The 144,179-nt window shown below is 44.7% G+C and overlaps 2 protein-coding genes across 2 annotated transcripts; one reads left to right on the top strand and one right to left on the bottom strand.

Moving 5' to 3' along the window:
* Positions 1-61,923: 61,923 nt before the first annotated feature.
* Positions 61,924-63,799, bottom strand: LOC308323963 (medium-chain specific acyl-CoA dehydrogenase, mitochondrial-like). The gene has a single exon (XM_080775847.1). It carries the CDS (start codon positions 63,774-63,776, stop codon positions 62,514-62,516), a length of 1,263 nt encoding a protein of 420 aa, XP_080631973.1. The 5' UTR covers positions 63,777-63,799; the 3' UTR covers positions 61,924-62,513.
* A 307-nt stretch (positions 63,800-64,106) lies between these two features.
* On the top strand, positions 64,107-65,687 carry LOC308323569 (elongator complex protein 5-like). The gene is made up of 2 exons (XM_080775304.1): positions 64,107-64,159; positions 64,234-65,687. The coding sequence occupies exon 2, from the start codon at positions 64,328-64,330 to the stop codon at positions 65,216-65,218; it is 891 nt and encodes a 296-aa protein (XP_080631430.1). The 5' UTR covers positions 64,107-64,159; positions 64,234-64,327; the 3' UTR covers positions 65,219-65,687.
* Positions 65,688-144,179: the final 78,492 nt, after the last annotated feature.

Consider the following 144,179-nt stretch of genomic DNA (forward strand, 5'->3'; position numbering starts at 1 on the left):
TTTCTTTATTTGTTGAGAATGTTATAATTTGGATTATTAGAAGCCTCCACCTCAAATTAGATTTCCTGGTATGTCATGTTAATTTAGTGAGCCCTTTTGCACTTTCTCCCCTTCAAAGTAAAAGCTCCCCTGCAGTGATTTGTAACTTTTATTTGTAACCTTTATTTTGAAAGGTTCACTGGGAGCCAGGAAGGGCCGAGCCATGTTAAAGGTCACTTGACAGAAATTTAGAGAACAATAGGAAATGTTCGGTGAGGCCGGGAAGGCACACAGTTTTTGACCGCACTTTGACCATTAATAAATATTCTTCAACCAAGCCACAAATCTTCTATGCACCTTTTTTCTTTCGATGGAGTACGCGTCATAACACCCCAGGGCCCACACCATGTGGAGTAGAGGTTTGGATATGGAATGCCTCTACACTGCCATTTGATACACCTGGGGCTGTCCGCAGCCTACGGGGTTTGTTTTGGTTTTGCTAATTCCCCTCTCATACGTTCGCGTATAGTGAGTATACTTGATTAACATTGCTATTATTTTGCATACTGCTGTTTAATACCCCTGGTGCTACGCTGTCCGCAGCTGGCGGGGTTTGTTTTTTGTTACAACTAGTCCCTCTCATACGTGCGCGTATAGTGGGTATACGTTTGTTAACATTGCTATTATTTTGGGCATACCGCTACTTACTACCCCTGATGCTACGCTGTCCGCAGCCGGCGGGGTTTGGTTCTTGTTGTTGCTGATTATTCCCTCTCATACGTTCGCGTATAGTGAGTATACGTTTTATTGACATTGCTAGTATTTTGTGCATACTGCCATTTACTACCCCTGGTGCTACGCTGTCCGCAGCTGGCAGGGTTGATTATTTGTGACGATTAGTCCCTCTCATACGGGCACGTATAGTGAGTAGACGTTTTTGGTTATTATGGTTTTATAAAGTGTTGCATACGGCTATTGGCTACCCCGGGTGCTACGCTGTCCGCAGCTGGCGGGGTTGTTTTTTGTTATGCTAACTATTCCCCCTCATACGTTCGCGTATAGTGAGTAGACGTTTGATTAAATACTGTAATACATTGGTGCATATTGCTATTCGCTACCCCTGGTGCTACGCTGTCCGCAGCTGGCAGGGGTGTTTTTTGTTATCCTAAATCCCCTCTCATACGTTTATGTATAGTGAGTGGGTGTTTTGGGTTCGCCTAGTATTACCCTGTTACCACACTGTTCGCAGCGGGTTGGGTTCGGCGTTCTGCTCCCTCAAGTACGTGCGCGTACAGTGAGTAGGGTTGTTTACCGGTATTTTGCGGCCCCTGATACTGCTGTTCGCGGCGGTTTGGGTTTCCTGCATATCCCTCGGTACGTTTGCGTACTGTGAGTGGGCGGTAACTGAGCTACTATGGCCTCCTACGTCTGCTGCTGTTGTCAGGCAGCCATGGACCCCTGTGACGGCCACCGGGAATGTCCCGTTTGTTTGGGCAGAGCCCATGTGCAGCGGGACGTCGAGGACCCCTGTGTTGCTGCCATCGACTTGCCCTATGCAGAGAGGGGTCGGCGTGCAGCGCTGGGGGGGGAGTCAGCGCCCCCTGCCCAGGAACCGGGGCCTGGCCATAGGGACAGGCGGGGTTGTGTTTGTTATGCTAACCATTCCCCCTCATACGTTCGTGTATAGTGAGTGGACGTTTGATTAAATACTGTAATACATTTGTGCATATTGCTATTCGCTACCCCTGGTGCTACGCTGTCCGCAGCTGGCAGGGGGGTTTTGTTATCCTAAATCCCCTCTCATACGTTATGTATAGTGAGTGCGTGTTTTGAGTTCGCCTAATATTACCCTGTTACCACACTGTTCGCAGCGGGTCGGGTTCGGCGTTCTGCTCCCTCAAGTACGTGCGCGTACGGTGAGTAGGGTTGTTTACCGGTATATTGCGGCCCCTGATACTGCTGTTCGCAGCGGTTTGGGTTTCCTGCATATCCCTCTGTACGTTCGCGTACTGTGAGTGGGCGGTAACTGAGCTACTATGGCCTCCTACGTCTGCTGCTGTTTGTCAGGCAGCCATGGACCCCCGTGACGGGGGGGTGCCTGGCCCGGATGATGACCCAGATGTGCTTTCCATCCATGCGCCTGGCTCCCTTACTTTTAGCGGTCCACGGTCGGACCACGCTTCAGTGTCAGGCAGCACCAGATCTGCGCTCTACACGGAGTCCGCTCCGGACGTCGCGGCTAGTGAGACACTGGTGCTGCACGTGTTGTCGGCAGCTAAGCTATTGAGTATGACACTTACAGCCCCGAAGTCCGCCCCTTCGGCGGGTGTCAGTGCGGTGTCACAGGCTCGCTCGTCCCCCACTGTTCCGGAGTATTCGGGGATGCTAATGACTAACTGGGGGAAGCCTGATAGTGACTCCCTATTAATGCTGGGTGCGGGGGCCGGGCAAAGATGGCTTATCCTCCCGAGTCCGGCTTGGGAGACATGCCACCGGTCGAGCAGGGCATGGCCGCATTGACCGATCTTGGCCCTGACCGAGTTACCACTGTCCCACGTTGCCCCAGTAAGCAGTGCGAGAAGACAGATCGTCTGGTGTGTCGCACATACAATTCAGCAACCCGTGCAGCTCGCTCGGGGAATGCAGTGGTCCTCCTCTTGGCTGCTCTAAGTAAGACAATAGGGTCGGAGGACACAGACTCCCGGTCCCTGGTAGATGCCGCGGTGTTAGCTCATTCTCAGCTCACACGGGACATTGGCGCCACCATGTCGTCAGCCATGTTGGCTCGTCGTCAGGTCTGGCTGGCTCAGATGCGTCTCCCTGAGAACATCAAGAAAGAGCTGCGGGAGAAAGCAGTTGTGCCTGGTCATGTGTTCCATCCAGACTTCCAGGACACGCTGGACAGAACTGAACGCTGTGCTCAGACACGGGAGAGCGTTCAGCGTTTTCGCCGGTCTGTTACCTCCAAACTCGGACCACGGTGTTCTTATCAGGGCCCAGGTCCCCACCAAGGGTCCTGGGGGCGTGGCAGGCACCAGGAGGAGGCGTTTCGGGCCCCCAGTTCGGCCGCCTGGCAGCAGCCTCACTGGCAGCAAGGGTCTAGATCCCGAGCCACTAACAGAGGTGGCCCTCAAGGGCGTCACCCCCGCAAGGGCACACGGCGCCAAGGGGGCTCTGCATGAGAGTTCGGGGCCGGCCGTCGAACGTCTCTCCCGGCTTTGCTTGGGCAGCTGGGTAGAGCGTACATCAGACCCCTGGGTACTGGAGACAGTCGCCAGAGGCTACAAACTCCAGTTTCGACGGCGTTCCCCCCCCTTTTCAAGGGTCCATAGGACTCTGGTCAGGGACCCTGTCCAAGCACGTGCGCTGGCGGAGGTTTCCACCCTGCTGCAGAAAGGCGCAATTACAAAGGTGAGTTCAACCGATCAGAAAGCAGGTTTTTTACTCGACATAATTTCGGGTGCCAAAAGAGGACGGTGGGTTTCGGCCCGCCCTCGATCTCAGGTGGCTAAACCGGTACATGAAGGTCCTACCTTTCAAGATGTTACATACAAAACCGGCATACAGTCCATTGGCCAGGGAGGGTGGTTCGCCACTCTCGGCCGGAAAGATGCGTACTTCCATGTTCGCATTTTGGGTTTCCGAGTGAACTTAAAGGAAAGCAACCTCGAACCCAGGCAACAGACAGGTTTTCTCGGCCTGTGTCTCAATTCATTGACCATGGTGGTCTCTCTGTCCCCGGAGAGGGTTCTACGGATCCAAACACTCCTACGCCACCGTTTCGGCACGCGTGTCGAGATGGGTAGGGTCCAGCGGCTGTTAAGGATGATCACATCCGCCACAGCAGTCGTCCCACTCGGCCTGCTCAGGGCCAGACTGCTCCAGAAGTGGCTGAATTTCGTTCAGCCCCGATCCCAAGCGGGACCGGCATGTGAAGCTGGTGGTGACAAGGTCTTGCCTTCACTCCCTACGGCCGTGGAAGGACGGCATGATACTGGCACGTGGGGTCCCGCTTCGGGACCTTTCCGTTCAGGAGGGTGGGGACGACAGATGCCTCCCAGACCGGCTGGGGAGCCGTATGGGAAGGCAGGACAGCGAGGGGTCAGTGGGCGCTTCCCTGGACGTCCGAACACATCAATGTGTTGGAGCTGAGGGCTGTTCATCTCGGCCTCAGGGCTCTCCTCCCCTTTATCCGCGACAACAATGTCCTGGTGAGATCGGACAACACTTCAGCGGTCTATTATATAAGTCACCAGGGCGGCACAAAGTCACTTCGTTGCCTACAGGTGGCTCAGGATCTGTTGTGGTGGGCCGTGCCTCGCTTGGCCTCCCTCAGGGCAATCTATGTGCCGGGAGTGGTGAACATTGCAGCAGACCTTCTTTCCAGGTCCGGCCCCCTCTACGGCGAGTGGAGACTTCACCCACAGGTGGTCTCACAGATATGGACCTGCTTCGGCTGGGCCCGAGCAGACCTGTTCGCCTCTCGAGAGAATGCTCACTGCGAGCTATGGTTCCCCCTAACGGGTCAGGGGGGCCCCTTGGGCCTGGATGCTCTGTCAGGAGAGGGGCCAGACGGCATGTTATACACTTTCCCTCCACTCCCCCTGATTCCTCAGGTATTGCAGCGGGTGAGGCGGAGTTGTTACAGAATTCAGTTGATCGCACCCCAACAGCCAGGGAGACATTGGTTTCCAGACCTCCTTCAGCTGTTTCAGGGGTCTCCATGGCCGCTGCCGGCCAGAGCAGACCTCTTGTCCCAGGCAGAGGGTCAGCTTTGGCACCCCAAGCCGAGGACTCTGCAGCTCTGGGCCTGGCCTCTTCTGAGCCCCTCCCGCAGGTGCTAGATGAGGCCGTCCTTGACACAATGCGTAATGCCAGGGCGCCTTCCACCCGTGCCTGTTACGACCACAAGTGGAAGTGCTTCTCGGCCTGGTGTGCTGCCCAGCAGGCGAATCCTGTCACCTGCAACGTATCCCTAGTTTTACGTTTTCTCCAGTCCCTCTTGGACGCTGGCAGAGCAGCCAGCACCATCAGGGTGTATTCCGCCGCTATTTCGCTCCGGCATGAGGAGGTTGATGGGCTACCAGTTGGTAGGCATGTTTTGTCACTCAGTTCATGGCTGGTGTCAAGCGGCTACGCCCCGGACGGGCCTTGAGGGCCCCTGCTTGGGATCTCCCTCTGGTACTGCGGTCCTTGATGGGAGCCCCGTATGAGCCGATGGATCAGTCCGATCTGAAATCCCTCTCTCGTAAGACGGCACTTCTTTTGGCGCTTTCCTCTGCCAAACGCGTTGGTGAGCTGCAGGCCTTGGCAGTCAGTCAAGACTGCATGAGGTGGAAACCCGATGGCACAGGGGTGTCACTGTGGCCTAACCCGGCATTTCTGCCCAAGGTAATTACGCTGCAGACGGTGAACCGAGTGCTGGAAATTACGGCATTGCGTTCTGCTCTGGGCCCCCAGGAAGCTATGGAGGGCCTTTCTACGTTGGGTCCAGTCCGAGCATTTCGTGCTTATGTGGATCGCACACAGGCCATACGAGGCACAGGCACGCAGCTGTTTGTCTGCTATGGGGGCAGGAGATTGGGACTTCCCTTGTCCAAGCAACGATTGTCGCATGGGCTTGTGGACACAATCTCGGCGGCCTATGTTGATCTAGGCCAGCCGGTCCCTGAGAATGTGGCGGCCCACTCCACAATTGGGGTGGCCACTTCTTGGGCTGCACTAAGAGGAGTGTCCAGGGAGGACATTTGTGCAGCGGCGTCATGGACTGTGCCTTGCACATTTGCAAGGTTTACAGACTGAATGTGGAATCCCAGCTATCGCTGGGTTCCACCGTGCTGCTTGCAGCTGCCCAGCGAGATGGTGATGGGGCTGAGTACCCCGTTCCTCGCGACCCGGTTGGTATAAGTCATCCGTTGTTTAGACCGTGGTGACGGTCATAGTGAGGTCGATATAGATCGTAAGTTATGTCTATAACTATGGATCTATGAGACTGAACGATGACCGTCACCATCTCCTGTCGCTCGGAACGTTATGAGGCGTTCGAGGCTGGAGGCGGAGCCGGCCGCACCGGCCATAACTTATACGGTGAGACCGCCTCATACGGGTCATGTGGGCATGACAATTTTGATATATTGATCTCGAGAAGAGGAAAATGAGGGCATTATCCGTTGTTTAGACCGTGGTGACGGTTATCGTTCGGTCTCCATAGATAGATAGATCCATAGTTATAGACATAACTTACGTTTCAGTCAGTCAGGTACTCTGCAGGCACACCAGCGTCGTCTCCACCAGTGTTGATTTCGTCGACTAAGACGAAAAATGTTCGTTGACTACCTTTTTTCACTGATGAAAACTAAATTGAAACTAAAGGAAAACTAAGCTATGGTGACTAAAGCTAAGACTAAATATACCAATATCCAGTATACCGGTAAGTCATTTTACAATTAGTTGCATGCTGAAAATAGACAATCTACAAGCTCAAGCGCGACGCGTTGTGGGCTTGTAGATCGGCTATTTTCAGCAAGTGTAACTAAAATACAATAATTACAGTCATGTTCGACTAAATCAACTGTAGATTTAGTCGACTAAAACTAGACTAACACTAAGACATTCCAGGTGACAGAGTAAAACTAAAATCTAAATTTGCTGCCAAAAACAACACTTTTCTCCACCACACCTGGGGGAAACTTAAGCACCATAAACGGTGTGATAAGAAATAGCTGTCCACAAAAATGCTGCGTTCGGGGCATGATGACACAGTTGGTAGTGCTGTCACCTGACAGCTAGAAGGTCCTAGGTTCGATTCCCACTGATGACGCTGTGGGTGCTGGGGGCGTGTTCCCTCCTCCACGTCATCAGTGCCCATACCCGAGGCAGGGTTGGCAAAAGGGCCTTTCTGTGTGGAGTCTGTTCTCCCCGTACCCCCTAGGGTAGGTACCCTCACATGTTCTCCCCGTGCCCCCTAGGGTAGGTACCCTCACAAAAAACATGCAGCAATCCTGGTCTAAACTACCTCCCCCTGGCCAGCCGGGGCGCCTGATGGAGGGGAAAGGAACTGATTGGAATAACGTGTTCCTTCCACGTGCTACATACAACCAGGGGAAACTCCCCCCTGTCAAGGTGTAAAGGAGCAACTTGGACACTCAGGCATGAAGGAAGCATGAGTTCCAGTCCGTTGCTCTCCCCAGGTTGGCGGAGGGTGTGTAGAGCCCAGGATCACATTAGATCATTGACACATGGTGAAAATGGGTTACAAAAATCGTGGGATAAAAAATATATAAATTGCATTTCTGGCTTAACCGTGCAGTCGGTTGTCGTAAAACTTGGCAATATGGTAGAGGGGTGCCCAAAGGGTGAGAACGCAAAGCCTACGGCCATTGGCCAAAGGGTGGCGCTATAGCACTCAATCGAAAATGCATTTGAACAGGTATAGCTCATGAACCGACCGAACCAACACTTACGTGTTAATTTTACGTGTGGTACTTAACATCAACCAGGATGAGCACATCACCAACAAGCGTCTGTACGGGGCATTACCAAGTGTAACGGAGAAGATAGCAGTAAGGAGGATGAGACTAGCTGGCCACTGCCACCGACATCAAGAACTCCCGGCCAAAAAGCTTGTACTGTGGGAACCAACACACGGGCATCGATCGAGAGGACGTCCCACACCTACCTACGTGGACGTACTAAAGAGAGATACTGGTGCGGAAAGCACAAAGGAGCTGGCCAGATGTATGGAGAACCGAGATGACTGGAGACGACGATGGAGGGCTCGTCTGAGGACGACGTAGAGAGAACACTAAAACTTGGATAGACATATATGCGTCTCCTGATGTCGAACAACTTTGTGTTCTGACTTTTGACCTCTGACCCTGGCTAATGCTGCATTCACATGGAATCAGGCTTTTGATTGATTGATTGATTGAAATATTTATTAACAGTTTGCAGGATTACAGTACATTTTAAGCACAAACTCAATACAAAGACTGTTAACTGTGAGTGGACGACCCAATTAAGCCTTACACTTGTTTACAACAGGGACCACATTGTTCAATTCATCAAAACATTTAGAGACGTACAAATAGACACTTCTATATAGTTAAAGAACAGAACAGAAATTCATCATATAGCAAGCAGTAGATGGCAAACCGGAAGTCATTTTAGTGGACGGGAGCAGGATGGTAAACGGAACAGGACGGCACGGCAGCCTGGCAGCCACATCCGGTCACGGTAACGGCAGACGGCATCAATGTTAACATATTAAATAGTTTTACCGTGCCATCCAGCAGGTTTTGCTGTTTGCCATCTACCGCTTGCCTGATTCCATGTGAATGCATTAGATCAGTGAAGATCACCCAATATTCTTAATTATACATATTTTCTTATGTACGCACTCCAGGCCAAACTATGCAGTTGTTTTTTTACGAAATGTGGCATTATGGAAGAGGGCTATGTCACCCTGCTTAGACACAAAGCCCACAACCATTGGCCAAAGGGTGGCGCTATAGCACTCAATTGAAAAACAGCTATGAACTGCCAGCTCATGAACCACCAGTAATAATTACTAGGTAATTACTAATTTAGACTCCCTGATGTTGGTGTCCAGTCATCAGTGGTGGACAAAGTATGCATACTAAAGTATTCAAAATGACAAATTACAAAGTACTTTTTCCTTTTAATATCAATGCATCATGGATTCAAATTGTCAAAAGTGCAAAAAAGCGGATTTACAAGCTCAAAGCGTGTCACACCGCAACACGAGGTTGTAGATTATCTATCTATCTATCTATCTATCTATCTATCTATCTATCTATCTATCTATCTATCTATCTATCACAGTTACACACCTCCACCAGCAGAGGGCGAAAGCATAAAGGCAACAGTGCCTGGATTATTTTGGTGCGCATGCGTGGAAACATTTGACCCGGAAGTGCTTGTTTGCACAACGTAACGTGGCTGCGTCTAGTTTTCCATTACGGCGAATCGGCGATGGCGTTGCTGTGTCTTTCGGGAATTGTTGATGATTTTGCCTTTATTACACATTCTATATTACAGTAGGAACAGAAAGCTTGGTGGAAATGTCTCCTAAAGGAGGTGAAAAGCGTCAAATGGAGTCTGTACGGCTGAAGATAAATGAACAGCTAGCGGCGGTGGGAGAGGATATATTGTTTGTTGTGGACAAACAGCAGCGTGGCACTGCTGATGTTTGTAGTGTGGAGCTTAGCGTCAGAGTGTTTGTGTTGGAGCGCCTCAGCGCGTTGGGAGAGTTCATGGTCAACCTCTTCCAGAGAGAGATGGAGACACTACAAACTCTGCTGGAGACACTAAACAAACAGCTGGACATTGATTTTGATATGGACATCGATCTACACACTGCAGGTTAGTAGACTATGAACAACACCAGCTTAGCTACAAGTATCATTAAGCTAGCTGAACGGAACTACATCTCCCAGTAGTTGTACTAGCCCTAGAATGTCTGTGATCATAAATTACATATATTCCTGTATACACAGCCATAGATCGGATGCCTCCGCTCCCAGTGAGCAAGGAGACATGGGCAGCATAAATGTGCTCCGCGCTCAGTTTGTACTCACCCAATAAAGAATTCCAAAGACGTGGTCAGTGAGATATTGTCCTGTAGTTTCACATCCATTTAAAAGTTCTCAGGGCGAGGCGTCCGTAATGACAGCTGGACTTCCATTTATGACAGTCACTCGCAGGGCAGTGTTTTCTGCTGCAACCTAGGTTCCAGAGTCAGAGGCACGGTGCACGGAGTGCCTTTTTAAATCAATAATCAGTAATACATTAATTAATTTCATAAGTACGTATTGCATTCTAAAAGTGTAGGTTACATTAATGAAACACACATCAGTGAAATAATGTCTGCATCTGTGCCAGAGGAGAATAAAGGTCATCTTTGAGTTGACAAAAGCACTTTGAGTTGCTCTGCTGATGCTATCTTCTCTCTCCTCCTGTCTGTGTGTAAAGAGGTTTCATCTGAATATGAGGAGAGGAGATCCAGTCTGGTCCAGGAGGAACCACAACCTCCACAGATTAAAGAGGAACAGGAAGAGGAGACTGGTGAGTCAACGTTGACATTAATACGTAGGAAGATGTGGTGCAATACTCTCTCAGGCATTTACCATTTCCGCAAAACCTTTAACTTGAACGTGTGCCAGGACAAAAATCATGTTGGGTCGGGAGCTGTCGTACGCTTTATCCTCACCTGTTTTTCTGTCGTACACAAGCGGAGCAGCATTGTCTGAACTGCTGACATGCTGTCACAGGCATCTAAGCATATGTATTCACTCCTAAAATGTTAAAATAAAACTGTATGTATATGCATGTTAAAAAAAAAGAAAAAGGTAGATTTCCAACTTTACAAGCATATAAAATCACGCAATAATTTAAAACAATATAACATGTTTACAATGTATTAGTTTGTGCTTAACTCATTTTGGGCGGGAACCCATTTTGGTGTTAGCATTATGTTATGCTTTAGCTATTGATCGAGCTTGTAGATCTGCTATTTAGATCTATTTAGGAAAACAGCTTTTTCAGAAAACTGTCAGGATGTAGAAGAGCGTGTTTCATAAGGGTAGGTTACATCAATGATGATAAAAAAAGACTTCGGCCAAATCAGTGAAATAATGTCCGATATTGGGCAATAAAATGACGGATACATCAATAATTAAAAACAATATAACATGTTTACAATGTACTAGTTTGTGCTTAATCAAACAGTGCTTTACTGGCCTTGTTATGCGAGCGCACTGGTGAGATGATTTGGGAGCACATGAGTGTGACATCAGATGCCTATATAATCACTGATATTATAAAAAAAATAGCATACAGCTTGCCTATTTGCAATTGTAGGCTATAGGTGTAAAGGGCTTAATCATTCACCATTTAAATAAGTGCTTTGACAGTTCAGATAAAAGCGGGAGTCGGGAGGTCGGGACCGCGGCGTGCGTCGCCAGCACATACCAGCACACATGCAAGCCTTCATCCATATGTTTATGATTCGTTCATCAATGATCAAATCACTCCATAAACGTTGATTATGACTGCCTTGACGACATTGTAGTAGCCTATCTCTCATGCAGGCATCACTCACCCACAACACTTATCACAGCAGTGCGCAGTCTCACTGATCGCTGTGCACTACGCACGAATGGGTAAAATTAATATAGGCCTAGCCTACAAACGTATTCCATTCATGGCGATGCGATGTGTCATGTAGCCTTGAGGTGCGTGCATGTGTGCGTGGACATGACAGCAAGGCAACAAAATTAAGGAAGGATCAGCTGCTTGCGATCACTTTATAAATGCCGTGGCGACGTGAGTGTAGGCCCACTACAAAACCAACAATCTAATTTGGGGCGGATTTTACACTCAATTGATGTATATTATGTTTGTTTATGAGTCTGGCGTAGAGGATTTCATCCTGTGCTGGAAATCTTTTCAATAAATTTAAATAAATGTGCTCCGCGCTCCGTTTGTTCTCGCCCAATAAATATGTCCAAAGACGTGGAGTGAGATATTGACCTCTAGTTATCCATGTAAACGCTTGTTTATTCAAATATGTCTCATCTTTTCAAACATCTCTCATATATTTTCACGGGCCTGTACACAAACGACATTTTCTGAGGGCGAGGGGTCCGGAATGACAGCTGGAGTCTGGACTTCCAATTATGACAGTCACTCGCAGGCCAGGGTTTTCTGCTGCAGCCTAGGCTCCAGAGTCACAGGCACGACGTGCACAGTGCCTTTTAAATCCATTCTCTGCAGCTGTTAGAAATTGATTAATATCAAACCAAAAGAGCGTGTTTCATAAGGGCATATTACATTCTAAAAGACTAGTGTAGGTTACATTAATGATAAAAAAAAAATTCGGCCACATCTGTGAAATAATGTCCGATATCGGGCATTGGCGCCTAAAATGACGGTTACATCGGTGAGACCGATGTTGGGCTCTATTCACAACGCCTTGCTCTGCGAGTCGTTGTGAAGAGACTCGAGACACTTATTTTTTCAAACGGGGGTTATCCTGACAAAACAAATAGGAGAATATAGGTCATCTTTCAGTTGACAAAAGCACTTTGAGTTTCTCTGCTGATGCTACCTTCTCTCTCCTCCTGTCTATGTGTAAAGAGGTTTCATCTGAATATGAGGAGAGGAGATCCAGTCTGGTCCAGGAGGAACCACAACCTCCACAGATTAAAGAGGAACAGGAAGAGGAGACTGGTGAGTCAACTTTGACATTACTATGTAGGAAGATGTGGTGCAATACTCTCTCAGGCATTTAGCATTTCGGCAAAATCCTTAACTTGGACGTGTGCCAGGACAAAAATCATGTTGGGTCGGGAGCTGTCGTACGCTTTATCCTCACCTGTTTTTCTGTCGTACACAAGCGGAGCAGCATTGTCTGAACTGCTGACATGCTATCACAGGCATCTAAGCATATGTATTCACTCCTAAAATGTTAATATAAAACTGTATGTATGTAAAAAAAAAAAGAAGAAAAAGGTAGATTTCCAACTTTACAAGCAATTAAAATCACGCAATAATTAAAAACAATATAACATGTTTACAATGTATTAGTTTGTGCTTAACCCATTTTGGGCGGGAACCCCTTTTGATGTTAGCATTATGTTATGCTTTAGCTATAAAAATAGCAGATCTACAAGCTTGTAGCACGCCACCGAGTGGCAAGCTTGTAGATCTGCTATTTTTGAAAAATCGAAGAACGACTGACATAGAAACAGCTTTTTCAGAAAACTGTCAGGATGTAGAAGAGCGTGTTTCATAAGGGCGTATTACATTTTAAAAGACAAGTGTAGGTTACATTAATGATGATAAAAAAAGACTTCGGCCACATCAGTGAAATAATGTCCGATATCGGGCATTGGCAGTTTTGGCACCTAAAATAACGGATACATCAATAATTAAAAACAATATAACATGTTTACAGTGTATTAGTTTGTGCTTAATCAAACAGTGCTTTACTGGCCTTGTTATGCGAGCGCACTGGTGAGATGATTTGGGAGCGCATGAGTGTGACATCAGATGCCTATATAATCACTGATATTATAAAACAAATATTTAGGCATAAATGGACTGCACGCCTTTATTTCCAAGTTACAATGACAAGCATACAGCTTGCCTATTTGCAATTGTAGGCTGTAAAATTAATATAGGCCTAGCCTACAAACGTATTCCATTCATGGCGATGCGATGTGTCATGTATCTATCCATCATTGTTCATATAGCAAGATGTGCACGGCAAAGAAGCCTAAATATATCACTTCCATGCAGAGTGGGAAGAAGATTATTTTTTCACGATGTCACATTCCAAGTCCAACTGCGTTTGCCTTCCTCGAGCCCATCGCTACATTCATGTGCTTCTCATTCAGATGCTGATGTTGATTCCATTGCCTCGAAAATAGCAACACTTTTTAACATGAACTCTTCTGCGTTGGTGAATGAGATCATGGCACTGCAGGCTGACATACAGTTAAAGTTGCGCGCCCGCGATGGAGAGTTTTGGAACTTACTCGTGAAGGAAAAGTATCCAAACATCAGGACTTGTGCAGCCTCGCTCACAGCGTTATTTGGCTCCACATAAGTATGTGAATCAGCGTTTTCCCACATGAAGATAATTAAGTCCAAATATCGTTCCACGTTAACGGACGATCATTTGGAGGCCTGTTTAAGACTAGCTGTCAGCAGTGACTGTCCGGATTACGCAGCGCTGACGGACTCCATTCAGTGCAAGGCTGCAAGCAGTCATCTGATTAAAGGGATAGTTCAGATTTTTTTAACTTAAATTGTATGAAATACTTTCCATTAATATAGTGGTTGCAACTGTAGGCCTATTAATTGATTGCCAGTGTCCTGTGGTAGGAGTTCTGCTCTGGTTGAGTTGAGTGCATTATTCCTTCATGTGATTGTGTATGCTTTTTATGTGTGATACTTTTAATATTTGTAACATTTTATGAGCAATATGTTATTACAAATTGAAATTGATTGACGTTATTACAAAGATTAACTTTAACAAAATAAAGGTGGTAAATAAATAGAATTGATTTTGAAACAGTCCTAATGCCTTAATGTTATTTATTTTGAGTATTTTAAGCAATGGGAGAATATTTTTTTGGTCGGTAGATCACCTTGAGCTGGCAATTTTAAAAGTAGACCTCAAGTTAAAAAAGTGTCGGCACCCCTGGCCTACAGCTTTATTTAATTCATGCAGGTGTTCGTTCTTTATTTATTTAAGATACAAAGTTGGGCTTGCAAGTTGCGTGTGCGTGCCTCTGTTTGTGTGTGTGTATGAGAGAGGGGTGAGGCGGGCAGCAAGGAAACTTTTTTCCCCCCCTGTAGCCATGGTTTCCAGGTTGTATTGCAGTTGTTCATGTCGCAAAAATGAGGGCAAGGCTTGATTTCATAGGGCGTGCCAGATAGATTTCAGCCGTCACATTTAATAACGTCAGAACGGAATTAAGGAAGGATCAGCTGTTTGCGATCACTTTATAAATGCCGTGGCGACATGAGTTTACTACAAAACCAACAATCTAATTTGGGGCAGACTACATATACACTCAATTGATGTATATTATGTCTGTTTATGAGTCTGGCGTAGAGGATTTCATCCTGTGCAGGAAATCTTTTCAATACATTTAAATAAATATGCCCAAAGACGTGGAGTGAGATATTGACCTCTAGTTATCCATGTAAAAGTGGCAGAAAACGCTTGTTTATTCAAATATGTCTCATCTTTTTAAACATCTCTCATATATTTTCACAGGCCTGTACACAAACGACATTTTCTCAGGGCGAGGGGTCCGGAATGACAGCTGGACATCCAATTATGACAAAACAAATAGGAGAATAAATGTCATCTTTGAGTTGACAAAAGCATTTTGAGTTGCTCTGCTCTGCTGATGACCTCCTCTCCCCTCCTTCTGTCTGTGTGTAAAGAGGTTTCATCTGAATATGAGGAGAGGAGATCCAGTCTGGTCCAGGAGGAACCACAACCTCCACAGATTAAAGAGGAACAGGAAGAGGAGACTGGTGAGTCAACTTTGACATTACTACTCTCAGGTAAAAAAAAAAAATATTTTTTATATTTTTATTAGTATTATTCTCAGAATCCACTACTCCTGAATGAAGTGTCTGTTGCTGGGAGTCTGGTCTAACGCACAGGTCCTGGCTGTACTCGTGGTGAGAGCAGGAGTGGACCTGGTGAGACGTAGGAGGGGCCCGGACTGGAGTCAACCCACAGAGCCTAGTCCCTCCACCTGGTCTTTCCCTAGTGGGTCTGATCGAGAGTCGCCTCGGAAACCCAGACGTTTAAAAAAAAAGTCCGGGGCAGAGTCCACTTCAATTCGGCATACAGTAGCGCAAACGTCGGTCTCTCTCTGCTGATTTCTGATCGTCTGCACCTTTGTTAAATTGACGCACACACACACACACACTCTCCTGTCTGTCGCTCTAATTAATTAGTCTCATGTCCTGCAGTCTAGTTCCTCCCCCCTGCGGATACTGCCGGGAGCTGCCTATGCCATAGAAAGCAAAGCTGAGTTCCAGTCTAGATCGAGGGTAGCTACTGTGACGTAAGTCAGGACTTACTCCGCTCACTCGGCTGGGTCACCTGAGTGAGGGGTATCGATGTCCGCGAGACCCTGAACCCCGATGACCTTGGGATACATCACTCAGGATACCATCTATGTGATGTATTTTCATTCTAACGAGACTAAAGGGTCATTCAGCAACTAACGATAAATATATAGTTTGGTAACTCATGTTCCCCCAAAAGACAGACAGACACACAGCATGTTTGTGCTCGTGCCGCTACGAAAGTATAGCACAACAGGTTTGAACCCATAATCATGTATAGCGATTTAAGCAATAAGCCACGAGAGGTCTCAGGTTACCGGGTATTTTACACTGGCTTGGGGCGTAGGCAGACCTGACGCGCAGCACCACCGTTGCTGCAGGCTCCACCTGGGCAACGGTGGTACTGCAGACTCCACCTGGACAATGGTGGTACTGCAGGCTCCTCTTGCAGCCTGAATGGCCCTCCTAAATGCCTCACCGTGGGGTTGTTGGGCTTCCTCCTCACGGAAGACACAGGCTGGGGCGCCAACCAACATACTGCTCCCGGGTGCGGTCTACATTCCGGCTGTCACCCGTCTCTCCAGTGGTCACCAGACTATTCCTGGTTGTTCAGTAAACCCTTATTGAATGATGAGTACAAGTTGTTTCTACTAGTGATTTCCACAGAGCACCACAGGGAGAGGTCTACCGTATCTATAGAGATGGCCTCCAAAAGACATTCAACGTTGTCAGAGGAACAGCCAGAGGTGGACCAGAGACGTGGACTGTTTGATGCGAAGATGCAACCTGTAGTAATGTTGTACCGTATAGGTATGTGCTGTTTTGTTTACTTACTTACATAAAGGGATTTTTCACTTTCAATATAATTGTGGATAATGTTATTCGCTACTCTGGCTTTTTGTGAACACTCTGGACAGTTTTTAATTTGTTTGATTCAGTATTTATATATTTTATATTCATTTTTATCAGACCAGCCCATTGTAACTTCAAACTCCATTTTAACCATCGTAGATACACAGTAAACACCCATCCCTGGTTCCAGTGACTGATGTTGTCCTTCCTTAGAGAGGGACAACCATAGCTGAATGGGTAGAGAGCCCGTCTAGGAAATGGAATGTACAACAGTGATGTTGTTAGGTCTGCAGTGGGTCCCAGGACCCACGGGTGGGAGTCTTAATACATTTATTTTTTATTTTTTAGAAATTGTAATTGTTTGATATTATTGCATGTATACAAATCATGCATCAACTAAAGATTAAGACCTGGAGTCACCACTACACACTATAGTATGACACACTCAAACATCATTGTATTATTGGAACATGTTTGTTGAAACTTCCAACAACCAGTTTTAGTTTGTGTCAATTGTTTACAGTTTTCATTTTGTCATAACCTTCTGTTGAACATTATTCAAATGCAACATTATAATCAATACAAACACAAGATGTCTTCTAACATCTTTACTTGGACAAGTAAGTAAATGTTCTTGTCCAAAAATGTAATGTAAAGCCCTGTAAACTGTCTTTGATTAGAAATGGAGAAGATGATGTTCCTCCAAAAATGCAAAGTTCAAACATTAAAGGTTTTTCTCTCTTTGTGTCTTTTTTCTAGCCGTCTCGCATCTCCCTGTGTGTAAAGAGGAGGTTTTTACTGAACAACAGGAGAGGAGCTCCAGTCTGGTCCAGGAGGAACCACAACCACCACAGATTAATGACGAACAAGAGGAGCTACTTCAAAGACCAATGGAGGCTGATGGGTCAACAAGCGAAAAGTCATTTCATGCTTGCTTCAGAGAACCAGCAGGGAAAGAGCTGTTTTGCAGAAAGTGAGTAAAAGTTTACACTAGGGATGCACCGAAAGGGAAATTCTTGGCCGAAACCGAATACCGAATATGGGAAACAGTTGGCCGAAAACCGAATACCGAATAGCCGAATACATCTTTGTTGTAAAGCTACCTGATTATGGCAAAAGACATGATTATGGCAAAACCTAACTTAAATAATAAACACTTATGGGTCCATTGAAAAACATCTAAATAATTGGAGGCTTTGTGATTAATTAATCTCAATTAGTCACATTTGAATCGCATATCAATAGGCCTATTTGACCTGAGCCGTGAGCTTTTTTTTCAACATAAGCATAGGCAATAAAAACAAGTAGTAATAATAATAGTGATAATATTATTTATATAAAGTTGAGTACTTAAAGACACTTTTCAAGGAGAACATGAGAAAACAAATAAAAACAACTTTATTAGAGAAAAACTAAGACTATGGAATAAAATTAATTAAAGTGGAATGAGATAGCAATATTCCAGAGGTGGGTTTGAATTTATAGGTGGTGGCATGTCTTTTTTTGGTGGCATGTCTTTTTCATTGTTAAAGCTCCAAATGATATTCCCATTCGTCTTTGTGTCTGCCCGTGTAAACGCAGCAGCGAGTGTGAGGGTTTGGGGAACGGATGCAAAGTACATAGTGTTAAAACTAACGTTAGCTCCCATGCTAGCTACTAGCTTCCCTTGTCAACAGAACACCACCACAGATCGGGTGGAAGCTGCTAATATCACGTTGCTTGTGCCCGTGGATGGGAAATAAGATTTAGAAGGCTATGGAATCGTGGATGAAAGCACAGATATGTGCAATACAGTTGTGTCGGATCTGCTGATCTGCTACTGCCCTTGACTGCTGCTCGTGTGTTGTGTTGCGACTGTCGCTGACGGCTGAATGATGCATAGTTAAAGAGCGTCATAAGCATGCGCCCTTCCTGCGCTGAAAGTAGCAGATCTACATTCCATCTACCCGTCGCAATGCATAGCGCGTTGGGCTTGTACATCTGTGTTTTCCTCGCAGTTTAGTTCGATTCACAACTTTAGGACCACTACTACTATTCGGTGATATTTTTCGGCTTATTTGAGCCGAAACCGAATAGGCCGAAAATAAATTTTTAGCCATTTTCGGCCGAATATTTTCGGTGGCCGAATTTTCGGTGCATCCCTAGTTTACACCTTGACTATCTTTGTTCTAAAAGAAAATCTTTAGTGTTGTCAAGCTAAAATCCACATGGGTGTCTACATGTATATGTTCTACGATAGATTGAATCGTTTTAACACGATATGCACGTTCATTCTGTTCTGTAAACAACTCTAAACAAACCGTGCGACTGCGCACCAATTGTAACAAGTGTTACAATTGGTGCAACAAGTGCTACAATTAAGACAATGGCTATAATTATGCTCTTTTGTGGCTAGTGCAGCGTGAATTGTATCTGTATTGTATTGTGTTTTTGTATGGACGTAGTGTTGGGTGCTTGCACATATGCACACATGACATCAATGCATGGTGTTGTGTGCAGGCACACTACACTTTGTCCTTTTTATCATTCATTTTTTAAGAGCCTGTCCAGGGACTACAGATGAAATTTAGCTTCGGCTAACTCTGGTCCATTTACATTGATGTGAAAACTTGATTATGTTGATTAATGAGCTTTGTCCCTGTCAAATAAATAAATAATTTAGCTTGTTTTTTTGTTTGTTTTTAACAGAATGCCACCTTTCAAGAAGAAGAAGGTGAAGAGGGGCTTAATTACCCAAGATGTCCTTAAACAGGCCTCAGATGAGGTTATTATAGAGGGTCGCTCTGTCAGGAGTGTGGCAAAAGCCTTCAAAATGTGCCATGTCACATTAAACCGCTATTGTAAAGTAAGGAAGGCAATGGCGAGGGAGGGTAACAAGTTGATGCCCAGGACAGGCTACAGGTCGCATTTCCGTGTCTTCACAGCCGAGCAGGAGGAGATGCTGGTCAATTATCTTTCCAGGTCTGCAGACCTGTATTATGGGTTATGCCCAAAGGAGGTGAGAATAGATTATTGAAACAAAGTGTGTGTGTGTGTGTGTGTGTGTGTGGCCTATATATATATATATATTATGTGTGTGTGTGTAGCCTATATATATATATATATATATATATAAAATGTGTGTGTGTGTGTGTATATATGTGTATGTAGCCTATATATTAATTATATATTTTTTTTCAGGTCCGCAAATTGGCCTTCCAGCTAGCAAAAAAATATGAACGCAAGCATCCACAATCGTGGGAAAGGCAAAGCATGGCGGGGAAAGATTGGTTCAGGGGCTTCATGATGAGAAACAAACAGTTGTCAATTCGCCGTCCAGAGCCCACTAGCCTGGGCCGAGCGACGGGCTTCAACAGATTCAACGTGGGTGCATTCTTCAAGAATCTGGCTACGGTTCTGGAACGCCCCACACAGCCCTATGAAGCAAGCCAAGTGTGGAACATTGTCGACAGGCCGGCAGTAGGTTGTGAAGTTGGCTGGGATCAAGGGTCAAGGGCCGGTGATGTGCAGAACAATGAATATGGGCAGTGGGGTTGCAAGAGATATACCCCAGGGTGTTATGAGTATGAGCATGTGCCGGACAATGAATATCTGGCCAGAGACACATGTCAAGACGACCAGCACTTCACCCCAGGAGAAGATCCGAAGGCGGCGAGGCCAGGGCGGACTGCAGGAATGGGGACTTTTGAAGTTCCACAACAGGCCCACTGATATATCAGGGAAGACGGCGGTTTAGTGGTGATGGATGTCATTACCGTGATGAGATCTTTGGTGTTGTTCGCCAAAGTGTTCTTTGTATAAATCTATTGTAAAGTTTGTATGGTCAAGTTTATATGGGTACTGTGAGAAGATATTTTATACTCATTTGGATAAAAAGAAAGGAAGCAGCCTACTTGCATGTTGTCCTCCTTATCAGGATATCAGTGAACTGTCTGGCTGACCTAGTGACCTCCCTTGGTTTGGAGATTAGCAACCCCCCCCCCCTAGTTTCACCCCATGTTGGCTGTTGAAGGCAGACACTCTGAGTTCATTTTATTGTGTGTTGTTTTTGTTTTCACCTCTGAAACTGATATAATGATTATTAACTGTTTTGTTTTTAATAGTTTACAAATTGAATTGAAAAAGGGATGATTGTTTTCGCCTCCCTATTAACTAAGTAGAAGTTTGATTCCAGGTTGCTCATGTGATCATATGACAACATATGGTGTAAGCCTAAACAGGTTAAGTAAAAATACAAGTTTTAATATAAAGTAGGGATGATGTTATTTTAGCCTCCCTGGATTCTTCGAGACAGTATTGTGTCTTGAATTAGTTTTAATGCTGAAATGTAATGTTTGTAGGAGGTGTGTTTGTAGAGGACATGGTAAAAGGTCCTGAGATCTCTTTAGTTGATAAGTAAAGGCCCATAAATAAATAGGAGTTGGCATAAGAATGTGTGTCTGTTTTCCCCTCACTAAGCCATAGTGAGTTATTTGGCGCCAGCCATCTTCAAAAAATATCAAAGCATGGTAAAAAAAAGCAAAAAAACAAACAAAGGTTACCTCCCCCTCAGGAACATACAGTATAAAACCCCTCAGGGCAGAGGGTTCAGGGTTCCAGTCTTCAGTCCGGAGGGGAGAGGAGAGGTACCAGATCACAGAGGATGCTCTAAGCTTTTCAAAGAAAGTAGATAGCCCAGTTTTAGAAACTTAGTAGTAATTTGCCGAATACCTCCAGTTTTCCTAAACGACTTTTTATTTTACTTTATTTTTTGGATTATATCATTTTTTGTGTGCAACTACAACTGTATAATAAATCTTCACATTTTTGGAAAATCAACACCCTGGTCTTGTATCCGTCTATTTTTGGTGAGTATACTGTTGTAACTAATATTGAATTATGTTTCCAGGGTATAATTATGCAGTATTGGGAGAGCGATATGTCAATTGCCATGCACAGTCAGGACAAATAGAAGAAATCTACTAAAGTTTACATTTCCCAACTCATGTCACAGGCGAGACGCTATGACCTCTGTGTTCAACGGCCAGACTCCTCAGGCGAAGCGCTGAGGGGCCTGAGGCCTGGGCCTTAATAACAGAGGCCGCACTATCCTTTAGGCGAGACGCTGGGGGTATAGGGCGGTGCTCTCTCTTCCTCAGCAGTTCAATAGATACCCAGGCCATACAGGCAAGTCGCTGTAGAGTCCTGGGATCTGAATCCACTATATAAATATACCTGGAACTCAGCTTCATCGTACTATAACAGACAGAAAGAGTGACCGACCGAACTTGAACCGGCAAAAGGGGGACAGAATTGTCTCTGCTGGAGACACTCAGACTGTCTAACAAACATGGATGAGACCGGCGTCACCACCGCCCAGGCCCCAGACAGGGTGGTGTCTAGGAGGGGGATGAAACAGCTTGGGGCCATCGTGTCAGCGGAGAGGGGCACACTGGTCACCATGGCCGTTGCTGTCAACGCCCAGGGAAACAGTATTCCGCCCATGTTAATTTTTCCCCGGAAGAATTTTAAGCCGTTCATGATAAATGGAGGACCTCCCGGGTGCACAGGCACAGCCAACGGGTCAGGGTGGATGCAGGAGGAGGATTTCCTCGTGTTTCTCCACCACTTCGTTAAACATGCCCATCCAACACCAGAGGCCAAGGTTATCCTCCTGGACAACCACGGCTCCCACCTGTCGCTTGAGGGGATCGACTACTGTAGGGACAGTGGTGTCGTCCTTCTATCTTTCCCACCCCATTGTTCCCACAAGCTGCAGCCGTTAGACAGAACCGTGTATGGGCCTTTGAAGAGGTATGTCAACAGTGCCATCGACCGCTGGATGACGAACAACCCAGGTAATAGACTAATAAAAATAATGTGTAGGCCGTCTTTGTGTCCTATGTAGCCTATGTTAAAATGCAACTGAAAAACTTGATTTAAATGTTTTTTTTTGCAGGCAAGACGTTCGGCATCTACGATGTCCCAAGTGCTGTGAAAACTGCCCTGCCATTTGCTGCGACCCCGTCGAATATCATGTCTGGGTTTGCTTGTTCTGGGATTCATCCCTTCAATCCACAGATCTTCACGGATGACGACTTTGTTGCCTCTTCTGTCACTGACAGGTAGGGGTCAAGTGGGCGATATGGTGATAAATAGGCTACTGTCCAGGCGATAACTATGCCTTTTCAGACATAGTAGGCTAGGCCTATAATATAGGCCTAGCCTACTATGTCTGAAAAGGCATCATCATGGTATATTATACCATGATACAGTGAATGCACATTCTATGATTTGCAGTTCTATAGGTCTTTTAAGTTACCTTTGTAGAACTGTTTTGTTCGCCAAAAATAATATGGTCTAAATTGTCTGTTACTCATTTTTTCTTTTAGTTTTTGTTACCTTGTAGATGGTTGTAGTCTACTGTTAAGTGACTTGAAAAATAACCATAAACACATGAGAAAATAGGCCTACTGCTTGATAAAATATTGCGATATTGCATTTTTCCATATCGCTCACCCCTACCGACAGGCCGGATCCCTCCATTGCTGCTGATGCCCCACTTCCTGGCTCTCCTGCCACTCAGGAAAAGGAGGCTCCATCCACCAGTTCCTTCCCTGTGAGTCCAGTCACCCCTGTCCCAAGTCCTGCAGGTTCTCCTGCCACACTCAACCTGCCAGTTGAAGTAGGTCTACATACCGCACTGGATAGATCTAACCTACTAGGCCTATGTGTAAATATTTAGATGGACCTCCTTTGTAGTTTTGTTATTTGTTTTATTGATCTTTCCCCTTGCTCCCCACCCCCCTTCTGCTTCCCTTTCTCTTTTGATTCAGGAGGAGGAAGATGAACCCTTCAGTCCAGTATCTGTGCGCCCCTTCCCAAAGGCTGGAGCCAGAAAAGCCACCACCAGGGGCCGTAAGAAAGGGTCAACAGCTATTTTGACGGACACACCCGTCAAACGGGCTTTAGAAGAGCAGCGAGACAAGCGCTTGGCCCCACGAAGGCTCAGTAGGCCTACCAAGGCTCAGAAGAAGAAGGTGACCGCTACCTCCATGAGGGTGTCCGCCTCCACAGCTGTCTCCACCACCTCCACAGCTGTCTCCACCACCTCCACAGCTGTCTCCACCACCTCCACAGCTGTCGCCACCACCTCCACAGATGTCGCCACTACCTCCACGGTGTCCACCGCCAGGGCGAGGGCATCTGCTGCTGGGCATCTGCTGGGCATCTGCTGCTCCCAAAGTACACTATCGCGATGTACTTCACTATATTAATTCATGAACCATGTATGTAATGTTATTGGGTCCCAGAGGGGCACTAATAAAGTGTTGACACAGTCACACAGAGATAGGCTACTCTCTACACAGATACAATGTCACTGTTCACTTTGTGGGCCACTTACCAAACAATTATGTTGTACATGGCTAGCCAAAAATATAGGTTCTTGAAATGTAAAACCCCCAAAAGGCTTACCATCATAAAAGAGTTAGGCTTAAGGTGTTCGATACAGCACGAGGGGCTGACAGACAGAACAACACAATAACAACCAAATAAAGACATGGACCTACTCAGCAACACAATCAATACTAGTAAACAAATGAGGACAAACTGGACAAGCAAAATAATTGACACTAATTAGCCCCCGGACCCCCATTTGAAAAGATATGCCAGGGACCCCCATGGGAGAAAGCTCATAATCAGTGATTCTCAACCAGTTTAATTTCAAGGGCCCCCAGCTTGACATGCATTAGCCTAATGGCATTTGTTTTCTAACTCTGGGACGGTGGGACCCCCAGTTTATAATCAATGTTAATTTAACTCTGAGAATGTACAAATGGACCCGGCCATTAGGGTCCATTTGGTTCCATTTGTACACCATCTGAGTTACAAGACCCCATAAGGGTCCATTTGTTTCCTAACGATCATTTAGCTGGTCCCCCTTGAAAGGGAGGGAGGGAGGCTGTCATTACAAGCCATTATCATAGAGAAGAAATCTTTCCCACTTCAGTGGAACTGGTCTGTTGATCTGTTGTTCATTCATCATCATGGAACTGGTCTATTGATCTGTTGTTCATTCATCATGGAACTGGTCTATTTATTGATCATGTATTTGTGTAAGTTTGGGTCCAATGATAGAGACCAAATGTCAGGATGTGTTTTATTTTGTAGTGATATTCACGCCCTGTAGTAGCTATACGGTTAATTAGGATATTAGTTTTTACTTCACTGTTGTGTTCCTTTTATTTTGTAGTATTGTTCCTAGCATGTTCCTGGTGTCTGCCATATAGTTACTGTTACCTGCGTTGTCTCGCCTCCCTGTGATTATTATCAGTTATCTCCACCTGTGTCGTTGTCCCTAGAGCCAATCCCTGTGTTGATTGGCAGCTGTGTTCACCTGTGTCGTCCCTAGAGCCAATACCTGTGTTGATTGACAGCTGTGTTCACCTGTGTCTGGTTATCCCCATGTCTATATAACCCCAGTTCTTTGTGTTCTCTGTGTTTGCCACTTCTCTAATGTCCTGCTGCAGCTCTCTGTTCTCCTGGTGTTTCCAGCATTCTCCTGCTAAATTTTATTCTCCTATGTGGGGGGATAAGGTTTATTCTCCTATGTGGGGGGATAAGGTTAAGGTTTATTCTCCAGCTATGTGGCGGGATAAGGTTTATTCTCCTATGTGGGGGGGATAAGGTTTATTCTCCTATGTGGGGGGATAAGGTTTATTCTCCTATGTGGGGGGATACAATCTTGTTTCCAATTCCTGCCGTGGCTCAGACATATTGTTTAATTATGTGAATGCTGGTGTTTCCAGCATTTTCCTGCAAAGTTTTATTCTCCTATGTGGGGTGATAACATCTTTGTTGTTTCCAATTCCTGCCGTGGCTCAGCCGTATTATTTTATTATATATGTGTGAATGCTGGTGTTTCCACTTTCCAGCATTCTCCTTGATGGAAATAAAAATTTGATCCATATTTAATAATGATAATCTAGACTGTAAGGACTGTATAATTTGGAAAAACTGTAAATCTATACCTTCAATAACCCAGCAGCGAGACCAAATACCGTGCTGTATTTATCTTAAAAATGAATGAGTAGCACTTTAAATTTTAAAGGACAGTCACTGTACCAATAATAGAAAGATACCTTTAAAATGATTTGGAGGCAGAAAGTTTAAGGTTTAACCATTATTTTAGTAGGTATAAAGTCAATTTACATAGAGAATGTGCTACATGGTTCAGAATATTATAGTAGGCCTATATGTGGTAAGGTGGTATTGCTTAAGGTAGACAACTACGCCACCTGGGGAATTGCGCCCCAGGAGATATTTACTAAATGCAATACTGGACACCCGGAGCACGTAATGACTCCCAAACACAGGTTCAATATACAGTATAATTAGGCAAGGCAGAAACGTGGATAACCAATATACAAAAATGTCTTTATTAAATTAATTGGTTTTAACAATATAAAAGTTATAAAAACAGTCAATCAAGTAGGTATTTCATGTAGCAAGAATACAGTTCAATAAATAAGGTCTAAAGTGCTATACGGGTTATAAAGTGCTAGAGCATGGAGATATATTATATATATGCAATAATGCAATAATATATATATATCTATATCACACCACTACAAGCCAGTACCGGGGGGAGGAGGCGAGCTGGCAGGCTCACCTATCCAGGGTGGTGGCAATATGCAACACAGCAACTCAAAATAAAGCACAACACAACAAACTCAAAGAAAAGGGCTTTACCACCACCACTGGACGGCTGTACTCTGCTCCAGCGTGGCTGTCCCCGGTACCGGTCCTGTAAGAAGGATAGATAGATTAGCTTGTCGCAGGGGCAAGTATAGGGTACAGGATAATAATAACAGTGATCTCTCTCCGGCCTATAGTGGGCCTAGTTGTAATATATATAATACAGCACTAAGTATCTATATATATACACACAAGCCAATATAGAGAGGAATATGTTATAATAGGTAGAATATAGAAGACGGCCGCTATGGGCTACAATCAAGAGGGCATTGAGTCAAACGATCAACCAGAGGACCACTCGTAGCCGTGGGTTGCGCCTTCTCACACACTACAGTCCGAGTGTGGATCGAATGCTTAGGTGCAGCAAAGCAGCAGGTGTGGTGCCGGCCCTGGAAGCACAACGGCTGTATTAAAATACTACTCTTATACTACTATAGTCACTGAGGCAGGAACAGCGAGACACACAAACTCACCCGCGTTAATGAGACCAACGTGCCCCGGGGCTGTACTCACTGCAGCGGTAGCCAGGTAAAGCAGTATACTGTAAACAACAAATGCCCATGTTTATACTCCCATGGCGTCAGACACCAAATGAAATATAAATGCTGCGGAGAGGGAGGGACACTAACCTAGGTGGCGCGGTGCTGTTTCACCACACGCCACGGGACAGCAGGGGAAAGCGTACGTAGCTTCAAGGCTAAACCCAACAAGTGCTCACAGTCAAGTTCACAGTCAGCTATCAGGGGCAGGTGAGCGTAACAGCAAAGATAGAGAGACATACCTGCACTGAAGTGCGAACCAAGCGTGCCACGGGACCGCTCTTAGACGAACAAGGTGCGGGAGGAATGACTCAAACCCGTAGAGCCTGTGTCACCCACCAGCAGTGTAGAGGGGAGAGACAGACAGCTGACAAACACGGCCGACGCGTCACCTTATAAAGCCGCTGATACAATCTAGCCCTAATCAGTGGGCGGAGGATGGGACGTGACAGCGTGGGAACGCTCACGCCCATCCTGCCACATATACATCAATATAATGTAGAATAATCAATTGTTGATTCCAAATGAACCACCGAAGCTGAACCCCTCTTCACAGTATTGTTCCAGGCTAAATACTGCAGATCACGTCAGATTTGTTGATATAAAGTTCATTGGCTGTAGCACTGGTTGTCGAGCGCTCATTGGACCAGCACATAGATGATGAGACGTAGAATCCATCTCCCCTGTCCCGCACATGGATGCCCATTGAGGCCTGGAGAGCGCCTAGGCAGGCGTTGCCAGGCAACTTGTTGATAACTTTCTTTCCCTCCACTAAGTTACTAGCCCAAGGTCAAACTAGACTGATAACACAGCAGCTGCATGTTGAATTAAAAACAGCGCCTACCTTATCCTAACTCAATGGCTGAGAAGACACTGCATGTAGACTGAACAAGATATTAAATGGGACAGATGAAAACATATTTTGGCCATAAACATGGATGACCTGACATTAATGATGAAAAGAGGAACAACGCTGTGTAAACAGGCAGTAGGCTAAGAGTAAAAGGATGATATGGGAGAATAAGGTGACAATATGAATGACCCGGCCTGGATCAAAGTTCAGGAGGATACATGGGAAATTGACCACTGGGCATTAGTTTGTAAACAGTTTTATTCTCCTATGTGGGGGGATAACATATTTGTTTCCAATTCCTGCCATGGCTCAGACATATATATTTTTTTTAATTATATATGTGTGAATGCTGGTGATCCAGCATTCTCCTGCAAAGTTGTATTCCTCTTCAAAGGAGGGTGGAGTCATCTGAATCTGATGATTCAGAAACCAGTGACACAGACTGCTCTGACACTGTGTTTTGTGTCTGTAAAAATGACAAACCCCAAATAAATGACTCTCCTATTCAAAAGTTAAGTTTTCACCCTACTGGATGGCGGCCATCTTGAATTTGGGGCCAAAACAAGGTCTTATGATTAAAATGGTGTCAGATTTGGAATCCTCATGGTTGACTTGTATGATTCTAGATCATGTGGATCAAAAGTTCACTTTTGGCCATGGCGCCGGGCGCCATTTTGAATTTGGCCCCCTAGCAAAAAATGCCAGGATTTTTGCGAGGGACATAAATATTTTATAAAGGGTTCACAGAGGTCAAATCAATCATCAAAACATTGTTCCCAGATGATGGTCACAGACCTTAGTTTGTGACCCTACTATGAGGTTGGAATTCGTAGACCATAGAGTCTGTGATTTCCCACTATCGGATTCCCGTACAGATAGCCGCCATCTTCTTTATTGTTGAACAGATAGTAGACCGCCTGCGGAAAGGATAGATACATTTCATTAACGTAGCACCACAAAGGCCTTAAAAATCACACCTGTGTGAAGTGAGGGGCGCTCTTATCATCTTGGGAGTCACAATGTATTAACTTCTATATTTGAAAACCTCATTCATCCCCCTCCACTTTGTCACAAAAATATTGAAAGATGTTTTTTTTTCCTGTTTATTAAAGATTGTGTTCTTTCAAACAGTTAATTAATAGGTTTTACAGTTTCATTATGTTAAGTATACTGCATCTTCATGGATAATCACAGGTCACTATGTAACAGATCTTCTGGTGATATCGATAAGGGACCTAACTGCATCTTTAAAAGGGTCATAGTTATGATGAAACACATTTTGGTATAGGGGTAACAAGTCAAACTGAGAACCAAACTCTCTTTCAGTCCATTGTTGGGTTTCTTCAGAGGGGAATGGATCACGTCCAAACATTGATTCTCTCTTCAAGGCTGACCCCACTTCCTGCTGATACATGTCGGCTGCAACGGAACCAACAGGCAGAAGGTCTCCTGGAATCAGGGCCGGTTCTAGGCATAGGCGAACCAAGCGGTCGCTTGGGGCCTCAACCACTGAAGGGGCCTCGTCACAGGGAGAAGATTATATATATTTTTTTAATGTATCCCCTATCCCTTACATGGGCTACTGGCCACATGTGGCCCCCACCTAGCTTCTTAATTTTGATCTCAAAGTGCACCAGATTGAAGCATTTTCATGGCAAATGTACAGATTTTTCTGATCCGTCTTTGGGCCTCTATGACACGACGGAGGGACAGAATCTCGTCCACCTCCGGGGGCTCCGAGACTGCCCCGAGACTGCCTCCTGGTGCGACGAGTCCTGTTCCAGGAAACTATAGGCCTGTATGACCCGTTGGAGGCTGATACGTTCGTTTGGAGGCTCCGGATCCGCCTCCTGTGGATCCTCCTCCTCTGGATGCCCCTCCTCCAGCACTATCTCCTCCAGCACTAACACCTCCATATGCTCCAGCTGCTCGTCTGTCTCAAGCAATGTTACCCAGTAGCTCCTAGGGAACTGCTCAGGTTCCATCCTGTAAAGTTAAAGATTTTAGATTGCAAATAAGACTTCTTATAGTGCATTCATAAATCAACATAAAACCAAAACAAAACTAAAACTAACCTCTCTGTTAGTTATGTTCAGTTACTGTCTCAAGTTAACCTCTCTGTTAGTTATGTTCAGATACTGTCTCAAGTTAAAGACTTGCGATGGTTTTTGCTATAGTTGAGACAGAGAAGCTTGGATATATGTACACAGTCAACCATGGTTTAAACGGTTTCAGTGGTGAGGCCCCCCGACGTTTTCGGGGGGCTGTGGACAGGAAGTAAGCTGTTACACCCGTAGAGAGACAGGACCACCACCGTTGGGTTAGGGACAATTTGTATCGTTCCAATTTCACACATGCGCACACCACTCGTGTGTCAACAGGTACACAGGTACACGGACATTGCTCATAAATTTAAAAACTAAAACCCTAGAATGATCACTTTTTATTCAACAATAAAAAATTTTTTTTTATTTAAAACCATAAAAAGAAAATGAAATTAGGCTACATTTCTGGCAACACCCAGAGCCACTCTTCAGAGCTAAAATATTCATCCGAAGACTCCTCATCAGATGGGTTGTCGGAGTCTAACCCTGGATCATGTAGGGTGGCATGAACTTCCTCTTCCTCCTCCTCCTCCTGAACCTCCGGGGGATCTGGGCTGGAAGGGGGGGACGACAAATCTTCCAGAGGGGGGTCTGAATCATTCCGAATCTTTTTCGGTGGTGGCTCCATTCTGTAAGGGAAGAAAAAGATTTCAGACTGCATATAAGACAATTTCTTATAGTGCATTCATAGATCAACATAAAACCATAACAAAATAAAAACTAACCTCTTTGGTTGTTTTTCAGTTAGTCTTTCAATTATAGACTTTGTTAGGTCTTTGCTATGTAGTTGAGACAGAGAAGTTTGGATATATGTACACAGTCAACCATGGTTTCACTAGTTGGAATAAACACACCATTGTGGAAAGGTTTAAAGGTTTTATTGAATGAGAGAATGAAGTGATGAGGAGAAGAGTGATGATGAGGAGGAGAGCGAGGCGTGGGTTCCGGGGGGGGTCGCCGACCCTGAAGTCTTTGGGGAGGGGGTCGTGTGGCGGTCATCCCGCGGTACACGTGGGGGCGTGACCGCGTGTCGGTCAGCCCGCGGTACGCTTGGAGGCGTGATCCCCCGTGGGAACTGAGGAGAGATGGAGGAGATGGAGCAGTGGAGATGCTGCTGGTCTTGAGGTGGTGATGGGGATGGTGGCGGGATACGAAAAGCATAGAGGATGCTGGGTTGTATTGGGCGGGTATAAGTAGGCTCAGGTTGATTGTCATGGAGGGCGGAGGATGGCGTGAAGGTATGGTCATGGTGTGTTTCTCCGCCTCCTGAACATCAGTTGTTCCAACTCCATTTCACTAGTTGGAATAAACACACCATTGTGGAAAGGTTTAAAGGTTTTATTGAATGAGAGAATGAAGTGATGAGGAGAAGAGTGATGATGAGGAGGAGAGCGAGGCGTGGGTTCCGGGGGGGGTCGCCGACCCTGAAGTCTTTGGGGAGGGGGTCGTGTGGCGGTCATCCCGCGGTACACGTGGGGGCGTGACCGCGTGTCGGTCAGCCCGCGGTACGCTTGGAGGCGTGATCCCCAAAAGGACTACGGGGGCGACCACTAGGCCAGGGAGTTGTGGGCCTGCTTGATGTCGTGGAGGGAGGAGCAGATGTAGGTCAGGTATGCCTGGGAAGACCATCTACCTAACAGGCGGACGGTGTGGTCCTGGAGGCCTCGGCTGGCAGCTGTGGAGGCGGCGCCGATGCGGAAGGAGTGGCCGGAAAAGTTTTCTGCAGGGTAGCCTGAGAGGGTGAGGATTTGGCGGAGGTGGAGGAGGAACCAGCCGCGGGTGGCGACGGTTCCGTGTTCGTCGGTGAAGAGGGGGTCCGGGGGGAGAGCGTGCTGGGATTGTCTGAGGCGGACGTGGTTGGCCAGGGATTCGAAGGGACTGGTGGGAGAGTTGAGGCGGAAGAGGTAGATGGGAATTGGGCGATGCTGGGAGGTCTTGCTTCGTTTCAGGGTGAAGACCAGTGTGTCGTGGTCGTGGGAGGTTATGTCGGAGAGGCAGGGGTGGATTGCAGGGTCGAAGTTCCGGTTGGCGGCTGTGAACTCCGAGCAGCGGAGGAAGCCGTAGAAGGCGAGGAGGAACATGGATTCGAGTGTGGAGTTGAGGGTTTGGTTGGCGTAGCCGGATCTGATGGTATGGATGCAGGGGGCCAGGATCTCTATGGTGAGGGGGAGGCGCCGAGGTGGGAGCCGTGGTTCGCAGCGCTGTAATCCTTTGAGTTGGAGAAGGATTTGGGGGTGCTGAGTGAATGGATGGGGTGAACCGGTTAGGAGTTTGGTGAAGAAGCTGATCCCGCAGAGGTAGACACGGATTGTGGAGGAACGGGTGGAGAGGGCAGAGGCGCTGTGGCTGATGTAGGCTGAGAGGGAAAGGAGGTCAAGGGAAGGGAAGGGTAGGTTGTATCGGAGGTGGAAGGACTGGAAGTTGTTCCACGCTGTCCGGTAGGATGAGAGGGTGGAATCTGCTATGCTCAGCAGGATGGATTGCTGGGACTGGAGGATGAGGTGGTGGAGAGGATGCTCTACGGGAAGGTGATGTCGGAAAATGGAGGGACCGGGACCGGAAGGGGATCGGAGTGAGGGGCCAAGGTCTTGAATTTCTGGAAAAGAAAGCGAGAAAGGGAGTCAGCGATGGCGTTGTGGTGGCCGGGGACATGGGCAGCGCGGAGGAGAAATTGGTGGGTGACTGAGAGCCAGGTTAGGCGGCGCAGGAGGGACATGACGGGGAGTGAGGAGCAGCGGCCTTTATTGATGATGTGGACCACGGCCTGGTTGTCTGTGTGTATGAGAACGCTCTTGCTTGTCCATTCTGTGCCCCACAGGGCTGCGGCGACGACTATAGGGTAGAGTTCGTATAGGGTAGAAGATTGGGTGTGGTCGGGGTCGAGGAGGTGGAGTTCGCCAGGCCAGGGGGAGGAGAACCACCTTCCTGCATAGTAGCCGCCGAAGCCTACTGAGTCCGTGAAGAGTTGGAGGTCTTCGGGGGAGGTCTTCGGAGTCGTTATAAAAGAAGGTGATGCCGTTCCAATTGGACAGGAGGAGGTGCCAGAGGCGCAACTCCATCTGGCAGGGGGAGTCGAAGGTGACTTGGTGGTGAAGGGAAGGGACTGAGGTGGAGAGGTGGAGGAGGTTGGAGATGAAGGAGCGGCCTTGGGGGATGATGCGCATGGCATAGTTGAGATGGCCGAGTAGGGAGAGGAGCTGTTGCTTGCTGCACTGGGGGAGGTCCATGTAGTTGGAGAGGAGGAGAGTGATGCGGTTGAGCTTGTCAGGGGGCAGGGAGGCTTGGAGTGAGACGGTGTCCAGAGTGATGCCTAGGAATTCAAGGGAGGTGGACGGGCCCTCGGTCTTCTCTAGGGCGAGGGGGACGCCGAGGTCGTTAAAAACGGAGGTGAGAGTGGTGAGGCCGGAAGCGGGGGGTGCGTGAGGGGGAGTGACGACAAGGAAGTCGTCGAGCAGGTGGGTGACGTACCCCCGCAGTGGGTGCAGACGTGGAGCATCTTACAAACGGCGGCGGCGCACCCTTTGCTGTTGAAGTTATTGCAAATTGCTTCCGTGCCGCAGTAAAGGACTGGGCGGCCCAACCTGTCGGTGGACTGGTTGGAAGCTGGGTATTGGGGGGGTCGTTGCGGGGGCGGGGCGGCGTTGATGGCGAGGAGGGAGGGAACGCTGAGAGCTGGTCTGGTGGTGGGTCTGCTGGTGGGTCTGGTGGTGGGTTTGGTGGTGGGTTTGGCGGCGGCGTGGACCTGCTGGCTGGCGGCTGAGTACTGGCTGGCGGCGGAGGTGCGTGGGGCGGCGTGGATGCACTGGCTGGCGGGGTGGGTGGGGTTGCCGCACAAGTTGCAGTTGATGGCGAGCCTTCCTGCGAAGATTCGGCAATACATTTCTAGGTCCAGTTGGCCCCAGTAGGTGGCGGTATTGAGCTGGTTGAGCCTTGCTGCGGCGGTGGCGGAGAATTGGCGGTGGTACTCTAAGAAGAGTGAGCCGCCAAACCTCACTGCCAGGTCGAGGATGAGGGTGAGGTAGTCATCCAGCTCCTGGCGCCGGGCTGGGTAGGTGGAACAGATGACGTCTCTGTAGAGCGAAAATGCCAGGCCGAACTCGGCGACGGTGAGGATGGCGGAGCGTGAAGGGGTGGGGTTGCGGAGTTGGATGGCGAGGTCTCCGCATTCGATTATGCGGGACTCTGTGTTGGTGGTGGAGGGGCGGAGGAGGGTGGCTAGGTCAATGTCGTTACCTAGGAGGATCTGGTTCCGGAGTGTGGCGCCGATGATCTGGGGATTACTTGCTGGGGCATTGGGCGGGACGACTGCTGGGGTTGCTGTGGAGAGAGAGAAGTTGGGAGGACGGGGGGGGAGAGGGTAGGAGGAGTCGGAAAGGACGCTGGGAGGAGTCAGCGTGGGGTGGTAGGTGGCCGGGAGGGGCGGGTAGGCGGGTGAGGCCTGTGGGAAGGCAGAAAAAGCCAGCGGGATGGTGGGCGGAGCCTGGGGAGGGTGGGCCGGGAGGGGAGGGTAGGCGGGTGAGGCCTGTGGGAAGGCAGAAAAAGCCAGTGGGAAGGTGGGCGGAGCCTCGGCGGGGGAAACCTGAGGGATGGTGGGCGGAGCCTGGGGAGGGTGGGCCGGGAGGGGAGGGTAGGCGGGTGAGGCCTGTGGGAAGGCAGAAAAAGCCAGTGGGAAGGTGGGCGGAGCCTCGGCGGGGGAAACCTGAGGGATGGTGGGCGGAGCCTGGGGAGGGTGGGCCGGGAGGGGAGGGTAGGCGGGTGAGGCCTGTGGGAAGGCAGAAAAAGCCAGCGGGAAGGTGGGCGGAGCCTCGGCGGGGGAAACCTGAGGGATGGTGGGCGGAGCCTGGGGAGGGGGGGCCGGGGAGGGCGGGTAGGCGGATGAAGCCTGTGGGAAGGCAGGAGAGGCCCGAGGGAGGTTGGGAGCCTCGGCGGAGGCCTGAATCAACGCAGCCACGAGAGCTGCGATGGATGGGGGGATGGGAGGAATTTGAGTGGGGGGAGGGGGGGGGGGGTTGGGGGAAGGTGTGGCCTGCGCGGCGGCGGAGGTCAGGAGGGAAAGGAGGGACGTGAGGATGTGGGGGGCGGGCACTGGGGGGGTTTCACTGATTGGAGGAATTGTGATGGCGGGGGGGAGGGAGCTTGAGCTTGTTGGAATTGCGCTGTTTGGGGAAGGTGGAAAGAAATGAGGTAGGAATGGAGGGGAGGGGGGAAGGGGGGGGGGAGTTAGAGGAAGCCAGCGTTGGGTGACCACACCATGTAACTTAATGCTTGGAAATCAATTACGATTAATTAATTCGAGCAGAAAGTAATCTGAATATAATGCAAGACGCCCAACGCGGGCAGTGTTGGGTAACTAACACTGCGTAACTCAATGCTTGTAAACTAACCAAGATCAATTAATTAAGCAGAAAGTAATCTGAATGTAATGCAAGACACCCAACACCGGGCAGTGTTGGGCAACCAACACCATAACTCAATGCTTGTAAATTGACCACAATTAATTAAAACAAGCGAAAAGTAACGCAATATAATGTAAATACCCAACACTGGAGGTGGGGGGGGGGAGAGAGGTTGAGACGGCACGGGACCGCTTGGGCCGGCGGGTGACGTCATGGGTGGCGGCCGCGCTGGGAGCGCGCCTCGTGACGTCATCGGTGGGCGGGTTTGGGAAAGTTGAGGAAGTTGAGGGAGTTGTTGCGGTGTTGTTGTTGTTGTTGCTGTCCATGGTGCTGTCGCAGAAAAGTTTAAACAAGCCGGCCTTGTTGGTGGAGCGGGTGAAAGGGACGTTGAGCAGGCGGAGCTGCCTATGTAGTCCTACTACCGTCCAGTCTGAGATGGCGGGTTGAGGCGGGCTTGGGTTGCTGGGAGGTTGCGTGGTGGCGGGGCTGCGGGTGGCGGTGAGGACGCGCCTGGCGTGCTGGGTCGTCTGGATGGGTGGAGGGAGGGTTGGTGCCGGTAGTTGGTTGCGGGTCTCGCGACCCTTCTTCTTTTCTGCGCGAAGCCTTCGGATGCGGGCTTGAAAGCGGCTCCGGATGCGGCTTTGCCTGGATGGCTGGGAGGCGGCGGCCTGGGGGGCTGTGGTGGGACGGCTGTCTGCGTCGCTGGACGAGGCAGTGTCCGAGATGAGCGTTGGGCTCCCTTGGATGCCCTCGGGGAGATCGGGGTCGTCGCCCGAGGTGGAAAGATCCATGGTAGGTGTCAGGTGAGCCGGTTGCTGGTTTGAGTGTTTGCTGGTTTTTTCTTCACTTGTCATATGTGGTGTACGAGCGGTTTAGCGAGTACGAGCGTTCATACGAAAAGCATAGAGGATGCTGGGTTGTATTGGGCGGGTATAAGTAGGCTCAGGTTGATTGTCATGGAGGGCGGAGGATGGCGTGAAGGTATGGTCATGGTGTGTTTCTCCGCCTCCTGAACATCAGTTGTTCCAACTCCATTTAAACGGTTTCAGTGGTGAGGCTCAGTGCACGCCGCAGTTACAGTAAGTCATCGTCGTAAGCGTAAATCCGTGTCCTGAGAAACACATATCAGCGCGTTCGGGTCGTCGTTCTGAATCGGAAAATGGTCTCGGTTTTTTCCAGACGTCTTCGGGGGGCTGGGGACAGGAAGTATTTTCCTGACGTCGTAGAGAGATAAGACTACCACCGTTGGAATCGGGGGAAAAAAGTAAGTGGGAATACATGCTCCTTGAATGGAAATAATAATAGGAAATATGTTGTTTTTATATGCATTGGTGACATTTTTACAAACTATGGCGCCTTTTTTCACCACTTTTCCGAGGTCAGACAGTCTCGTCATTGATATATTCGGACTCAGCGTCACCTAATTAGTTAGGGGGAAGTGTCAGATTTTTTTTTAGGGTTTATTTTTTCAAAGTTAAAAAAGTGAGTTTTGTAGGAAATGTCAAACACCCCTAGTAGACGAACCAAGGGGCCCTCATGGACACCGATGTATCCTATGGATTCACAAGCCTTTGAACTATACTCTAAGATGTGTTTGGTTTCTGTACGATGCTCATAGCCTGAGTTACAGGCCGATGAATGCGAAAATCTGCAAAATCGCAAAATTCCAAATAATCACCTTTTTCGTGATTCAAACTGTCATTAAACACTCAAAAGATAATCGCACATGGTTGTAATAATTACTAAAAAATTCAGCATGAAAAGATCTTTAAATTGGTGCCATGCACTTTCAGATCTGATTTTTTTCAGGCCTTCCAATGACCAAAAACGCACAAGATTAATTCTAAAAGTCCGTTTCCACATGTCCTCAGTCTTCACTCTAACAATTTTAGCTCCCCAACCAAACGACGCACAGTAATGAAACCTGTATTATAAATTAACCAGACTTCCGTGGCTTTGCAATGGAACCACTTTTGCCGCGATTGGTGCTTCCAGGACCGAACGGCAGCCTATACAATTTCAAAACTTCAATTTTCAAAATTGTAAACAAATGTCCAAGATGGAGGATCGACTCTACAAAATGGCCGCTCGACACTCTAAGCATGCTGGGTAATGGCTTAAATAAACTAAATCAATTAATTTCACCCACTTCCACACATCGTACAGACAAAAGAATAATATATCTGCGATTGGATTTCAACCCTCTATCTGCTCGGCACATAAAATCGACCCCGCCAAAAAAAAATTATAACCGTTACTTTGGGGGCTATTACCAAAGTTTAGGGTTAGGACCCAAAAAATACATTATTTGTGCGAAAATACCTTAATTTCATTTCAAGCGAATGCTTTGTCCATTTTGAGTGTATTTTCTTAGCATTTCATTGTTAATTCAATTTGTTCATTGTTCATCATTGTTCATTGTTCATTAACATTCAATTCAAGTACAAGTACAAGTATTCAGTACAAGTAAAAATGGAAAGCTATGTTGAAGTGGCTCAAATCAACGGCGACAACATAGACAACATGTCGGCTCCTTTTAAAGGAGACATGGAGGCCTTCCTCCACAGGCCAGAGAGTGGGTCAGCCGTGGCCATCCACTCCGTCTGTGTCGACGACACTGTCTGTGAGGACTTTCTCGACTTTGAGTTCGACACAGACGGAGTGGTGGTTGAGCTGACCCAACTCAAAGCAATTCAAAAACAAATCCATTACCTATTTGTCCCTGAGCGTGTCAACGGTGGCCACACGTTCCACTGGCCATTTTAAAAAAAGCACCTGCCGCTCAACAAAATTGCACAAACAGTGCAAAAAGAATGGACTCACGTCCACGGCTCCACCCTAGGGTATGTGGATGGAGGGTGGCGGGTTAACCTGACCCTTGCCCCCTCCTCCCATACCCTAGCAAGTGGAAAGTTTAATACCTTTCTCCAGGCAAAAACCCTATGCATCAATTTCCAGAAGGCCCTTGCCCTGGAATTCCGGAAGAAATTAGCCCAGTTAACCCTAGCAGACAAGGAGAGGCCCAGCATTCAAAAGAATGGACTGTGGGAAACAAGCAAATTCAATGTACTGTACCAAGACCAGTACTTTGTACTTGAACTGCTTGATGAGGCAATGAAAGAAGTGTCGACCCCAGCCGGGATCAGAGTGATGCTCACTCTGACCCGGCTGGGCGACAAAAACCCCTTCCCATTTGTCATCCAGGACCTCCTATTCCCCAATCTGCTGTCTACAGTGACTGCCCTGTCTGTGCATGCGGCAGTGACAATCAAGTCACAGGATGGCAAGGTGGACCTCATGTGGTCAAGGTACGGGCTGCACAGGGTCATTGGCAGCCAAAGCAAGGTGTACACAGCGTACACCTTGCATGAGGCTGCCAATGCCCAAACCCCTCTTGACCACCATGGGGTAGCAGGAGTATCAGGGAGCTTATCGGGCCGATTGATGTCGTTGGGGTACAGTTGAATTTCATTCAACTGTATTGTGATGGGCCCCACCGACATCAGTCGCCTTTCTACAGGCACCCGATAAGTTCCCTGATACTCTCCATGGGGCTTGTGAAGGTGGAGGTGGCCCGGGCGATGCACAGGAGGGCCCTTGCACACTTCCAGGACCTTTGCGGGGAAATGGGTGTCCTCTTGGGCGCGAGGCTGGAGGGCGTTGTACGACTCGATACGTATTGTTCCGAACCAGTTTCAACAGCCCCACAGGATGTCATAGATCTAAGCCAGCTGAAGGCCCTTCTGGCGGAACACCCCCTCCTCCTTCCAGTGGGGAAAGCTGCTGACAAGGGTCTGTCCCCACAGGTCCGTGACGTGGGGACACACCTTTGCCAGCAGCTACAAACCCTGCTGGAATCGAGGAAGGAGCTTGGGGGGTTTGATGCCGCCTGGGGGGCCTTCCAGGCGGAATTGGCCCTTGAGGAGCTTTTCCACGGACAGCCCAGGGAGAATGCGGACCACTTCTATAGCATCTCCCTGGGCTGCTCCTCTGTGGCGGCGAGGAGCCTCACCCGAGAAATGGGGTTCCTGGCGCTGGCCCCGTTAACCTCGGCCAGTGAGGGGGAGCTCCCCCCACCCATGCGCTTCTGTAACCCTGGCACCAAGGACATGATCCTGAGGATTTGGCGGGTGGTAGACAGCGTCGAAGCCCAGGATCATGTCCTTGGTGCAGAGCTCGTTACAGTCCTGCTGGAAGACCTGTACAGCGGGAGCGGCACCAGCCAGGATAGGCCATATGACATTGAGGCCCTGAAGAACCCAAAAGCCATGCATGCCAAGAAGGATGTGAAGGAGTCCATCACCTTCCAAGCCCTGGCGAAGGAGGTTCTCCAACACAAGAAACACTTCCGTTTTGTGTTGGGGAACACCTTCGCCAGGGCTTGTGACATCCTCATCAAACATGGAAAGGACCCAGAGGCTGTTCTGACCGCTGGGTTGAGGGAGGTCGGGCTGGTCTGGTTCCCGAAGATCAAGTACTGGGGCAGGAACAACCGGTATGACGCGTTCTGGGACGCACCAGACATGGTTGTCCTGCACCAGTCGGGGACCAGGCCAGCGGTCGAGGTGACCAGGGTGACCTCCCTCACCAGCGAGGTCATTGATAACCTACTCAGGAAGTCAATCGTGTTTGAGTCCAAGGTGTCCCTCTACCGGGAGAGAGGGATGCCTTGGATGGCGCAAGTACTGGACAGGATGCCTACCAAGGTCATTATGAATACTGAGCCCAACGCCCATGAGAGGCTGATAAATACACTGACGGTGGTGGCGTGTTCTGGCATAGCGATGAACCAGGGGTTCATTGACTACGCCCAGGTGAGAAAACTCATGATGGACCGCATCCTCTGCACCGAACAAACCCTCCAACGTTGGAAAATCCTCAGCCGGTTCACACAAAGAACAATTAAGGAGTACACCCTCTACTCCCTGGCTGAGGACATTTCTTTCAAAGTCCAAAAACCAGAGGAAAGGAAAGAGAAGCCTGGAGAGGAAAAGGAGGAGGTTCAGCTAGAGGTCAGGGACATTGAGGGGGCAGATATGCCATTGGGGTTGAGGTTGATGACCCACAGCTACTAAACCCCAATGAGCAGGTCCTAAACCTGAGAGACCGGCCCTTCATGTTGCCCAGTGGCTGCAAGAAACGTTGGACGGAGGAACAGCTTATTGCCCTTGTGGGACATGTAGGCATTGCCTATAAAGCCTATCAGAAAAGGTGCCAAAGGAAACTCATGGCCGTAAGGACGTTCAGAGCGTTCAAAATCCGCAGGAACGCCCTGCTGGCACAGGCTGGAAGGCAGCCCCTGGAGTAATTTCTGTCTGTCTGTCTGTCTGTCTGTCTGTCTGTTTCTATGTGGTGTAAATTGGGGGGAAAAACGTGGGATAAAAAAAATCTGTCTGTGTCTGTCTGTGTGTGTTTACGTGTCTGTCTTGGGGAAAAAAACGTGGGATAAAAAATAAATATGTCTGTCTGTCTGTGTGTGTGTGTTTCCACAATCTAGATGCTCTTATCCAAAGCCACTTACTGGTGTGAGATCAGCGTAAGCATGAACTCTAGTCAAACAACTACAGGGTAAATGAGGTAAGGGTACAACATACTGTAGTGCCTCAAAGGAACTAGGCTAAAGAGGTAAACATTAAACCTACTGTAGCACCTGTGTAAACAACCAGAGGAGAGGAGGTACTCACGCAGGTTCGAGGGTCTTCATTCCCAGAGGTCAGAGCAGTTTCTTCTGAGCCACATCCAGAGCCTCCCACGCCTTCTCCAACGTGAACAGCTCAGGAGCCTGCACACACACACACACACACACACACACACACACACACACACACACACACACTTGATTACGACACTTAAAAATTACATATTTCAACTGATGTCTGTCCATAGGCTTAGGCTATACATAACCTTATATTTTATTTTCCCATCAGGATGTAACCTAATTATCATTAGACCCACCTAGCTCCCAGACTCCCTCCCCGGTCACTTATCAGTTTGAACGAATGTCAAATTATGTGCAGGATGTAATTTGGTTGTAAATTTACAAAATTGTTTAGAAAACTCTCTCTCACACTTGCCAGTGTGTCAGTGATCACCCTCCCCTGTGCCAATGTTGGCCTGAGGTTGTCTATCCCTAATATAAAGGACTCGTTTCATTATCCAAGTATATAACTCAAAGACTGTGCTGTTCAAAACGCATACCCGGTATATAAAATGTCTTTAGTTTCAGTCTTTGTCAGTTTATATACTATGACAGCCAGGGCATATTGCTGCATATTGTATATGGTTTATATGGCACTGGTTTTGTTTTCCCGTAAATCGATGCCCTTGAACCTTGAATAATAATAAACCAAAAAACGAAACTAAATGTTTTAGTTGTGTCATTTAGTTATTACCCGTGCTCGAGTAGAAGGTCTTGTTGTTGATGATGATGCAGGTGCCCATGCTGTCGTAGTCCATGTTGTAGCAGTACTGCAGGTCAAGCGGTACTGGTACTGAGGACACCGTAGCAGCAGCAGAAGCTGTCCCATCGTCTGTGATGTTGCTGCTTGTAACGTCCCTGGGTGACTGGGTGGCCTCCCTACACATTTTAACCATTTATTCATGTCCACATATTATAGGAGAGCATAGACTGACCTAAATATTAAATGTACAGTTGTACATTCAAAACATCATGCTTGTTATAGCTTCAAACTGTGTTGATATCCTTTTAGCCTTAACGTCTGACGGTACCACGTGCTGTTCACATTTCTTACTAATACTAAGGTATTGAATCAATCAAAAATATTCTAGCCAGTACAGCTATACCTGTATACTGTAATTGTGTGTGTGTGTGTGTGTGTGTGTGTGTGTACTGCATTTATAAAGTGCTTTTCTCCAAAACGCTGTACATTACAATGTACGACGGTGAAGGAAACCCTGCAAGGCACCAACCTGCTCATCTGGAGCAGTTAGAGCCACATTCCAATACCCAAAATCTTGGCCACTCACTCACTCACTCCAAATTGGTGACCTGCTAAAACTATAGACTTCAACCTGGTGGTATTCAGGCCGCGTATTTAAAGAGAATAGTTGTGTGTGAAGGCCACAAGATTGAGATAGACCCAGACGAAGACCTTTGTGGTCGAAACGCGTTGGTCCTGTTATTTATTTGCCTTGCTCATCTTTAAAATAAACTATTTAATTTTTCACCGAAGACGGAGTGACCGAGACTTTGGGAATTGGAATTTGGCTTAGGGGTTCAAACAGAGTCTTGGCTTAGGGGTTCAGACACAGTCTTAGGGGTTCAGACAGAGTCTTGCTCAAGGACACTTCGACATTTTGCCAGGAGGAGCCAGGAATTGATCCTGGATTCCAAGATGGCCACTGTACCTTTTACACCCCTTTGCAGTGATGTAACTAGGGTGCGTTTTGCGTCCCAAAACGCACTTTATAGTTTTGGGCCGCAATACACCAACAACCTCTGCGTCCATGGGATGCACTACTGTACTCTCAGCATGTACAGTAATAATCGCGGGGGAAAAATGCGGTAAAACAACAAATCTACGGACACGATCATTTTGCATGGCCGCATGCGACCTCATCCTACGCTATAAACGATAAAATCCACGTAGGAATCGTTGTAGAACCACTAGTTTGTAACAACAACACAGTCTGACGGGCGCCGCCATCTTGCTCAGAGAGAGCGCTGAGCGGAGCGCAGCCTGGAGACCAGAGCCGTTTAGAGACAGAGAGTGACGACAACATACCGTTCAGTGACTCATGAAGCTCCGTGAATAAGTTGGTGAATAAGTTGGTTGTCGCAACTCTCTCATCTACACGGCGCTGCCTCCGACAGAAAGACGGGAACATTTTTGAGCATGACAAATGGAGTAGACCCGATTGAATGGGAAACGCACATTGTGTAACAAACGCAGACACTGTTGTATGTTGTGCGTTGTGGACCGGTGCCACCACAGATTAACATGCCGCCCCCCCACCCCCCCAAAAAAGAAGTGCCAAAGCCAACTGCAGGGCAACAGAATATATTAGCAACCCTATTTTCTAAATGTAACATCATCATCTGCTAATGATGATGTGTGCTGCTGTACCTCCTTCATGACTGCTTCTACTTAATCTCCAGGTTAGTTTTGTAGCATTCATTTTTATTTTGTATGTATTGTGTAATGTGTAATGAAAACATAAAGATGTATTAACAGTTAAAACTGGCAGAATTATTATAGATTTAATATAGCCAAAATCATATGAAATATGTATGTAGTATGAATGTAGCTTTTTATTTATTTATTCTAATTTATTTTGCTAGCCTTAGTTATAATAATGTTTTTTTCTTCGTTTTCTACTTGAATATAACCACATTATAACAATATAAAATGAAATGGGAGTTAAATGCTGAAAAATGGCAAAATTTAAACGTCGCTGAAGTGGGACTCATCAAATGTCCCTGGGACTCATCTAAAAGACCACCCCTGCATCCCGGGACTCATTACATTGAAAACCTATTTACATCACTGACTTTGAGATTGCAAAGGCGTCGACATCATCCTTGTTGTTTTCGTCGAACGACATGACGATCCTACTGCCAATAAACTGTGGAGGAAATGTAAACATGGCCGGCAGTTAAAACAATGACAGGCTGAGCCTTGAAGAATGGAGACAGTTTATACATTTCTGGACAAAGTACTCAATACTAGTATTCCTCCTGATTAAGATTAATGATGGGACTAACAAATAAAAAAACGCTCTCAATAACAGTATTGACGGAGGACATCCTAGTGTCCTCCGTCGTACACTAGGATGAATTCGGTTTTGTTGGCTATGTTGGTTATCTCTTATCTGCAGCCTCCCAAGCTGTAGATGTTGAACATTTATTTCTTGTATTGAATATATATACACGTATTTGTGGCACAAAAGTGGGAAATAAAAACAAAAAATAAATAAACATTATATATATATGTAACCAGGCAAAATGAGATAAGCACCGGACACAAACTAAAATAATGGGTTTTTTATTCTGGGCAATAACTGCTTCTGTGTTGGTCTGTTTGCGGCTCAATGAGCAAGACTACTGTTTTACAGTGCAGAGTAACAATAAGACATGGCTTTTATAGTGCAAAAATAACGGAGGGTTACACTGTAACCCAGGTTCTCTGAGTGGAGAGACTGGCTCTCCACTACATATTGTTCAATATGTACGGGAACTGACCCCACAGGGCAGTGTTCATGGATATCTCTTTAAGACACATCATCTATGGTGGCCCTGCCCAGATGCCAATCAGCGGGCTATTTAAGCCCCATCTGTGCAGTGCCACTTCGATTAATTCTTGATTGACACGAATTTCGGAGCGGCTCTTTTGTGGAGAGCCAGTCTCTCCACTCAGAGAACCTGGGTTACAGTGTAACCCTCCGTTCTCTATCGTGTTCGAGACTGGCTCTCCACTACATATTGTTCAATATGTACGGGAACTCTCTAAGACACACCGCGAGGAAATAAGCAGACCAGCTGCCCCCGCGGCAGCCCGAGGCAGTTTAACCTGAATTCCATCCGAGCCTATAAGTGGTGAGCGCCATGAGTCACAGGCGCTTGCCAAAATGCTCCAAAACTTCAATATTCATACCAAGTAAGTAATACTCGTGGCCTAGGCGCAAGACGCCACCTAGGCTCAGCTGGCCCAGCACGATGCTAGGCCAGTGACCACCGGGGTGAAGGGCTGCTCAAGCCAGCCCGTCAGATGCCCGGCCGACCTGACCGGTCAAGGTGCTGGTGACCCTACCGCTGAGTAGCACGCAGGAGCGACTCCCACAGGGGGAGCGGATGCCACCACGTTCCATCGGTAGGACAGGGTGAATGTAGACAGAGTCGCCCATGTCACTGCTGTGTAGATCTCTGTCAGAGATACCCCATTCTACAGCAACCAGGGGGCTGTTGTCCCATGGGCAGAGTGTGCCCGCCTTCCAGGCGACCCTGGCACTCCTGCCTGCTTGTCCCTGTTGGATCACCCCTGTGATCCGGTGGGACAGTCCAGCCTTCGACCATGGTCTACCCGAGCACTCTCTGATCAGGCCGTATGGTATAGAGTGCAGGGATTGGTGCCAGCACCACCTAACCATTGCCATGTAGGAAGTGGCAGCCTCCTTCATGCACTGATAGGGACATTCTTGTGGCTGACACTGCTAACAACAAGAATGCTGTCCTGCGAGAAGCCACCCAAGTGTCCACGCTTAATTGGCTCATGCCGCAAGGCAGACAGTACCACCTCCCGTGGGGGGGCTGCCGACCTAATGTGCGAGCACCCGGTGCACCGTGGTCTCCCTCAGCCCTAAGGGGCGGAGGCACCAGCTGGCTCACTGCCAAGAGATGCCAGCCAGCAAACTAGTGCTGTGGGATCCAACAAACGGGCACCGGTCCCGAGGACGTCCCACGCCAACATCCGTGGATGTACTCAAGAACGACGCAGGAGCGCAAAGTACCAACAAACTGGCCAGATGGAGAACCAGGATCACCGGAAACGACAATGGAGGGCTCGTCTGAGGACGACCTCGAGAGAGATACAACCCATGACATGGTGAAACCTACTCAGGGGTCCACCTGAATTGACCGCCACTGTCTCGAGAGACAGCATGTGGGGGCTGGGTACCCTGAACTGTCAGGACTGAGGAGTGGGCTCGGTGTGCTGAGCACCTCTAGCCATACCCCGCCGGTTGGCCCTGGAATTGTTTGTTTACGCTCTCTGCCGTGTGGTCTGGCCGGACCGCGGCGGCAACGATCAGCGACCGTAGATGGCCTCAGAGTACGCCGACTAGGTCAGCTCCTCTGGGTTCTACCCCGCTACCCGCCGCAACGGTTTACAGCCGCGATGATCAACCAGGAGGTTCACCGACGAGGTCGGTTTCGCTCGGGGTCTCACAGCGCTTCTGCAGCCAGGGAACCCAGGCTCCACCAACGAGGTCGGCTTCGCACTTGGGACCCTTTGGCCGCACCGAGCGCCGTCTCAAGGTTTCCCCCGACGAGCAGGTTTCACCAGGGAGCGGACGCACGGACCGAACGCCGTCTCAAGGTTTCCCCCGACGAGCAGGTTTCACCAGGGAGCGGACGCACGGACAAGACTGAGGCTTCCTCCGCGAGGCAGATTCGGCACTCAGTCTTGTTGCTGTTGTTGTTGGCTAGCTGCGCCTAGATAGCCATGACTTCGTGACTTCTCTGGATGAGCTTTCTCTGTGGTTTCAGACCGGTAACCGGATTATACCCCGCAGAGTCACACCTAGGTGCATAAACGGCTCGCCGTGACACATTGTACACTGTATCGTGTGCTCTGCCCGACAGCCACAGCACGCTCTGCTGTGTCACTGAGCCCGGCTCCACCGTGAAACTACACCACGGACGCATGAGCTGACCTCGTCAGCAATACGCCCTATAGTGTGATAATGGCTGAGATTCAGGCATACTTCCTGGCAGACCCAGCATGTCATGTCTATGTTACCAAACGTCGGACAGACACAGCATGTCCTGTCTGTGACAGAACTACACCACTGTCGCGTGAGCTGACGCCCCGCCAGAAATACGACAGTATAGTGCGCTATGATGACTGCCCAACATAAAGGGAAACATTCGACTGACCCAGCACATTCTGTTTGTGTCACTGAACCCAGATCCACAATACCGAACTACATCACCGGGGTGTAAGCTGGTGCAACACCCACAATACATGTATTCATGTACTCTTTGTATGTCTATTTCATATGGACCCCAGGGAGATTAGCTGTCGCTTTGGCATCAGCTAATGGGGATCCATTCAATAAACCATACCCTGTATAGTGTGCTCTAATGGCCGTCTGACCCCAAGGAATTTTTTTAGTCTCACCTACAAACGAGACAACAGCTAACCCGAGAGGGCGAGTCAACGCTCGCTCCCTAAACTGCACACTGTAGTGCATTAATAGGCTGCTGACACTCGTAAGTAGTCTCGCCGAAAACTTTCACTAAATCCTTCTTTACAGACCTGTCCATACCAGGCAGGGCAGGAAAGAGGTGGAGCTATAGCCTGAGCTTAGCTCACCCAGCTCTGCCAACCTGGGACAAGGTTCAAGGTAGTCTTTATTTGTCTTCCTTGAGAAAAAATTGTCTTGGAGACAGACTTGTCTCTATATAGATATATTCATATGTATACCTATATATTATTTATTATTATGTGTACCTATATATACATATATGTATATGTCTTGTATTGTACCCCATATTTTAACTGTTCGGACTGCGCTCAACAGGGAGTGGGCACATAGTAATTGCTTGAACGTGAGGGGTCATAATATACCCTTTGCAGAATCTCACAATGCTGCATAAACGAATCAAGGCAACATGGTACCCTAAGACATCCCCATGACACGGATTCTCCGTGTGCTCTCTCTTTGTTAGGACAGAGTCCATACCAAATCAATGTCCACAGTTTGTTTTGTGTCACCAGCAGAGTTATGGACCCCTGGAAGAGGTTGTACATAAACTGCTCAGCCTCTCTGAGGCGCTCTAGCCCAAAACAATCTGACATTAAGCACACTGGAGGCTTCCAAACTTTTGTATATCATTCCAGTCGGCCTACAAGTCCACATGCATAGTATGTTGTTGTAGCCTTTATCATACTTATAAGCATATAAGTATATATTAAGCAGAACCAATTGTGACAGAGTAAGTGATTTAATTGCAGCGCCTAACACGGTGGGTCATCGGGAGTTTTTGTCTCCTGATCTTTGAGCCACACCGCCCTCTTGTGAACCATAAGGCACAGTGCAGTCTGGGCAGCCGTCCCTGACGGGCCTACCTCCATACACTATGACGCTCATGTCAACCTGTCAATGAGGAAGTTGGAACGCGCTGGAATTGTTTGTTTACACTCTCTGCCGTGTGGTTCGCTCGGCGTCTCACAGCGCTTCTGCAGCCCGGGAACCAAGGCTCCACCAACGTGGTCGGCTTCACACTTGGACCCTATGGCCACACCGAACGCCGCCCCAAGGTTTCCCCCGACGAGCAGGTTTCACCAAGGGTCGGACGCACGGACCGAACGCCGCCTCCAAGGTTTCCCCCGACGAGCAGGTTTCACCAAGGAGCGGTCGCCGGGCAAGACTGAGGCTTCCTCCGCGGGGCAGATTCGGCACTCAGTCTTGTTGCTGTTGTTGTTTTTTTCTGTGGAGCTACGCGGCGCCCCGAGAGGAGTCGTCGAGACGACCGGCTCTCTTCTTACCTAGGTAAGTGGACTGTGTGCCACGCAGCTTCATGTTCTAAATATATATATTTATATATAATGTTTAATAGTGTCAAAACTGCTGAGATACACGAAACGTCTGCTCTCGTGGAAATCAAAAAATCGAAGTGGCACTGCACAGATGGGGCTTAAATAGCCCGCTGATTGGCATCTGGGCAGGGCCACCATAGATGATGTGTCTTAAAGAGATATCCATGAACACTGCCCTGTGGGGTCAGTTCCCGTACATATTGAACAATATGTAGTTGAGAGCCAGTCTCGAACACGATAGAGAACTGCAGTGTACAGGACAACACACCAACTGGAAATCCTCACTGACAAATGAACACAAAAGAAAAGGAAATACAATCACATATTGCATTTACATCTTCAGAAAAATAAACAAAAACACAACATATTCAAACATAACACATGTGGTTAATAAACCTACATTCAGTCCAGAATCTTAGCTCCCAGACTCCAAAGGATCAGTTCACAGCTCCCAGCTTAATCACAGCTTCTCAATAATAATCTGTATACATCCAATGAAAACCAACATTATTACAATGTAAAACTGAACAGTGTACCTCCGTACATCACTATGGTTGATAATACATCACCATTTGTACACATAGTTACCTTGATGGTAGATATTTATCTTCCCACAACCTGCATTAATACCCTCATGGAATATGTCTCTCAGCATCTGACTTTACTTCCTACTTCCTGCTTCTGCATTCTACCTTCCTGCATTGCACTAACCAGAGAACTAGCACCATCTACTGGCAGTATTTCAGTATGCTTTAGACCTGGCTACATGTATATTGACAGTGTTTCACCTGGCTACATACTCCCCTGCTTTTAACAGTCAACGTCCTCTGTGACTGCCCTCTCAACTTCGCTAGCAAGTTTATCACACACCGACTGAGGGAGGTTATGTGGGTTGGGGTGCTTTCCTGCATTAAGTCTCTGACTTTTTCGTGGTAGGGGTAGTAACCTCAGAGTTCCTAACAGGCATATATATTAGAGGTATCAGGCACCATTAACTCTGGATTGTTTACTTCAACAACCGAATCAACACACTCAGCTCCCGTGACGTCTATGACCCCTGGTCCTTCCATGTCCCAACCGGGGACTTCATTTCCCCCTCCATGTTCCTCATGGACAGTATTTGGGTAATTAAACTCATCCAACATTACATACTCAGGTTCCGTCTCTAAGTCCTCTGGTGTAACTTCAGGAGGGTGTTACGGTTGAGATCACATCCTCATCTACGCTGGGGGCCAGAACAGGACCTACATAAGGCCTAAGGTTAGCTCTGTGGACCCTCTTAATAGGGCCACCCTCCACTGGCTCGACTGCATGTGTGCTACCCTGAACCTCCACTACCCTGTAAACAGTGGGGCCCCAAGCATCCTGAATCTTGTTCCTACCTTGTGGCCAATGACGGAGATAGACTAGCTGTCCCACCTGCACAGGAGGACAGTAAACCTTGTTCTTAGCTAGTTCAAGCCTTTCTAATGCTTTCTGTTCAGCATACTCTCTCGCTCTAGCGTGAGCCTCCTTCAGACGCTCCTGGTGTACCACCAGCCAATCATGTTTCTTATCCAACACTTGTCTCTGTCCTAATAAGGCATCTACAGCCAGGTGTGGGTGTACCCCAAATAGCAGGTAGTACGGTGAATACCCTGTAGAGGCATGAGGGGTCACATTGTATGCGTAAACCAGCTCTGGCAAGTTTAGTTTAGTTTAGTTTATTAGTTTGTTTTTTCTTTCCATACAAAACATTCTTAGTTCATCAGTTTTTTCTTTTTCTTATTCTGGAAAAAAAAAAGGGTATAGACTGAAGCCTAGGCTTATTACGTCTACCCTTTTGTCCATTAAATTAAAATAATACAAATGTAAATATATATGTACATCCCTTTTACAGGTCCTCAAACAACATTTCTACTGAACAGTGCAATAATATTCATGTTTCTTTTCCTTTTTTTTTCTCTCTTCTTCTTCTTTCTGAATAACAAGCAAAAACAAAAACAAAAAAAAGAACAATAATTATGAGTTCTAATGGGGCCGTGGGAAAGAAACGTGTCCATATCAGTTAAAAATGGGAAAGCATCAGTGTAATTTTACATCAACATTGATGAAAGGCAGATGGTAAAATACATAATTATTTTATCCCATAATCTTTGTAATCCATTTTTTCAGCCAGTGGAAATTGTTTGACGTAATCATGGACACTACACTCCCTCAGCCAACCTGGTGAGAGCCCCAGACTGACCTTCCTTCCTTTAATCCATGAGGAGTCCAAGGGGGGACCGGGGGAGTTTCCCCGGTTGGACGAAGCGTGGAAGAAACATATTATTCCAACCAGTTCCTTAAAGGAGAATTTCATGCTAGAATGCTTTCTTATCTTTCTTACCTTTCTTTGTAGTCGTTACGTCCCCACCAAAGAGGTCCAGGTGTTTTTTTGTGCAAAAACTCCTTATTGGCTATTTTCCCTACCATAAGCCCTAAATGAATTGCATTGGATTGAATGGGAATTGAATGGGGCTATGGGGTGTTATGCTAGTTCGCTTATTTCCATCGAAAGAAGTAGTTAAGTGTGCCACTTGGGATATTATTTACATTATGAAGAGAGGATATATACAAAGAAATTATAATTTTGAGCGATGGAAATAAGCGAATTAGCCAAAAGTAAAAAGGGAAGACCGACATCAAAGAGGAAGGGATGGATGGGGAAGGATCAACATGGAATATGTCAGAACATGTTCTGACATATATCCATACGTATATGGAGATCTAAGGGATGACATCAGGGCCCCCCTGGACAGCAGGTCGACAGCAGTTTGCATTTACTATGACATCAAGGTCTCCATATCTCCATCCCTGATGATGTCATGAGATCTGGGTGCTCAACACACCAACTGACGGAAAATGTGTGATTCCATAGTTAACACCAACCTTCGGTTACAATGACCGTAACATTACGGTGTGTTAACTGATCTGAATTACTTCAATGGAATGTAATAATGGATTGTATATACTTTTACTGTCTTCAAATGTTTTAATAAGTACATGTTTGTATTGTGTTGTGTTATGAATACCAGATAGGTTGGCACCTCACCTTTTTTGGGACGACTGGAACCTGGACGAGTACCCTCTGTGATTGACCATTATGAACCTAATTTTAACCTTCTATGATTTAACTGCATCCCTGTGAGTGACAATTGCAATACAAATAAAATATGAATCAACAAATGACCTCTTATAGTGAAGTGACTTATTATGTACTTATACTTATTGCGAACGCAGTGAGCACTTACTATGAGACCTAGCAGATCATGTCTGTCTGTCTGTCTGTCTGTCCGTGTGTCACGCTTTTGTGCCCATATATGGAGCTGCTTTGGGAACTCCTTATATGGTTATGGCTGAGTCATGGTGACATGAGTGTGATGGCGTGGTCCAACTTGTGCCCATATATGGAGCTGCTTTGGGGACTCCTTATATGGTTATGGCTGAGTCATGGTGACATGAGTGTGATGGCGTGCTATAAATCTTTAAAAAACCCAAATATGTACGATGCTGCATTCGCTTCCCGCGTTTGCGCGTCTTACTGGTATATATATATATATATTGTTAGACAGTCTGAGTGTACTTGACCATTCTGTCCCCCTTTTGCCGGTTCAAGTTCGGTCGGTCACTCTTTCTGTCTGTTATAGTACGATGAAGCTTTGTTACAGGTGTATTTATATAGTGGATTCAGATCCCAGGACCCTACAGCGACTTGCCTGTATGGCCTGGGTATCTATTGAACTGCTGATGAAGAGAGAGCACCGCCCTATACCCCCAGCGTCTCGCCTAAAGGATAGTGCGGCCTCTGTTATTAAGGCCACCCTCAGCGCCTCGCCTGAGGAGTCTGGCCGTTGAACACAGAGGTCATAGCGTCTCGCCTGTGACATGAGTTGGGTTGAAATGCAAACTTTAGTAGATTTCTTCTCTTTGTCCTGACTGTGCATGGCAATTGAGGCAGCTGACACATCGCTAACCCAATACTGGATAATTATACCCTGGAAACATAATTCAATATTAGTTACAACAGTATACTCACCAAAAATAGACGGATACAAGACCAGGGTGTTGTTTTTCCAAAAAAATCGAAGATTTATTATACAGTTGTAGTTGCACACAAAAATGATATAATCCAAAAAATAAAGTAAAATAAAAAGTCGTTTAGCAAAACTGGAGATATTCGGCAAATTACTACTACGTTTCTAAAACTGGGCTATCTACTTCCTTTGAAAAGCTTAGAGCATCCTCTGTGATCTGGTACCTCTCCTATCCCCTCCGGACTGAAGACTGGAACCCTGAACCCTCTGCCCTGAGGGGTTTTATACTGTATGGTCCTGAGGGGGAGGTAACCTCTGCTTGTTTTCTGTTTTTTTTTTATTATGCTTTGATATTTTTGGAAGATGGCTGGCGCCAAATAAATCACTATGGCTTAGTGAGGGGAAACAGACACACATTCTTATGCCAACTCCTATTTATTTATGGGCCTTTACTTATCAACTAAAGAGATCTAAGGACCTTTTACCATGTCCTATACAAACACACCTCCTACAAACATTACATTTTAGCATTAAAACTAATTCAAAACACACTACTGTCTCTAAGAATCCAGGGAGGCTAAAATAACATCATCCCTACTTTATATTAAAACTTGTATTTTTACTTAACCTGTTTAGGCTTACACCATATGTTGTCATATGATCACATGAGCAACCTGGAATCAAAATTCTACTTAGTTAATAGGGAGGCGCAAACAATCATCCCTTTTTCAATTCAATTTGTAAACTATTAAAAACAAAAACAGTTAATAATCATATCAGTTTCAGAGGTGAAAACAAAAACAACACAAAAAATTGAACTCATAGTGTCTGCCACAATCAGCCAACATGGGGGGTGAAACTAGGGGGGGGGGTTGCTAATCTCCAAACCAAGGGAGGTCACTAGGTCAGCCAGACAGTTCACTGATATCCTGATAAGGAGGACAACATGCAAGTCAGCTGCTTCCTTTCTTCTTATCCAAATGGGGTATAAAATATATTTTCACAGTACCCATATAAACTTGACCATACAAACTTTACAATAGATTTATACAAAAACACTTTGGCGAACAACACCAAAGATCTCATCATGGTTATGACATCAATCACCACTAAACCGCCGTCTTCCCTGATATATCAGTGGGCCATGTGGAACTTCAAAAGTTCCCCTTCCTGCAGTCCGCCCTGGCCTCGCCGCCTTTGAATCTTCTCCTGGGTTGAGGTTCTGGTCGTTTTGACATGTGGTCAGCTATCAGATCTGTGTCCCTGGCCAGAACGTCCTTCTTCTGTTCTCTTGAATGTAAACATGCCCATATTCATTCTTCTGGACATGCTCTCTTGAAAGAAACTCATAACGCCTTGGGTAAGCATTATATCTCTTGCGACCCCACTGCCCATATTCATTCTTCTGGGATCGCCCGGTCTGCATTCTGGGGACCTTTTCCTCATACTTTGAATACTGCGTCATCTGCTGGGGAGGCGGCCTCTCCTCTATTGAGGATTGCCCTGTGAAATCACTGGCCCTTGACCCTTGACCCCAGCCAACTTCACAACCTACTGCCGGCCTGTTGATATATATATATGGATGTATAATGGATTGTAATGCATTTTAAGAGTGACTATAAAGCATTATAAAATTATGAAATAACATACTGATACAAAGAAAGTGTCATTATACAATGATTTGTGGTATACACACTTATGAGTGCGTATAACTGTAATTATACAGGTGATCACTGGCACACTGGCATAAGTGTGATGTGTGAGAGGGGTGTTTTTTATTTTAAAATTAAGTATTCAAAAAGGTTATATAGCTCAGTTAAATGAAGTCCCCTCACATCTATATACAAATTACATCTTGCACATAATTCTATAGTCATTCAAACTCCTAAATCTGACGGTGGAGGGAGTCTGTATTATTACATCTTGATGTGAAAGAAATAAGAATACACATGAAGAAGAATGTTTTGTATAGCCCATGGACAAATATTTGATTTTGATGCGGCATCATAATTAAACTTACTAGTGATGATATGGCGCGCACACTGACTATCAAGACAATTTAAACATGCCAAAAAGGTTGTCAACCTCTGCTGTAGGCTACATGGCTCCTGATTGAAGTGTCTCTATTCACTTGGTGTGAGCTTGGTTTACTGAACCGAACTATACAAGGCAGTATATTGTTAATATGAGATTAAGATATTTTTTTAACCAATATAAAATGCTGTCTGCAGCCTTGAGTGATTGCAGAGCTGTATTAATAAAAGGCATCCATGAAAAACATGACAGTTTAGTATACAACTAGGTTGAGGGTGTTGCATTTCAGAGAGACAGATACAAGTACAATTAAAGTGTGGTATGAACAGCTTTATTTCACAGGTCACGGGACAAATCTAAATAGTACCACTGTATTCCTCATCTTTTAAAATTTATGATTAGTCGCCAAAATCAAGATCCTAGGTGGTCTAAAACTTGAGCTAAAATAACAGCAGGTGGCGGCCATTTTGAAAAACAATGGCTGCTATGGTCACAGGACAAATCTAAATAGTACCAATTAATGTACCCCACATCCTTGAAAATGTATGATTAGTCACCAGAATCAAGATCCTAGGTGGTGTAGAACTTGAGTTATTGTAAAATAACAGCAGGTGGCGGCCATTTTGAAAAATGGCTGCCATGGTCATAGGGAAAATCTAAATTGTACCACTGTATCCCTCATCCTTGAAAATGTAGTCTTAGTCACCAGAATCAAGATCCTAGGTGGTGTAGAACTTGAGTTATTGTGAACGCAGTGAGCACTTACTATGAGACCTAGCAGATCATGTCTGTGTGTCTGTGTGTGCGTCCCCCTTTTGTGCCCATATATGGAGCTACGTCCAAATATGGAGTGTGTCTGTCTGTGTGTCTGTCTGTCCCGCTTTTGTGCCCATATATGGAGCTGAGTGATTTGTGTCACCATGACTCAGCCATAACCATATAAGGAGTCCCCAAAGCAGCTATACCTCAAAACCCAAATATGTACGAGCTGCGTTCGCTTCCCGCGTTTGCGCGTCTTACTGGTTGTAAAATAACATCAGGTGGCGGCTCTTTTGTAAAATGGCTGCCATGGTCACCACGAGACAAATCTGTGATGGCCCTATAGCCAAAAATGTTCCTTAGGGCATGCTCTAACTGTGTGCCAAATTAGAATACTGCCCATTATTCAAAAACAATAATTTTATTGTTTTAGGAACACTTTTGTCAACTCCGTCAGATACATGTCAACTCCGTCAGACACAAAACCTGCTTGACGTCTGACGGAGTTGACAAAATTGCATTTGTTTTCATCTTAACCCTCTGTAGTACAATGTAGCCATTTCGTTTTTTCTTCAGTTGTTAGCTAAACCTAACCCTAAACTAAAATACTATAAACATTATTTTGGAATTCTTAACAATAATATAATAACATAATAATGTCCTGACGGAGTTGACATGTAAAAGCTGTGACCACATTGATATCAACATTGTTTTGTTTAAAATATCAAACAATTGAATGCTTGTCAGACCAGGTGCTCCACTGTTGCAACAAATATAAACGGGACTTGGAAAAGGAGACTTCAGGCTAAATATGTCGACAATATTTTCTGATTAATTTAAGACTTTTAAAAAACCTGACGGAGTTGACGGAGACGTGGGACACACATTTGATGAGATACCGTAAATCCTCTTTTAGGAACCCGGGCTATTATTTACTCAACCGATTCCGATACCAGGGTTTTATTGGAAGGAGGCAGCTATAAGAAGGGAGGAATTTATTTCTAATTTTCAAACCGATCATAATGAATGAAACCACATTTTGTGTCAGTTTTACCCAGTAAAATGTACTGAGCCCATTTATTGAAACCAAGTACCATAAAATGTCTGCCTTGGTAGTGCAATCAAATAAACAATATTGAGGTACCGGTAGGTTACCGGTATCTTGGTAAACATGAACACTATACCATTATATGGTATACAGTAACAACAATAACAAATTTCACAATTGTAAGTATAGAGATGACTGAACAAACATACCTTGGCGTAACAGTCAGCTTGAGCCATATATTTAAACAAAAAAAAGCCTACTAGTGCAATCACACAAACAATTGAGGTAGACTATCTTGGTAAACATTAGTAACACTAACAACACAATTGTAAAAAATAAAATAAAAAAGCTTACTGATAGTGCAAAAACAATTCTGAGGTCGGTTGGTAAACACTAACACCATACCATTATTATGGTAGCCAGCAGCATACGGTATAACAATAATGAGAGAGAGAGAGAGAGAGAGTGAGAGAGAGAGAGAGAGAGAGAGAGAAACCACATGCCGTGCAATGTGTGCAGCAGTATTACGCACAGGACGCAGCATGAGAACGACAGAGAGGGAGGGAGAGAGAGAGAGAGAGAGGGAGGGGGGGGGGTCGCGTTAGCAACAAGCGGCTAACAGCATACCGGGGTAGGGCAATAAAGGATAGATCCGTCAGGAACATGGGGGCCTCCGCCCGCGGTGACCGCGGCCCCATGTTGCAAAGCGATCTATCCTTTATTGCCCTATCGGTATGCTGTTAGGCGTCAGACAATGTCACAGTGAAACAATAAATTGTGGGCTCAAATAAAATGCGCAACAGCAGCTTCAGCAAAACAGTCAAACAAAAAAAGGCTTTTTTTTTTGTACAGCCTACAATCCGCTATGTAGCTTACAAATGAAAGTGCAACAGATTGTAAAGTGAAATCACCTTACCTTACTGGTAAAACAACGATTACAGATCACTCACTAGTCACTGCCCAGTCCTCCAATTCGCCATCGTCTCCGCTAGCAGCATTGTCCTCATCATCCAGTACAACAAGTTCGTTGTTTAGCAACTCCTCTTCGTCCTCTTCGTTTTCCTCGGCTGCGAGCCTGTTCTCATCTTGCTGTCGGAGACGCAGTTGGACCAGAGCCTCTCGTCCTGTGGCGCAGGGCTGTCCCTCCCTGAAGCACAGGATGCGGTCGTCTTCACTCCCGTCAGGGTTCACAGTCTGTCCACACACTTTGAAAGACTTTATGATCATATCTTTGTCCAACTTGTCCCAGGCTTTGAGCACCCAGGCCACAAGCAGGCGGCGGGCGGGGGCTCTTGGGTTACCTCCGGTCGTGAATGTCTTGTCCACGTCTCCAGCCATCCACTGATCGTAGGACTCATGTAGACTCGCCTTGAAGGGCTGATTCCACATCACATCAGGTGCTTGGACATATTTTGTGCACCCTCCCGGAATCACGGCGGTGGTCATGTTGTAGCCTTTCAGTTCAGCTTTAGTGGCGACACTGATGTGACAGCGGTATGCATCCCACACCAGGAGACGTTGAGTGAAACTGAATTTTCCCACCACTGACTTGAGCCAATCTGTGGTGAGATCATCATTCATCCAGCCATTCTTAGATGTGGCAACCACTGCTCTGGTGAGCTCCTCATTCATTGCCTTCACTTCACGAATAGCCCCCTTGAAGACGATAAATGGCTTGAGTTTAGTGCCGTCGGCCTTAGCAGCAAGGACAACGGTGAGATGACTTTTCTCGTGTCCAGTTGTTTTCAGTGACACGCTCTTTGTGCCCGTGACATCAATAGTGGTGGGAGCCACCATATCAAACCACACGGCGGTCTCGTCCATTGCAATGATGTCCTTCTCTAAAATCCCCTTAGAGCCGACAGCCTTGCCGACGTAGTCAACAAACGAAACCAGTTTCTCAATAAGTTTATCTGGGTCTTTCTGTGCCATCGTGGTGCGGCGTCTCAGTGACAAGCCGTTGCGCCGCAGAAACTTCTCTAGCCAGCCCTTACTGGCCACAAAATGCTTGTCTGCATGACGCACGTTTGGGTAGATTTCCTTCGCTTTGTTTTGAATCAATTTCCTCGACACTCTGTTGTGTTTGTCGCGCATTGCATATATCCACTCCAAAAGTTGTGTCTCCAACTCCTCGCTGACTTTTTTTCTTCCCCCTCCGGGCAAACGTGCTCTTTCATTGTTGGCAGCCTTTAGGTCATTCTTTTGTTTTTTCCAGTACCTGATTTGCCTAGGGTCAACATTGAAGTGCCTTGCTGCTTTCTCTCCAGAGTGCTCCGCTGCATATCGCACCACCTCCTCTTTGAACTTAACTGTAAACTTTCGTTTTTTTCCACCGGTAGCCATGCTTGGACTGTTGCTTTGTGAACTTGTGTGTAATAGTTTCTCTCGCCTTGTTGTGAATGTGCGAGCCTGGTGTTTTAACTCGGAAGTATAAAGTCAGGTAAGGAAGCGTACCGCCGTAACGTATACGCCCACATACAAAAAAAAACAACCGGCTAATAAAAGGAGGCCGGAATTTATTTACTTAATTCGACGCAATCACCGGTGATTAATAGGGGCCCGGTAATTAATAGAAAGGAGGTGTTTATTGGAGGATTTACGGTATTTATTGGAAAATATAAAATTAACTGTGCATATTGTTTGCTATGTTGTTGACAATCTACTTTCATTTAGTATGTATATTTATGTGATTGTGACAGTATTAGACACTTTTTTGGCTGTTTGAAATTGTGACCACTTGCTGGGGACAGGCTAAATACAGGCATTTTTGGGTACAGAGCCTGCTGTTAACTAATTCAGATGGAATATGAAAATAATTATAATGAAATTAATGTCATAAGAATACACAACTTTTGCTTTTGCTTTTATTCTTATGAATACATTTATTTTTTAACATAAATAAGGCTCTTATGTGTGGGACATGTTTTTTTTCCACTTTTGTCCCTCATCTCAAGAATGAGTGACATATATGTATAGCATAGTATAGTTTCATTATATAGATATTCCACTGTTACGTTCTTAGCTTATGCATGTTTCATGATAAATTCTTTTTATGTGATGTATTACCATGCTTTTTAGTTCTTGCTTAATGTAAATCGCCCTGGATTAAGAACGTCTGCTAAATGCCTAAATTGTAAATTGTAATTACAAAATTCAGGTTTTTTACTCTGACTGTATAGGCTATTGGTGAACAATAGTAACGTTTTAGGCCACAATCTGGAACTAACCTAATGTATATGTGGTGATGGTGACTTATCCAATTCCTTTGTTCTGACTGAGGAATGCTTCCCTTCCCCCCAATTGATTCACTTGCAAGTGCTGTATGTGTGATTTTAAAACTTGTACATAGTGTGGCAAACCAGGGGAAACAGCCAGGCCTATTCCCCACAGAAGTAGGCTGGGGGAGGTGATAGAGGGAGTATATCACCCTGTACAGGTATTGCAGCCAATGGGAGCCTGGACATGGACGCACCTGCAGCCAGTAAGGCAATCAACAGAAGCTTTTAAATAGCCGACGCCCAAGCTGCCTGGTGAGTCAGTTTGGACTAATGGAGGAGTGAGGAAGCAGGAATCACTCTGTTCATGAGGAGGCTGGTATGAGGGATATCTTACAGGCTGACTGAACTCTACAAGGGGGAGCATACAGCACTCTCCCCCACCTGGATACATTAGTCACTAGCTCTTTCTCTGCTCTTCCCACAGAACTGTGCATAGAAGCCCAAGCCCCTGACAGGAGGAACCCTAAGTTGACGTTTTGCCCTGTTTTCCCCTTTCCCTAACAAGTTAATAAAAGACAATTTAAGTTATATGTTGAATCTGACTCTGAGCCTCTTATTTTATTGTGAATCTTGCCTATTCTCCCCTGGGTTGCCACAAGTAGTGTAGACAAATAAACCTGTAGCCTACATGGCTATATACAATTATTGTAGACAAAAACACTTCTATATGGCTATACAAGTAGTGTAGAGTGAAGACAATTAACTCATTTATGATTATTAGGGCTGTCAAATGATTACAATTTTTAATCAGATTAATCACAGCTTCAAATTTAATTTAATTTAAAAATGTTGTTTAGAAACCGATAAGCTACACAGAAGAAATAGTTCAAAGTTTGTTACAAATGCTCTCACATCACCTTGATGGTTTGTCAGGTTATCATATTTACCTGCCAAGTTAGTACTACAACTGACATCAATCCTATATTACTTGAATCTCCATATATGGAGCTGACTAACCTCGACATTACTGACTGTTCATCACCTGAATCTCCATATATGGAGCGAAACCAACACATCCATCATCAGCTGGATATACATAGAGAAGATGACTAAACCAGTTCAGCAGAATGGTATAAAAGGAGCAGACCTCCCCAGAGAAGATGACTAAACCAGTTCAGCAGAATAGTATAAAAGGAGCAGACCTCCCCAGATTTCAACCAACTCACTCAAGACACAGGATACAGGACAAAGACCTCTTCAAGACTACATTCAAGACCTTTGACCCTCATTAGACGATCACGATCAAGCACACCTCAACCCATATGAGCCAAGGTACTGACCATATACGACTCCTACAGTCCAAGGTACCTTTAACTAGCTTCCTTAGACCATCTTTCCAATGACGTGGCTCAAGTTCTAGTCGGACACCACTGTGGTCCTATCCTAGGGTTTGAATAACAGTCCTTTCCTTTAGTAGTATTTTTTTAAAGTCCTTTTTTTAACCACTTGAACCCATAGTAGTCCATAGTCTGGGGGAACATTAGCCAAAAATAGCCGATCTACAAGTTTGCAATGCAACGCATTGTGAGCTTGTAGAACGGCTATTTTCTTGCCAAGACTAGACTAGGGTTTAAGTGGTTAAGCACTAAGTTGGGCAACAAACATGACATGAGTATTGAAATAGTTGACACCCACTATATTATTCAAGGCTAAATTTCTGTTAGAAACAAATCTGGGTTCTTCTGGGTTTTAGTTAGCAGACAAACGGTAAGACCTGAGGCATACACAAGAAAGAACCTTTAAAAATGATCTATTACCCATCTGTTCTGTCAATCTTCACACAAACAAATGACAACTGAATGAACTGATTTGACAGTCTAGTCTTCAAATACATTTATTTTGAAGATAGTCCATGGACAGGCTCAAAAAAACAAAAATACAAAAAGGGTCAATCATAACTTTTCCATGAAAATAATTATAAAAATAAGTAACAAACATAAGAGTAACTGTAACGGCCAAATGAGTGTAATTGTCAAAATGAAGTTGTGACCATGAGGTGGCGCTGTTGGCTTTATAAGCGTCTGCTTCACTGGCATGGGTAGGGAGGCTTGACCCGGAAGGGCAATGGTTTTTGACCGCAGGTACGTTATGCTGTTGAAACACTGTGGCGCAAAACATTTGTCTGTCTGAAATATTATTTATTGTTTGTGTCTAACTATGGTCTGTCTATGAAATCACGCAGATGCTGTACTATGGTGAACACTGAACGGGTGAAGCAATAAATCATAAAAAGCATGAAGACCTGCCTGTGTTATATCATTGGCGCACTGACACACAGCCAACAGTACAAATTAACATCAGCGCGTCAGCCAGGTCCAACCACGGGATCACCCCCCTCAGTAGCTCCGTATAAGACGGACACTCCTTTAATATATACATTTTTATTAGATTTCAGAGCTTAAGCATAACAGTAAGAAAATGTTCACTGGCATAACGATCTATTTTACATTGGTTTAATCAGTTACAATCCACATTCAAGGACAATCCATCTCAAACAAAACGATCAAGGCTTGAAGATGTGATGTAAGGCAATCAACATGTTATTGGTTCGGATTCTGAGTTGCATTGATCAGTACTATTTGCATGTATACAATAAGATGTTACAAGGACAACATTTCAACAATGACTCCAACTTGACCAGGAGCTCCAACGAGCACAAATGGCCGTGTTTGTGGCTGGGGAGCCAGCAGGGGGGCATTTTGAGGTGGTCCAAAATGTTCATGTTCTGTGGCCATCTTCTCTGTACATAGCCAACTTCCACATGTTTCATCATTGTCAAGTACAGTAATGACATTGTTACATTATAACGAGAGAAGTGTGTGTGAGAGAGAAGTGGGGCTCCAATGCTCCCCAGACCAGCAGTAGTGACAGGGACTATACAGATGGGGGAATTGGCAATAACTTAATTGGGGAAGAAGTGAAACAAACAACCCAATAAAACAGATCACAAAGTCAAAGATTTCTTGGCAGAGTTCATTTCTTGTATTTTCCAAGGTGTTCACGGGAAATGATGAGTCTCTGAATTTGGGCTGTTCCCTCATAGATCTGGTAGATTTTGGCATCCCTCATCAGTTTCTCAACTGGATATTCGCTGTTGAAGCCGTTGCCTCCAAATATCTGAACAGCATCGCTGGCGACCTGGTTGGCAATGTCTCCGGCATAGGCCTTGGCAATGGAGGCAAAGTAGGTGTTCCGGCGGCCCACATCCACCTCCCAAGCTGACCGCTGATAGCCCATCCTGGCCAGTTCCACCTTCATGGCCATCTCAGCCAGAAGGAATGCCACTGCCTGGTGATCAGCAATGGCGACTCCAAAGGTCTTCCTCTCCAGTGCGTAATTGGTGGCTTCATCAAGAGCTCTCTGTGCCAGTCCTGTTGCCCCTGCCGCTACTGGTGGCCTGGTTTTGTCAAAGGCTCCCATAGCAATTTTGAAGCCAGCTCCCTCTCCGATGAGAACATTCTCCTTTGGGATCCTCACATCCTCAAATGTGATACCTCTGGTGTCTGAGCACTTCTGGCCCATGTTCAGCTCCTTCCTACCAACCAGTATACCAGGTGTGTCAGCATCAACAATAAAGCCAGTAAATGCCTTGCTGGTAGGGCATTTAGGGTCAGCATTAGTGCGAGCCAGGAGGAAGTACCAGTTAGCTTTTCCTCCATTGGTTATCCACATTTTCTGTCCGTTAACAACATACTCATCCCCCATCTTAACAGCTTTGGTCTTGAGGCCAGCTACATCGGAGCCTGCACCAGGCTCTGTCACACCATATGCACACATAAGCGGCTCCTCTGTCATTCTTCCCAAGTATTTCTTCTTCTGTGCATCATTACCAGCAAGGATAACAGGCATTTGACCAAGAGAGTTAGCCTCAATGGCAGTCTGGACTCCTGTGCAGCCATACGCCAGCTCTTCTGTGATAAGGCAGGCATCAAAAATTGACAGGCCCATTCCACCATAGTCCTCTGGAATGTGAGAGTTCATCAGACCAAGCTCCCATGCTTTCGTGATGACTGGCCAGGGATACTCGCCACTTCTGTCATATTCTGCAGCAACTGGAACAATCTCTTCACGTGCGAACTTCCTTGACAGCTCCTGGAACTCTTTTTGCTGGTCAGTGAGATCAAATGAGAACCCCAATGATGATATCTGCTGGGATGCAGGCTTTGCACTGGCAACAGTGCTCTGGAGCCTGAGTCCAGCCTGCACACCGGCTCTCAGCACCTTGTTGAAGAGCATTGTTGACGTTTCTACAGAATACCTTGTACTTGGACGCTCCTTTAATAGTAACTAAAATGAATTGTACAGACACTAATGTCTGGCCCGATATTTGACCTCGTAAATTCTTCTCATAATGTCAATCTCCAACTATGGTTCCCTCAAATGCGTTGGCACGCGCCTCTACCTTTGTGAGCTCCTCCTAACGCTCCCAGGAAAATATACTAGTGATGTCCCTTCCTTCATCAGTGACGTGACATCACAAAGCCAACAAAAGGCTTTGTGACGTCACGTGACATCACAAAGCCAACAAAACTACTGGACCTACAAAGCCTACAAGGAGAGGCACAACTATCAGCTCTGGATCAATGTTATAGATTTTTAAAGACGGGAATGTTTTAAATGTTTGTTAATTAACCTTCTTAAAAACCTAATCTATAATCTTGAATATGTTGGCGTTGTCGGTCCTTTATCCAAGGATTTAGCGATGATGTACATGGATATCACGCATCAGGGACATGCTAGCTAGCAGCTAGCTGAAGTTACTTGGATCCAATCTGACCAAAGTGACCATGTTGCTTGACATGGTGCAAGGAATCGAAGCAGGAGACTTTATTATAATTCAGGATTCTGTAAACTACTCTGGTCGACGCCTTCTCAAGAGCTTCATAAAAGCAGCATTAGACAGGGCGGAAGTTGTCCATGTCTTGGGCTTTGATGTTAGTGAAGAAGAGCTTAATGATGGATTGAAAGGATCTTCCATTCAAAGGCTACACTTTCACAATGCATACTTGGACCCCCTTGGATGGACCGAACATCCACCTTTCACAGTTCAACAGTTCTCTGCCGAGGAGATTGTCAATCTTATCAAGAAAACACCACAGTCAAGGCCGGTGACCCTAGTAATTGACTCTATTTCGTGGGTTTTGAGACATCTCAGCCCCTTTGCCATCTGTAAATGTCTTCAGCAACTAAAGAAAGGGGGAGCTGTGAGAACAGTTATTGGCCTGCTGCACTCAGACCTTCATCAGCATGGCATCGTAGGAAGTGTGGGCCACTTGGCCACTGCAGTCATCGCTTTGACTCCTGGGCTCAGAGGACACGAAGCGGCCGCAAAAACAACAAGACGCTTAAAGTCTGGGAAGGTTATGCAACACGAAGATATTTTCACGATCAAAGATGATCTTACAGTCACAGTACAGAGCAAGCCATGTCAACGTGGAACCATACAGGCTGAACCTGGTGAACTTGAGGCGGACCCAGCAGCCAACCTGACCTTCAACCTTCGCTTATCCAACACAGAGCGAGAAGCCAAGGAAAAGCTGTCTCTTCCCTTTGTCTTCAGTAAAGAGAAGAAATCAGTTCTCCTTAAATCAGGCCCCGGTTCAGGGAAGATTCTGTATGAGCCTGATGCCAATGACGACTATGACCAGGAGGATCCTGATGATGATCTTAACGTCTAGGCCTAGGGCAGGGCATAGAAACCCACTGGAGTTTCCGTTTTGTGCCAACCTTGCCATTCACGGCTTTCTGCAAGCAACTTAAATGTTATTATGCTATCTGAAATCTAAAGTTGCAATACCAACCCCTAACAGCCCATTCATTGAAACCGAAAAGTCTTATCTGATTGTGAAAAACAATGTTATAACTCACCAACATTGCAGCTGTACGAAAAGCTTAGTTTATCCACTTTGTATCTGTCAAGCTTTTGTTTCATACAAATCCACCATAGACATCGTTATGACTCGAGCTACTTCTCTCACACTTTTTGTGTGCGTGTGTGTGTGTGTGTGTGTGTGTGTGTGCTTGAGTTTGGAAGTGCTCGTTGGAAATCACGCAACAGTCCTGTTTTGAAATTGCACATAATGCAGGAGGCAGCAGAACATTGTATTATTGAACTCTGAAGTTATCGTTGTCCCCCTGACCCACTTGGGGGGAGTGCCACTCATTTTCGGCATTTTGCTGTGACATTGATATACCTTGTGGTATGAAGGTGGATCGTTAACATTGTGAATCACATCTTAATGACATCATCGGGATTTGTTTCACAGTGTTGGTGATTTTTTTCATACCTCCAGTTCTAGGAAACACTGAATGGGGGACTTTTTTATTATTTCCACAAACAGCTCAGGGGTATGGTGAATGAATGAATGAATGAAACTTTATTGACAGCCGTAGCCAGTAGATGACAAACAACAATTACAAACATACAAAACAGTTACAAACTAGAACTGCACTCTGCCGAGTGCATACTTGCTTGTTGCACACTAGTAGGCCATAAATGGCCAACTAGTGCGCAAGCAGAGCGCGCAAGTACTTTCGACCGCTGGAAACTATCACATCTCAGTATCTTTGTGAAGGAACGTTTGAAATGTATAATCATTACGTGTAACTATTTGCTACCTAACTACTTTTTTACAGAAAAATGAATCATTGATATGTGATGAAAAAAAAGGTATATAAACTGAATTAAAATATATTATACAGTATAATTATTTTATTACTTATTGTAAATTGTCAATTGTTTTAAATGTATTTCATTTTGTACTATAGTGATATTAATACTAAATCATGATCAGAGTAATATGTGTCTCTAACTTCAATTTCTGTAATAATACTTTCAAATTTGTTGAAATATACATGATCTAAAATACTTCCGAAATCTGTAGTTGGATTTGTATTTAATTGTATGGATTTCTGTCCTTTGTCCTAAAGTCCTGTTTGGTTTAGTTAGTTATATACTTACACTACAACGACGTTAAGCTTAATGGTTAACTTTTTGACATTTGCGTTACTTTTATACACTCCAGAAACATAATGTTGTATTACTTACGTCATCAGAAATGGTCATCTGTGTAATCTGGTCCCAGCAGACCAAGCACAGATTTACAAATTACAAATCACATTACAACTACATACAGAGTATGTAGTTGTAATTTGATTAGCAGTATACTGTGGTTACTCGGTTCCAAAAAGTGACAGCCAAGTTTTTTTCAACAGTTTTTATGTATATGCAAGTCTGTGCCTGGTTTGCTGGGACCAGATACCACATTACGTCATCGTTGAGAGCTGGGACCAGAGTACATGGTGTGTATATGTATGACTAGCTCTCAGTGATGACCTAAGAGAAATGGTCATCTGTGTAATCTGGTCCCACCAGATACATTACATCATCGTTGAGAGCTGGGACCAGAGTACATGGTGTGTATATGTATGACTAGCTCTCAGTGATGACGTAAGAGATATGGTCATCTGTGTAGTCTGGTCCCAGCAGACCAGGCACAGATTTACAAATTACAAATCACATTACAACTACATACAGAGTATGTAGTTGTAATTTGATTAGCAGTATACTGTGGTTACTCAGTTCCAAAAAGTGACAGCCAAGTTTTTTTCAACCGTTTTTATGTATGCAAGTCTGTGCCTGGTTTGCTGGGACCAGATACCACATTACGTCATCGTTGAGAGCTGGGACCAGAGTACATGGTGTGTATATGTATGTGATGACGTAATGTGGTTGAAAAAAAACTGGCTGTCACTTTGAAGAGACCAAGCTAAATTATTACTTGCGCGCTCTGCTTGCGCAAGTAATAAATACATTGGTTCATAAAACTCTCTCGTAAAAAAATATCTGCATCTGCATCTGTTCCATTGGCTAGTGCCTATCACTGCCGGGTGACGCGCTTCATTTTCACGCTTGTGCGCGGCTTCCATTTGACGCTGGGGCAAGCTTTTCCGGGAAGCTGTCCGCGTCAGTCGGGAGCGGAGGTGGAGCTTCTTTTCCATCCACCAGCTGTCTAAAAACCCCATGAAGAAGAAGGGCTTCAGGTCCTTCTGACGTGTCCACGCGCGACAGTGTGCTTGCGGCCGGAGAGGGGTGAAGGAAGGAAAGAAAGAAAGAAGGGAGAGGGGTGTGGTGAAGGAAAGACAGAAGGAAAGAAGACAGAGCGAGAAGGGTGAGGTGGAAGAGAAGAGGCAAATGTTACAGTTCTGGCATCTTTGCTCGTCTCTTAATTAAATGTACAGCTCCTTTTGCTTTGCTTTTTAGTCAAATCTTTTTCTTCTTTCGTAATTTAAATAAAGTTTACAAATAGTTGTGCATTTGTGTGCTTACTAGGCATATATGCAAACAAAGCCCCTGCCCTTCTACACATTGAAGATTGAATACTGATATACAAGTGTTATATAACAAATTTTCAAATCAAAAGATTTTCTCTCCGGCTAATGAGCCCTTTTTAAATGCACATCCAATTTCCTCTGCACATCCATGGTACTTACTGGAAGACATGTTAGAGGGTTGCAGTGAGTGGGTTCCAGCCAGGTACGTGGAACATCAAGATCCACGATGAATACCCCTTTTCCCTGTAGAAGATAGGGTGGTGGGGTGGGGGAGGACAGATAGAAGAGTTGTAGATGGCCTATGCGCCACTGGGAGCGATGACCCCCAAGTAAGTAAACAAATCCTCCCAATTCCAGAAAAATGTGATTACTTCAGAAATTCAGAATAAAAATGTTCACCACCATGGAGTCCATGTCTCGTCTTAGCCCTAGGGGTAAGAAGGTTCTCTCTTGTGAGGCATGTATCATGTTCTTTAATGACCAGCTCCTCCATTGGTCTGGTCTGGTCTAGTACATAGCTGACCTACACATTACGAAGAATGCCAACAAATAAGGGATTAAAGCAAGAAAAATAAATTGCAACAAAACTGTGCACAGGAGGAAATGTGTATATTTCTATAATTCAACTACGTCAACATATGCCTGGAAAGACATGCTCCGAGACTTGGATCAACTGCAAAACAATGGCAAACAAATTAAATCTTTGTCTCAGCAATGCAACCACATACCAAGAGCTCTTGAAGGGGATGATGCACTGCTGGTGTCCATGAGGTGCGACAGGGCCTGATGTTTGAAATCACAGTGAGAGCCTCACAGTGATCCCCACAGTGGTGCACATCTGCCTGCACTGCAATATAAAGTCAACGTATAACTAACTGTAAATATTAATAATATGCAATTAACAGCTTTTAACCATTATGCAAATTAAATCACACAATATGAACTATGTAACCCTATTTAAGTTACATACGTGCTGTGTTGTGGTGGTGTTTTGGTTGTGTCGACCTTATAACCGTGTCTGGTGACATCCCTAGTGTGTCCACTGGAGCCTGCTCTGGTGAGGTCTGTTGAGCTAATGACAGAAAACAGATATACAGATATGAAATACAGCCTGAATTGCATCAAATTGCATGTTTACTACTGATAAACATGTTACCTGCTACCACCCTCCCAAGTGTGTCCAGTGTCATGCTGACATGGAGTCCTTTTTTCCTCAGCTTTGCCTCAGTTTCTCGCTCCTTTTTCTCATTGTAGTGGTGAACAATGTTTCGAACAAGAAATATGTGAGCTGAAGGGGACATGTTGTTAAGGAAGTAATTGTTCTTCCGCATCTCCGAAAAGAACTGTTCAACCACTTGGCTGTTTAGCTGACCAGCTAGCTCTGGTACGAGCTCAATCCTTCTCAGCAAGTCTCTCTCGTCTTTACTATTACTTTCATGTAATTTGTCACTTAAAACGTAATGTTCAGAGGACTTGGTTATTGGATGGCTGTCATCACCAAAGTCCGCATCTGGCTCCAAAAGCCAAGGAAGGCTGATCTTCAGCTTCTTGTCCTTAGCTGCCTGGATGTTCTCAGGGGTTGAAGGAGCAAGGCGGCCTTCATGTGGCTGGAATGGCAAACGTTCTGGCTCTCTCACACCAACTCTCACATTGGTGTGGTTTGCAAGACCTCTTGCAAAGTCGTACACAGAGACATTTGGGAGATGTTTCCACGAGAGAAGCAGATCGATCAGCGAAGTCTCTTGGGCCCTCTGCTCTAATGTCAAACTTCAAGCTGTAAACTACACCGCAGGGGACACTTGATGGCAGCTGTCTAACTATACTGAATGACGCCAGCACCCCGATTTAGAACAAGCATGGGACAATTATTATCATTCTACTGGAATGTGAGGTAAATGTAAAATTCCCATCTCTTTAAAACAGAGTTTTGTATGTGACATTTACTATTGTGTAATTTTGTTATTATACACGAAACATGTCTTTTCAGATTGACCAATACTCTTAATATGGTGGACTATTGAGTCAGTTGTGTGTGGCATGATGCTACTGTACAATACCAGTAATGACATAAATTATGCCATTATGTCTGATGGTAGGCTATGGGCATATATGGCCAAGTATCTAACTTGTTAGATACAGATGTTTACATACAAAAGTATGTATTTGTCTCGTTTGTATGTGTTTTTGAGTGGTGCAACCACTCCTACAACCAGCAATGTCCATGTACCTGTGTACCTGTGTATGTGTTTTTGAGTGGTGCAACCACTCCTACAACCAGCAATGTCCATGTACCTGTGTACAGTACCTGTGTGTGTACCTGTGTGTGTGTGTGTGTCTATGAGCACGAGTATGTTACGTATTTATACCAGTAGGGGGCGCCAGAAACAGAGAGAGGGGTAGTGCTGTGTGTCTAATGAGAGAGAGAGAGAGAGAGGGGGGGGGGGGGGGGGGGGATTGCACCACTCAGTTCACACATGTGTGATTTTTTTTAAACAAAGCGTTTAAAGAAGACAGAGGTTGTGAATATTGTGGAATGTTTTGGGGGATGTCTGTCCCATCACAGAAAGGTGATAATGGGTTAGGGTGTGTAACCTTATTGCTGAATGGATCGACCAACCAATAATTTGCATGTGATCCTTTTAGTATGATAAGTAGAGTGGCTATAGCCTACTCCTACAGTATTGTGTGAAAGGAGTGGAACATGCATGTAGCCAGTATTGGGAATCATTTGCATTCAAATTATTTAGAACAAATTCATCAAATAGACATCTCACACATGCATGTTTAAACTTGTGACATGATTGAATAGATTTTCTGTCCACGCCTAATTTCCTCTTAGTATACTGCCATATACAGAAAGATATTTCACCAGGGCATGTTAAACTACATGTAGAGACAATGTTAAAACTACATGCAGATAACATGTTAAAACTACATGTGCATAACATGTTAAAACTACATGTACAGTATGTATGTTGAAACTACTATGACCCTAGAATAAAAACGTAGAATTGAGTTCCGAAACAAATTCCCTGAAAAGTGCAGCTCTGCAACAACTGTTATATACAGATATGTATACAGTTAAAAACATGCATTTTTGCTTCTTCCTTTCATTGATATGTTATTATTTAAATGTTCAATTAAGGCAACTATGTTCAAATTCAGGGTAGAATAGGAACGTAACATAATGCAAATTTAACTTTATTATGTTTTACTGAATCTGATGTATAATGTTTGTTCTCTATCGTGTTCGAGACTGGCTCTCCACAGTCCACTACATATTATTCAATATGTACGGGAACTGACCCCACGGGGCAGTGTACATGGATATCTCTTTAAGACACATCCTCTATGGTGGCCCTGCCCAGATGCCAATCAGCGGGCTATTTAAGCCCCATCTGTGCAGAGCCACTTTGATCTTTTGATTTCCACGAGAGCAGACGTTACGTAGGCTATCTCAGCAGTTTGGAAACGCATCAATAAAAACAACATTAGAACAGCTGCGTGGCACACAGTCCACTTACCTAGGTAAGAAGAGAGCCGGTCGTCGCGACTCCTCTCAGGGCGCCGCGTATAGCTCCATCAAAAAAACAGCAACAGCAACAAGCTGCAGGCCTAATCCGCTAGACAGTGGAGGAAGCCTCAGCTTGCCCGGGCGTCCGTTCCCTAGTGAAACCCGACCACGTTGGGGGAAACTAGGTTCGGTGTGGCCAAAGCCAAGTGCGAAGCCGACCCCGTTGGCGGAGCCTTGGTTCCCTGGCTGCAGAAGCGGTGAGACCTCCGGGTCTATCATCGCGGCTGTACACCGCGGCGGCGGCCGGCGGGGTAGAACCCAGAGGAGCTGACCCAGTCGGCGTACTCTGAGGCCATCTACGGTCGTTGTTCGTTGCACCGCGGTCCGGCCGGACCACACGGCAGAGGGGAAACAATAACAAACTCCCGACTTCCGCGTTGACGTCATCACGTCGGCGGGGGGGGCTCTAGTGAACACACTCTGTCACCCTCACTCGTCGTGTAGGCTGGTTGCCAGGTTGGCTATAATATAAGTGGGGTTATACACAGTAGATATTTAGGTATAGATAGTATACTGTGATACATATCTGACTGTATACCCATCCAGGTACTAAATAAATAAATAGCTATACTTCATGTATTTATATATATATAGATAAATAAATATATGCAGTTATAATACATGTCTATATACTATCTGAATAATCAAATAAGTAAATAGATAGATATCTATATGTATATGAACATATAAATGTAAACTATAACACATAGCTATATATATTAAGGTACATAGGGGAAACAGATAAACATGGCCAGTCCAGTGCACACCTGTTCGGTGTGTGCGGTGAAAATGCCCATGGAGGACGGCCATGACAGGTGCATGCTGTGCTTGGGTCTGGACCATGCACATACGGCCAGTTTGGACCCGGCATCCTGTATAAACTGTTTCATCCTGCCGGCTAGAGTGAGGGAGGCCAGGGCTCGATCATTCTCTCTGGCACCGGTAGAGGATATTTTAGCCCAGCATCAGGCCAAGCGGCTGAAGACTGCCGTCGGGGGCGACCAGCGGCAGAGGCAACCGCCTACAGCCACAGCTTCGTCAGCCCCACCAGCTCCGCTAGCTCCGCCGACCCCAGAGCGTCCTACAACCATGGTGGTGGCTCCTCCGGCTCTACGGCGCCTTATAACCAGAAAGAGGCGCCCCTTTCGCGCTCCTGACGGTGGGGGGGGGGGGCTCAGCCCCCTCTTGCCGCCCCCTGGAGCAGACATTGTTCTGGGGGACAATTGGGGTGGACCCCTGGGTGATTTCCACCATGACCCAGGGGTATCGACTGCAGTTCCTGCGTTCGCCCCCACGGACACGGTCTGTCACTGTTACAGTGGTGGCGGACGTGAAACACAGGAAGGCTTTGGCAGCAGAGATCACCACTCTCCTGGTGAAGAGGGCCATCAGAGTGGTGCCGCAGGCCACCCAGCAGGCGGGTTTCTACTCCCGGTACTTCCTCATCCCCAAAAAGGATGGGAGGCTGAGACCAATTTTGGATCTGCGGGGGCTCAACAAGTATTTGAGACCCCTGCGCTGCAGGATGCTGACGGTGCCGAGGGTCCGACAGGCCATCCTACCAGGAGATTGGTTTGCATCAATCGACCTGGAGGATGCATATTTCCAGATTCCGATATGGGAGGGACACAGGCAGAATCTCAGGCTCGCCTTTGACGGCAGGATCTTCGAGTTCTGTGTCCTACCGTTCGGAATTTCACTAGCCCCCCGCACGTTTACGAGGTGCATGGACGCAGTCCTGGGACCTCTGCGGGAAGAGGGCCTTCGCATCCTGAACTATTTGGACTACTGGCTGATGTGTGCCCGCTCAGAGGGGCAGTGCCACGACAACGTGGCTCGGCTCCTGCAGCATCTGGGTCACCTGGGCCTTCGCCTCAACGAGAAGAAGAGCAAGCTCCAGCCGTCACAGTCCATGGAGTTCCTGGGCATGTGTGTGGATGCCAGGGCGGGGACTTTGTCCCTCACTCCGGTGAGACAGGCCGCCATCAGGGACTGCTTGTCCCAGTTTCGGCTGGGGGCCAGGGTGACCTGGAGACTATGTCTTCGCCTGTTGGGGCTTATGGCGGCCACAGTACACATCGTGCCCCTGGCACTCCTGAATATGCGGCCAGTACAACGTTGTCTGCTCGGTCTGGGCCTTTGCCCTCAGAGAGACCTGCAGGCCATAGTACGGGTGACACGCAGGCTGCGAGTGGCCCTCCGTTGGTGGGAACAGCCGGCCACTCTGACGAAGGGCAATGCGCTGGGTCCGGTACTGCGTTGTCAGTTGGTGTCCTCCGACGCCTCGCTGACAGGCTGGGGAGCAGTCCACAACGGCAACGGCGTCAGTGGTCGGTGGCAGGCGCCTTAATCGTCCCAGCACATCAACCTCCTGGAATTGCGGGCAATCTATCTGGCGCTTCCAGACAGAATTAAGGGGCCGCCATGTCCTGGTGAGAACGGACAGCACAGCAGCGGCGGCTTATGTCAACAGGCAGGGCGGCTTGGGCTCCCCTCGCCTCTGCAGTCTAGCCCAGACGATATGGGAATGGGCACACCCGCGGCTCAGGTCCCTGAGGGCGATGTATGTGCCGGGCCAGGAGAATGTGGCTGCAGATCAGCTCTCCCGAGAGGGACCCCCCCGTGGGGAATGGAGACTACAGCCGCAGGTGGTGCACGAGATCTGGAATCAATTCGGCACCGCCGTGGTCGATCTTTTCCCCTCCAGGGAGTCGACGCATTGTCCCCTCTTCTTTTCCGTGGGGAGGGACGACCCTCCCCTGGGCACAGACGCGATGGCACATCAGTGGCCGAAAGGTCTCCTTTACGCCTTCCCTCTCTTCGTCCTCCTACATCCACTCCTCCAGAGGGTTCAGGCGGAGGAGGTGAGCCTCATCCTGGTGGCCCCCAATTGGCCCCACATGTTCTGGTTTTCAGCAATTGCTCCCCTCCTTCAAGGCCGGCCCTGGGAGCTCCCGGTGCGTCGGGACCTCCTGTCTCAAGCCCACGGGTCGCATTTTCATCCCTTTCCCCAGGGACTCAAGGTCTGGGCCTGGCCCCTGAGAGGGCCGAGTTCCTAGCCATGGGGTTGCCTCCATCGGTAGTTGGGACTCTGCAGGAAGCCCGGGCTCCATCTACAAGAAGGGCGTACGCTTTGTGGCGAGGCGTGACCTTGTCCGAGATTTGCACAACAGCATCTTGGTCGACGCCCCCCACATTCACAAGGTTCTACTGCGTGAACGTGGCAGCCAGCACCCAGTTCACAGAGCATGCACTGGGCTCCAGGCAGTAGCTTTGGACTGGCCTTAGCGTCTATGAGTTGGTTGACTGGCCTCAGTGTCTGTCAAGGCCAGCTGGGCCTAGGTGGCAGCTCGCACCTAGGTCACGAGTTTGTTGACTGGCCGCAGCGTCTGGCTGGGCCAGCTGGGCCTAGGTGGCGGCTCGCACCTAGGCCACGAGTTTGTTGACTAGCCTCAGTGTCTGGGGTCTCACTACCTTCCTGGACTACAATTCCCATAATTCTTTGGTGCACTGCTCCTCCTTGTGGATAGGGGGAGAGCTGTCTTACTGAGACATGTAGTCCAGGAAGGAAGTGAGCCCAGTGTCCATGACATCAGAGACAACAGGCTCACTGCTACAATCTAAAATATCTAAAACCACATATTACACACATAAATACCCCCAGAAAAGTGATCTAAAGCTTCTAAACGTCATTAACATATATTTTTTTGCAAAAAGGGTGAAGTGTCCCTTTAAATAAATAGACGTGGAAGCAAACTTCATGTGTTAAACAAGAAAAGACGTGGAAGCAAACTTCAGGTGTTAAACAAGAAAAGTACCATGTACTTTTTTTTTTAAACACACACACACAAATGAAAAATACAAATATACAAATCACTAGCTCAATATAGCCTCGTAATTTAATAAAAAAAAAAAAAAAACTCGAAATCAAACTCGAAATGTCACTGCGGGCCCGGGCATTCAGCCGCTCTGTGGCCAGGTTGGGCGCAATAGAGACAGAGGCCGTCTCTCATTCGGCGGTTTCTCTCCCGCTGCTCCAGCGCTGTAATGCGGGCCATGCAGGCGACATCATGCGTTTCCAGCTGGTCCGTCTGCGTGGCCTGGTCGCGTGCTGTGCAAGCCTGCACGGATGTGCAGACTTTCGCCGGCTCCTGCTCCTGCAACTTGAGTTCAGCCAGTTGTTTCTCCATTTTAGTAATGGTCTGGGCCGACTTCAGGGCGACGCTTAGCAGGAAGTCCATATCGACTCTTATTTTTATGAGCTCCTCGTGGATGGCGTTGTCCATGATATCTGCAGTCTAGCTTTGTCTTGTACTTGTCGCAGCGAATGATTTGAGATGAATGAAGCAAGCGCAATAATGATCTTGCCTATATAGGCTTAATTATAATTAGTTGCAGCTGGTTCCACAGGTAGCAATTGGCAAGTGTGTGTGTGTGTGTGTGTGTGTGTGTGTGTGTGTGTGTGTGTGTGTGTGTGTGTGTGCGCGCATGTAGCCTACTGGACTTTTTTTCCCCCTTTTTTCTTGTTCGGCATAATAAACGTACGTTTACATTGCCAAAGCAAAAGTGGAATAAAAACAACTTTATTATGAAACAAATTGGGTGCACCAGAGCTGTTACATTAACACTTGAGTTTATGAAACTATAAAGAGTATGCATTTTCTGTCAGAGATCGTTATACATTCATCTCTCTCTCTCGCCCGGCCCTCTCTCCCTTCCTCCCCCATCCCAAATCGGACAGACAGATGACAGACAGACAGACAGACAGACAGATTGTCTCTCTCTCTCTCTCTCTCTCTCTCTCTCTCCGTCACTCCCCCCCTACTCTCTCTCTCCCTCCCCCTCCCCCTTCTCTCTCACTCTCTCTCCGTCCCTCCCTCGGATCCTCTCTCTCTCTCTCTCAGCTCTCTCTCTAGCTCTCTCTCTCTCTCTCTCCCTCCCTCCCTCCCTGCAGGGCGCGTTCGGCTATGCGCACCGTGCGCAATGTGGTCAGTTTGTTGATGTCACAGAGTGCGAACGTGTGCCTTAATTATTTATGAACGACCAGTTACAATTAACACACCATTCACACTGAGCTACCCCACAGGTAGCAATTGTGTGTGTGTGTGTGTGTGTGTGTGTGTGTGACGTACTGGACTTTTTTTCCCCATTTTTTCTTGTTGGCGAACGACCATGTATGGGCATAATAAACGTACATTTACATAGCCAAAGCAAAAGTGGAATAAAAACAACTTTATGAAACAATAACATAAAGGTGTAAATCCCCCTCTCTCTCTCTCCCCCTCCCCCTCTCTCTCCGTCCCTCCCTCCCTTCTCTCTCTCTCTCTCTCTCTCTCTCTGTCCCCCCCCCCCCCTCTCTCTCTCTCTCTCTCTCTCTCTCTCTCTCCCCCTCCCTCCCTCCCTGGGCGCGTTTGGCTATGCACACCGTGCGCAATGTGGTCAGTTTGTTGATGTCACAGAGTGCGTTCAGTGTGCCTTATTTACGAACGACCATGCAGTTACAACACGGGTAGGGTAGGGTTGCTCAGGGTGCGTGCACTCGGCACACCCGGTGTGCAGTGCGCTGGATTTTAGAACGACAACGCACTGAGTGCACTGAATAAACGAACGACAAGATTGCACACCAGTGCGTTCAGGGCGCATTTCCGAACGCGCCCTTAATATACATGCACACTTCTTTTTCTGCTCGATGTTGCGACATGCACTCAATGTAATGACGTACGTAGGGCTGCCCTGGAGGCCGCCCTAGTAGTTTGAAGACGCACGTTGCCCGCTGCACAGCCATTCAGAGTTTTCTAACGTTTGTCACAGCTTGAAACAATATAATGACCGACCTTGGATGCATATCAATGGCGATGCCAGGTCCATCGAGTCGACTGTATGGCTGATGGATTTATGATGATAAACCAATTCAATTTCAGAGATGACATTTGCAAGGTAAATGCACAATTAAACACTAAAACACTAACACTAAAGTTTGCCCATACAGTTGATATACAGTATGTGGGTATATTAGGTCTACATTTAAGAAGGTTCTACCCATGCCCACTTAGCCAATATATATCCCACAAGGGACCCATACATAGGTGACCAGTTCTAACACATGCCCACTAACCCCATAAATAACATATATAGGACCCAGAAATATGTGACCAGTTCTAACCCATGCACTTAGCCCATATATCCCACAAGACGCCCATATATGGATGACCAGTTCTAACCCACGCCCACTTAGCCCATATAAGGGACCCATACATGGTGACCAGTTCTAACCCTTGCCCACTAAGCCCATAAATAACCTATAATATAGGACCCATATATGGGTGACCAGTGCTAACCGATGCCCACTTAGCCCATATAAACCCATAAGGGACCCAGGTTTCGTAAATGTTTTGTTATTTGTCTAACCTCTTTAACGCTTATAAGTCAAAAACCGTTCGATATTACGGGCCCATCTTTTAGTATGTTATATAGCTTGTCGGGACGAACAATCTGATATGTGGTTCGCCACACACGGTCGTGTGGTTTAGGAGCTTAGGGTTACACTTTGAAGCGCGGTAGCTCCTCCCACAAAGGTCGTAAATAAAAGTTAGTTGCATCCACGCGTAGCTATCGATAAGACGAACGCCCTGATATGTGTCTCCCTGCTGGTTCTCAATTTTAAATTTAGCATTTCAACCATAAACACACTCTTTGGTTCATTATGTCTATAAGGCTTCCAGACAGGTAACCCTAGGGTTACCTAGGGTTAGGGTAACGGGCTACGGGGGTCGCACGACAATGGACATATCGGAGCGTAGATCTCGGAAAACTGAACACGCCCATGTCAATTACTTGGCTGATGGACGTATCGTTCTCGAGCTATCGCGCGTTGAAAACTAACCCTAGGGTTAGCCAATTAAGAGAACCGTAAGTCCCTGTGCTGGAAAACAGATATCAGCGTGTTCAGCTCGTCATGCTGAGTCCGAAAATGGTCTCGGTTTTTTCCACAACATTTCGGGGGGGGGGGGGCTGGGGACAGGAAGTAGGCGTTTACACCCACTTCCTGACGCCGTAGAGAGATAAGACCACCACCGTTAGAATCAGGGCAAAAAAGTAAGTGGGAATACATGCCCCTTGATTAGAAAAGATCACAGGAAATATGTTGTTTTTGGATGCAAAGGTGACATTTTTACAAACTTTGGCGCCCTTTTTCACCACATTCCCCACAAGGGACCCAGGTGTGGATGCCCAGTTCTTACCCATTCACACTTAACCTATATAGGACCCAGACATGGGTGACAAGTTCTAACCCACGCACACTTAGGCCTTATATATCCTACAAGACGCCCATATATGGATGACCAGTTCTAACCCACGCCCACTTAGCCCATATATATCCCACAAGGGACCCATACATGGGTGACCAGTTCTAACCCATGCCCACTAAGCCCATAAATAACATATATAGGACCCAGAAATGGGTGACCAGTTCTAACCCTTGCCCACTAAGCCCATAAATAACCTATATAGGACCCAGACATGGGTGACCAGTTCTAACCCACGCACACTTATCCCATATATATCCCACAAGGGACCCAGGTGTGGATTCCCAGTTCTTACCAATGCACACTTAGCCCATACATAACCTATATAGGACCCAGACATGGGTGACCAGTTCTAACCCATGCACACTTAGCCCATACATAACCTATATAGGACCCAGACATGGGTGACCAGTTCTAACCCACGCACACTTAGCCCATATATATCCCACAAGGGATCCAGGTGTGGATGCCCAGTTCTTACCAATGCACACTTAGCCCATACATAACCTATATAGGACTCAGACATGGGTGACCAGTTCTAACCCATGCCCACTAACCCCATAAATAACATATATAGGACCCAGAAATGGGTGACCAGTTCTAACCCATGCACACTTAGCCCATATATATCCCACAAGAGGCCTATATATGGATGACCAGTTCTAACCCATGCCCACTTAGCCCATATATATCCCACAAGGGACCCATACATGGGTGACCAGTTCTAACCCTTGCCCACTAAGCCCATAAATAACCTATATAGGACCCATACATGGGTGACCAGTGCTAACCCATGCCCACTTAGCCCATATACACCCATAAGGGACCCAGGTGTTGGTGACCTGTTCTAACCTTAGAGTATATATGAATAGAGACGGCACCCAAGTTCTCCTCCCGTCCACTTGCATTGAGTTGCTCAGAAGCGCATGAGGCGAATCCACTCCTCCTTCCGGTTTAGGAGCCCTGTGCATTCTGGATTTTTGTCCTCAAACACATGAACGCGCGACGACCGACACATGAACTAGCATCGTGCGTGTGTGCGTGTGCGTGCTACTCGTGGTGAACGCGCATCGCTATGTTGGCAGCAGACTCGTCTTAACCTGACACTGCCAGCTGGGGGCGGTATTGGGTAGAAAGCTTTTTGGATCGGGTCAGCGTCAGGCGTACAGTCTATGCCAGGCATAGATGGTATAGGATCGTCTGCCCCCCCAGTGTTTTCGGAAAGGAAATATAAAACCATAGCTGTTTTTATCATATTAGCATTTTGAATAGATTAAGAACATGGATGTATCTGATTCTTTAAATTCGTTATTTTTATACACCTCTATGAACTGTTTACACACCATATAATATAATATTAATGCAATAAACTGAAGTTCATTCCAACTTGTGTTATTGTGTGGTGCAGTGCTGCAGTTGAATATTTGCTTTTAAAGGGACTTTATACTTTTGCTAATTCACATTTAGAAGAAAGTGAAAATATAGGCTACATACATTTTACAAATACACTTTACCAATGACAATGTAGAACAATTTTAGCTCTGAAGAACACTTTAAGCCTGCATGGCAAATGCAGGGTCACAGCACCACTCTAAACTATTAAATAATAATGCTACAGATCTCTAATAAAATGCCAAAATACAATAAATGATGGGTTCTTTTTCATAGCACTTGTAGCACTATGAATGCAAATATAATAAATATTAAATATGTATCAGACAACCAACAAATGTAATACAAACTATATATTTATATAACAAAATAATATTTAAAGTGTGACAATATTGTCACAATTGTAAAATTGTAATTGAAAAAGAATGTCAATATAGTTTAAAAAAGAGCACTTTGACACTTGTCATGCCAATTTGCGCACCACTATGAGCAATGACTTTTTAGACATATTACTAACAAAAATACCAAATCGTACATGATCTACTGCTTGACCAGACAGATATTGTTTTTGGTTCTTTAGACAATATGAACATATTCCAATATCTGATATGCAGAATAAATGCTGCGTAGGCTATTCTATGCCATCCAGGTTCATATATGTGCATAGGAAATATGTCTCAAAACTGGATGTACAGTATTCCAGTCCCACTGTTGTTTATCCAGTGTGAATAATAGATTATTTTAAAAATCATTGCAATTTGATCTGTGACTTTTGCAGAACCCAATGTTTTAATTCAGAGGTTGGTTTAAAATGAAAGCATTTTGATTATCTCGGTAAGCACATCAATACGAATCTGGGTTATTATTGTGGTTATCTTAGCACTTCATCATGGATTCCTTGGGTGAAATTCCCAGTTTTACACTTCACATGTGACATAGAGAAATTCTTCCTTGATCTCCACCTTTTCTTAACTGCACTTTGTCCAAACAGAATAAATGTAATTTACACACTTAACCATAATTTGATTTTAATTGGAAAATTGATCATTTTCAGTGTTATGGAATAATTTAACCATTGATTTTAGACTGTAAAGAGACGGCACTGCACAGAGCTCCACGACCACCAGTCAATCATTCAACCTCTGCCCAGGGATGGAGGCTTGAAGACGGGGTAGATGGAGAGACATACGCCTGGCAGAAAATGACTTTCGCCTACTTGTAGGTTATCAAACCATGTATTTATATCGGTAAATAATCATGTTGATGCTAAATCAACATTAACATTTCATGTACAGCTGCTATTTTTTTTTTTTTTTTTTTAATTCGGACTCGGGAGTTCTACAGAAAAAGCCTATGGTAAGTGAATGGGAAGTCCCTGGCAGTCAAAATGACATAAGCGATCTTTATAATCTTAATACTTGGTCACAAACCAACTATTTTACAAGAACAATATTGATGTAACTAGAGATTAGACAAATTATCTATATTTTATATACACAGAATAATAAGTAATGAGCAAAAGTCCTGATGCGACATTTCCTGGTTTTAATGCGGTCGGTCTCTCAGCACTCCGCTCTGGGGCAGAGCTCAGAGAGCTGGCTGAAACTTGCTGGAGTGGGCGGAGCCTAGTGCGCGTTCATGTGTTTGAGGACAAAACCTTACCAAACTGCAATACCTTCTTCGGCCACTATGTCCATTGCGCTTCAGGATTTCCTCTGGGTGTCTTCTCTATTGTATAATAACTCTATGGTTCTAACCCATGCCCACTTAGCCCATGGATAACCCACAAGGGACCCAGGTGTGGATGCCCAGTTCTTACCCATGCACACTTAGCCCATACATAACCTATATAGGACCCAGACATGGGTGACCAGTTCTAACCCATGCCCACTTAGCCCATACATAACCTATATAGGACCCAGACATGGGTGACCAGTTCTAACCCATGCACACTTAGCCCATACATAACCTATATAGGACCCAGACATGGGTGACCAGTTCTAACCCATGCACACTTAGCCCATACATAACCTATATAGAACTCAGACATGGGAGACCAGTTCTAACCCATGCCCACTAACCCCATAAATAACATTATATAGGACCCAGAAATGGGTGACCAGTTCTAACCCATGCACTTAGCCCATATATATCCCACAAGAGGCCCATATATGGATGACCAGTTCTAACCCATGCCCACTTAGCCCATATATATCCCACAAGGGACCCATACATGGGTGACCAGTTCTAACCCTTGCCCACTAAGCCCATAAATAACCTATATAGGTCCCATACATGGGTGACCAGTGCTAACCCATGCCCACTTAGCCCATATACACCCATAAGGGACCCAGGTGTTGGTGACCTGTTCTTGGCCCATTTGTAACCCATATCGAACCCACAATATTTCCCCAGTTCAAGCCCATTCCCACTTAGCCCACATATAACCTACCTGGAACCCAGTATAATTGCCCAGTTCTAGCCCATGCCCACTTGGTACCCATAAACACACATACACCCCATATGGTGCCCACATGGACATGTTAGCTGGGCTGTAATGGAACATAAACCTTGATTAGCCTCCAATTGACCATATAGCTAAAGTGCTTTCCTGGTTGTACTCTGAATCAGATTCTGACTACAACACTGATGTAGCCAAACAATTATACTGTAATTAATAAAGTGCATTAAATGTACTTTGTACTGCTGCTTATGCAAACTAGCCCATACCCTGTTAAGGTGGTCAGGGACTCTAGGTGGTTGATACAACAGTGTGTTTGCTCGGTCGGGACACCGTCTGTGTAATATAAACATATAACGAGGACTCAGTTTCATTCATAAGACAAAGACTGCTATACTGTCGCAATATGGGCGTAAGCCTACCTCTAGACTCAGTGTGCAGGCTTACACACGCACACACGTTAGCCAGGCTCTTGTCAGTGTATTGGCTCTTTCGGAACACCGTCTGTGCAACAAACACATCATGAGGATTCGCACCATAAAAGCGAAACTGCTATACTGTTGCAATACAGACTCAAGACTGTTGTGTACACACACGGACACACACATTAGCCAGGCTCTCGTTCGCCGCTTGCCTCTGCGTCTAACAACGAGACAAGGGTTTGCATAAATAACTGGAAGACAGTTCAGCATGAATTAAAGGCTTGTTTGTGCTGTTGCAATATGAAGCAAGCCTACCTTGGTTTCTCTGAACTATACACACAGGCTGACAGGGCTGTCACTAACTCCGAGCTCCACAGTTTCTGACGAAGAAAAATAAACATAAATAAACTGAAGGTTGTTGACATATCAACCTAGGGACAGGTAACCCTATAGTAGTAAAACTAAGAGCTTACCTCGATGCTACGAGCACAAACACACGCCTGACTGGAACAGGAAAGATCCTGGGTAAAACACCACCGGCACCTATTCCCTATGCCTGGCCAGCTACCTTATATGCTGAGCTGAGGGGGGTGGTGCTATGACACCTATTGGTTCAGTCCCACTGATTACATTGGTATATTTACTTGCGCAAGCAGAGCGCACAAGTAATAATTTCGCCCGGTCTGTGTGCACCGTGCCAGCCAACCCGCCACTTAATGCGTATGCAAATAAAACAGCAAATTTGTGCCTGGTTTGCTGGGACCAGATTATATAAATGACCATATATGTCTTACGTCATCGTTTAGAGCTAGTCATACGAATACTAGATACATAATCAGTAAAATAAAATAGCAAATTGTGCCTGATTTGATGGGACCAGAGTTGGTGTGTATATGTATGACTAGCTCTCAATGATGTAAGAAATATGGTCATTTATGTAATCTGGTCCCAGCAAACCAGGCACAAATCTGCTGTTTTATTTGCATACGCATCAAGTGGCGGGTTGGCTGGCACGGTTTTTGGCGCAAAGTAACCACAGTATACCGCTAATCAACTTACAACTACATACTCTATATAGTATATGTATAACTGCTCTCAATGATGACGTAAGTAATACATTATGTTTCTGGGGTGTATAAAAGTAACGATAGTGTCAAAAAGTTAACCATAAAGCTTAACGTTAGTGTAGTGTGCAAAAACTAAGTATATATCTAAGTATAAACTGTATAAGTATATATGCAAAAACTAAGTTTTATTCTAGAAAGAGAAGATATATATACTTTCAGAGGGGACCACTGACCTAAAGAACTGGCCTAAAGAACCACACACAATACATAAGATAATTCAATTACCATTAAATTATTCATTAAAAATTGGATTGTTGAACGTGAGAGGTTATCTAACACATTTAGAAGATAAACTCAGATTCCCAACTCGAACATACAAAATGAAATCAGGATATTAGAAAGAGTAGAACATGTATGCATACATGTAAAAGATAAAGATCTATATATCATTCTTATGTACAGATCACATAAAACAGACCTTTCGAAATTAAACACATGAATGAATTATACATATTTTCTTATGTGCGCATTCCAGGCCAAACTATGCAGTTGTTTTTTTACGAAATGTGGCATTATGGAAGATGGCTATGTCACCCTGCTTAGACACAAAGCCCACAACCATTGGCCAAAGGGTGGCGCTATAGCACTCAATTGAAAAACAGCTATGAACTGCCAGCTCATGAACCACCAGTAATAATTACTAGGTAATTACTAATAGGTACCTAATTTAGACTCCCTGATGTTGGTGTCCAGTCATCAGTGGTGGACAAAGTACGCATACTAAAGTATTCAAAATGACAAATTACAATGTACTTTTTCCTTTTAATATCAATGCATCATGGATTCAAATTGTCAAAAGTGCAAAAAAGCTTTTTTTACAAGCTCAAAGCGTGTCACACCGCAACACGAGGTTGTAGATCGTCTATCTATCTATCTATCTATCTATCTATCTATCTATCTATCTATCTATCTATCACAGTTACACACCTCCACCAGCAGAGGGCGAAAGCATTAAGGCAACATGTGCCTGGATTATTTTGGTGCGCATGCGTGGAAACATTTGACCCGGTAGTGCTTGTTTGCACAACGTAACGTGGCTGCGTCTAGTTTTCCATTACGGTGAACAAGTCGTGTCTTTCGGGAATTGTTGATGATTTTGCCTTTATTACACATTCTATATTACAGTAGGAACAGAAAGCTTGGTGGAAATGTCTCCTAAAGGAGGTGAAAAGCGTCAAATGGAGTCTGTACGGCTGAAGATAAATGAACAGCTAGCGGCGGTGGGAGAGGATATATTGTTTGTTGTGGACAAACAGCAGCGTGGCGCTGCTGATGTTTGTAGTGTGGAGCTTAGCGTCAGAGTGTTTGTGTTGGAGCGCCTCAGCGCGGTGGGAGAGTTCATGGTCAACCTCTTCCAGAGAGAGATGGAGACACTACAAACTCTGCTGGAGACACAAAACAAACTGCTGGACATTGATTTTGATATGGACATCGATCTACACACTGCAGGTTAGTAGACTATGAACAACACCAGCTTAGCTACAAGTATCCTTAAGCTAGCTGAACGGAACTACATCTCCCAGTAGTTGTACTAGCCCTAGAATGTCTGTCATCATACATAAATTACATATATTCCTGTATACACAGCCATAGATCGGATGCCTCCGCTCCCAGTGAGCAAGGAGACATGGGCAGCATAAATGTGCTCCGCGCTCAGTTTGTACTCACCCAATAAATAATTCCAAAGACGTGGTCAGTGAGATATTGTCCTGTAGTTTCACATCCATGTAAAAGTTCTGTCCGTAATGACAGCTGGATTTCCATTTATGACAGTCACTCGCAGGGCAGTGTTTTCTGCTGCAGCCTAGGCTCCAGAGTCAGAGGCACGGTGTTGCAGTTTGACTTGTGCCTGGTTTGTCTGGTTCCCTGGGCTGGCTTTGCGCGTGCATGAGCCGTCTTTCACAGCTGTTTCATGAAGGGGGCGGAGCTATCTTCTATCTTCTCAGAGCTCGGAGCTATCTTCTCATTAAATATCCATCCGATTGTTTGTGGAATCTCACTTGTATGAAACATTGACAACATGCACTTATAAAACACAGTTAGAATGATGAAAATAAAAAATAAATGAAAATATCTGTGGGATTCGAACCGTCTTTGCAATGAACCAAAATAACCTGGGAAGCTGTGCGCAGCGAATCACACTATGATGCGCTGACAACTGCTGTAGGAAACGATGTAATTGATCCTATGTGTGTCTGTCCAGGCGTGAACTTGGGAACAGTATAGTCACAGCATGCCATTTCATCTTGTGACTCTGGTTTTTTAACGAATATAACCACTCCGATTGAACTGATCAATGAATAGCTGTAGAAACAAGTCAATGATGTTGGTATAGTCACATCATGAAACACAAAGGGCCGATTCATACTCCTATTTTACGCTGTTTCGGCGCTGTAGTGCCGAAAATGATTTCGGCTCGTCAGAAATTTTCAGTAGCACCGAAGAGACGACTTTAACTGAGTACACTGTGCAGAGCATAAAACAGCACCACCTGCTGTTGTCTAGCAGGCAGTGCAACATGTCAACTTGTGACTGTGATATAATATGGTATAGTCACACGTGAAACAAACTCTTGCCATTGCAATCAATGAAAATATCCACGGGGAAATAGGAAATACAAGGACAAATAGACAAATGGGCTCTGATAGTGATATTTTTTATTCAAAGTTGTACAATATGAGACCATATTCAAACATGGGGGGACATGGGGAGAGCAAGGTCAAGGTCAAGGTAAACTTTATTGTCCACAAGGGAAATTTGTCTTGGGCTTTCACCCCAGCTGCAGCCACACATAAAACATCAAAGACAACAAAAATATATTACAGAGGAAGACACAACATTACATAATTGCACACATTATGTGGATTATCAGGCCTCACGTAGTTACCGCTGTTTCAGAGCCTGGTTCAGCATCTTAGTTGATGCTGATACAAATGATTTTTTAAATCTGATGTACTTCCACTTGGGTTCTTTGTATCTTCTCCCAGAGGGCAGAAGTACAAACTCGCCATTTAAGACATGGGTAACATCACTGACAATTTTTTGAGCCTGTTTTAATGTAGCCTGCTCATAAATAGACTGAAGAGAGGGGAGTTGTCTTACCCCTATGATCTTCCCTGCAGTCTGCACCAATCTTAACAGTTTGGACCTCAGTTGCACTGAGAGATTACCGAACCAAACTGTGATGCCAAACCTGACCAGGCTTTCCAAGACTGCTCGATAGAACACTAACATAAATCTTTGGTCAACACCATGAACCCTGAGACGTCGGAGGAAGTGCAGTCTTTGCTGTAGTTTACTACAGAGACTGTCAACATGTGTATTCCAAGTCATTGAGTTGTCAATACAGATCCCCAAGTATTTATATGAGGAGACCTGTGAGATGGTCGAGTCATGGATGACCACAGGCCTGTGGTCACCAATACTCTTGGGGTCAAACACCATCTCCTGTGTCTTCTTAACATTAAGAATAAGGTGGTTGTCGTCACACCACTTTACAAAGTTCTGTACCTCTGAAAAGTAGTCAGCTAAATCCCTATCCTTATCCAGAAGGGCTAAGATGGCAGTATCATCCGAAAATGTAATTATGTAATTGTTCGGGTTGCCACTTCTACACTCATTAGTGTACAAGGTAAAAAGGACAGGTGAGCTAACGCAGCCCTGGGGTGCTCCAGTACTCATGGTTCTGCGCTCTGACATAGTGCCATTCACACTGACCCTTTGTGTGCGTTTAGTTAGGAATGAGTGGCACCATCTAATAATAAGCGGATGGACATTTAGGTCCCTCAACCGTTTTATTAATAGATGTGGCTGTATTGTGTTAAATAATGAGCTGAAATCTACAAGAAGAAGGCGTGCATAGGCTTTGTTATTGTCCAAGTGTTTCAAAAGAAATTGGTCCAAGGTCAAGACTGCGTCCTCAATACCCCTGTTGCTCCTATAGGCAAACTGAAAGACATCCAATGAGCAGCCTACCGCTGCCTTCAGCAGACTGACAATGATTTTTTCAAAGCATTTCATGACTACTGAAGTCAAAGCGACTGGACGATAGTCATTATTTTCCTTGCAGCCTGCCTTTTTGGGAACAGGAATAATAATAGAGTCTTTCCAGGTGGGCGGAACAGTACATGAGTCCAGTGATTTCTGATAGATGGGACACCAGGGTCCGCGTCAATATGCCGACGGTCCATTGGTCCGATCGACAACCTACCTCAAACCCTCACCCTAACCCTAACCTCCCCCGGGGCAGACACCTAAACCTAACCACCCACCCTCTCCCGACCCCCAGCGCACCTCGGACCAATGCTCCTTCGGAGCAATGGTCCGTCGGATCATAGGGTGCTTCCCGGGACACCAAGCCTCTGCTAGCTCCTGACTGCATGAATGCAGCAGCCGGCCACATATCCCATAGAGCAACATGCACATAGAGCAACGGACTTGAACTCATGCTTCCTTCATGCCCGAGTGTCCAAGTTGCTCCTTTACACCTGACAGGGGGGAGTTTCCCCTTTTCTTTGGCTCTTTCTTTTGACTTTATCTTTTGGATTGGATCCCGACCTCCCAATCTCAGGGCAGACACTCTAGAAAGTAAAAGATGATAATAATGGCATGAACAACAGTCGACCAGGGTAAATTATGAAATAGAGTGCCGTGCAAAGAAAAACAGTGCTCCAAATTAGACTATTTAAACATCAAACCTGTTACGCCTCCCCATCACCTGTGCATCGTGGACAACGATATTCCTCCTCTGTGTTGGGGTTTCCAACACATGCCGTGTGGAACCACATTTCACATATGTGGCATTGAATCTGAAAGAAGAACAATTTCAATGGAAATACATTTTCATAAAAGTTGTATAAATGTAATGCATACGTTTCCATAAAAGATAACATTCAAAGTCCTCATACCCAGATATCAACTGCCTCTCGGTCCATCTCCCCACAGCTGCGGCACAGCTCTGACATGTCATCTATTGAAGATATGTCTATTTAATACAGTACATTTAATTGTTTGGTTATGTTGATACAAGTGATATTGCAGCCTACCAGAGCTGTTAATCAGATGATTTCCTATTTCTTTTCTCATTCTGTTGACCCCCTCTGGGTCAACAGAAAAGTGTAGTACAGTTGTCTGCAACTGCAGAATCAGCTCAGCAGCCTACAAAGAATGTATTATTTCAGTGAGATTTAAATGTACAGGTGAATTAACATACCTTCATAATAAGGTTACTTTTTTATATAAATTTACTATTATAGGGTTCATACAAGGTTCATGAGAATACACTGATCTCACACTGTAAGTTGCTCTGGTAGAGCGTCTGATAAATGCCTAATTTGGAGTTGGAATCATCTTACTTTGCAACACCCCACAGGAGGATGAGTCCATCTGGCGTGGGTGATGGGGTGTGACACATGTCCATCTGGAAATGTTTAACTTCCTCTGCCTCATGAAGGCTCTAAAAGCACGAGGAGAAATCAAGTGTTGTTGATCTACTTTTCACAATGATTTGTGGTGCAACTAAATCCATCCATACTTGGACAATACCTACATAAGCAAACTATTCATAGCACTTGAAATAATTGCATTACATACGTAATGTTGGAGTGGCGTACCTGGTGGAATTCTCACAGTGTTTAAGCTGCTCCTGTGTGGCTCCAAAGGGGTCATAGAATAGTACTGCATGGGTCCTTGGATACATCACCTTTAAGAACAAATGTGATTAAGATTGTGTCATGTAGCCTATAGCCTCAAGTGGTGGTAAATATAATGCTGGGTATTTGGACAAAATAGGCTACATACAACAAGAGTCCAGTGGTTCCCTTTACAGGCAGCTCCAATCAAGGAGTCATACTCCGTCACGTCCACCTGCATGCATATAATCATTCCATTTGTTAAGATGGACTAAGCATTATTCGTTTGTAAGCATTAAGCATAACTATGGTCCTTCTTACCTTTTTTAGTGTCTTACACCTTCCCTCCAGAATGGAGGTCATGGTAAAAGAATCTACCATTAATGTCTTGGTGGGGGCTTTCTCTACCAGAGACCAAATGTATGCATTTATTTTTTATTTTCTTAAATTTTTATCCCACGATTTTGTAACCCAATTTTCTTTTCACCCAGTGCCAATTATCTAATGTAATCCTGGGCGCTACACTTCCTCTGCCAACCTGGGGGGGCAGCGGACTGACTCATGCCTCCTTCTATGCATGAGGAGTCCAAGCTGCTTCTTTTCACCTGACAGAGGGGAATTTCCCCAGCCGGACGTAGCGCGTGGAAGGGACACGTTATTCCGACCAGTTCCTTTCCCCTCCATCAGGCGCCCCGGCTGGCCAGGGGGAGGTAGTTTTAGAGACCAGGATTACGGCATGTTTTTGTGAGGGTATCTACCCTAGGGGACACAGGGAGAACATGCAAACTCCACACAGAAAGGCCCTATCGCCAACCCCCGCCTCGGGTATGGGCACTGATGATGCGGAGGAGGGAACACTCCACCGGTGCCCACAGCGTCCCCAGCGGGAATCGAACCCAGGACCTTCTAGCTGTGAGGCAACAGCACTACCAACTGTGCCACCGTGCCCCTTAAATGACAAATGTATGCATTTATGACCTGCAGTGCACACACAAACATTACTTGGGGCAACTTCAATCATTCATTATACTGTTTTTCACTGAGGCAACAGCTGAGGCCATTTCATGAAAAAGAAGAAAGTTATACCTCACTCTCCAACCACTGGTTTGGTAGGCCTATCAATCTTTTGATGTCCATCGTTAATACTTTGTATGGTCCAATTTTGGACCACACAATTTCACACTGTCCCCTGCAGATGTCATCAAGGACTGGAAATAAACATAATTTGAGTCATTTGTACATAGTACAATCTAACAGCAGAATAGTTAATATCACATACTGGAAGGTAAATACCATTGGTCTGGATGGGGTCAGTTGGGTTGAGGGTCGGCGGAAGGAGGTTGTGTGGTGAGGAGACTGGTGAGGGAGCAGGGGGGGCAGGGGAAGGGGACTCTGCAGGAATGAAAGGTGGAAGTGGATGGGTAGAAGAGGAACACAAAGAAGAAGGGCAACCAAGCTTCTGCAACTTGGCTGGAATCCTTTCCTCTGGCTCGATGTAACGTGTTATCTGGTCAAAATTGGCAACTCGGGTGCCCAGTTCGTGGACCAGAATGACACTCTTCTCTTCAATTGACTCTATTTGCATAGGACCCAGCATGTCACTCTCCATCTTCCCTCCCTTGCGCCCCTCCTGCACCATATTCCTTAGCAGGACAAAGTCCCCAACCCTAAAATGGTCATCCACACCGTGCAGAAGTTTCCGCTTACGGATTTTATCCTGGGACTTCTGCACGTTGTGGATGACCTTTTTGTACACCTCCCCCTGCTCCTTCAGTCCTTCACTTATCACCTCCTTCTCTGCCAATCCCTCTACCTTCTCATGTGTTATCTACAAGTACAGAAATGCAAGTGTTAAATCTAATTTATTAGATTAGGCAAATGATGACCACCACCTCTAACCACCTGTAAGAATTAGAGCCTCTAACCTCGTATGTGTCGGCCACCTCTGAAGGGTATCTGGCCTCCCTCCCAAACATAAGATAGAACGGTGTGAACCTTGTGGTCAATTGTTTCTTGGTTCTCAGGCCGAACATGCACGCCTTCAGTTTCTTATCCCAATTCCGAGGGCTTTCAGATGCTATCTTATTGAGAGACCTGAAAATGTCATGTCATGTAGAGGACATTTAACATTGCTAATTAACATATGTGTATTGATATAGCTGCATATTTTAACCAATATAACTTGCCTTTGGATGGTGCCGTTCATTCGTTCCACAAGCCCATTGGTCTGGGGGTGGTACGGCGTACAGAAACTCCTCTGAATCCCCAAGGATTTACAGAGCTCTGTGTTGAGCTGTAATTTTAATGGGTGTGAAAACAAAGTGAGTAGCAGTCATACGATAAAAAAAAAAAATATATATAATAATAATAATACAGTAGGCTACTGTATATACTGTACCTTATTTTTAAATTCGGTACCATTATCTGTCAGCAGCCTTTGAGGTACACCAAATGTATACACAAAATCTAATACACACTCAATTACCTCCTCTGCTTTTTTGCTCTGAAGAGGGTAGGCCTCTGCCCACTTTGTGAAATAATCCATGATGACACAGACATACAGATTACCCCCCCCTCTGTTTTTGTGAGTTTCAGCAGGTCCATTCCCACCAGCTCGAATGGTTGTTCCACCTGAAAGACATGTTTTGACTTGAGATAATATTTTTTGGGTGTATACATGAACACTTAGTTTAACAATATATATATATATATAAAAAAGATATAGCACCTTTATCGGATTATATTGGCATTTCTCCTTTAAATTGGAGACACGTTTTTGGCACTGTGGATCTGTGGATCTGTGGATCACAGATCTGGCACTGTGGATCTGAAGGAAGAGAGTGCAAAATCATTGTATAAATTAATTTAAGAAAGACAATAGTTCAATAAAGGAAAGCATTGACTGTAAATATGAGTTGACTTTAGTTCCCTACCCATTTACTAATGTCCTTTTGCATCCCAGGCCAGAAATAGCGCGTGATTATTGCAGCATGGGTTTTCTCAACACCACAGTGGGCACCAAGATCACTGGCGTGGAACTCATCAAAAATGGCACTAGCCTCCTTTGCCGATGTTACAACTTTGGCCCAATGTTGCAGCAACCCCTTTGCCCTCCTCCGACATAAGTACCACAACTCTCCATCTGGGTCAGAGAGTTAATCTCATGAGTTGAAGAGAGCACATGGGATAAGGCATTGGGGGATGATATTGAATTGTACACAATTGCTTACCTATAATTTTATAATTGTTGGCTCTTCTTTTCACACAGAATCTCTTCTTTTTGTCAGCTCCCTCTGGAAATCTTCCATGGACCATGAAATCCATGAGCTCCTTGAGGGAATTCGGCTCCATTGTTGGAGCAAACAAACACAAACAAACACAACTAGGCTATACTTACTATACTATACTTACTTACTTACTTACTTACTTAATCAATCTGCTTTTCTCTTACTTACTTACTTAATCAATCTGCTTTTCTCTATTTGCTCTATTACCACACAAGGCTTCAAAAATGTTTGTCAAAAATGTTTGTCACCTCAAGATTGAGCCCTCAGTACATTTCCCTTTTTATACAGGTGGTCAGGTGGTCAGGTTGTCAACATTGATTGATTGATTGGAAATTTTATTAACAGTTTAGAGACATACAAAATGTGTATGTCTCTAAACTGTTAAAAAAAATTATCATATAGAAGTGTCTATTTAATAGACACTTCTATAGTTAAAGAACAGAACAGGAATTCATCATAAAGGAAGCCATGCCAATGCCATGTAGGTCTAATTGACTGGTTAGAAAACAACATTAATCTATTGACATTTGACTATTGACACTTTGACAGCCTATTCTGCATTTGTCAGACTTAACACAAGAGTTTGTGTTTCATATGGTACGACTATACCAATATATCACAGTCACAAGTTGACATGTTGCACTGCCTGCTAGACAACAGCAGGTGGTGCTGTTTTATGCTCTGCACAGTGTACTCAGTTAAAGTCGTCTCTTCGGTGCTACTGAAAATTTCTGACGAGCCGAAATCATTTTCGGCACTACAGCGCCGAAACAGCGTAAAATAGGAGTATGAATCGGCCCTTTGTGTTTCATGATGTGACTATACCAACATCATTGACTTGTTTCTACAGCTATTCATTGATCAGTTCAATCGGAGTGGTTATATTCGTTAAAAAACCAGAGTCACAAGATGAAATGGCATGCTGTGACTATACTGTTCCCAAGTTCACGCCTGGACAGACACACATAGGATCAATTACATCGTTTCCTACAGCAGTTGTCAGCGCATCATAGTGTGATTCGCTGCGCACAGCTTCCCAGGTTATTTTGGTTCATTGCAAAGACTGTTCGAATCCCACAGATATTTTCATTTATTTTTTATTTTCATCATTCTAACTGTGTTTTATAAGTGCATGTTGTCACTGTTTCATACAAGTGAGATTCCACAAACAATCGGATGGATATTTAATGAGAAGATAGCTCCGAGCTCTGAGAAGATAGAAGATAGCTCCGCCCCCTTCATGAAACAGCTGTGAAAGACGGCTCATGCACGCGCAAAGCCAGCCCAGGGAACCAGACAAACCAGGCACAAGTCAAACTGCAACAACGGTGCGCGGAGTGCCTTTTAAAATCCATTCTCTGCAGCTGTAATACATTAATTCATTCATTTCATAAGTACGTATTACATTCTAAAAGTGTAGGTTACATTAATGAAACACATCAGTGAAATAATGTCTGCATCTGTGCCAGAGGAGAATAAAGGTCATCTTTGAGTTGACAAAAGCACTTTGAGTTGCTCTGCTGATGCTACCTTCTCTCTCCTCCTGTCTGTGTGTAAAGAGATTTCATCTGAATATGAGGAGAGGAGATCCAGTCTGGTCCAGGAGGAACCACAACCTCCACAGATTAAAGAGGAACAGGAAGAGGAGACTGGTGAGTCAACTTTGACATTAATACGTAGGAAGATGTGGTGCAATACTCTCTCAGGCATTTACCTGTTTTTCTGTCGTACACAAGCGGAGCAGCATTGTCTGAAATGCTGACATGCTGTCACAGGCATCTAAGCATATGTATTCACTCCTAAAATGTTAAAATAAAACTGTATGTATATGCATGTTAAAAAAAAAGAAAAAGGTAGATTTCCAACTTTACAAGCAAATAAAATCACGCAATAATTTAAAACAATATAACATGTTTACAATGTATTAGTTTGTGCTTAACACATTTTGGGCGGGAACCCATTTTGGTGTTAGCATTATGTTATGCTTTAGCTATTGATCGAGCTTGTAGATCTGCTATTTTAGAAAAATCGACTAACATAGAAACAGCTTTTTCAGAAAACTGTCAGGATGTAGAAGAGCGTGTTTCATAAGGGCGTATTACATTCTAAAAGACAAGTGTAGGTTACATCAATGATGATAAAAAAAGACTTCGGCCACATCAGTGAAATAATGTCCGATATTGGGCAATAAAATGACGGATACATCAATAATTAAAAACAATATAACATGTTTACAATGTACTAGTTTGTGCTTAATCAAACAGTGCTTTACTGGCCTTGTTATGCGAGCGCACCGGTGAGATGATTTGGGAGCACATGAGTGTGACATCAGATGCCTATATAATCACTGATATTATAAAAAAAATATTTAGGCATAAATGGACTCCACGCCTTTATTTCCAAGTGACAATGACAAGCATACAGCTTGCCTATTTGCAATTGTAGGCTATAGGTGTAAAGGGCTTAATCATTCACCATTTAAAGAAGTGCTTTGACAGTTCAGATAAAAGCGGGAGTCGGGAGGTCGGGACCGCGGCGTGCGTCGCCAGCACATACCAGCACACATGCAAGCCTTCATCCATATGTTTATGATTCGTTCATCAATGATCAAATCACTCCATAAACGTTGATTATGACTGCCTTGACGACATTGTAGTAGCCTATCTCTCATGCAGGCATCACTCACCCACAACACTTATCACAGCAGTGCGTAGTCTCACTGATCGCCTTCGCCGTGCACTGCGCACGAATTGGTAAAATTAATATAGGCCTAGCCTACAAACGTATTCCATTCATGGCGATGTGTCATGTAGCCTTGAGGTGCGTGCGTGCGTGCATGTGTGCGTGGACATGACAGCAAGGCAACAAAATTAAGGAAGGATCAGCTGCTTGCGATCACTTTATAAATGCCGTGGCGACGTGAGTGTAGGCCTACTACAAAACCAACAATCTAATTTGGGGCAGATTTTACACTCAATTGAAGTATATTATGTTTGTTTATGAGTCTGGCGTAGAGGATTTCATCCTGTGCTGGAAATCTTTTCAATAAATTTAAATAAATGTGCTCTGCGCTCCGTTTGTTCTCGCCCAATAAATATGTCCAAAGACGTGGAGTGAGATATTGACCTCTAGTTATCCATGTAAAAGTTCTGGCAGAAAACGCTTGTTTATTCAAATATGTCTCATCTTTTCAAACATCTCTCATATATTTTCACGGGCCTGCACACAAACGACATTGTCTGAGGGCGAGGGGTCCGGAATGACAGCTGGACTTCCAATTATGACAGTCACTCGCAGGGCAGGGTTTTCTTCTGCAGCCTAGGCTCCAGAGTCACAGGCACGACGCGCACAGTGCCTTTTAAATCCATTCTCTGCAGCTGTTAGAAATTAATTAACACATACAATGCTACAGGTTCTAGTGGACCAAGGATTTCCAGTGCTAAGGGGATTAACATTGGGATTTTTGAACTTTTTTGGGGGCCCACAGCGAGGGGCCTCTTATAGCGAGAATCACACCGCATAAATCAAAAGAAAGCATAACTTGTCCACTTCAATTTAAAATTAAAAAAATTATGATTCTACCATCTTCCATTCTGGAGATATTGACCTTTTTCTAACACCTGCTTTTGCCTGCACGCTGCTTGTGAAAAAAAACAACAGAGATATGGAGGCCTGAAGTTGACAGACATTTCAGTTCAGTTTTTTTAGTTCAAAAGACCGATATAAAATTGAGCACAAATAATATCCTATACAAACCATATACCGAATGAAAGCCCTGAATGTCTACTTTTAGGAGGAAAACAGTACACATTGTACACATATACAGTTTGTCACTAATTGGCTATTGAATGCAGCTTGCGCCCACCAGAGAACTTTAGAGAAGGCATGGACCCGAAGAACTATTATTCACAAAATAAGGCCTATAGCGACATGTACATACTATATACCGTATGAAACAGTAGACTCTCTGCTTTCATAAGAAAAATACCACCCAGAAAAATCACACCAATTGCAATCAAAAAAAAATCACACCAATTGCAATTGCACTGCTCACTTCACAGGGGTGTGATCACAGGGGTGCATCACAGGGGTGCATCACACCCCCCCCCCACAGGGGTGCAATTTTGTGAATAATAGTTATTCAGGCCCATGCCATCTCTAAAGTTCTCTGAAAAAGATAATTTTAGAGAAAGCATGGACCTAACAACTAAATATTCACAAAATAAGGCCTATAGCGACATGTACATACTATATACCGTATGAAACAGAATACTCTCTGCTTTCATAAGAAAAATACTAATACTGTAATAATAATAGAAATCACACCCCAGTGAAGTGAGCAGTGCAATGTTGCACTGCTCACTTCACAACATTGCACTGCTCACTTCACAGGGGTGTGATTTTTATTATTACGAGTAAGACGCGCGAACGCGGAAAGCGAACGCAGATCGTAAATTGCAATAACAATTAGAATAAATTACAGACATGATCTGCAGGGTGTCATAGTTAGTGCTTGGACCACGCCAGCTCCATATATGGTCACAAAAGACGCCATCACACTCATGTCACCATGACTCAGCCATAACCATATAAGGAGTCCCCAAAGCAGGACCACGCCATCACACTCATGTCACCATGACTCACAAATCACTCAGCTCCATATATGGGCACAAAAGGGCCAGGTCCACATATACAGTAAGCGGGACAGACAGACAGACACACACACACACACACACAGACAGACAGACAGACAGACAGACAGACAGACAGACGTGATCTGCTAGGTCTCATAGTAAGTGCTCATTGCATTCGCAATTACAGTATTAGTTTTTTTCTTATGAAAGCAGAGAGTCTTGATGCACATATGTGATCATAAAACGGACTTGGAAACTTTCTTCTGCCTGCATCGTGGTCAGTCTCTCTCCTAAGTTGTTAGAAAATATAAATCAGCCTCAATCGTAGCCCCATATGTGCCCTCTCCCTACGCTCATTGAACTCATTCTGTGATTCGAGCTACAATCGCAGTAACGGGGGGGGGGGGGCAACTAGGCTTTGAGGAAATGATCTTGCATAATCAACATTATTGTCGATTGTCGTGTGCCGCTCCAAACATGTCCAGACATACCACTAACCTCATCGATCTAGTCTCGCGTATCTATAAGGTGAGACGCGAGACTGGATCGGATTGTGTCTGGACATGTTTGGAGAAAAAAACCAACGAGAAAAACAACGAGAAAGGGTGATGGATGGTTGGATGCGGCAGCAGCAGAAGCAGCACGTCAACGTATTTGGAAGAAAAAAAACAACCAGAAAGCACCACCTGTCGTTGCAAGACAAACACCCGTATGTTGCTGATAGACAGATAATAATCGATCCGATTTTGTCCTGCCGTTCATTTTATCACATTAGGTGCAGGGCAGGCTGCTCGACGGTGAGTTTATAATAGCCTGTTGTAACGAGAAAGGGGGATGGATGGATGGTTGGATGCGAGGAAAGCAGCAGCAGTACGGCTTGCGATCAGCGACCAACGTATCATTAATAATATTTTATTATTATTTTTAATTTGAACCTTATTTTATATATTCGGTTATTCATATATTTTTTTTATTCAAAACTATATTCGGATATAGAATATTCATTGGCAGCACTACTCCTGAATGAAGTGTCTGTTGCTGGGAGTCTGGTCCAACGCACAAGCCCTGGCTGTACTCGTGGTGAGAGCAGGAGTGGACCTGGTGAGACGTAGGAGGAGCCCGGACTGGAGTCAACCCACAGAGCCTAGTCCCTCCACCAGGTCTTTCCCTAGTGGGTCTGATCGAGGGTAGCCTCGGAAACCCAGACGTTTTTATTTCCAGGGAGAGAAAAAAGTCTGGGGCAGAGTCCACTTCAATTCGGCATACAGTAGCGCAAACGTCGGTCTCTCTCTCTGCTGATTTCTGATCGTCTGCACCTTTGTTAAATTGACGCAGACACGTACACACACACACACACACACACACACACACACACACACACACACACACACACACACACACACTCTCTCCTGTCTGTCGCTCTAATTAATTAGTCTCATGTCCTGCAGTCTAGTTTCTCCCAGCGGATACTGCTGGGAGCTGCCTATGCCATAGAAAGCATAGCTGATTTCCAGTCTAGATCGAGGGTAGCTACTGAGACGTAAGTCGGTCTTGATCACTCGGCTGGGTCACCCGAGTGAGGGGTATGATGTTCGCGAGACCCTGAACCCTGATGACCTTGGAATACATCACTGAGGATACCAGGTGCATCTATCTAATGTATTTTCGTTCTTTCATTCTAACGAGACTAAAGGGTCATTCAGCAACTAACGATAAAAATATAGTTTGGTAACTCATGTTCCCCCAAGAGACAGACAGACACACAGCATGTTTGTGCTCGTGCCGCTATGAAAGTATAGCACAACAGGTTATCATGTATAGCGATTAAGATTTTTGGCATAAATGGTCATCAATCAGCACAGACACTTCATTCAGATTCGGATTCTTGAGCCACAATGGTTCTGCAGGCTCCACCTGGGCAACGGTGGTGCTGCAGGCTCCACCAGGGAAACGCAACGTTGGTGCTGCAGGCTCCACCTGAGCAACGGTGGTGCTGCAGACTCCGCTTGCAGCCTGAATGGCCCTCCTAAATGCCTCACCGTGGGGTTGTTGGGCTTCCTCCTCACGGAAGACACAGGCTGGGGGCGCCAACCCATACTGCTCCCGGGTGCCGTCCACATTCCGGCTGTCACGCGTCTCTCCGGTGGTCACCAGACTACTCCTGGTTGTTCAGTAAACCCTTATTGAATGATAAGTACAAGTTGTTTCTACTGGTGATTTCCACAGAGCACCACAGGGAGAGGTCTACCGTATCTAGAGAGATGGCCTCCAAAAGACATTCAACGTTGTCAGAGGAACAGCCAGAGGTGGACCAGAGACGTGGACTGTTTGATGCGAAGATGCAACCTGTAGTAATGTTGTACCGTATAGGTATGTGCTGTTTTGTTTACTTACTTGCATAAAGGGATTTTTCACTTTCAGTATAATTGTGGGTAATGCTATCGTCTACTCTGGCTTTTTGTGAACACTCTGGACAGTTTTTGAGTGGTGCAACCACTCCTACAACCAGCAATGTCCATGTACCTGTTTGTGTACGTCAATGAGCACCAGTGGTGTGCGCATGCGTGCGCGTGCACCAGTGGTGTGCGCACGTATCCGCACCGGTGTGTGTAGTGCCGTGCATGAACGTGGTATGTAGTGCCTAGGTCGTAGCAACACACATCAATGCTGCGTGCACTGCGTGCGTGCGGTATCACACGTGTGTGTGTGTGTAGATGTGCGTGCCTGCACAATGCGTGCCTAGTACGTAGCAACACAATGCTGCGTCGTAGCAACACACATCAATGCTGACTGTAGTCTCCAAGGGGAAGAGAGAAGCTAACGGTTAGCATGTAGCGCTACAGGCTAACATTACACTGTAGTGTCCAAGGGGAAGAGAGAAGCTAACGGTTAGCATGTAGCTACAGGCTAACATTACACTGTAGTCTCCAAGGGGAAGAGGGAAGCTAACGGTTTGCATGTAGCTACAGCCAGGCTAACATTACACTGTAGTCTCCATAAAGGGTGTTTAGTTATGATGAGTTATGATTAGACATTATTCCTGAAGAAGGTCCTATAAGTGATCGAAACGTCGAATCTAATAAACCAGTGGAGCTGAGTTTCAGACTCTATTTTTCATGTTTAGTTATGATGACCATAAGATAACTGAAGCTACATTAATGCAGCACTTTACTTTGGTTTGGACTTCAATTAAAACTCTAAAGTATTCAACCAGTCTGTGGACATTCTATTCAAAGTTTTCAAATGTTTAGCTATAGGCATACAGTGTTGTGTACTTGAACCATTCATTATTTAAAAGATGGTATTTCAGGCAAATATTGAAGTTATTACAAAAGAAGCCTATCCATCATTGCCGTAGGAAAAAAAATTAAAAATAATCCTTGCTACCCATCCGTCCCATAAAATAAAGTCCTTGCTACCCGTCCTTCCCACGAAAAAAACAACTTTCTTTTGTGTACAGTAACAATAAATGTGTAGTTGCACCACTCAGTTCACACGGGTGTGATTTTTAATTTGCTCGATTCAGTATTTATATATTTTATATTCATTTTTATCAGACCAGCCCATTGTAACTTCAAACTCCATTTTAACCATCGTAGATACACAGTAAACGCCCATCCCTGGTTCTAGTGACTGATATTGTCCTTCCTTAGAGAGGGACAACCATAGCTGAATGGGTAGAGAGCCCGTCTAGGAAACGGAATGTACAGTGATGTACAGTGATGTTGTTAGGTCTGCAGTGGGTCCCTGGACCCACGGGTGGTAGTCTTAATAAAAATGGTATTTCTTTTTAGAAATTGTAATGTTTGATATTATTGCATGTATACAAATCATGCATCAACTAAAGATTAAGACCTGTCCTGGAGTCACCACTACACACTATATGTATGACACACTCAAACATCATTGTATTATTTGAACATGTTTGTTGAAACTTCCAACAACCAGTTTTAGTTTGTGTCAATTGTTTACAGTTTTCTTTTCTTTTTTTCTTGTAGTGTAATTTTGTCATAACCTTCTGTTGAACATTATTCAAATGCAACATTATAACCAATACAAACACAAGATGTCGTCTAACATCTTTACTTGGATAAGTAAGTAAATGTTCTTGTCCAAAAATGTAATGTCAAGCCCTGAAAACTGTCTTTGATTAGAAATGGAGAAGATGATGTTCCTCCAAAAATGCAAAGTTCAAACATTAAATGTTTTTCTCTCTTTGTGTGTTTTTTCTAGCCGTCTCGCACCTCCCTGTGTGTAAAGAGGAGGTTTTTACTGAACAACAGGAGAGGAGCTCCAGTCTGGTCCAGGAGGAACCACAACCACCAAGGATTAAAGATGAACAAGAGGAGCTACTTCAAAGACCAATGGAGGCTGATGCGTCAACAATGACATTACTAGCTGTGAAAAGTGAAGATGTTCATGATGATGAAAACAGAGAGACAGAGCCTGTAGCCGGCACCTCAACACAACACATGAAAACAAAAGCTGATGTAGAGGACTGTGGAACATCACAACCAACTAGTGATGACCAGCTCCTCTCTTCACACTGTTCTGAATCTGACACTGAAGACAGTGATGAGTGGCAGGAGCCCAGTGAAGGTCAGTCAACTTTAAACACACTGAAATCACACAAGACGAATGTGGAAGGACAAAGATTGTCTTTGAGCAGCAAGCTGTCCAAGAACCTGAAATCTTTAAAACAAACTCACTCCATGAGGAGCCACACGGGGAAGAAACGCTTTAGTTGTACAGAGTGTGGCAAATGTTTTAATCGTAAGGCAAATATGACGATGCACACAAGGATTCATACAGGGGAAAAGCCCTTCACTTGTACTGTTTGTGGTAAAGGCTTTATTCTGAGTGGTGATCTAAAAACACACATGAGGACTCATGCAGGTGAAAAGACCTTTACTTGTAACATGTGTGGTAAAGGCTTTGCTAGGAGTGATAATTTAAAATCACACATGAGGACTCATACAGGGGAAAAGCCCTTCACTTGTAACGTCTGTGGCAAAGGCTTTGCTCAGAGTGGTGAACTAAAAACACACATGAGGACTCATACAGGGGAAAAGCCCTTTACTTGTAACGTCTGTGGTAAAGGCTTTGCTCGGAGTGGTGTTCTAAAATCACACATGATGACTCATACAGGGGAAAAGCCCTTTACTTGTACAGTGTGTGGTAAAGGCTTTGCTCAGACTGTTAATCTAAAAACACACATGAAGACTCATACAGGGGAAAAGCCCTTTACTTGTAACGTGTGTGGTAAAGGCTTTGCTCAGAATGGTAAACTAAAATCACACATGAGGACTCATACAGGGGAAAAGCCCTTTACTTGTAACGTGTGTGGTAAAGGCTGTATACAGAGTGTTAATCTAAAATCACACATGAAGACTCATACAGGGGAAAAGCCCTTTACTTGTAACGTCTGTGGTAAAGGCTTTGCTCGGAGTGGTGTTCTAAAATCACACATGTTGACTCATACAGGGGAAAAGCCCTTTACTTGTAACGTCTGTGGTAAAGGCTTTGCTCGGAGTGACGTTCTAAAAGTACACATGAGGACTCATACAGGTGAAAAGCCCTTTACTTGTAACGTGTGTGGTAAAGGCTGTACACAGAGTGGTGAACTTAAAACACACATGAGGACTCATACAGGGGAAAAACCCTTTACTTGTAACGTGTGTGGTAAAGGCTTTGCTCACAGTGGTGAACTTAAATCACACATGAGGACTCATACAGGGGAAAAGCCCATAGATTAATGAGGACTCATACAGGAGGGGGGGGGGAACCCCTTTAGTTCCTGTTAGTGGGAAATGCTTGGGTCAAAATGCACATCTGAGGATAATGAGGAATCATACAGGGAAGAAGTGGTTAGTTGTAATAGTAATAAATCCACATTTTCCCCATTTGAGTTGACACATGATATAACATACAATCGAATGATCATTCATTCTATTCCAGGATGACAATGACAAGTGGTAGATACTAAAGCCGTGGAATCACATAATCTGACACTATCAACATGACCACCACAATTTAGTTGCTTAAGTATCTTTTGTATGTAAAACCTATATACAAGTTGTTGTCTTTGGTCGATTATTTCTCTATTGTAACTGTTTAATTATACCGTCGGATGTTTCAGACATTAACCCATCTTGGGGCTCCAGACTAATTTTTTCACAGGTAGCACTGGTGCCACCTACCTTTTCATTTGGTAGCACCACCAGAAATTAGGTAGCACCATATTTTTGTATAGCGTGGTATTAATACATGACCTTATGCTGATTATAGTTGTTAATGTCCATGCCATAGTTTTGCCTTGATGTAAAGATTGACAATGACACAAACTTGGTATTTGCAAAATATTTTTTATCAGAACTTTAGCTTTCAGAGCAGCAGTCGTTGACAACATAGTTAATCTTCTTATAAAGAAAAAAATAAAAGCAAAACACAACAGTAGGCCTATGTTGTTTTCAATCATATAATGACAATGTATTTAACTGCCTTCTCTTTTTAAAACTTTTTACTGCTGCACAGCACAGACATTAACAATGTGCATTCAACAACATAACTTAAAGTGACAGCAGCATTAATTAATTCAACTTTAAGTAGCAGCATTAATGTACTCCCTGGCTGCAATTCATCTCATTCAGGGCCCTCGAGGGGCCAGCTCTTGCAGTTAGGCCTCCTGCTCCTCGTTCCCTCAGAGAGCCACTGCTTTACATCCTGCCTGGCATCATAGTCCTACAGTTTTGGCCCCTCAACGCTGATACGGATTAGGTCCTCAACAGTATCAGTATGCAGGCTTGACCTAACATCTGACTTTATTCTGTTTACTGTTGAGAATCCTCTCTCACAGACTGCTGACGATATTGGGAGCACCAGCATGATATTGACCAGGTGTAGGATATTCTGCAAAAGACCAAGTATAGTGATCAAACCAACTTAGCAAATCAACAGTGACAATGATCATGTGTCATGTTTAATGCTACAGATAACAGCCTACCGCATATTCTGAGCAGTAGGGCTCTTTTGTCATCATGACTTGCCACAGTCCAAGATAGCTTTTGTCTTTGAATGACGTGTTGATCGTCATTTTCATTTGTTGGAACTCCTCTTTGGCCAGTTCTTTGCTGCACCCATTCCTGGCATGAGATTGATAATGTTTATTTATTTAATATGGACATAACAATTACATTGCTCATTGCACAGTTGTACAAATTGTAGATGTATTGTTTACAGTGTGTTAGCACATGTGCTAGTTTTCACCACTATGATGAGATCATGGAAGAATGACACTTGACAGGGAAAAGGTCTGTATAAACGTAATTTCATAATGTCATTATTGTCAACATAAATATGATGGCACACAAAAAACTCACCTGCCCAGGACAGTGGAGAAGTGTTCTAGGCGAAAGTTCACCTCTTCTACACCATGGTCCAGGAGCACCAGCCTATTATCTGGCCAAGAGTTGTCGTGGAAATTTAGGGATAAACATTGTAATAATACTCCAAGTTACAAGCTGTTTTCTGTCCGGCTGTTTGTTTATGATGCCACTGCCCCATTTGGTGAATGCCTTGAGGCTATCTATATGTTGGGGGTTGTCTGTGTGGGAGCAAGCTATATAGGCTGTTGTTTCTTGTCATTCTGGGAGCCAGACTGGGGTTTCCATGCATGAACACGTCATGTAAGTCTTGTCTCCTTACTCGAGTAAAATCCTTATACTATATAACTCTGACATTTTGTGCTGCCTCATTATTCATTGTTTATGAATTGTCTTTTGAGTATGTGTCCCACAGATTGCCTTGACATATTTGAAGGTTTCCTACCGAGATGAGTGCTGTATGGGCTTGGCGTCTCGGCCTGGTGGGTAAAGTTCTGTCTTTCGGCTGGGTCGACATCGCGCAAGTGAGTATTATGGGTCTGTTTGGATGTTCAGAAAATGAGGTATTGCATTTGTTCAGGGTTTTAAAGTATCAGTGATGAATTTGGTTGTGATCACGATAGGCGTGGCCTATATTTAAAGAGGGAAACTGTGAAGTTTTGCCTTTCATATGTGCATATGAGAGACGGAGGGACAGTGTTTGGTTGGTTGAATGACTTATGGAGGTCTGACGAATTGTACCAGTGTACATTTTGGGGAAAAAAAGGGTAGTCTATTCAATAAATCATTCATTGTTGCCTGCTGTCTAATAGGGGGACATGGTCCTGCCTAGGGTCCTGTTGTTTTCTGAAGCAACGAAAAATTGGCTAGCCAGTGTGTGAATGTAGGCCTACTGTGTTTGAGTGTTTTTGCCTATCTGCCTGTGTGTGTGTGTGTGTGTGATAGGGGCAATGTGAGAGGATGACTGTGGAAATGGGAAGATTTAATGGTTTAAAATTCAGCCTAAAATTAAAATGGAGTTATGAGAATGCCTGAGACAGAGGTATACCTAAGAGGTAAAGTAATACATTTTAATCACATAATTCTCGAGACGAGAAAACGGAAATAGTTCCAAAAATAGGGATAAAACTAAGGAAGTGAAACTAAGAAGTGAATAAGAGTACCTACAGAATGTGTATGGAGTACATATGTCGCGATGTATACTGTTTGAAAGTGTGAGTGTACACATGTGTATGAGTGGAAATGCTCAAATTTGTGAAGAACATTTTTTTTAGGCCTGTAGAAGATATTTCGGTGCATTTATGGACAGTTTATTAGTTTTTGGTGTGCTGAAATCATAAGATATTCTATTATAGATATTGTTCTGTGTCATATGTGGAGTTGAAGTAATCCTGATAAAATAGCAGGCCTATAATAGTTAAGTCTATTAACTACATTATATAACTATATAATATAATTATATATGTGGGGCTGAAGTAATCTTGATGAAAAAGCAACTACAAAAAAACCTCATATGGTCGGTTGAGTGTCTGATTAGGTTAATTTTATGTTAGTATGGGTTTTTCGAACTCAAAACTTTGATCAGTGACTGTCTAAGGTAGAGACTTGTTTTCCTTAACATGGCATGATAGCTTGCCCAGGGGGGGGCTATTCAGTATTCTACGGCTCCCTGCAAAGGGCGTTGTCGCGAAATTTTATCTAAATTCTCCAGGCAAGCCATGCCTGATTAGTAGGCCAGGATATGGCCAGGATATTGTTGTTGTAAATCGCTCTGGATTGAGAGCATCCTTTCAATAGTATATTGGACAGTGTGTCAATTAGTTTAGTAAGATTGTGAGATAAAGATAACTTGATTTTGTTAAATTGCGGATCTACTATGTGCACGAGGCATGTTGTTTAAATTGTAGTCAGTTTGAGAAAAGCGAAGAGAAGTAGGAACATAAAGAATAGTATGATGTTAATGTTAAACTGTTTAAGGTTTAAGATAAAACAGAATGGAAAAATGTTACGGAAGTATAGTAGAGAATGTGGCCGGGATTATAAGTACCTCAATAAGATTAGGATCTAGGAACATAAAAATAGGCTGAAAATATATCACTGAGTATGATGTATGCAATCAATGCATTCAAAAGAGCTGAAAGAAGGAAAGAAGAGTTTTATGGACTCATAATAGTGATTATTGTTTAAGTTGTTTAAGTTTGCCATAACCATAGTGTTAGGGTTAAATTAAGGACGTAAAATGTGGCTCGGGTGGTTTGTGTAATATAGGCTGTCGTAAAAGCAGGAAAAGATGCAAAGGAATGTGGAGTGCTTCACCCCATGCGGTGCAAAATAATGCTTGGAGGTAGTGGTTTGTTGAAATAATCAGTTGAGGAAGAAACAGATGGTGTTCTATAGGGACCTTAGGTAATTGTCTGGTAGAGAAAGAAATTAAGTAAGTAATTATTATATCAGGTTGGGTAATCTACAGTATGTCTTAAAGTGTAAATCTGCAGTATACAATTTTTTTAAATCATATATATACCAATGTAACCCATTATGGGTGGGATGCTAAATAGGAGCAGCACATTTAGTGGGCATTGTTTTTTTAAATAGCTTAAATTAGTTAAGTGCATTGTAGACATTGTCTCTATCAGAATGGGGAGCAAAACGAAATTTGGGTAGATAGTAACCACAGTAGCATAGTCTATTAACTTCACTATGAATTATAGTGAGGGGTTAAGCCCTCATGGAAATTAAATTATAATGATACAGGGTATTGTTACAATGCCTCGTTCTGATACAGCTGAACATTGGTCTTATACATCTTAAAAGAGTTAAGTAGTAATTGCATGTACATTCTCCAATTAAACAAGTATGCCAAATGCTATTTGCCCGGTATAAGAAATGGGGCAGCGCTTGTGATTAGCAAAGTTGAATAGCATGTGACAGAGATATGACATTATTTGAAGGACAGGAACCCAAAAAGTTAAAATACGGAATAGAACATAGCGGCTATGGTTGCAAACGTTAGTGTGCAGTGGATTGCAATATTATGCAAAGATAAGTGTGCAGCTGTCAATAAAGCCTCATCGTTCTGTTGGAAAGAGGATACCACGGTCAAATTCAACCTGCTGGTTTTGTTTTTTTCCAGTATGAGGGGGTTGATACAGCAGAACGAACTGAACTGAACATTGGTCACTAACATGGACATTGATGCACTGACATCGTGAGATGGAACATTATGGCAAACAGTGATGTGAAAGAGACTGGGGATTTCTGGGAAATCACTGGACACTGGGAGTTCGGGATCTGAAGGAAACAGATTCTTGAACCCAACACGTTTGTGACAACTGAGTGCGACAACTGAGTGCAAGAGAAGCTATTTTTGTGACTGACTGTGTGGTTTTCTCTGCAGTTATGGAGGGGTGAGGTTGAGCTGACAGATGAACATTGATCAAATGATAGTGAGTACAGAGTTGTACGGAGTTGCGTTTGTGATTGTAGCTGCTATAAAACAAAATAGGTTGTATTAACTAAAATGTAGTACTGTGCTGTTGCAAGACCATTATCTGAGTTCCTGTGACATGGTTAAAATAGAGACAATAAAACCTTTTCTGAATGTTAATGAGTTTACAACATGGTCAAGGCAATAAATCCCCAGTACTATGATCAGCTGCTCAGAGGTCGTAGCCTTGCTGAGCCATAGGGTCATAGGGCAGGAGCCTATCCCCTGTTTCTGTAGCGTGAGGCAGCTTGATGTACAAGTACACCCTCTGGACATGACGCTAGTATGTCGTAGGTGCTTGCCCAAATTCAACCCTTGATGCTGAGTGTCAAGTGGGGAGGCATTGGGTCCCATTTTTACAGTCTTTGGTATGACCCGGCCGGGGATTGAACCCCAGCCTCACAGTCTCAGGGTGGACACTAACCACAAGGGAAGAATTACGTGGTCAGAGTTTAGATACTAAAATACTAATATAAATTAGTGGAGTTCAATAGTACAGTACTAAATAAGTAATAAGTAGATGGACAGTTGGTTCTACTAGTACTAAATAAGTAATAAGTAGATGGACAGTTGGTTCTACTGCAGTCATATAGGTCATGTTGAGTTAAAATCTGTAGAAATGTAGGCAGTGTACCATTAGTCAAATCTCTACATTGTATCGTATCGGTTAGATAATTAATTAGGATGCAAGTACAGTAAGGATACATGACGGTTTTGATCGAAGCTATATTGTGCTGCACTAGGACTGGTGAATTTGAATTAGTAAATGGAATGGGAGAAGCGGAAAGTGTTTTCGCATATCAGATAGTGGTGATATTAGTAAGGAGGATACGGTCTCTGAACAAACAGAGGCACCACTAAATTCTAGCCCAACCATTCAATACAGTAGTAAGAGCAATTATAAGCTGTGCAATCGTCATCTAAATAAATAGTAAGAGCAATTATAAGCTGTGCAATCGTCATCTAAATAAATAAATAAGTATATGAGCAGGAAGAGAAAAAAGACACTGACGTCAGGACAAGAAGTAATAGTGATTAAATTATTTCTATTGATGTATTGGCTGTATGAGTTGAATTTAAGACATACTGTACTGGGATAACCTGTTTACATGATCAGATTGTGATCAAGGCTGGGCTTAAAAATGATAAGGATCATATTGATGAGTTACACATTGTTCGATTAGCTGTAGGGTCCAGTAGGAGGCTGTATACCACGGATTGGATGGAACCTATAAAAACATTACATGTACCTCTGCTGGTCTGTGAGCTGGTGAGTTTTGTAATACTTAATGTAACTGGATATAGATTAATCCGTTCTATATGAAGTGTCATAATCCTCTAGATGAGGAATGGAGAAAGTATAGGAAGATAGTCATCATAGTCTCAGGAAGACAGGGAATAATAGTGAACCACAAAAGATGTGCTCTTCTTGCCAGGTGACTAATGAATTGTACATTGGTTAAACGTTGTTTAATGTGCTCCTAAAATTGAGCTCTAGAGATGCACGTGCAAAACGCATGGTAGTTTAAAAGTTAAAAGTTCCTGTGTAGTTTTGACTAGTCTTGTTTCGGGGGACGCCCCGGAAATAGACAAAGTACGGAAATACAATGTGTTTCCTGTATAAATGTTATGTTCTGATCCAGTTTTCTGATTAGGTCCAAGGAGGAGGAGGCGGTTCAAGATGCATGTTGTATCATAAGATTGATTACTCACATGGTTGTGGTATGAAGTACTAACGGAAATTACTAATCTCTGATGGGAATTAAAGTTGTGCATGTGCGCCGGAAATGGTTATATTGCTGTGTTTACAGGAGGAACATATCATTGGATTTTGGGAATCAAATCTGTGAGTATTACATGGATAGAATATGCATCATCTATCATCTTGATGTTCTGAAGATATTTTCTATGTGCATAGAAATTTTACCTGCTGTATGTTGTATAGTAGAGACATAAGGATGTATTCAGAGATAGGGCTGAGTGATAGTTAGTGTAAGCAACGTGGGTATAGAATGAGCTCAGTTCCATATGGGTTCTCCATCCGAGGCGATACTTGTATGGGCACATATGCTTACTGGGTTAGGGGTCAGCTGGTAGCCAGCTGTAGACATTGGAAAGGTAGTGGACTAGCCATAAATGAGATCCAGCTAAGATAAGAAGTTCATGCAGACCCCTAGGCTTTAATTGCACCCCCAGTAAAAGGCTCTGTTCTCACAGGCTGAGAGTAAAGACTCTGAGAGAGAGCTTTAAATTAAATGCCACTTACTGTACACCTTCTGTGAGTAAGGAACCAACCGTCTATAAAGTACAACTGACTGGTATATACATGTGTCCATGTTAATATGATTTATCATATTCCCGTCATATTACAAAGTGTTGAGTCCACCATCAACAGTAATAGGTAGAGTAGGGTGTTTTTACAAATTGGTTTGTAGTGTGTTCCTTTCAGCTCCATGATGATGAGAAGAGTCTGTTTGGAAAAACATGACAGCATGGCTTAGGAGATGATGATGATGTGACTAGTCTGCTACTATGACGTCTCCACACTGATGTTCCTGAATGAGGAGTTATGTGCTGTTAGCACTCTGGACTCTGGATTGTGCGATCATGTGCTCTGGATTCTGTGATCATGCTTCGGAAGCTGCGTCACCTGTGTGGTGACATTGTCTGGTCTTTCGGAAAGCTGCAACGTGTGCGGCTGTTCTGTCAAAATGGCCAATCTGCAAGCTCGCAACATGTCTGGGCCCTGAGGATGTGATGAACATTGGTGCTCTGTGCTTATGTTCCGTGAAGGAGCGAAAGAGACTTTCGGTTTTGTTTGCTCTGTGTGGTTTTAACTACATGGGACCTGCAGTGCGCTGTCTGTGAAGTGTGCAAGTGGACAGTTCTGAATGGACACTCTCTGGTGCTGAGATGTTTTCTTGAGTCCGATGTCTGCAACGGTTGTTGTATGTTTAATTTGGCGTTGCCTTATTTGTTTATTGTTGTAAAACCATTGTGTCACTGTATATCGTAGGCTGTAAGCGGTCGTTCTATGACGAAGAGGGCCATGTAGGAATTTCTCCTGTGTATCTAACATTTTGTGTTCCAGGTTTTTGCCTGCATCTGCGATGTACTGATAAATGGTGTTTATGAGTTTTTAAATGTTTAAAAGTGGGGTAATGTCGTGGAAATTTAGGGATAAACATTGTAATAATACTCCAAGTTACAAGCTGTTTTCTGTCCGGCTGTTTGTTTATGATGCCACTGCCCCATTTGGTGAATGCCTTGAGGCTATCTATATGTTGGGGGTTGTCTGTGTGGGAGCAAGCTATATAGGCTGTTGTTTCTTGTCATTCTGGGAGCCAGACTGGGGTTTCCATGCATGAACACGTCATGTAAGTCTTGTCTCCTTACTCGAGTAAAATCCTTATACTATATAACTCTGACATTTTGTGCTGCCTCATTATTCATTGTTTATGAATTGTCTTTTGAGTATGTGTCCCACAGATTGCCTTGACAGAGTCATGGTTGAAGATGTTGAAACACTTCACTGCCTTCGCTGTTGGTACTGTATGTCCTTTGTGTTCTCTTCTATCAGCAATAGACAGACAGAAAAAGGTTAGGCCTCTCAACAGTGCTCTAATATAATAGTATATAGTATAGTATAGTATAGTATAATGCTAAAATACAACAACTCACCAAGTAGGCTGCTAAATCTACTGTTCAGGTGTTTCACCGTGGACTCACAGGTCAGCTCAATGGCTCTTTGCAGTCTGGGAGCACACTGGCTGATGGGTTGACCTTCTGCCAGCTCTGCAGCTTCTCCTTTAGAAAGGGTGACTTCCTGTGAAGCATGCAAAATTAAAATGCTAAGTACATCTTATTAACATCATGAAATAAACATTTAGGGCCTGATTCACAACAGCGTTTACGATGATAACATGACGTGAAGCTAGCGGAAAGGCATTTAAGTGGATTTCCCACATTCATGTGGAATTCATGGAAATGGCCGTGAACTTGACACTCACGTAGGTTGGTCGGAAACTCCGTCAAATCCTACGGGACGTCTTTAGGTGGCGGAGACATTTGCGGAAGCATACACTTGCGTATAGATTTATTGAGAAGGCTTTAGTCTTCATGCCGAATCAATAAATTGTTCCCAAATCTCAGATAAAATATGTAGGCATGTGTCCCCAACATATTGGTCGATCAGCACATTAAAAAATGATAGCCTATATATATATATATATATATATATATATATAAAAGCCGAGTGCACTTGTATGCCTATATGCATGCATCTATAGGCAAGTTAGCCTAGAGCAGTGATACTCAACCTCAGGCCCGCGGGCCACATCAGGCCCGCGGGACCATTATGATTGGCCCACCAATGAAAATCTAAAAAAAAGAAGAAAAATTAATCTGGAAAATGAAATAAAAAGAAATAAATCTGAATGAAGTTATCTTTAATTACATTATTATAAGTAATACTATTAGAGTTGTACTATTACTCGAACGAAAATAAAAGCTTGGGGGGGGGGGGGAGATGCAATGCAAATGAAAGACATATACTGTGTATCCCTATTCCCTGACATAATTTTATAGCTAAATGGACAGAATTCTATTTTATTTGAATGATGAAACCCAGCTGCCATTAACACTTAGAATGCTGAAAGCGTTTCTATACGCTTTATTATACCCACCCGCAGGGCCGGCCCTGACTAAAATACTGCCCCAGGCTAGATATTTCCTGATGCCCCCCCCCCGCCGCCGCTGCCATGGTGCCATGATGCACTCTTCAAATTTTGACGCTTCAAATTCTTACCAGTTTGTTGACCTGACCTGAGACTCCTTAATGCAAGATCATGTAGAGTAATGTATTTATGTATACATTATACACAGGCAACAGTAATACAAGTCTGAGACATTAAGCCATATAGTCATGTGTAATACACATGACTATATGGCTTAATGTCTCAAGACTTATTCATTATTTCACAACAAACATAAGCTGGATTATTAGCTCCCTCCTGTGGCCATAAAAAGGATCACTGGGCTTTGATAAGTTACCAACAAACTGCACTTTTATTTTAAATAAAAAGGAAACAGCAATAAGAATATAATGAACATATATCAAATATAAAAAATAAACAATATCACTCTGAAATAATATAATTGAATATGTTATATTCAAAGATTTGAGGCACATTTTCACAATTTTTCAATAGCTAAAGTATAACATAATGCTTACAACCCGCCCAGAATGTGTTAAAAGAAAATACAGAGGACATGTATCTTGTGCAAATACTGTACAAATAATATTAACACAAAAGTAACACAGAGGACCTGTATTGTGCAGTGCAAATAACCTGGGCATATCAGGGTGTGGCCTCTTGGTGGTGCTATAATATGCCAATGTGCTTTGGATGGCAATTGGAACTACAGAGGACCTATGCATCTTGTGCAAATGTATACAAATAAGATGAAAACAAAAGTAACACAGAGGACCTTGTCTTGTGTTGTGCAGTGCAAATAAAATGAGATTATACCAGTCTCTTTTGTAAACACAAAGTAACACAGAGGACCTTGTCTTGTGTTGTGCAGTGCAAATAAAATGAGATTATACTAGTCTCTTTTGTAAACACAAAGTAACACAGAGGACCTTGTCTTGTGTTGTGCAGTGCAAATAAAATGAGATTATACCAGTCTCTTTTGTAAACACAAAGTAACACAGAGGACCTTGTCTTGTGTTGTGCAGTGCAAATACAGACAAATATAAGAGTACATCTAATGAAAAGAAAGAAATAGTCTCTTGCCGGAGCACCCTAGACTCTTGTGCAAAACGTTCTAGAACTGTACTCGTCTTGACTTTCTTGCAGCAAAGTCATCAATCACAGCGTCATATGACAGTCCTTGTGATACAACACGGTTGATGCTAATAATGCCGAGCCCATTGAGGCGTTCTTGCTCCATGGTAGCCCTCAGAAACGTTTTAATGAGCTTGAGCTTAGAGAAGCTCCTTTCAGCGGCAGCCACTGTAACAGGGAGAGTGGCAGAGATCCTCAGAGCAACCCACATATTTGGGTATATTTCTGACATCTTCTCATCATGCATGAAGGTCAAGAGTTCCATGTTGGTCATATTATTTTTTGGCAAAGGAGGGAAGGTGTCCATTTCATTTGCCAGTTCCACGCCATCAATGTCCTTGTGTTCGTCATGGGTTAGAGCAGTGCTCAGGGCATCACAATGCTCTTCCAGCTCTTTCTGTGACATTCCAGGAACTTTCTGAGAACCAGTGGTTCTGTAGGAAGCAAAGGAATCTCTGGTTTTCTTCAGATGGCCAACAGCCACATCTACGTGCATGTCAGTTGACTGCATCATTTTACTGACTCTCTGAATCTTTAGGAGGATGTCATACCAGATTACAGAGCACAAACAAAAGCGGAAGGATCCAATCTCCTCAGCCAAAGACTGGGCTTCAACCCTTATAACGGGGTCTTTTGTAGTTTCCCTCACCTCCAGAAGAGCTTCTCTGACTTCCCCTGTCTGGTATCTTACAGCCTCAATGCTTTTAATTCTGCTTTCCCACCTGGTCTCTGACCATGACTTCAGGGTAGTTTTCACATGTTTTAGGAGAATCTCCCATCTGTGAGTGGAGGCTGAGAACAGTGTGAACATTTTCTGGAGATATCCAAAGTAGCCAAGAGCATCTGGTGAGCTTTTAGCAGCATCAGCTACCACCAGATTTAAAGTGTGAGCACCGCAAGCAACAAAAAATGCCCTTGGGTTCTGCTGCAGTAGCCTAGCCTGAACACCTTTATTTTTTCCCTTCATGTTGGCACCATTGTCATAGGATTGGCCTCTGCAGTCCTCAAAAGGGATGTTAAGGTCTTCCAACTTTTTGAGGATAAGGCCTGTCAAACCTTCTCCTGTTGACTCTGGGGCCACAAAGAAGCCCATGAAATGTTCTTTGATTTCTGGTGGCTGCCGTGGCTCCTCTTCCTGTACTGACACAATTCTGACAATGGCAGAGAGCTGTTCCTTATGGCTAAGGTCAGGGGTACAATCTAAAATAATGGAGAAATACTTTGACTCTTTGACTTCATTCACCATTTCATCTATTATTTTTGAACTGATGGTGTCTATTAGTTCATTTTGGATTGTTTTGCCCAGATAATGAGTGTGATGGCCAACTCCACGTTCTATCCTGCCAATGTGTTTCTGCATTACAGGATCAAATTTGGCCATAAGTTCCACCTCTTTAAGAAAATTCCCATTGTCAGGTTTATGAATTGTGTCTGTGGACCCCCTGAATGCCAAGTTTCTTTCAGCTAATGATTGAATTATTGCCACCAATCTGGTCAGGACCTGACGCCACCTGTTTCTTTCAGCCTCAACCAGTGCAATTTCTTGTTGGTCTATTGTTTTCCCCTGTGCAAGACGGACATCCAATTCTTTCCAAGTTGCCATGTTCTTGTTGTGGTCAGTGCTATGCTCATGGCTCTCTAGTGCTGCCGTTACATTGTGCCAATTACTGAATCCGTCTTTGTTTAAATTGTAGTCTTTCTGCGAATATAGTTTGCAGCAGAAGCAGTACAATCTGTCATTCTTTTTAGAATATGTTAGCCAACTTCTTTTTACCTTTTCTCCATTTATCAACACTCGACGAAAATATGAATGCTGACACTTTCTGGTCTCTCCTGGCCGTTTGGGGAAAGTGAAATTTGCTCAATCAGACATGGTCCTCTGAGAACAAACTCTGTTCTTACCTTATCAGATAGGACAGGGGGCCAGTCAGCTGGATCTACTGGTGCAGCCTTGTCGGTACCTGAGGCAAGCAATGTTGAGGTGATTGTTGTGGCATCACTGGACTGGGATGAGGAAGAAGGGACAGGTGCACTTGTTGTTGCTGCTGCAGTCTGAGATGTTGAGGGAACAGCTGTAGTCTGTGCTGTTGATGATGTTGCTTTATTGGACTGGGACGAGGAGGAAAAATATTTCAGCAGTACATCTAAAAATAGGAGAGAGACAAATACACACACAACATGTATGTTACAATTATTTGTTTTGGAGTCAGATGTAATGTTAAAAATACATATTGTTTCTGTTGGGATGGCAACTAGGCTCTTCCCGACAGATTGATTGATTGAAATATGTATTAACAGTTTGCAGAATTACAGTACATTTCAAGCACAAACTCAATACAAAGACTGTTAACTGTGAGTGGACGACCCAAATAAGCATTACACTTGTTTACAACAGGGTCCACCTTGTTCAATTCATCAAAACATTTAGAGACATACAAATAGACACTTCTATATAGTAACAGCAGACATATGCAATGGACAAGTCAACATTAGACACAGACTAAAGCTTCTCTATTGTTATCCATTAAAAACAGGTATTTTTTTAAATAATACAAATGTAATATGTACTGAACAGATTATAAATTGGTGGTAGTATTAAATAGGAGAGTGTTCCACAAAATGGTTCTCTATTGTGATCCTCTCTCAATTCTAAAAGATAATATCAGTATCATAGCATATCATTTTAATCACTGTAAAAAAAAATATATAATAATTAAACCAACCACCAAATGAACCCTTACAGGACTAATTTAAATTCAAAGTTACTAACTTTGAGTGTACAATTTGTTGAGATTGAAATTGAAACAATGGCCTGGCTTTGCTTACTGGCTAAAAGTAAACAAAACCATTTGCCCTCAGGGGGACAAATAAAGTTGGGCTCTTGGGAAATTATCAAATTAACTTATTTGACATTATATGCCCATATATTTACTCATTCTCAACTAAATAAGCTAGCTAATAGCAAGTCTGACAAGTGACAATGACAACACAACATGCAGTAGCAGCTAGCTTGTTGCTACTTGTTTAGCTCAAATAACTAGACAGTTTATTCATGATTCACTGTTTAGTAATCACATTCATACCTGTCTTTTTCCCGTTTTTCATCCAATTCTTTTTTTTTTCTTTCTTCCCTGATGACCAGAGGGTTGGTTTGGCCTCTTGGACATCACAACACCAACAAAAAAAACACCACGACGAGTGGACAACACAGTACTTTTTTTTGTTGTTTATTTTCCCCATCAGTGCACCATGCCGTTTGCCTGTAGGTTAGGCTGGGGGCGGGGGCATTCCACCGGCCACACCCCCCACCCCTGTGGTGGTGACTGGTACCAGTATCTGTGACTGGGCTCTGCTGCCCCCCTCCCCTCCTGATGCCCCAGGCAATTGCCTGACTTGCCTGATGAGAAGGCCGGCGCTGCCCACCCGTGCTATGCGCATACCGTTTTTATACGCTTTATGGTCCAAAATACGTCTTTTTATTGATTTCTGTAGTTCAACTATATACGCGCCCGGACAACTCATAATGTAACACCGATCGGCTCTAAAAAGAGTTAAAACCCCCCCCTGCTGAAAAGAGGTGTTGGTCTGAGAAGCGTCTGGCACCGCCTATTGGTTGGTCTATGCGAGGAGGCAGCCCCCATTACGACGTAATGGAGACGGCCGTCCGGCATAGACCAACGCAGATGTCAGGGGATCTAAAATGGATGGGTCCATGCTCTTGTGTGTGTGAATACACTCGATTCCCCCTCCCCTCCTGTTTCTACATGGTTTCTCCCGAGGGAGAATTGTGGGGGGGGGGTCTCTTCCTCTTGGATCGCATTGGCAGTTCCCCCCCCACTCCCCACTGCTTTCAACTGCATACTAGGATTAGGCTTGCCTTCAATGCCTTGCACTTCTCTCATTCTCGGAAAAAGATACAACGCGATTTGCTCTCTGCCCGTATATAAACCTGCAACGATCGGCATTTGATTTCATAACGTTTGCCAGACACATGGAGTTAGTCATGGACAGATTGCACATTATTATCGAGGGACCGCCATGATACGTTGCTGCTGATCGCAAGCCATAGCGTCTTCGCCAGCAGACACTATCTATCGGCTGTGATTGTAACCGTTGTATTCATATATAATTGCAGTGATAAGACCGCAATGAAGACGTCTGGGACGTCATTGACCCGTTTGTAATGTATAACGAATACACATGTCTCATCCTAAACTGCGGAGGCCGTGGTGGATAAAGCTATTTTCCCTATAATTGTTGACGTACTGCTTCTGCTGCTTTGCTCGCATCCAACCATCCATCCCCCTTCGTCGTTGTTGTTTTTTTTCCAAACACGTTGACGTGCTGCTTCTGCTGCTGCCGCATCCATCCACGATCGTCGTTGTTTTTTTTCCCAAACATGTCCAGACATAATCCTCACCGATCCAGTCTCGCGTCTCACCTTATAGAGACGCGAGACTGGATCGATGAGGTTAGTGGTATGTCTGGACATGTTTGGAGCGGCACACGACGATCGACAATAATGTTGATTATGCAAGATCATTTCCTCAAAGCCTAGTTGCCCCCCCCCCCCCCCCCCCCTGTTACTGCGATTGTAGCTCGAATCACAGAATGAGCGTAGGGAGAGGGCACATATGGGGCTACGATTGAGGCTGATTTATATTTTCTAACAACTTAGGAGAGAGACTGACCACGATGCAGGCAGAAGAAAGTTTCCAAGTCCGTTTTATGATCAGATATGTGCATCAAGACTCTCTGCTTTCATAAGAAAAAAACTAATACTGTAATTGCGAATGCAGTGAGCACTTACTATGAGACCTAGCAGATCACGTCTGTCTGTCTGTGTGTGTGTGTGTGTGTGTGTGTGTGTGTGTGTGTGTGTGTGTGTGTGTGTGTGTGTGTGTGTGTGTGTCTGTCTGTCCCGCTTTCTGTCCCGCTTACTGTATATGTGGACCTGGCCCTTTTGTGCCCATATATGGAGCTGAGTGATTTGTGAGTCATGGTGACATGAGTGTGATGGCGTGGTCCTGCTTTGGGGACTCCTTATATGGTTATGGCTGAGTCATGGTGACATGAGTGTGATGGCGTCTTTTGTGACCATATATGGAGCTGGCGTGGTCCAAGCACTAACTATGACACCCTGCAGATCATGTCTGTAATTTATTCTAATTGTTATTGCAATTTACGATCTGCGTTCGCTTTCCGCGTTTGCGCGCCTTACTAGTAATAATAAAAATCACACCCCTGTGAAGTGAGCAGTGCAATGTTGTTAAGTGAGCAGTGCAACATTGCACTGCTCACTTCACTGGGGTGTGATTTCTATTATTATTACAGTATTAGTATTTTTCTTATGAAAGCAGAGAGTATTCTGTTTCATACGGTATATAGTATGTACATGTCGCTATAGGCCTTATTTTGTGAATATTTAGTTGTTAGGTCCATGCTTTCTCTAAAATTATCTTTTTCAGAGAGAACTTTAGAGATGGCATGGGCCTGAAGAACTATTATTCACAAAATAAGGCCTATAGCGACATGTACATACTATATACCGTATTAAACAGTAGACTCTCTGCTTTCATAAGAAAAATACTAATACTGTAATAATAATAAAAATCACACCCCTGTGAAGTGAGCAGTGCAATTGCACTGCTCACTTCACAGGGGTGTGTCATTTTTTTTCATGAAAAAGGTCATAGCTGGGTAATCTATTTTCAGGCAAATTGTGTTTATTGTATTTTATTTTACTCAGCCATAACAATTTATTTTCTGTTAACCAACTTGCTGGCTGGCAGGCAGGCAGACAGCTACTCATAGACAGGCAGACAGACAGACAGCTACTCATGGAGAATTGGACAGGCAGGCAGTCAGACAGCTACTCATAGACAGGCAGACAGACAGCTACTCATGGAGAATTGGACAGGCAGGCAGACAGCTACTCATGGACAATTGGACAGGCAGGAAGGCAGACAGCTACTCATAGACAGACAGACAGCTACTCATGGACAATTGGACAGGCAGGAAGGCAGACAGCTATACTCATAGACAGACAGACAGCTACTCATAGACAATTGGGCAGGCAGGCAGACAGCTACTCATAGACAGACAGACAGCTACTCATGGACAATTGGACAGGCAGGAAGGCAGACAGCTACTCATAGACAGGCAGACAGACAGCTACTCATGGACAATTAGGCAGGCAGGCAGACAGCTACTCATAGACAGGCAGACAGACAGCTACTCATGGACAATTAGGCAGGCAGGCAGACAGCTACTCAGACAGGCAGACAGACAGCTACTCATGGACAATTGGACAGGCAGGCAGACAGACAGCTACTCATAGACAGGCAGGCAGACAGCTACTCATAGACAGGCAGACAGTAAGACAGCTACTCATTGACAGACAGACAAATAACTACTCATGGACAGACAGACAGACAGGCAGGCAGGCAGGCAGGCAAAGAGCTACTCATGTTATGTTATTATGTTATTATAACAGCTACTCATGTTATGTGCAATAATTTGTGCAGTTATGGAAACAGCTCTTTGTGTTTATGCAAGAAAATGTAACACATTTATTTATTTACATATTGTGTGCATGCACATTGTACTTTGATACATTTTGCGAAAATAAAGCAATTGAAAGAGAGAAGTTATCAAGTATCATTAATGTCGTAATTTTATCTACTGGCCCCTGGCCCCTTGCCATTTTTGTAATGTGGCCCACAGGTAAATCTATTTGAGTATCCCTGGCCTAGAGTAATACAGAAACTGCCCCTGCATGCAAGCTTAACAACTTTTTTATTATTTATTAGGATATTTCTAGCATGCTCACTCTCAGAAGCCTCTCTCAAAATAAAAAATAAATCAAAAATGTGCGCTAATCAGGACCAGCTTGTTTTAAGTGATCAATGGCACTATATAAGAACCCCGGGGAGCAGCGTCAAACCGGTGTGAAGAGAAGAAGATTACTAAGTAGAATGGCTGATTTATTGCTGCTTGATTATTTGGCGAACCGTGCCATGAGGAGAGAGAGAGTATTCAGGGACCGGGCCAATTTTTTTGAAGAGGACGACGAGTGGCTACGGTCAGTGGCGTAACTAGATGCCAGCGGGCCCCGACAACAGCACCGCTACCCCCCCCCCCCCCCCCGCGCGCTCGCGCCGGCGAAAATAACAGACTGCTTTTGGCTTAGAAACAGCAGCGGCTTTGCGGGGCAATGTACAGCAGCCTGTAAAAACAAGTCCAAACTGTGTGTGTGGGTTTATAATCAGCGGGGCACTGCACAGTTGTAGTTGAGATTTGTGCACGTACCTGGCTGTCGGGACTCGAGACTGGGAAAGCCCACTGCATGCACACTCGCCACAGTCACTAGACACTTCTGACTTGTTCACGTTGTTAGCCTACAGCCCTATGCTCTAACAGAGCTGTTGGGGAGGCGGGGCACATCACACGTGTGCCTAATGCATGGTATGGTGGCTGTGTGTGCTATAGCGGCAGCCACGATTCTTTCATTCTGCAAAATAGCATGCGTCTCGCACAGGGGGCTGCTGGAGACGCATGGCTCATTGGTGAGTGTTTTTCCAATTGTATATATTTAGTGCCATTCCCCCTCACTTGGCTCATGGAAATTTAATTGACTGGATTGCAGGCCTATATGGCTAACCATATCTATCTCAGTCATTCTCTATGCAGGTGATAAAGGATATGCCGTGGCAACATGGCTGATGACGCCACTTTTTACGCCCATTACCCCACAAGACAGGGCATACAACGACAGCCATGTCAGAACGCGGTCAGTTGTGGAGCACGCCATCGGTAGACTGAAAGGCCGTTGGCTATGCCTGGACACGGCAGGAGGGACGCTCCTCTACAAGCCCGATAAGGTATTTAAATAAATAAAACACACGCAAACACACACACACACACACACACACACAGTAGACCATCATGAGCTGAAAACGGTAGGCATTAAGGCATGCTATATAACAGAACAGGTTTTGTTCAGTCTAATAATTTGTTCCCATCTATATAGGTTTGCAAAATCACGATGGCCTGCTGCGTGCTGCACAATATCGCAGAACTGAATGGTGTGCCCCTTCCAGAGGGAGCACCTGCACTGCCCCCACCTGCAGACATGCCGGTGGACCCACCCATTGGCGCAGAGGCCAACATGCCAGGACTGGCCCTGCGCCAACAACTGATCGCTCGTTTTTGAAGTAAGGATGAATATAGTTTAATTTAATTTGTCATTTTAGTTTACGTTTTTTTCGTCTCTAATTCAGTAAGTTTTAAATAGTTTAACGGATTTGATATAGCCAGTTTGTTTCTTGATAACATGGAAATAGTTACACAATATACAGTTTCGTATCCGTTTTGTTTTCGTTGTAATTAGTTTTCCCCTTCAGTTTGTTACTTCGTTAGTTTTAGTTAACTATAATAACCTTGAAGAAGTAGACACATGAAGCAAATTCAACATTTAATTATAGTATTATTTATTCATTTCTCCTCCTGGCAGTGGCTATGGATTCGAGGGCTGTGGCGATCCTGTCTAGAATCCCCACACCCCTCTGCACCGCCCTCACACCCTACTCCACGACAGACGCGACCCTCTCCACCGCCCTCAGCAAATGCTCCTGGTTCTGCAAGACCTCGGCTGAAATCACATCTACCCGGGCGTCCCGGTCAGCCAGGGGGGCAGCCTCCGAGGCCGGTGGTGGTGAGCAGCAGCCGTGGTGTTGGTGGAGCGCTGAGCCCGAGCGGGAGCGGGTGGCCCTGCAGGCGAGGCCTGGGTGGTGGTGGTCGTGGAGCGCTGAGCCCGAGCCCGAGCGGGGGTTGAGGACCGCGTGCGAGCTGCCTGGGAGGTGGTGGAGCCTCTGGAGCACCGCGAGGACGCTACAGAAGCAGCATCTATAAGAAAAAAATATTTGATGTGCCTTTTTCCCCAATAAATATTATTTACAATTATTTATTGTGCCCTTTTCCTTGTTTAATAACATCGTATATTAATCTACATTTTTATGGTGCAATGCTGCTTGAATAGAGTGTGTATAGCCTGTGTTGTGCTCAATATCAAAGAAGAAGCAGGACAGTTAAAGTCTATAATGTGTTGATTAAATGCAAGCCTATAGGCCTATAGTTTAATTACCATCACTTTCGTTCAGCTGGAGGTCCACATCGAAGGCATCAGTATCCATGCCCCCCGCGGCTTGGATTCCGTACAACGCCACCTCTCCTATAAGATAATTGTGTATTGTTTAATGTTAGGCCTATAGAAAAGAAACAATCATGCACAAATGTAACTGTATACTGTATATGGATATAAAAAAGTAGACCGGTACCAATTATGGCTTTGATTCTTTCGTCCATGGGCGACGGTGGTGGTGCGTCGCCCGGACCCCCCCCGGTAGCACCCATGGACTGGCGCTGCCTGGTCAGCCTCCTCTTGACATCAAGTTTGAGATCACTCCATTTCTTCTTAACCTCCGTCAATGTCCTTTATTGAATAATAAACATTTTCGGTTTGCAAATAAGCCTAGTAGGCCTACGATAATACAATGGTGCAGAAATTATATACATAAAAGCCCTATAAAGGGCTTTCGATGCCACTAATTAACAGCCTAGGAAGACAGACAGACAGACAGTTGTATTCTTAATATAAGACATGTTAAGAGGAAGATAAAGGTAAATCCCCATTTAAAAAAAAGTAAAGCCCCCTTTTTCTCTCTTCTTTACCTGAGGTAGGATTACATCATTTTTCTGGAGCAGCAGGCTGAAGTTGCTGATGGAAGCGAAAAGGTCTGACAGGAAGTGGCAGAATGCCACAAATGTCCCATCCTCCATGCTGACTTTGATCTGCAAATATATCAGTATAGTTCTCATTCTCAACTCATACAACACCAAAGTTGAAATGTATTCTTTAATTGATTATTACTGACACTGTTCAACACAAAACCCTGGGATATATAATAATACTAACCTTCTTAGCTCTGCCAAGGATCTCTGCAGTGGTAGAGGCACCTGCCAGGTGGTTCATATGCACATGCACAGCTGTAAACTGGCCAGAGCTCCAGATCGCCATCCTTCCCTGGTTTCAGGAATTTGGTCAAACTCCGGGACACGTGGGGCAGCCACCTGGTTCCTTTCACTCCACTCGGTGTATTCACTGAGACTCCAATTTCAGCTCCCAGTGCCTTGAGTTCCCTCATTGATTTGGGGCTTAAGTGGTACGTTTTCCAGACGAGGTGCAGCAGGTCATACACTTGCCCAATCATGGAGACATCTCTCTGTACACTCAACATCCCCAGCTCCAATCTTTAGATGGAACAGAATACAAATGTAATTTGTATAATATAATTACATTTTGAAGAAATCATATGTATATGGCATTGGCAGATATGGTAAACGGAAACCTACCTGTGTGGCATGCAGTGGAATGGAACAACAAAGGACCCAATCTCTGCTTGCAGGAGGGCTATCACTCCACCTTTATGTCCCAGATTGACAGCTGCACCGTCTGCCCCCATGGCTACGATGTGTTCCTTCCAGTTTATACATTTTGGACCAAGGCTAGCAAAAGCTATCTTGGCTGAAGCATAAACGCCTTAAATTAAGCACATAACATGGAATATTTATATTTTCCCTCTCTCTCACTCACTCACACACACACACACACACACACACATACACACACGCTCACAACATATAGAGCTCAACTCAGTGAATGAAACCTGCATGATGCCCTTGCTCGCACATTGATCTCATGCATAATGCGATACCTGGGCTGGGCATGTTGGCATTAAATAAACATTATATTCTATATGAAATTATTAATTACCTATAGTGCTATTTTACATACCATTATCATCATTTGGCTATGAAACAAATGACACACAAACTTACCTTCTGCATGGGCATGTTCAGCCTCAACATGGCCAACAAGGATATTACATAGTTTTCCATCATCAATGACACGGGCATAGATTATCTCACACTCTTTGGTGGAGTTGTCAGTGGAACCGTCTAGCATGAACGAGAGGTAGGGGGCGGAGGCAATTTTGTCAGCGGTTTTCCCCCTGAGTGTGTCTGCTATCACGCCCACAGACTGTGCACATGCGGTTTCATTGGAATATGTGGGGTTCACGTTCAGTCTGTTCTTCTTCATCAGGACGATCTGTGTTTTGTATTTGGTGAACGGGAGTTCCTCTTTCGCGATGTTGTACGCAGTGTTAAACTTGATGATCATTTCAGCATTCTCAGATGAGCGATTGCTCTCCTCTACACCAGTGGTTCCCAAAGTGGGGTCCGGGGACCCCCAGGGGTACCTGAGGGAGTTCCAGGGGGGACCATTCTATTTTGTTCATGTTCATAAAGTGCTAAAGTGTTTAAAGCAGTGGTTCCCAAACTTTTTCATGTCAAGGACCCCCAAATTGACACTACTTAGCCTGTGGACCCCCATTTGAAAATATATGCCAGGGACCCCCATAAGAGAAGACGTACACATTTAGACGTCTACATTTAGACGTCTGTATACATTTAGACGTCTACATTTAGACGTATACATTTAGACAGTGTCCCCCCGAGTGCCTCCCCAGTGTCCCCCCGAGTGCCTCCCCAATGCCTCCCCAGTGTGCCACCGAGTGCCTTCCCAGTGCCTCCCCAGTGTGCCCCTGAGTGCCTCCCCAGTGTCTCCCCAGTGCCTCCTCAGTGCCTGCCCAGTGTCCCCCCAGTGTCTCCAATAGCAATACAAGAGCAATAATACAAATTAATCTTAATGTATTAATCTTATTAATTAATTAATCAAATTAATTAATTAATCAAAATTGCGGCCTGTGCCCAGCACCATGCCAAAGCTTTTTCCTGCAGGAAACACTGCTTGTGGTTGTAAATATATTGTTATCCGTGTTGCGAGGATGAGGGGGTACCTGGAAAAATATCTACCCCAAAAGGGGTACCTGGTCCAAAAAAGTTTGGGAACACCTGCTCTACACGACTAAATGAGGGAGGGTAGAGGCTGGGCGCTTCTGGTGATACAGCGACCCCTGCACGTCTTGTGCTTTCGGCTGTCGTTGTGCAATTTTAATGACTGAACCTTAAACTGTTTCGAACCATTAACAAATGGTGTTCTGCCTGCAACGGACGGGCCACATTGCTTGCAATAAACACACACCATGACTTGTGCCTCGTATCGCAACTGTCATGGTCTGTCACTCCACAGACCATGTCTCCTCCCTGGCCACTCCCTCTTTCCATTCCCTCACACTGCACACCTGTCCCCAACTCTCATCAGCTCTGCAGTGCTTCCCATTACACACCTGTGAACCCTTTGCCATTATCCTGCTGCCTATAAATACTGGACTCTTTGCACACACAAACTGTCAGTACATAAATTCATTGTCCGGTGCTCTTGGTGGTCCTCTGTATCTGGAAATCCTCGTTTGTCATTCAGTAAGGTTTGCATTCTGGACTTCCTATTGTTTTTGCCTGGTGCTTGTTTAGTGTTGTATTTTGTTTTGCCTTTTGGATTTTTGATTTTGTACTTTTGACATGTTTGGCCTTTTTGGACTTCCTAGCTATGCTTGTAAACTAAGCTGCCTTTATGTCTAAATAAAACGGTTTTTGAAACTTCCTTGCTTGTAGTAGCTCTGCATTTGGGTTCAATCATTCTGCTACCGTGACAGTATGTACTGACCATAATGAACCCAGCAGAGCTAAAGCTTTTTCATAGAAAGGTGGCAGAATTAGAAAATGTGGTTTCTCGTCTCTTGGCCTCTCCACCTAAACTGCGTACTGAACTCCAAGTGGAGATATCAATACAGCAGCAGTGGTTCAAGGAGAGACCATGGGTAAGCCATTTTGTCCCCCACCTGGATGTGGTGAGGGGGAGGCTTAAGGACTTTGAAGACGCCTCAATACCACATGTTTCTCAGCCAGCTCCCAACTCCATTAGGCTTGGAGTAGTGAGTCTGCAATCAGCCTGCCCTGTTCCAGACCAACAAGGGAACCAACCCGTGGACTTATTTTCATATTTTTGTAAACATGTGAAAATACCTGTGTACTCTGAGCCGGTTCAAGTCCAGGACCCATATGAGGGGTCGCGCCTAGCCTTTTGTGTGGGGAACCGTGGGCCCGCTAGTGGAAGGCGTGGTCACCATGGCCCTCTACAGCCCCAGCGGTCGTCACTGCCCTGCACTTCACTGCCTGGTGTCCAGACCACCTTTCTGCCCAGCACACCGCCGCCCAGCCTGCTTGGCTCTCCGCTGCCCGGCTCTCCGCTGCCCGGCTCTCCGCCGCCCAGCCTGCCTGGCTCTTCGCTGCCCGGCTCTCCGCTGCCCAGCATGCCCAGCGCTCCACCACCTCCTGTACCTGCAGTCCAGGCTCCAGAATCTGCAGCATCCTCCTCTCCTGGGTGTGCAGTGTCCTCTGGGGTCCCGTCTGCAGCATCCTCCTCCTCGCCTGGGTGTGCAGCATCCTCCTCTCCTGGGTGTGCAGCATCCTCTCCTGGGTGTGCAGCATCCTCTCCTGGGTGTGCAGCATCCTCTCCTGGGTGTGCAGCATCCTCTCCTGGGTGTGCAGCACCCTCTCCTGGGTGTGCAGCACCCTCCATGGCTCCTCGGTGTGCAGCTCTGCCTGTAGCACCACCCTCCATGGCTCCTCGGTGTGCAGCTCTGCCTGTAGCACCACCCTCCATGTCTCCTCGGTGTGCAGCTCTGCCTGTAGCACCACCGGCCCCACCTCCTGAGCCTGCAGCTCCGCCTGCAGCCCTCCCTCCTGAGTCTGCAGAAATGGCTCCTGCAGCCCTGACACCTGCAGCTCTGGCTCCAGAGCCTGCAGCTCCTCCTGGGGTGTCACCTCTGCCTGCAGCCTCCCCTGTGGTGTCGCCTCTGCCTGCAGCCTCCCCTGTGGTGTCGCCTCTGCCTGCAGCCTCTCCGGTGGCGTCGCCTCTGCCTGCGACATCCCTGGCGGCGCCTCCAGCCTCTGCGGCAGCCCTGGTGGCTCCTCCCAAGTTCTACATCTCGGCTCCGCCTCCTGGCCGACCTCCAGACGACGCATCCTTCGTCTCCTCTCAGCCTCCCGGCCGACCTCCAGATCCATCCTTCGTCTCCTCTCAGCCTCCCGGCCGACCTCCAGATCCATCCTTCGTCTCCTCTCAGCCTCCCGGCCGACCTCCAGATCCATCCTTCGTCTCCTCTCAGCCTCCCGGCCGACCTCCAGATCCGTCCTTCGTCTCCTCTCAGCCTCCCGGCCGACCTCCAGATCCGTCCTTCGTCTCGTCTCCGCCCGACGACAACTTGACCGTCTCATCCCAGCCCCCAGGCCGCCCGCCTGACCCCTCGTCCCAGCATCCTGGCCGCCCACGTGACATCATCTGCTCAGCATCAGTTCCCTTCCCCCAGACCCCCTCCACCCACCCTGCTCTGTGTTCCGGGCCAGCATGGTGGGACGTCTGGAAGCCGTCCCTTAAGGGGGAGGTACTGTCATGGTCTGTCACTCCACAGACCATGTCTCCTCCCTGGCCACTCCCTCTTTCCATTCCCTCACACTGCACACCTGTCCCCAACTCTCATCAGCTCTGCAGTGCTTCCCATTACACACCTGTGAACCCTTTGCCATTATCCTGCTGCCTATAAATACTGGACTCTTTGCACACACAAACTGTCAGTACATAAATTCATTGTCCGGTGCTCTTGGTGGTCCTCTGTATCTGGAAATCCTCGTTTGTCATTCAGTAAGGTTTGCATTCTGGACTTCCTATTGTTTTTGCCTGGTGCTTGTTTAGTGTTGTATTTTGTTTTGCCTTTTGGATTTTTGATTTTGTACTTTTGACATGTTTGGCCTTTTTGGACTTCCTAGCTATGCTTGTAAACTAAGCTGCCTTTATGTCTAAATAAAACGGTTTTTGAAACTTCCTTGCTTGTAGTAGCTCTGCATTTGGGTTCAATCATTCTGCTACCGTGACAGCAACCACGGGAACTGTGCCAGCCATTGTTGCTGAAAGGAGTACTTTTTTTTTTCTTGCCCCGCCCACCAGTCTCTATAAGCAACTTGTCGCTGTCCTCTTCACTCTCAGAATATGAGGTTATCGCCGGTTCCACAACAACTTCCTCTCCACCTTCTTGATCTCCTAACCCATCTCCAGCACTAGCAGCCTCATTTGTCTCCTCTGACACTTTTTTTCTTTTTCTTGAAAAAAATTAATTATTGAGCGTTATGTTTTCTTTTTCGGAATTCAGTGAGCGCGCCGCTTGTAGTCGTACCTGACGCAGGCAAGTGACGTCACTCACATGCATGCGAGCTACAGTCAGCTACTAGCTAGGCACTCAGCAGGCAGAGAGAGAGAGAAAGAGAGGGGATTCGATTGAGCCAAAAGAAAGTAATACTTTATCGCACTACTAACATAGCCGCCCGGGGCCCGTGCCTCAGTGTTGAGACGGAGTAAAAAATAATAATAACGGATCGTTTTTTTCCGTTTTTTTCGCACATTTCCAAGTATCACCGGTGCGACCTGATTACATTTTAAGTATCACCATAATAAATTAAGTCGCATATGCGACCTAATAGGTCGCACGCTGGAGCCCTGGCGGGAACCCCGTTTGGTGTTTTAAGCATTATATTATACTTTAGCCATTGCAAAATAGCAGATCTACAAGCTCATAGCGCAGCACCAAGTGCCGCGCTACGAGCTTGTAGGTCTGCTTTATCGTGAAAATGTGGCGCAAATCTTTGAATATATATTCTTTCAGAGTGAACGTTTTTAACTCAAATCTTTGCTTCGGCGGGGGGTTCCCCTGCAACTACATATTTTCAGATGGGGGTCGGCGGCCAATTACATATAATCTTTGGGGTCCTTGACGTGAAAATGTTTGAAACAGGGTTTTTCAGATACTGTCAGGATTTAGAAAACATTTTGTAGATTTTGGTTATTCCAACCAGTTCATTTTCCCTCCATCAGGCGCCCCGGCTGGCCAGGGGGAGGTAGTTTAGACCAGGATTACTGCATGTTTTTTGTGAGGGTACCTTCCGTAGGTCTAGGGGACACAGGGAGAACATGTGAGGGTACCTACCCTAGGGGACTCAGGGAGAACATGTGAGTGTACCTACCATAGGGGACACGGGGAGAACATGTAAACTCCACACAGAAAGGCCCTTTTGCCAACCCCGCCTCGGGTATGGGCACTGATGACGTGGAGGAGGGAACACGCCGCTAGTTTATTTAGTTTTAGTCACATTTTAGTCACCTGGAATGTCTTAGTGTTAGTCTAGTTTTAGTCGACTAAATCTACAGTTGATTTAGTCGAACAACATTTATTTTGGCGGGCCGTCGTAATTATAGTTTTTTACACTTGCTGAAAATAGCCGATCTACAAGCCCACAACGCGTCGCGCTTGAGCTTGTAGATTGTCTATTTTCAGCATGCAACTAATTGTAAAATGACTTATACTGGATATATATTGGTATATTTACTTGCGCAAGCAGAGCGCACAAGTAATAATTTTGCCCGGTCTGTGTGCACTGTGCCAGCCAACCCGCCACTTAACTCATAGAATGCTGAAAGCGTTTTTAAACGTTTTATTATAGCCACCCCTAAGAAGCGCATAACGTTTTTATACGTTTTATGGTCCAAAAAACGTTTTTTTATTGATTACTATAGTTCAACTATATTTGCGCCCGGACAACTCATAATGTAACACCGATCGGCTCTAAAAAGAGTTAAAACCCCCCCCTGCTGAAAAGAGGTGTTGGTCTGAGAAGCGTCTGGCACCGCATATTGGTTGGTCTATGCGAGGACGTACGACGTAATGGAGACGGCCGTCCGGCATAGACCAACGCAGATGTCAGGGGATCTAAAATGGATGGGACAATGCTCTTGTCTGTGTGAATACACTCGATTCCCCCTCCCCTCCTGTTTCTACATGGTTTCTCCCGAGGGAGAATGGTGGGGGGGGGGTCTCTTCCTCTTGGATCGCATTGGCAGTCCCCCCCCCACTCCCGAGTCCCCACTGCTTTCAACTGCAAGGCTTGCACTCTCATTCTCGGAACAAGATACAACGCGATTTGCTCTCTGCCCGTATATAATTGATTTCATAACGTTTGCCAATTGCCAGACACATGTGGAGTTAGTCATCGACAGATTGCACATCATTATCGAGGGACCGCCATGATACGTTGGTCGCTGATCGCGAGCCGTACTGCTGCTGCTGTTGCTTTGCTCGCATCCATCCATCCATCCATCCCCCTTTCTCGTTACAACAGGCTATTATAAACTCACCGTCGAGCAGCCTGCCCTGCACCTAATGTGATAAAATGAACGGCAGGACATAATCGGATCGATTATTATCTGTCTATCAGCAACATACGGGTGTTTGTCTTGCAACGACAGGTGGTGCTTTCTCGTTTTTTTTTTCTCCCAAACACGTTGCGTGCTGCTTCTGCTGCTGCCGCATCCAACCCCCTTTCTCGTTACAACAGGCTATTATAAACTCACCGTCGAGCAGCCTGCCCTGCACCTAATGTGATAAAATGAACGGCAGGACATAATCGGATCGATTATTATCTGTCTATCAGCAACATACGGGTGTTTGTCTTGCAACGACAGGTGGTGCTTTCCCGTTGTTTTTTTTCTTCCAAACACGTTGCGTGCTGCTTCTGCTTCTGCCGCATCCATCCACGATCGTCGTTGTTTTTTTTTCCAAACATGTCCAGACACAATCCGATCCAGTCTCGCGTCTCACCTTATAGATACGCGAGACTGGATCGATGAGGTTAGTGGTATGTCTGGACATATTTGGAGCGGCACACGACAATCGACAATAATGTTGATTATGCAAGATCATTTCCTCAAAGCCTAGTTGCCCCCCCCCCCCCCCCCCTGTTACTGCGATTGTAGCTCGAATCACAGAATGAGTTCAATGAGCGTAGGGAGAGGGCACATATGGGGCTACGATTGAGGCTGATTTATATTTTCTAACAACTTAGGAGAGAGACTGACCACGATGCAGGCAGAAGAAAGTTTCCAAGTCCGTTTTATGATCAGATAATTATGTGCATCAAGACTCTCTGCTTTCATAAGAAAAAAACTAATACTGTAATTGCGAATGCAATGAGCACTTACTATGAGACCTAGCAGATCACGTCTGTCTGTCTGTCTGTCTGTGTGTGTGTGTGTGTGTGTGTGTGTCTGTCTGTCTGTCTGTCTCGCTTACTGTATATGTGGACCTGGCCCTTTTGTGCCCATATATGGAGCTGAGTGATTTGTGAGTCATGGTGACATGAGTGTGATGGCGTGGTCCTGCTTTGGGGACTCCTTATATGGTTATGGCTGAGTCATGGTGACATGAGTGTGATGGCGTCTTTTGTGACCATATATGGAGCTGGCGTGGTCCAAGCACTAACTATGACACCCTGCAGATCATGTCTGTAATTTATTCTAATTGTTATTGCAATTTACGATCTGCGTTCGCTTTCCGCGTTCGCGCGTCTTACTCGTAATAATAAAAATCACACCCCTGTGAAGTGAGCAGTGCAATGTTGTGAAGTGAGCAGTGCAACATTGCACTGCTCACTTCACTGGGGTGTGATTTCTATTATTATTACAGTATTAGTATTTTTCTTATGAAAGCAGAGAGTATTCTGTTTCATACGGTATATAGTATGTACATGTCGCTATAGGCCTTATTTTGTGAATATTTAGTTGTTAGGTCCATGCTTTCTCTAAAATTATCTTTTTCAGAGAACTTTAGAGATGGCATGGGCCTGAATAACTATTATTCACAAAATAAGGCCTATAGCGACATGTACATACTATATACCGTATGAAACAGTAGACTCTCTGCTTTCATAAGAAAAATACTAATACTGTAATAATAATAAAAATCACACCCCTGTGAAGTGAGCAGTGCAATTGCACTGCTCACTTCACAGGGGTGTGATTTTTCTGGGTGGTATTTTTCTTATGAAAGCAGAGAGTCTACTGTTTCATACGGTATATAGTATGTACATGTCGCTATAGGCCTTATTTTGTGAATAATAGTTCTTCGGGTCCATGCCTTCTCTAAAGTTCTCTGGTGGGCGCAAGCTGCATTCAATAGCCAATTAGTGACAAACTGTATATGTGTACAATGTGTACTGTTTTCCTCCTAAAAGTAGACATTCAGGGCTTTCATTCGGTATATGGTTTGTATAGGATATTATTTGTGCTCAATTTTATATCGGTCTTTTGAACTAAAAAAACTGAACTGAAATGTCTGTCAACTTCAGGCCTCCATATCTCTGTTGTTTTTTTTCACAAGCAGCGTGCAGGCAAAAGCAGGTGTTAGAAAAAGGTCAATATCTCCAGAATGGAAGATGGTAGAATCATAAAAAAAAAATTAAATTGAAGTGGACAAGTTGGGCTTTCTTTTGATTTATGCGGTGTGATTCACGCTATAAGAGGCCCCTCGCTGTGGGCCCCCCAAAAAGTTCAAAAAGCCCATGTTAACCCTTCAGCACCAGTAAGCCATGGTCCGCTAGAACCTGTAGCAGTTAAAGTGTTAATGCGTATGCAAATAAAACAGCAAATTTGTGCCTGGTTTGCTGGGACCAGATTATATAAATGACCATGTCTTACGTCATCGTTTAGAGCTAGTCATACGAATACTATATACATAATCAGTAAAATAAAATAGCAAATTGTGCCTGATTTGATGGGACCAGAGAACATGGTGTGTATATGTATGACTAGCTCTCAATGATGACGTAAGAAATATGGTCATTTATGTAATCTGGTCCCAGCAAACCAGGCACAAATCTGCTGTTTTATTTGCATACGCATCAAGTGGCCGGTTGGCTGGCACGGTTTTTGGCGCAAAGTAACCACAGTATACCGCTAATCAACTTACAACTACATACTATAGTACCAGTAAGACGCGCAAACGCGGGAAGCGAACGCAGCTCGTACATATTTAAGTTAAGTTATTTTTAAGTTAAGTTTTTAACTCGGCCATAACCATATAAGGAGTCCCCAAAGCAGCTCCATACATGGGCACAAGTTGGACCACGCCATCACACTCATGTCACCATGACTCAGCCATAACTATATAAGGAGTCCCCAAAGCAGCTCCATATATGGGCACAAAAGCGTGACACACGGACAGACAGACAGACAGACAGACAGACAGACATGATCTGCTAGGTCTCATAGTAAGTGCTCACTGCGTTCGCAATCACTGCGTTCGCAATTATGTATAACTGCTCTCAATGATGACGTAAGTAATACATTATGTTTCTGGGGTGTATAAAAGTAACGATAGTGTCAAAAAGTTAACCATAAAGCTTAACGTTAGTGTAGTGTGCAAAAACTAAGTATATATCTAAGTATATACTGTATAAGTATATATATGCAAAAACGAAGTTAAAGTTTTATTCTAGAAAGAGAAGATATATATACTTTCAGAGGGGACCACTGACCTAAAGAACCACACACAATACAGAAGATAATTCAATTACCATTAAATTATTAATAAAAAATTGGATTGTTGAACGTGAGAGGTTATCTAACACATTTAGAAGATATAAACTCAGATTCCCAACTCAAACATACAAAATTAAATCAGGATATTAGAAAGAGTAGAACATGTATGCATACATGTAAAAGATAAAGATCTATATATCATTCTTATGTACAGACCTTTCGAAATTAAACACATGAATTAATTATACATATTTTCTTATGTACGCACTCCAGGCCAAACTATGCAGTTGTTTTTTTACGAAATGTGGCATTATGGAAGAGGGCTATGTCACCCTGCTTAAACACAAAGCCCACAACCATTGGCCAAAGGGTGGCGCTATAGCACTCAATTGAAAAACAGCTATGAACTGCCAGCTCATGAATCACCAGTAATAATTACTAGGTAATTACTAATAGGTACTAATTTAGACTCCCTGATGTTGGTGTCCAGTCATCAGTGGTGGACAAAGTACGCATACTAAAGTATTCAAAATGACAAATTACAAAGTACTTTTTCCTTTTAATATCAATGCATCATGGATTCAAATTGTCAAAAGTGCAAAAAAGCTGATTTACAAGCTCAAAGCGTGTCACACCGCAACACGAGGTCGGTCTATCTATCTATCTATCTATCTATCTATCTATCTATCTATCTATCTATCTATCTATCTATCTATCTATCTATCTATCTATCTATCTATCACAGTTACACACCTCCACCAGCAGAGGGCGAAAGCATTATTTTGGTGCGCATGCGTGGAAACATTTGACCCGGAAGTGCTTGTTTGCACAACGTAACGTGACTGCGTCAAGTTTTCCATTACGGCGAATCGGCGATGGCGTTGCTTGTTGAACAAGTCGTGTCTTTGGGGAATTGTTGATGATTTTGCCTTTATTACACATTCTTTATTACAGTAGGAACAGAAAGCTTGGTGGAAATGTCTCCTAAAGGAGGTGAAAAGCGTCAAATGGAGTCTGTACGGCTGAAGATAAATGAACAGCTAGCGTCGGTGGGAGAGGATATATTGTTTGTTGTGGACACTCAGCGTGGCGCTGCTGATGTTTGTAGTGTGGAGCTTAGCGTCAGAGTGTTTGTGTTGGAGCGCCTCAGCGCGGTGGGAGAGTTCATGGTCAACCTCTTCCAGAGAGAGATGGAGACACTACAAACTCTGCTGGAGACACAAAACAAACTGCTGGACATTGATTTTGATATGGACATCGATCTACACACTGCAGGTTAGTAGATTCTGAACAACACCAGTTTAGCTACAAGTATCATTAAGCTAACTGAACGGAACTACATCTCCCAGTAGTGGTACTAGCCCTAGAATGTCTGTGATCATACATAAATTACATATATTCCTGTATACACAGCCATAGATCGGATGCCTCCGCTCCCAGTGAGCAAGGAGACATGGACAGCATAAATGTGCTCCGCGCTCAGTTTGTACTCACCCAATAAATAATTCCAAGTGAGATATTGTCCTCTAGTTTCACATCCATGTAAAAGTTCTCAGGGCGAGGGGTCCGTAATGACAGCTGGACTTCCATTTATGACAGTCACTCGCAGGGCAGTGTTTTCTGCTGCAACCTAGGCTCCAGAGTCAGAGGCACGGTGCGCGGAGTGCCTTTACAAATCCATTCTCTGCAGCTGTAATACATTAATTAATTCATTTCATAAGTACGTATTACATTCTAAAAGTGTAGGTTACATTAATGAAACACACATCAGTGAAATAATGTCTGCATCTGTGCCAGAGGAGAATAAAGGTCATCTTTGAGTTGACAAAAGCACTTTGAGTTGCTCTGCTGATGCTACCTTCTCTCTCCTCCTGTCTGTGTGTAAAGAGGTTTCATCTGAATATGAGGAGAGGAGATCCAGTCTGGTCCAGGAGGAAGCACAACCTCCACAGATTAAAGAGGAACAGGAAGAGGAGACTGGTGAGTCAACTTTGACATTAATACGTAGGAAGATGTGGTGTATTACTCTCTCAGGCATTTACCATTTCCGCAAAACCTTTAACTTGAACAGTGCCAGGATAAAAATCATGTTGGGTCGGGAGCTGTCGTACGCTTTGTCCTCACCTGTTTTGCTGTCGTACACAAGCGGAGCAGCATTGTCTGAACTGCTGACATGCTGTCACAGGCATCTAAGCATATGTATTCACTCCTAAAATGTTAAAATAAAACTGTATGTATATGCATGTTTAAAAAAAATAAAAAGTTAGATTTCCAACTTTACAAGCAAATAAAATCACGCAATAATTTAAAACAATATAACATGTTTACAATGTATTAGTTTGTGCTTAACCCATTTTGGGCGGGAACCCATTTTGGTGTTAGCATTATGTTATGCTTTAGCTATTGATCGAGCTTGTAGATCTGCTATTTAGATCTGCTATTTTTGAAAAATCGACTAACATAGAAACAGCTTTTTCCTTGTTATGCGAGCACACTGGTGAGATGATTTGGGAGCACATGAGTGTGACATCAGATGCCTATATAATCACTGATATTATAAAAAAAAATATTTAGGCATAAATGGACTCCACGCCTTTATTTCCAAGTCACAATGACAAGCATACAGCTTGCCTATTTGCAATTGTAGGCTATAGGTGTAAAGGGCTTAATCATTCACCATTTAAATAAGTGCTTTGACAGTTCAGATAAAAGCGGGAGTCGGGAGGTCGGGACCGCGGCGTGCGTCGCCAGCACATACCAGCACACATGCAAGCCTTCATCCATATGTTTATGATTCGTTCATCAATGATCAAATCACTCCATAAACGTTGATTATGACTGCCTTGACGACATTGTAGTAGCCTATCTCTCATGCAGGCATCACTCATCACAGCAGTGCGCAGTCTCACTGATCGCCTTCGCCGTGCACTGCGCACAAATGGGTAAAATTAATATAGGCCTAGCCTACAAACGTATTCCATTCATGGCGATGTGTCATGTAGCCTTGAGGTGCGTGCGTGCGTGCATGCATGTGTGCGTGGACATGACAGCAAGGCAACAAAATTAAGGATCAGCTGCTTGCGATCACTTTATAAATGCCGTGGCGACGTGAGTGTAGGCCTACTACAAAACCAACAATCTAATTTGGGGCAGATTTTACACTCAATTGATGTATATTATCTTTTTTTTGTGACCAACGTTTTGTTTTTGTTTTTCTCTTTAAAAGAACCCCGGGTTAGCACAGACATTACAGAAGAGGGAAGCAACAATGGTGCATACGTATGAAATAATACATGTTTTTTTTTTTTTAAAACAAGACAATTATGATGAAAACCAAAATAAAACGTGGCAATGATGTTTTAACAGACAGACAAGAATTGGTCAGACTTTGTCTACAGGAGTACAAGTATTCAACCTAACGGAGTCCTGATTTAACCTTTTGTGCCGCTGTGAGTAGGGCTTGGATGGAATCTGACCTTGCTCCCTGTGCTCGAGCACTGGAGGCCTCCAAACTCAAGACGTCATAGTAGGATATTTTCCAACGGTGGATGCTAAGGTTATGGGGCGGTTTCCATCTCAATACCAGCATCTTTTTTGCAGCTGTTAAACCGGCAAATAGCACTCTCTTCTTGTGAAGTGTTAGGCTTAGAGATGAGTCATCATTTAGCAACAGAATGTGTGGTAAACACGGTATATTTGTCTCGACTATATTGGACAGAAATAATGCCACCTTTGCCCAAAAGGCTAATACTCCTGGGCATTCCCACATCATGTGTATGTATATTCCGATGGGTTTTAGTGGGCATAGTGAGCATAGAGGACTTTGTAGTATTTTAATTTGGCAGTTTCCTGGGTGTAGAATAAAATCTTAAAATCAATTTGTAATGGGTTAGTTGATTGTTATAATTACGAGATGTTAGAGGAATATTATTCCATACGTTCTGCCAATTTATTCTGATATTGTAGTCTTTTAGATCTATGTTCCATACAGTGATAATACCTGTAGTAACATGTAATTTTTCTTGTAATTTATTATATAACCCGGAAACAAAGCCACTTTTAACATTTATACCATTCAAGACATTCGTTAAAGGATGAACTGGTAATGGTTGGTTCCAGGGGACTCCATAAGTGCGCATCGCAGTACGCAACTGTAAATAAAAAAAGAAAGATGTACCAGGGAGATTATACATTTGTTTGAGCTCTTGGAAAGATCTGAGACCATATTCGTTATATATATCCGATAATTTGTGGATACCTTGTCTTTGCCAATTCGGAAATATGATTGGTCTCTCACCCAACTGTAGGGAATTATTCTCGAAAATAGGGGTATCTAGATGCCATTTTGTATCCCACTGTCCAATTTTGGCGATATGTTTCCAGGCATAGATCGAGTGGGCTATAATTGGACCAAATTTAGTGCGACAAAAGGTGTGTGAGAGACCGGAAAAGAGAATATCTTTAAAAGTATATGGAGATATAATATGTTTCTCCATGTTCACCCATGGTACATCGACATAATTGTGGAACCATCTTAACAGCAGTCTGAGCATAAAAGAGAAATAATACCTTTCGAAATTAGGAACCGATAGTCCTCCTGCCTTCCTACTGTTTGGAAGTGTGGAGTTACTGATCCGCGGATTTTGCTCATGCCATATAAATTTAAATGCCAAGCCCTGCAGCTTCTCCCAGAATCCTGGGGGAGGTGGTAAATGAATCATACTTACAAAAAAGTTAATTTTGGGAAGTATATGGGTTTTTATCACAGAGAGCCTAGCTGAGAAGGAAATTAATAATAGAGACCAACGATGTAATTCATCTGTTATCACCTTCTTAAGACTCTTGTAATTTTTTGACACGATTTTGTCAATGGATGAGTATATATCTATTCCCAGATATCTGAAACAAGAGCCCACTGGTATTTCTATATCTAACTGGGGATTACTTATTGCTGTATTTAATGGAAGTAAGGTTGATTTATTCAGATTTATCTTATAGCCTGAAATAAAACTAAATGTTTTGAAAATACTTAAAACTGCTGGTAGAGACTGTGGTATGTTGTCGATAAATAGTAACCGGTCATCTGCATACAAGGAAATCTGATGATGCGTATTATTAACCGTTTGCTGACATTTTCGAATCTTTTGTGCTAAGGGTTCGAGAGATATTGCAAATAATAGTGCGGAGGCAGGGCAGCCCTGCCTGACGCCATGTCTGATAGGGAAGGAAGTGGAACTCTGATTAGATGTAATGACCATGGCCGTTGGATTATGGTACAATATTGGTACAATATACAATATAGGAAACATGTTTATAAAAGTGTCTCCAAAGCCCATAGTTTTCATGGTATGCCATAGATAACCCCATTCCAAACGGTCAAAGGCTTTTTCGGCGTCAAGTGACAACACCGCACATGGTGGTGCTTTTGGAGCTTTGTCAATAATATGTAATAATCGTCTTAGATTGTCGGAAGCAAATCTTTGTTTGACAAATCCAGCTTGATCTGGGTGAACCAATATTGACAGTGTTGTCTCCAGACGCCGAGCAAGGACCTTGGCATATAATTTTATGACTCCATTAAGAAGTGACAGGGGGCGATAATTAGCACAAATGTTCCCATCCTTCCCCTTTTTCTGTAACAATGTAATGATTGCTGTACTGATATCTCTATTAAAACTTCCTTTTGTAATGGCAAATTGAAACATCTCGAGTAGGATTGGGCCCAGTTCGTTCCAAAAGGTCAAATACAGCTCCGGTGGAATACCATCGAACCCTGGTGATTTCCCTTGTTTCATTTCCTTACGTGCATCGTATAGTTCATCCAAGGTAAAAGGTTTTTGTGCCAATAAGGCATTTAGTTCGGACTTAACTTTAGAGAGCTCCCTTTCCCTCACTTGGTCATAGTTATTTTGTTGCAATGCAGTTAATAATGCTTGTCTATTTTCCAGAGTGGATATTTAATGAGCTTTGTTACGTGCAGAGGCAAATTATATTGAATTATTGCGGATAAACCCTTTAGTTGCATCCCATAAGAATCTCACATCTGTGACACTGTTTTTATTAATATTAATGAAAAAAGTGAAGTCCGATCTAAATTGCTCACAGAACGAGTAATCCTGCAATAGCGTTGGATACACTTGGATTATAATGTCTCCAAATGTCGATCAGTGAGTGATTAGATACCAGATTTTTAAATGCAGTTGTGGATGGGTTGTTTGTATTTGCACCTGATTTATCCTGAATCTTCTTGTAAAATATTTGATAGTTGGGCGTAGAAAGCAGAGTCATGGGTATTAGGGGAATATACTGATAACAGCAGGACCTCTTTGTCACAGAGAATACCTTTGACATAGGTAATTCTTCCAGCTGAGTCATTTCCTTTCTTGATAATATCAAATCTTATTTTTGTAGATATTAGAATTATTACCCCTTTTGTTTTATTGGCAGCAGATGAGGAAGCTATGACCAGATATTTATTATTTTCTAATTTATCCAAATCTTGTGCCATTATGCGAGTTTCTTGGAGTAAAGCTATATCGATCCTTTTCCTATCCAAATATTCGAGACAGCTGCTATACTTGATATTATTATTTTTTCCCTGTACATTCCATGAGAGTATGTTTATTTTTGCCATAATAGGTTTATGTTTTTAAAATGCATTTTAGTTTTGTCCCTTGTTGTTCTATATGGCTTAAATTAATTCATGGTAGAGTAACAAGGGGTTTCCATTTATATTGAATTGTCGAAACTGACGATTTAAGAACATAAAAGTAAATGGTATAATACATAAACATCGTGGAGCCCCTCCCCAATTGTAGTCTGTCATCAACCCATATCCCTCCCCCTACCCCTCCCCTCCCCACCCGAAGACGGTCACGTGGACAGAACATCTTAGTGTTCATAGTCCACATAGCCACCTTCCAACCTCCCATTCTCTGCCTATTGCAGAGTTGTGACATGTTAGCTTGTCAAACAGCTCCCTCTGTTGGTCTCCCTATGTAATTGGCTTAAACAGAATAATACAAAATTAGGGGAACGCCAATGGAGACTGTCTCTCTTTCTTTCTCCTTTTCTTCAAATACACAAAATTAAGTATAAATATAATGTAGTATGTGATATTGCCATCATCACACAATTAATCATAATGACAGCAACCAATACAGCATCAATGATAATAATACCAGCAACAACAAAAAAATTGCAACATGAATGGAAATATAGCGAACATGTCTGTCATTGGTGCTGTCTCTAATAAATAATACTAGCAGTAATAAGGGAAAAAATATGATGAAATAATATGAGTACAAATTATATAATCTAATCTAATGCACCGGCACAGATCATGTGTCGACACGCTCACTGGCACACACACTCACACACACACACACACACACACGCACACACACACACACACACACACACACACGCACACACCTACAAAACAAATTCACAGAATTATATAAACCGAAATATAATAGAGCAGACCACACACACACACACACACACACACACACACACACACACATGATATAGAATAATATAATAATCAAAGAAAAGAAAAGAAAAGGGGGGAAAAGAGAAAAATGTCATTTTTAAACCCTTGGACCAGAGAAAAAACAAAACAACAAAAAAAGAAAAGATGCGAAACTAGAGGTCTGACCGTGTAGCCACATTATAGAGTCTTAAAAATAAGATGTCGCAGTTCTCAGTTAATATGCGTGGGATACGGGTCTCTAGTCGTCATACCTGTATTCAGCCTGTAGTGTATACATACTGTACAGTAGTGACAGTCAGACTGTGGCTGTTGCTGCCTCGAGAACTTCCACTGTGTCGCCGGCATGCTGTGGTGGTGGTGGTGTTTCAGCCTCCGTTGCCAGCCCTGGTTTGATCTCAGTTGTGTAGAAATACATTGCCTCCGATGCATCAGTAAAGGTGTGGGCAGTGTTGCCAACTTAGCGGATTTGTCGCCATATTTAGCTTCTTTCCAGACCCCCCTAGCGACTGAATTAGTGAAAAGCTTCTGGCGAATTTTTTTTTTTCTCAGCCTCAAATTCTCTCTAAATTGGCAAAACTAAAAGTGGTCGGCGCGTCTGGCTCACAGCAGGCTCAGTGGCTTCCTCGGCTCGGTTATGTGCACACTGCACACACTCCTTTCTTGCTCTGCCTAGGTGAGTGCGCTCCGGTGCGGTATTTCCGAACGTGCCCCTCGAGCTCGACAGAGCAAGAAAGGAGGAAGCACTGGCAGCTCAGTTTAGTCTGCTAGTAAAAATAAAATACACACTTGGATGCATAAAGTATTAACCTTCTAATTCCTGTATGGATCGGAACAAAATAGCGTTCTAAACGTTAGTTGAATTGAGGTATGTTTTTTTTTATATTACAATGAGTTTAAACGAGCAGCGAATTTTCAGAGTTCAGACCACAGCAGTGCCTCTGCAGCTGCTGCGTTGAAAAAATAAAAAATAAATCAGATATGGTCTGAAGCTGTCTGGAGATGCTTGCTATCAGCACAAGCTGCCTGACACTGTTTTGAGGCAGTTTGGCACATCAGCAGTGTACTCTTTCAAATCAGCTCCTCAAGCAGCCACAGCAACAACATGTATTGGGATGTATTGATGTCAGTTTGATGTGAAGTTTCATGGTGATATCCAACTTTGTCACGTATCAGCAAGAGATGATACAAACTAACTTAAACTAAGTGCACATAAATGACAATTTTTTTTATGGGCTGGCTACATATTTTCGTTGCTATAGGGGCGCCTAAAAGTCGCTAGGGACGCAAAAAAGTCGCTAGGGGCGGCGCGCGCTAGGGGCGGCGCGCGCTATGCGCGCGCATATCCCACCCCTGGCGACTTTTAGCTACTTTTCGAGGAGCCACTAGCTACTTCCGTTACTGGAGAGTTGGCAACACTGGGTGTGGGTCTTATTCTTGAAGGTGATGAGCATTTTTGCAGGGAAGGCTACACCGTAGCGTAGATCGGTTTGGCGCAGGAGTGATCTGAGCCCATCGAAGGAAGATTGCTGCTTGCGTTGTTCTGCAGTAACATCGCGGACAATACTGAGCTTTTGTCCTTTATACTGCAGCCCACCTGAGCCAGCTTTTGCACCGGGAGACGCACAATCTTTTGTCTTGTGTCAGAGTTGTTTAATTTGGCGATTAGGCATCGCGGTGTCTTGCCGTTCTTTGCTCCGATTCGATGAGCAATATTTACAAAAGGTGGTGGACCTATTTCTTGCCCAAAAAGATCAATCAGCATTCCATTTACAAACAATGTCGGGTTGCCCATTTCAACATTTTCTAAGAGCC

The sequence above is a fragment of the Protomyctophum bolini genome (genome assembly GCF_963924005.1).
Source record: "Protomyctophum bolini genome assembly, chromosome: 11".
In the NCBI taxonomy this organism is placed as follows: Eukaryota; Metazoa; Chordata; class Actinopteri; order Myctophiformes; family Myctophidae; genus Protomyctophum; species Protomyctophum bolini.

Coding starts and splice junctions, on each gene's coding strand:
- LOC308323963 (XM_080775847.1), bottom strand. CDS start 63,776: ATGCTCTTCAACAAGGTGCTGAGAGCCGGTGTGCAGGCTGGACTCAGG.
- LOC308323569 (XM_080775304.1), top strand. CDS start 64,328: ATGTTGCTTGACATGGTGCAAGGAATCGAAGCAGGAGACTTTATTATA.